Source organism: Lepidochelys olivacea, assembly GCF_965140295.1.
Source record: "Lepidochelys olivacea isolate rLepOli2 genome assembly, chromosome: 1".
Taxonomy (NCBI): Eukaryota; Metazoa; Chordata; order Testudines; family Cheloniidae; genus Lepidochelys; species Lepidochelys olivacea.
Genome location: NC_140411.1, coordinates 217,473,176 through 217,616,615, shown reverse-complemented (window position 1 = coordinate 217,616,615; position 143,440 = coordinate 217,473,176). Strand labels below are relative to the sequence as shown.

General features: G+C 49.2%; 3 protein-coding genes across 3 annotated transcripts in view; 1 reads left to right on the top strand and 2 right to left on the bottom strand.

Annotated features, from left to right (window-relative positions):
- LOC311526468 (antigen WC1.1-like) overlaps positions 1-52,796 on the bottom strand; it is a gene marked incomplete at both ends in the record, with an annotated part of 60,549 nt that extends 7,753 nt beyond the window's left edge. Inside the window, 9 exon segments of the mRNA XM_084639559.1 lie at positions 728-762; positions 3,287-3,601; positions 3,688-3,750; positions 4,324-4,638; positions 10,637-10,951; positions 11,918-12,235; positions 18,315-18,620; positions 45,209-45,523; positions 52,733-52,796. Of these exon segments, the coding sequence (XP_084495685.1) occupies positions 728-762; positions 3,287-3,601; positions 3,688-3,750; positions 4,324-4,638; positions 10,637-10,951; positions 11,918-12,235; positions 18,315-18,620; positions 45,209-45,523; positions 52,733-52,796 (2,046 nt within the window).
- Positions 52,797-73,693: 20,897 nt separating this feature from the next.
- LOC311520797 (uncharacterized protein) lies at positions 73,694-77,101 on the top strand (the record flags this gene model as incomplete). The annotated part of the gene is made up of 3 exons (XM_084628585.1): positions 73,694-73,813; positions 74,445-74,531; positions 76,979-77,101. Exons 1-3 carry the CDS (start codon positions 73,715-73,717, stop codon positions 77,099-77,101), a joined length of 309 nt encoding a protein of 102 aa, XP_084484711.1. The 5' UTR covers positions 73,694-73,714.
- A 7,396-nt stretch (positions 77,102-84,497) lies between these two features.
- On the bottom strand, positions 84,498-126,508 carry LOC311526361 (antigen WC1.1-like; the record flags this gene model as incomplete). Its single annotated transcript, XM_084639301.1, has 14 exons — positions 84,498-84,741; positions 85,966-86,109; positions 86,969-87,058; positions 89,232-89,315; positions 90,779-90,874; positions 93,157-93,407; positions 93,746-94,064; positions 94,140-94,202; positions 94,794-95,108; positions 97,686-98,000; positions 98,080-98,397; positions 105,140-105,454; positions 120,693-121,007; positions 126,445-126,508. The coding sequence occupies 14 exons, from the start codon at positions 126,506-126,508 to the stop codon at positions 84,575-84,577; spliced, it is 2,856 nt and encodes a 951-aa protein (XP_084495427.1). The 3' UTR covers positions 84,498-84,574.
- Between the last annotated feature and the right edge of the window lie 16,932 nt (positions 126,509-143,440).

Genomic DNA, 143,440 nt, shown 5'->3' with positions numbered 1-143,440 from the left:
TGAGAATAGGGAGAGTGGTCACTTTGGATAAGCTATTACCAGCAGGAGAGTGAGTTTGTGTGTTTATGGGGGTGGGGGGGGTGAGAAAACCTGGATTTGTGCTGGAAATGGCCCACCTTGATTATCATGCACATTGTAGGGAGAGTGGTCACTTTGGATAAGCTATTACCAGCAGGAGAGTGAGTTTGTGTGTGTGGTTTTTGGAGGGGGGTGAGGGGGTGAGAGAACCTGGATTTGTGCAGGAAATGGCCCAACTTGATTATCATACACATTGTGAAGAGAGTGGTCACTTTGGATGGGCTATTACCAGCAGGAGAGTGAGTTTGTGTGTGGGGGGGGGGGGGGAGGGTGAGAAAACCTGGATTTGTGCTGGAAATGGCCCAACTTGATGATCACTTTAGATAAGCTATTACCAGCAGGACAGTGGGGTGGGAGGAGGTATTGTTTCATGGTCTCTGTGTGTATATAATGTCTTCTGCAGTTTCCACGGTATGCATCCGATGAAGTGAGCTGTAGCTCACGAAAGCTCATGCTCAAATAAATTGGTTAGTCTCTAAGGTGCCACAAGTACTCCTTTTCTTTTTGCGAAGACAGACTAACAAGGCTGTTACTCTGAAACAGGCCATGAAAAGGAGCTCCTTCCCCCAGGCTGCAGCTTGCAGCTCATCCGCTGTGACCCAGCCCCAGGGAAATTTAACCCTTGATGGGAGGAGGGGGATGCTTTAACTGGGGTATTTGGAAAATCTGTCCTCTCTGTCAGACCTGCAAAATTAAAGGGAGGAAACTTGGAACCTGTAGTAGGGGGCAGGTGACATGTTTGTTCCCGGGGGGATCCTCACCTCTGAGAGTCCCCGGTTGTTTCCAGCTGTCACCTCCACAAACTCCCTCACAGCAGCACAAGACCTGTTTGTTCGTGATTGGGGGGGGGGGGGGGGAGAAGGAGGGAGAAAGGAGTCCAGGAGAGCTGGCTCTCTTTTAAAGAATCCTTACTGAGGTTACAGGGACAAACCATCCCGATTTGTAGAAAAAATAGTAAATATGGCAGGCGACCAGCTTGGCTTAACAGTGAAATCCTTGCTGATCTTAAACACAGAAAAGAAGCTCACAAGAAGTGGAAGATTGGACAAATGACCAGGGAAGCGTATAAAAATATTGCTCAGGGATGCAGGAGTGAAATCAGGAGGGCCAAATCACACCTGGAGTTGCAGCTAGCAAGAGATGTTAAGAGTAACAAGAAGGGTTTCTTCAGGTATGTTAGCAACAAGAAGAAAGTCAAGGAAAGTGTGGGCCCCTTACTGAATGAGGGAGGCAACCTAGTGACAGAGGATGTGGAAAAAGCTAATGTACTCAATGCTTTTTTTGCCTCTGTCTTCACGAACAAGGTCAGCTCCCAGACTATTGCACTGGGCAGCACAGCATGGGGAGGAGGTGACCAGCCCTCTGTGGAGAAAGAAGTGGTTCGGGACTATTTAGAAAAGCTGGATGAGCACAAGTATCCACTGCATCCGAGAGTGCTAAAGGAGTTGGCAGATGTGATTGCAGAGCCATTGGCCATTATCTTTGAAAACTCATGGCGATCGGGGGAAGTCCCGGACAACTGGAAAAAGGCTAATGTTGTGCCCATCTTTAAAAAAGGGAAGAAGGAGGATCCTGGGAACTACAGGCCAGTCAGCTCACCTCAGTCCCTGGAAAAATCATGGAGCAGGTCCTCAAGGAATCAATTCTGAAGCACTTAGAGGAGAGGAAAGTGATCAGGAACAGTCAGCATGGATTCATCAAGGGCAAGTCATGCCTGGCTAATCTCATTGCCTTCTATGACGAGATAACTGGCTCTGTGGATGAGGGAAAAGTGGTGGACGTGTTGTTCCTTGACTTTAGCAAAGCTTTTGACATGGTCTCCCACAGTATTCTTGCCAGCAAGTTAAAGAAGTATGGGCTGGATGAATGGACTATAAGGTGGATAGAAAGTTGGCCAGATTGTCGGGCTCAATGGGTAGGGATCAATGGCTCCATGTCTAGTTGGCAGCCGGTATCAAGTGGAGTGCCCCAAGGGTCGGTCTTTGGGCCGGTTTTGTTCAATATCTTCATAACTGATCTGGAGGATGGTATGGATTGCACCCTCAGCAAGTTTGCAGAGGACACTAAACTGAGAGGAGAGGTAGATATGCTGGAGGGTAGGGATAGGATACAGAGCGCCCTAGATAAATTACAGGATTGGACCAAAAGAAATCTGATGAGGTTCAACAAGGACAAGTGCAGAGTCCTGCACTTAGGATGGAAGAATCCCATACACCGCTACAGACTAGGGACCGAATGGCTCAGTAGCAGTTCTGCAGAAAAGGACCTAGGGGTTACAGTGGACGAGAAGCTGGATATGAGTCAACAGTGTGCCCTTGTTGCCAAGAAGGCAAATGGCATTTTGGGATGTATAAGTAGGGGCATTGCCAGCAGATCGAGGGACGTGATCGTTCCCCTCTATTCGACACTGGTGAGGCCTCATCTGGAGTACTGTGTCCAGTTTTGGGCCCCACACTACAAGAAGGATGTGGAAAAATTGGGAAGAGTCCAGCGGAGGGCAACAAAAATGATTAGGGGACTGGAACACATGACTTATGAGGAGAGGCTGAGGAAACTGAGATTGTTTAGTATGCGGAAGAGAAGAATGAGGGGGGGATTTGATAGCTGCTTTCAGCTACCTGAAAGGGGTTTCCAAAGAGGATGGATCTAGACTGTTCTCAGTGGTAGCTGATGACAGAACAAGGAGTAATGGTCTCAAGTTGCAGTGGGGAAGGTTTAGGTCGGATATTAGGAAAAATTTTTCACTAGGAGGGTGGTGAAACACTAGAATGTGTTACCTAGGGAGGTGGTGGGATCTCCTTCCTTAGAAGTTTTTAAGGTCATGCTTGACAAAGCCCTGGCTGGGATGATTTAGTTGGGGATTGGTCCTGCTTTGAGCAGGGGGTTGGACTAGATAACCTCCTGAGGTCCCTTCCAACCCTGATATTCTATGACTCTATGATTTGGGACCGAAGTCCCTTGTGCTCTGTGCAGCAATGAGGACTCTCATAACAAACCAGCACAGTGGGGCCTGTGATGGATGCAGGGGCTATGTGGGCTGATGCCTGAGCCAGTCTGACCCCACAAAGGTTCCACCCCTCAACATCCAGGATGCTCCAGCACACAGGAGATGGGAGGGCCTGGTCTGGGACCAAAGGGGATGGGTGGGCTAAACCATCCTTTTCCCTGAATATTACAGCATGTAGCAGAAACATCTCCTGTCACTCACCTGAGCAATTCACGGCAGCATCTTCCTTATGACCACAGTTGCTCTCACCCCAGGGCTTGGCAGGACAGTCCCAGAGAGATGACTCTGTCCCTCTGCAATTCAACGTCTCCACCCAGATGGGACCAGTCCCCTCGCCGAATGCAGCCTCGCCCGGGGCAGATACAGCAGAGCCACAGCCCAGTTGTTGACACAAAACATTAGCATCTGCCATGTCCCAGGAGTCATCACAAATTGTTCCCCAGGAGCCAAGGTACCAAACCTCCACTCTCCCCGAGCATCTGTCCTCTCCTCCCACGACACGTAACTTGTCCTGGTCTGGAAATACAGAAACCTCACATGTTACTGGAACAGCTGGGAAAGTCCTTAGGGACCACGAGGGAGACAGTGAGAAGCAGAGATACCTGTGCAGCTTGGAGAGTTTGGGCATTCGGCAAACAGGGTCTGAGTTGGTTTTGGTTTTTTTCCTATGGAGAGAAAAAGCTGAGGTGAATGCACTGGGCTGTGTGTGTGATGTGGGAGTAGAATTTATCTGTATTTTAAACCCCTAATTTCAGCACTGTCTGAACCAAAATGTGAACTCTGGGTCATTTAATACCTAATTAATTTGCTATTCAGCTGTTACTCAGACACACAGGCCGACATGCACCCAGACTTGTGGGGGATTCCAGTTCTGACCCAAACTGCACAGCCTGGGTCCATCTCTGAGTGTTCATCCCAAAAGGATTAATAACCACAGAGCTGCCTCATGACGGCCTCTAGGGAGAGGCTTTTCTCGGCTCTCAGACTACCTTATCGCAGTGTCTAACACCGGTCTCTTTTAAAATTAATTGATTAAATTCCATGTTTGTTGTTAATCAGACAAATGCTTGTTCTTATAAAACATCATGAAAATATATTTGTATCTTGTGTTGAGAATTTAAATCTGCCTACACTGAGATGTGAACAACAACAGAAGTTCTATCCTAACCCTTCAATTAATTAAACACATCGTGTACATGTGGGTTTGCACACGCACATGCAGGTAGTTTCAGAATTACCAGTGCAAGAAATATGGGTCTCTTCTGCTCGGTTATCACACGACTTTGGATCCCAAGGGTCTGACAGGCACTGCCAGAGGGAGCTGTGCTGCTCACTGCATGCAACGTGGTCCAACCACATGGGACCAGAACCTGCTCCATATTCAAAGTCACTTGCAATCTGCCCTTTGTCCCCACAGTTCAGCTGTTTGCAGACAATTGCTGGGGTGACTCCAGAAATCTGATTGGAGCAAACACTGCCCCACGACCCATTGTAGAAAACCTCCAGCCGCCCAGCACAGTCACTGTTGCTCACCAGCCTCAGATCTGTGAACTCTAGAAGAAAATGCAGAAAAAGGGAATTTAAATCATTTGATTCTGAAATGAACTGGGGTGTGAAGAGTGAAATCCCAGCGATTGCTAACGATCCTGTGCATCATTCTGCAGGAGCAACTGCTAGAGAACCAGTCCAAGAGTAAGAGACTCTTTTAGACACCACAGGCCCCTTCGAAATACAGTGGGCATCTCTGGAAGGCCACCATTTAGCAGCAGCTACATAGAGATTGTAATAGATAAAGGCCGGGAAGGATTATGACATTGGCAGGCCAGATGCCAGCTCTTGCCCAGGCTGCAGGCCTTGGCTGAAAACTTACAATCTTGTAGCTGGAGACCAGGCAGGGTCACATGTGTGTTAGTTTTGCTGAAAACAGGTATTAGTCTTGGAAGAATTATTGAGTGTTTAGACTTTATGAAATGCTGGTTAGTTGCTGCAGGCATTAATCTCACTTGTAATGTCTGTGGTCCATGCTACAAGAACATATGCAAGTTTTGCTTTATAACTGAAAATGTTTGCTCTGAACTTGTGAACTCAGGCACGGGAATGATCCCCGCCGCCCATCCCCTGCATGTAGTACATGCAGAAGGTCTTATCCCATTGCTTTGAAGGCTGGAAGAGGGAAATAAAAATAATAGATGGGAAGATTTTTCATCTTTTTGGCTGTTTGAACTCTGACAGAGCTAAAGAAACCAAACTGAAGCCCGAGACCCCAAGGGGTTACCCTTGGATCAGCGCTGAAGGACATTTGGAATTGACAGATCACTACAACTCTGTCACTCCGAGGATATAAATGGTAACTCATTTGTGTGTAGATGATTGCTTGCTTTAACCGTGTAAACAACCCTTTTATTTCTTTTTCCTAATGAATAAACCTGTATATAGTTTATTACAGGATTGGCCACAGGCATTGTCTTTGGTGTAAGATCCAGGGTACCAAGTGATCTGAGTAAGTGGCTGGTCTCTTGGGATTGGAAGAAACCTGAATGTGATGTGATTTTTGGTGTAAGTGACCACTTATCACTAAGTCCAGTTTGTTTGGGTGACAATAGCCTGGAGAGTCTAAGGGGACGGTCTGTGACTCCATGGTAAGATAGAAAAGGAGTACTTGTGGCACCTTAGAGACTAACCAATTTATTTGAGCATGAGCTTTCATGAGCTACAGCTCACTTCATCAGATGCATGCCGTGGAAACTGCAGCAGACTTTATATATACACAGAGAATATGAAAAAATACCTCCTCCCAACCCATTGTCCAGCTGGTAATAGCTTATCTAAAGTGATCATCAGGTGGGCCATTTCCAGCACAAATCCAGGTTTTCTCACCCTCCACCCCCCCACACAAATTCACTCTCCTGCTGGTGATAGCCCATCCAAAGTGACAACTCTTTACACAATGTGCATGATAATAAAGTTGGGCCATTTCCTGCACAAATCCAGGTTCTCTCACCCCCTCACCCCCCTCCCAAAAACCACACACACAAACTCACTATCCTGCTGGTAATAGCTCATCCAAAGTGACCATTCTCCCTACAATGTGCATAATTAAGGTGGGCCATTTCCAGCACAAATCCAGGTTTTCTCACATCCCCCCCACCCCCATACACACACAAACTCACTCTCCTGCTGGTAATAGCTCATCCAAACTGACCACTCTCCAAGTTTAAATCCAAGTTAAACCAGAACATCTGGGGGGGGAGGGTAGGAAAAAACAAGAGGAAATAGGCTACCTTGCATAATGACTTAGCCACTCCCAGTCTCTATTTAAGCCTAAATTAATAGTATCCAATTTGCAAATGAATTCCAATTCAGCAGTTTCTCGCTGGAGTCTGGATTTGAAGTTTTTTTGTTTTAAGATAGCGACCTTCATGTCTGTGATTGCGTGACCAGAGAGATTGAAGTGTTCTCCGACTGGTTTATGAATGTTATAATTCTTGACATCTGATTTGTGTCCATTTATTCTTTTACGTAGAGACTGTCCAGTTTGACCAATGTACATGGCAGAGGGGCATTGCTGGCACATGATGGCATATATCACATTGGTGGATGTGCAGGTGAACGAGCCTCTGATAGTGTGGCTGATGTTATTAGGCCCTGTGATGGTGTCCCCTGAATAGATATGTGGGCACAATTGGCAACGGGCTTTGTTGCAAGGATAAGTTCCTGGGTTAGTGGTTCTGTTGTGTGGTATGTGGTTGTTGGTGAGTATTTGCTTCAGGTTGCGGGGCTGTCTGTAGGCAAGGACTGGCCTGTCTCCCAAGATTTGTGAGAGTGTTGGGTCATCCTTTAGGATAGGTTGTAGATCCTTAATAATGCGTTGGAGGGGTTTTAGTTGGGGGCTGAAGGTGACGGCTAGTGGCGTTCTGTTATTTTCTTTGTTAGGCCTGTCCTGTAGTAGGTAACTTCTGGGAACTCTTCTGGCTCTATCAATCTGTTTCTTTACTTCTGCAGGTGGGTATTGTAGTTGTAAGAAAGCTTGACAGAGATCTTGTAGGTGTTTGTCTCTGTCTGAGGGGTTGGAGCAAATGCGGTTGTATCGCAGAGCTTGGCTGTAGACGATGGATCATGTGGTGTGGTCAGGGTGAAAGCTGGAGGCATGCAGGTAGGAATAGCGGTCAGTAGGCTTCCGGTATAGGGTGGTGTTTATGTGACCATTGTTTATTAGCACTGTAGTGTCCAGGAAGTGGATCTCTTGTGTAGACTGGACCAGGCTGAGGTTGGTGGTGGGATGGAAATTGTTGAAATCATGGTGGAATTCCTCAAGGGCTTCTTTTCCATGGGTCCAGATGATGAAGATGTCATCAATATAGCGCAAGTAGAGTAGGGGCTTTAGGGGACGAGAGCTGAGGAAGCGTTGTTCTAAATCAGCCATAAAAATGTTGGCATACTGTGGGGCCATGCGGGTACCCATAGCAGTGCCGCTGATCTGAAGGTATACATTGTCCCCAAATGTGAAATAGTTATGGGTAAGGACAAAGTCACAAAGTTCAGCCACCAGGTTAGCCGTGACATTATCGGGGATAGTGTTCCTGACGGCTTGTAGTCCATCTTTGTGTGGAATGTTGGTGTAGAGGGCTTCTACATCCATAGTGGCCAGGATGGTGTTATCAGGAAGATCACCGATAGATTGAAGTTTCCTTAGGAAGTCAGTGGTGTCTCGAACGTAGCTGGGAGTGCTGGTAGCGTAGGGCCTGAGGAGGGAGTCTACATAGCCAGACAATCCTGCTGTCAGGGTGCCAATGCCCGAGATGATGGGGCGCCCAGGATTTCCAGGTTTATGGATCTTGGGTAGTAGATAGAATATCCCAGGTCGGGGTTCCAGGGGTGTGTCTGTGCGGATTTGATCTTGTGCTTTTTCAGGAAGTTTCTTGAGCAAATGCTGTAGTTGCTTTTGGTAACTCTCAGTGGGATCATAGGGTAATGGCTTGTAGAAACTCGTGTTGGAGAGCTGCCGAGCAGCCTCTTGTTCATATTCCGACCTATTCATGATGACAACAGCACCTCCTTTGTCAGCCTTTTTGATTATGATGTCAGAGTTGTTTCTGAGGCTGTGGATGGCATTGTGTTCTGCACGGCGGAGGTTATGGGGCAAGTGATGCTGCTTTTCCACAATTTCAGCCCGTGCACGTCGGCGGAAGCACTCTATGTAGAAGTCCAGTCTGCTGTTTCGACCTTCAGGAGGAGTCCACCTAGAATCCCTCTTTCTGTAGTGTTGGTAGGGAGGTCTCTGTGGATTAGTATGTTGTTCAGAGGTATTTTGGAAATATTCCTTGAGTCGGAGACGTCAAAAATAGGATTCTAGGTCACCACAGAACTGTATCATGTTCGTGGGGGTGGAGGGGCAGAAGGAAAGGCCCCGAGATTGTGCCCACATATCTATTCAGGGGACACCATCACAGGGCCTAATAACATCAGCCACACTATCAGAGGCTCGTATACCTGCACATCCACCAATGTGATATATGCCATCATGTGCCAGCAATGCCCCTCTGCCATGTACATTGGTCTCTACGTAAAAGAATAAATGGACACAAATCAGATGTCAAGAATTATAACATTCATAAACCAGTCGGAGAACACTTCAATCTCTCTGGTCACGCAATCACAGACTTGAAGGTCGCTATCTTAAAACAAAAAAACTTCAAATCCAGACTCCAGCGAGAAACTGCTGAATTGGAATTCATTTGCAAATTGGATACTATTAATTTAGGCTTAAATAGAGACTGGGAGTGGCTAAGTCATTATGCAAGGTAGCCTATTTCCTCTTGTTTTTTCCTACCCTTCCCCCCCCAGATGTTCTGGTTTAACTTGGATTTAAACTTGGAGAGTGGTCAGTTTGGATGAGCTATTACCAGCAGGAGAGTGAGTTTGTGTGTTTATGGGGGTGGGGGGGATGTGAGAAAACCTGGATTTGTGCTGGAAATGGCCCACCTTAATTATGCACATTGTAGGGAGAATGGTCACTTTGGATGAGCTATTACCAGCAGGATAGTGAGTTTGTGTGTGTGGTTTCTGGGAGGGGGGTGAGGGGGTGAGAGAACCTGAATTTGTGCAGGAAATGGCCCAACTTTATTATCATGCACATTGTGTAAAGAGTTGTCACTTTGGATGGGCTATCACCAGCAGGAGAGTGAATTTGTGTGGGGGGGTGGAGGGTGAGAAAACCTGGATTTGTGCTGGAAATGGCCCACCTGATGATCACTTTAGATAAGCTATTACCAGCTGGACAATGGGTTGGGAGGAGGTATTTTTTCATATTCTCTGTGTATATATAAAGTCTGCTGCAGTTTCCACGGCATGCATCTGATGAAGTGAGCTGTAGCTCACGAAAGCTCATGCTCAAATAAATTGGTTAGTCTCTAAGGTGCCACAAGTACTCCTTTTCTTTTTGCGAATACAGACTAACACGGCTGTTACTCTGAAACATGGTAAGATAGATACAGTGATCCAGGACTAAGTTCCCTCTGAGCTGTGTGGCCATATGGACGCACAGAAGGCTATCAAAGGCCACATAGGCAAGCAGCCACAGAGGCCTAGACTGGAGAGGCACCTCTTTCCCAGCCCCAGAGCTGCTGCAGTAGGGAGAGGTGCCTCTCCCCTGGCCCCAGGCTGCTGCAGCAAGAGAGTCCTTGGGGGAGTCCTCTCTTCCTGCTGCAGACCCAGGGCAGCCAGAACTACAAACCCCTCATCCCTGGCCCCACCCCAGAGCTCGCACCCCCAGCCAGAGCCCTCACCCTGTGCACAGCCACCCTTTGCCCCAGCCCTGAGCTGCCTCCCACATTCTGAACCCCTCAGCTCCAACTCCACCACACATCACCTCTAGACTGGTGCACAGAACAAAATTCATTCCGCACATGGATGTAAAAAGTAGAGGGAACAATGGTCCAGGAGTTCACATCTGTTACCCTCTTGGTGAAATCTACTTATAGAACACACCAGCAATTTGGGGTATTGCCTTGTTTCTCACCATCTGCCCAGAGGTGGGCACTCAGTGCCGTGAGCCGCTCCAGACAGTGTGACAGGGATCATGAGATCAAATAATTTGAGCTTCTGTAAAACAGCTGCATAGAGCCTAATAACTTGAGTTTGATGTAAGTATAGCTTCCAGAAAGGCATCCAGTCTAGACAGGAAGACTTCAAGAGATGCAGAATGCACCATTTCCCTGGTAGTTTGTTCTGATGGTTAATCACCCTCCCTGTTAAAAACCTGGGCCTTATTTCTGATCTGAATTTGTCTGCTTTCAGCTTCTAGCCATCAACTCTTGTTCTGCCTTTCTGCATTAGTTTAAAGAGCATTCAAAGGGAAATCTTGCAATATCTCCAACACCTCTGGGTGGGAGCTGAGGACTTTCCATTGGAGACCCTGGTAGGTAGTTACACAAGGGAAAGGGAGGCAGAGACAGTCAGTGAGAGTATCATTCTCAGCAATCTCCTTCAACATCTGCCCCCTCCATTTAATCCCCTGGTAACCAGGCTCACGTGAGCATTCCCAGAACAGACCTGAGCAGAGAACTCCCGCGTCCTCTTTGTGTCTGCAGTTGTGCTGGCCCCAGCCCCCGGAACGACACGCCCAGAGATCGGATTCATTCCCAGAGCAGTTCACATCGTCCAGCCAGATCTGCCCGGATCCTTGCCCATAATGAGCAGAGACAGTTGCATTGATGGCACGTCCACATCCCAGTTGTTTGCAAACGACATAGGAGTCTGACAGATCCCAGGAATCATCACAGACAGTCCCCCAGCTGCCATTGTAATAAATCTCCACTCTCCCGGCACAACGACCTGCCCCATTCACCAGTCTGATCTGCCGGCTTCCTGCAGGGATAGATCCCAGCTGTTAATATGTATTTTCCTACTGAACAGAAAATGTTTCACATAATCATAGAATATCAGGGTTTGAAGGGACCTCAGGAGGTCATCTAGTCCAACCCCCTGCTCAAAGCAGGACCAATCCCCAACTAAATCATCCCAGCCAGGGCTTTGTCAAGCCTGACCTTAAAAACTTCTAAGGAAGGAGATTTCACCACCTCCCTAGGTAACACATTCCAGTGTTTCACCACCCTCCTAGTGAAAAAGTTTTTCCTAATATCCGACCTAAACCTCCCCCACTGCAACTTGAGGCCATTACTCCTCGTTCTGTCATCTGCTACCACTGAGAACAGTCTAGATCCATCCTCTTTGGAACCCCATTTCAGGTGGCTGAAAGCAGCTATCAAATCCCCCCTCATTCTTCTCTTCCGCATACTAAACAATCTCAGTTTCCTCAGCCTCTCCTCATAAGTCATGTGTTCCAGTCCCTTAATCATTTTTGTTGCCCTCCGCTGGACTCTCTCCAATTTTTCCACATCCTTCTTGTAGTGTGGGGCCCAAAACTGGACACAGTACTCCAGATGAGGCCTCACTAGTGTCAAATAGAGGGGAACGATCACGTCCCTCAATCTGCTGGCAATGCCCCTACTTATACATCCCAAAATGCCATTGGCCATCTTGGCAACAAGGGCACACTGTTGACTCATATCCAGCTTCCAGTCCACTGTTACCCCTAGGTCCTTTTCTGCCAAACTTCTGCCGAGCCATTCGGTCCCTAGTCTCTAGCGGTGCATGGGATTCTTCCATCCTAAGTGCAGGACTCTGCACTTGTCCTTGTTGAACCTCATCAGATTTCTTTTGGCCCAATCCTGTAATTTGTCTAGGGCCTTCTGTATCCTATCCCTACTCTCCAGCGTATCTACCTCTCCTCCCAGTTTAGTGTCATTTTTGTGAGATTTGGAAATGAATCACCTGAGCAAACGACACCGACGTCCGCAGCAATTCCTGCCTGGGCTGTCTCAGACATGGAGTTGTCACAGAGAGTCAGACGAGTCTCATTTCCTGCACACTGGACCCTTCTCAGCCCCACAGGGCCCATTCCTTGCTCAGACTTCGGGGGGTTGTAAGCTTTCTCAGCGACTCCGCACTGGAGCTCCCTGCACACCACGCTGGCATCGTTCATGTCCCACTGGTCATCCAGCACTCTGCCCCACACACCACGGAGGGAAATCTCAACTCTCCCATCACACCGGCTCTCTCCGTTCAGCAGTCTGAGTGATTCAGAGCGACCTGGGCTCAGGAGAGATGGGAAATACACTGAATAACAATCTCTCTTATACACTAGAAATAATGCACATGAAATTGTGGACTATTTCTCAATAAGAAGGTATAAGCCAGTGATCAGAGTGTGTCACAGTGTTAAAGGGAACAACCTCTGTCAGAAGACACTTATTCCTATGAATCCATAAGTGCAAGGTGCTATAAGGATTGTAAAACTCTGAGCTTGACACAAGGGCTTGCCAACAGACTCTCTAAATGAGTGAGCGAGGGAATTCCTGCAGATTACTGATTGGGAAAATAGTCTCTCTGTGTGGTGGTGGAATGGCTGCTGAGGTTTGTAGTCACTTTATCCAGGCTTAAATGCTGGAAGCCAGTGAACGGTGTCTGCACAAGCACTGAGCAGGTGGGTTGTGAATGATTTAGGCAAGTTTGCCTTGAAGGATTTTGGCCAATGGAAGAGCAGGGTTCACGGTGGTCAGGAACAGGTTATTGTTGGTAAATTCCCTTAGTTCCCTCTGATCTTTGCTCAGTAGGTGGCAACTTTCTTGGTTCACGTGGATCCAGTGCAGGAGCTCCTAGTGTTAGATGGTTCCCGGCACTGGTGGTTCTAACTGGAGCTGTCCCCTGAAGTGTGGTGTCATCTCTCAGTCCAACGTGAGATTCCAGCTGATCATTTCATAGGACAAGAAGCAGGTTGTGTGTGGGGCGGGGAAGGGGACGTTCTCTGTTGGTGAATATTGTGACTCCCTTGGGATGTGAATCTCAGTCTTTGCGTGTGTCTCAGAATCCGAGAGTCCGACATCAGCGTGGTAAGTTAGGAATTACTCCCCGAGTTCAGACCCAGGTGCAGCCAGGAGAGACTGACAATGTTAAAAGACAACAGCAGAGTCAGTGCAGGGCACACCCACTGGCTGTGTCGGGTACAGTATGTACTAGTATGGCAATCTGACGGGTGCAGTGTGTGCGCACTGGGTCCAACCAGCTCAAGGATCTTGGTAGCCAAATAACATTTCAAGGCTAAGAGTGAAATCCTGGCCCCACTGACGGCAATGGTAAAACCTCCATTGACTTCAGCGGAGCCAGGAGTTCACCCTAAGACTGGACCAGGAGACTGCCTGCATGCAGCTAGTGTAGTGCAGGGGTGTAGCCATGCGTGGGCTGTGGCCCACCCAGTGATCATCCAGGCCCACCCAAATCAGGGCCGGAGCCCCCCGAATCCACAGGCTGGGACTCCCACCCCCAGCTCAGTGTCCGTCAGCCTGGCCGCATCTTTCTTCTGCCAGCGCCATGCGCTGCTTCCCTGGTCTCTGACCCAAGCACTAGCCCTGCAGGGGGTGTGCCTCGTGAGGGCAGGTCTGGGTGGGGCTAGTGCTGGGGCCAGAGACCGGGGCAGCAGCTCCCGGCACCGGCAGGAAAGGGACGTGGCTGGGCTGACGGACACTGAGCCAGGGTCGGGAAGGGTGAGCAGAGCTTGAGCCCTAGTGGGACCCCACTTTGCCCAAAAGGCACGCCTAGGTGACCAGATGTCCCGATTTTATAGGGACAGTCCTGATATTTGGGTCTTTTTCTTATATAGGCGCCTATTACCTCCCACCACTTGTCCAGTTTTTCACATTTCCTATCTGGTTACCTGTGTGCCCTGGGCAGCCTCAGATTTTGGTGCCTGCTGAGTGGTAAGGGCTGGCTGGAAGGGGTGGAGGGAGGAGAGCCCCCCTCCCTCCTGTCCCCTTCCCAGGGCACCGGATTCCTCCTGCACCCCAACCTCTGCTCCTCCAGTCACTGCCCACCCCCAAAAGCTGGGGCCCACCCAAGTTTCCTGTCCTAGGTATGCCACTAGTGTAGTGTGAGGGCAGAGAGTAGATCTGGGGCTTTCCGATCACGGCAGATGGAGCTCGTATAGAAGGCACCAGGTGTTCTTCCTTAGAAGGGATTCTCCTTCCAGCAACTGTAGGAAAAAATCAGCATCTTCATGTGCTGAGGAGTTCCCTATGAGAACCAGGGTCTGGGCTGGGTAGCTAGTTAGGAGAGGCAGGGCAGGGCTGCAGGCAATTCAGTTAGGAATGTCCGTAGCAGCCTCTGTGAGAAGCATGAGAACTGCGAGGTTTTTTGCCTCCAGGGTACAAAGGTATCAGTTGTAAAGAGGAGAGTAGACGTCTGTTGAGAGTTCTGGGCAGGGCCACATAGGCTTAGTCATGGTGTGTAATGGCACCAGTGGGATCTGGGATCTGTGGGGGGCAGTCCTGGAAGCTACGTGTCCATTATTAGGAAGAAGGTTGAAATCCAGGGCTTCTGCAGTAGCTTTCTATCTATCGAAGGACCCCAGTTCCAGCCAGGCAAGAAGCCCTGTGGAGACTCTGTACATGGATCTGAAGATGGGGCAGAGAGGGGAGCTGAAACTTCACTAAGCAGGAAGGGTCCCTGTGGTGAGGGGAGAAGCAGATGATCACAATGGCCTTTTTGGGTCTTAAAACTCTATGGATCTATACACCCATAAGACGGTCTCCATTTAGCCACAAGAGAACCAGCTTGGCTGGCCATTAAAATTAATTTTCTAGTCAATTATTTTCTTGCAGGGCCATGGCCACTTTCAGTGCCCAGGATGGATAAATTGGGGTTGTGCAGCATCAGGCTGTTGCTTGTATGATCCCTGCCTCATTCACTTTAGAAACTGGAAGGCCTGTGGAGAACGAGCAGGGGAGCGCAGGAAGAACTAGGATGCTCTTGTTAAGAGCTGTGACCGTCATTCAGTACAGCTCAGTTCTGTTCCTGCCTCTGCTGCAGATTTCACAGGTGATGCTGAGCAGGTCTCTGAAGCCAGTTTTTATGGGGTCTGATTTGCAGAAGTACTGAGTATTCACAACTGCTGCTCGGGTCAAGACAAGATGTGGCTGCTCCGTTCTTCTGCAGTCAGGCAGCATGGTCGGGTGGAATGAGCACAGGGCTGCGAGTCAAAACACTGAATTTTATCCTGTCTCCGCTGATGACTCACTGGGTGGCCTTGGGCAAGTCACTTGGCTTTTCTCTCTCCATTTCACCGTCTGTAAAATGGAGCTGTGACATTGCACTCTATAGGATTTTGTGAAAGTATGCTGATGAGTGTGAATATAATGTAACTGAAATATGCTTCGTGCAAAAGGTCTTTTGTAAGGTATAATTGCAAAGTTTATAATCTACTGAGTGTGGTCATCCTATTTGTATAAATGTATCACTCGTGTATCTGAAACTAGAAATTTGAAATATAATTCTGAGGTCCTATTGTAGTTATGCACAGTGTGGGCCATTCATGGTGGTTTGGAATCTTAATGGCTCCCATTAACCAGGAGAATCGACTGTAGATGGCTCTGTTTTACTTCTAAATCTTCCTGTATACTGGCAAGCAGGTAATGAAGTCTTACAGTGACGTGTGATCTTGGCACCTGAACTCGAATCCATCTTTAACCTGGTGCTTTTCCATTGAAAAGGAGGGGTGGGAACCCAGAGAGGAACAAAGGATTCCCGCCTTATGCAAAAGATATATAAGTGGGTGGAAGAGAACAAACTGGGCAGCCATCATGAGAAATCCCCTCGCTATCACCTGAGCTGGAACAAGGGCTGTACCAGGGAAAGGATTGTACCTATGCTAGGTAGGCATCCAGTCTGTGAAAGAAACTTATTGAAACATCTCTGAAGGTGAGATTTTATCTGTATTAGGCTTAGCTTTGCATGTTTTATTTTATTTTACTTGGTAATTCACTTTGTTCTGTCTGTTATTACTTAGAACCACTTAAATCCTACTTTCTGTATTTAATAAAATCACTTTTTACTAATTAATTAACCCAGAGTATGTATTAATACCGGGGGGGGGGGGGAGAACAGCTGTGCATCTCTCTCTCTGAGTGTTATAGAGGGCAGACAATAAGCTTTATTGAGGGTGAAACGGATTTATTTGGGGTTTGGACCCCATTGGGGGTTGGGCATCTGAGTGTTAAAGACAAGAACACTTCTAAAATTGCTTTCAGTTAAGTCTGCAGCTTTGGGGCACGTGCTTCAGACCCTGGGTCTGTGCTGGAGGAGACTGGCATGTCTGGCTCAGCTAGACATGGTGCTGGAGTCCTAAGCTGGCAGGGAAAGCAGGGCAGAAGTAGTCTTGGCACATCACGTGGCAGCCCCCAAGGGGTTTCCGTGATCCAACCTGTCACAGGAGATAATAATAATACTTACCCCCCTACTTCCCTGGAGTTTGGTGAGGCTTTATTAATGTCTGGAGCGTACTTTGAACACATAAAGCGCTGCAGAAATGGTGAGTACTCTCGAGAATCAGGCCTGGAGGGTCTCAGGTTGCTGCCCAATCACCCCAAATAAGTAGCAAGTTGGGAATTTTGGCTTTAATCGTTGTAAGTACAATTTTCAAAAGCAGCTAAATGATGTAGGAGCTTAAGTGCCATTTTCAGAAGTGACTTAGGTAGCAAGAGGGAGAAGTCTGTATGGTTCTTGGGCTCCTATGTTACTAGAGAAAATAGGATTTAAGTCTCCAAGTCACTTAGGCCTTTTGAAAATGTTATTCTTGGGCTTCTAAGTGCCTAAGTCACTTTTGAAATGGACCTCATAAGAGTCTGCTATCTCCTGGGGTGTTATGAAGACAAATTCATTAATGTTTGTGGTGCATTCTCACACTACTGTAACGAGCACAATAGAAAAGCCAATGAAGAAATGAATAATTCTGTATTCAGTGCAGCGTTTGTACGGTCTGTAGAGTGAATAAGGCCCTGGGTCACAGCTTGAATGAGGAGGATAAAAAGAAATATTCTACAGCTCCTCCATCCCCTGAGCACCATCTTCCCTGTGCACTGAAGGAGGCAGGAGCTGGGGGTAGGTGAGATTAATAGGATACGTTCATGCGATTAGACTGTATCATAATGTATATGCAGAAGGGAGGGTGAGGGACTGAATTAACATGATATAGATAACTTTAATTCTGGTATTTTCTAATTCTTGTGCCTTTGACTTTGACTAAATGAACTAAATAATGCTGTTTATTTTTTTATTTATTTATTTTTATAAAAGCTAAATATTAGAGCAGATCAACAACCCAAAATTTTTCCTGTGAAGTATTTTGAATGCAGTATTTCAATTTTTAAACAGATCTGAGATACTGGGATGTGGAAATGGAATGAAAATTTTTGTTTAGACTCTCACTAATATATTGATTCATTTCAACTTCTGGAAAATGAAACATTCAGTTTTCCATTCCAGTTTTTGGATGTACAGGTTTGCCACTTCCTCCCCCTTTCTATTTTTTCACACAATCAGAGTAATAGGATTTGAAGAGACCTCAGGAGGTCCTCTAGTCCAATCCCCTGCTCATCTTTTCTGCCACTTTAAAAAGTTAGAAAAAGGTAAAAATGTGTAAGAAAGTAAGAAAGCAGGGGAAAAAAATCTTTGGAGTTTTTTCAATTGGAAAGGTGTGAAAAAAGTAAAAAAAAACTCAGTGAGTGAAAGCACTACTTTCTCTGTTCTGTGCTACCAGAAATACCCCCAGGAACTCACGTGAGAGAAAGGAAATGCTGATTTTGAGCAGTTTATAATTCAGCCAAACCTGGAAGGAATCTCACTGCAGGAGGAGAAGGCACCTCCCTGGCCCCAGCACTGACCCCTTCCCAAATTGCAAAGGCTCCAGCCATCAAGGAAGGTGCAAGAGCTTCTCAAGAAGGTGCCGAGAATATTTTATCATAGAAAGTGTGAAGCAAGCTCTATATTGGGAGTCACTACCAGCTTCCCCCCTAATTACTATTGGAGAAGGCTGGGGACAGTGAATCGGTGACATTGATGTAACCCAAAGGACAAAGTGCTGTCCCTGCTCCGCTGCCCCGCGTCAGGACAGAGTTGCTGATGTTTTTACTGGAGAATCCAAGGCTTTCCCCAGTCACAATTGTTCTTTTGTGATGATATTATTGACTTAAATGTTATCTTTAATACATTTACTGTTATTTTCTGTGCTTTAGGATCTAGCTCCCCCTCCCCTTGCTGTGTCCTGAGGTTCCCCTACTCTGGGGCAGCATCACACACTGAGGGGCAGGTGTCCTTAATCCAGCATCTCTCTTGCACTTACCTGAGCAAATCACACCGGCATCATTGTCGTGTGAGCACTGAGAGGCCCCCAGGGCAGTAACAGGGCAATGGCCCAAATGGGTTTCAGTCCCTTTGCAGTGAAATGTGTCTGTCCAGACAGAGCCAGTTCCCTTCCCAAAATACCCTTCTCCTGGGGCTGATACAGCGAATCCGCAGTCCAGCTGACGACAGAGAACGTTGGCGTCTGATAAATCCCAGCGTGAGTCACAGAGGGTTCCCCAGGCACCAAGAACCTGGATCTCCACCCTCCCTGAGCAGGCTGTGCTGCCGTTCACCAGCCGGAACCCTGTGAGCCCAGGGGAGAAGGGAGAAGGGGTTTAGAGAGGGAGCATTTAAGATATTTTATATTAAATAATAAAGAAAAGGAAAGTTGGGGGGATTGAACCCATTCCCATTATATTGAGTTGTTTAGGTTTTACTGGAAGCTGATAGCAGCTTTGTTATCCCAGCTCCCTACAGAGTGAGATCATATTTTTGCTGCACCTGACTCTCGAATACACATCACTGGGATTTTAGAGACATTGTGCCAAATTCTTACGTGAGCATATGACACTTGCATCATTTGCATGTGAGCACGTCTGACTCCCGTGTGATATCCTGGGACAGTACACGAGGTGTGACTCATTCCCTACACACTGGAATTCCTCAGTCCAGATTGGTCCATGTCCTTCTCGGAAATGAGCTCCTCCTGGGATAGATAGAGCTGTTCCACACTCTAGTCCATTACAGATAACACTGGCAGCTTTGAGATCAAAGTGTGCATCACAGATTGTAGCCCAAGTGTCTCCATGTCTTACTTCCACACGTCCTGAGCAGGCACTGTCCCCTCCAACCAGCTGGAGCTGAATATGTCCTAGAAAGCCAATGAAGGATGAAAATTACAAAGGAGCCTTAGGGAATTCGTTGTTCCACTGCCTTAGAACTTTGGCCAAAAACCCATCCTGGTGCAGTGGGACAGTGCAGGCAGCAATTAGACATTTTTTAAAAAAAACAATGAACAACAAATGGAGAGAAGGGAGTTCGATAGCAATCGATATACATTGGAAGTTCTGAGATGTAGAAAATTGATAAGGGAAGCTACAGCTAACAGGGAATGCTCCACAGTTGGCAGGGCTAGGAACAATAATGACCATTGTTTTCATTATATTAGGAGTAAAGACAAACAAAACAAACAAACCCTAACAAAGGTGTAGCCCATTACAAATGGAAATGGTAAAATAGTTTATAATGATGCAAATAAGGCAGAAGTGTTCAATAAACATTTCTGGTTTTGGATAAAAGCAGGATGTGTATTCATACTATGTGAAGAGGGTGAACCACTCTGCAGTCTGTTGGTAACTAGGGAGGATGTTAAACAGTACCTAGTAGGGATAAACTTATTTAAAAACCAGCAGGCCTGAATAGCTTATAAAATCTTTGAATAAATAGAAATGTGGGACTGGAAGGAACCTCACGAAGTCATCTAGTCCATCCCCCCACACCAAGAGAGGTTTAAGCATACCTACTCCATCCCTGATAGATGTTTGTGTAACTTGTTCTTCAAAGTCACCAATGACGTGTGTGACGGGTATGGTCACAGAGACCCTCGTGGGACTGTCACCTCATATTCTGAAATTACCTCTGAGCCCATTTTCCCTGCCAGACTGGGACTCCAGAACGCTGCCTTGTTGAGCCAGACATGCTAGCCTGCTGCAACACAGACCCAGATCTGGTCCACACCCCAAAAGCTGCAGACTTCAACCAAAAACTGCTCAGCAGGTCACCTTTCTCCAGCACCCAGACACGCAGTTCCCAATGGGATCCAAATAAATCCCTTTTACTCTGTATAAAGCCTATACAGGGTAAACTCATAAATTGTCCGCCTTCTATAACACTGATAGAGAGATATGCACAGCTGCTTGCTCCCCCAGGTATTAATCACTTACTCTGGGTTTATGAATAAACAAAAGTGATTTTATTAAGAATAAAAGTAGGATTTAAGTGGTTTCAAGTAATAACAGACAGAACAAAGTAAGTCATCCAGCAAAATAAATCAAAAACGCGCAAGTCTAAGCCTAATACATTAAGAAACTGATTACAGGTAAAATCTCACCCTCAGAGATGTTCCAATAAGCTTCTTTCCCAGACTAGACTCCTTTCTAGTCTGGGCCCAATCCTGCCCTCGGTACAGTCCTTATTAGTTCCACCAGACATCTGAGGTGGAAAACAGGGGCTCTCTCATAACTGGCACCCCCGTCTGTCCTGCTCCACCCCTTTTTATAGCTTTGGAACAAGGTGGGAATCTTTTGTCCCTGCCCCTCCTTCTAAATGGAAAAATACCAGATTTAAGATGGATGTCCTGTGAGACCTCATTGTTGATTACCCACAGGCTGGCCCACAAGTAGGAAGGCTTGCAGGTAAATAAACCATCTACAACCAATTGTCCTAGTCAATGGGAGCCATCAAGATTCTAAACCACCATTAATGGCCCACGCTTTGCATAATTACAATTGGACCTCAGAGTTATGCTTCATATTTCTAGCTTCAGATACAACAGTGATACATATATACAAATAGGAGGAATATATTCAGTAGGTTATAACTTTTGTTATGAGACCTTACAAGAGACCTTTTGCATAAAGCATATTCCAATTACATCATATTCACACTCATAAGCATATTTCCATAAAACATATGGAGTGCAACGTCACAACGGGGATTCCACAACCTCCCTTGGTACCTTGTTCCAGTACTTAACTATCCTTATCATGAGAAAGCTTTTCCTAATATCTGACCTGACTCTCCCTTGCTTCAATTTAAATGGATTATTTCTTGTCCTACCTACCCATCGTAGAAAGAGAGCCTCAAACTGGACACACTGCTCCAGCTGAGGCCTCACTAGTGCTGAGTACAGCAGGACAATTATCTCACCTGTCTTACACATGATGATTCTGTTAATAAAATCGAGAATGACATTTCCTGTTTTCAAAACAGCATCACCCATTTCAGTCTGTGATCCAACATAACCCCAGAACATTTTCTGCAGTACTGCTGCCTAGGCAGTTATTCCCCATTTTGGATTTTTTGCTTTTGATTGTTCCTTCCTAAGTCTAGTACTTTGTACGTGTCTTTACTGAATTTTAATTTACTGATTTCAAACCAATTCTGCAATGTATCAAGGTCATTATGAATTCTAATACTCTCACCAAAGAGCTTGTGACCCCTCCCAGGTTTGTGTCATTCACACATTTTATGAGTTTATTCTCTACTCCATCATCCAAACCATAACAATACAGAGCTCTCCCATGGGCCAGCTGGTGTCCCAATAGCCAGCTGGCCTGGGAGTCTCAAAGCTCTGGGGTCCCCAGTCTGGGGCAGTAATAACAGCCAGAACAAAGTAGGTCACAAAGCAAAGCAAAACAAAACAAAACACACAAGTCTAAGCCTAATACATTAAGAAACTGATTACAGGTAATATCTCACCCTCAAAGATGTTCCAATAAGCTTCTTTCACAGACTAGACTCCTTCCTAGTCTGGGCCCAATCCTTTCCCCTAGTACAGTCCTTGTTAGAGCCAGTAGACATCTCAGGTGGTAAGCAGGGGTTTTCTCATGACTGGCCACCTTCTTTTTCCTGCTTCACCCCCTTTTATAGCTTTGGCAAAAGGCGGGAATCTTTTGCCTATTTGGATCCCCACCCCTGCTTCTAAATGGAAAAGTACCAGATTTAAGATGGATTTCATTATCAGGTGACATGGTCATATGTCACTGTAAGACCCCTAGTCTCCATGCCCCATGGGCTGGCCCACACTTACAGAGCAAGGTTTCAAGTAACTAAGGCCATTTACAACTGACTGTTTCTGGAGCACCCTTAATGGCCACCACTTAATATGTTTACATCAGTGATACAAGTTTATATCTTATTCTCCTAACTCCAGATATAGAAATAATACATGCAAACAAATAGGATGAACACACTTAGTAGATTACAAAATTTCTAATAAAAAGAAAAGGGGTACTTGTGGCACCATGGAGACTAACAAATTTATTAGAGCATAAGCTTTCGTGAGCTACAGCTCACTTCATCGGATGCATACAGTGGAAAATATAGTGGGGAGATTTTATATACACAGAGAACATGAAACAATGGGTGTTACCATATAGACTGTAACAAGAGTGATCAGGAAAGGTGAGCTATCACCAGCAGGAGAGCAGGGGGAGGGAAACCTTTTGTAGTAATAATCAAGGTGGGCCATTTCCCACTTTACAAGAACGGTATGAGGGGATATAAACAAGGGGAAATAGTTTTACTTTGTGTAATGACACATCCACTCCCAGTCTTTATTCAAGCCGAAGTGAATTGTATCCAGTTTGCAAATTAATTCCAATTCAGCAGTCTCTCATTGGAGTCTGTTTATGAAGTTTTTTTGTTGAAGAATTGCCACTTTTAGGTCTCTAATCGAGTGACCAAAGAGATTGAAGTGTTCTCTGACTGGTTTTTGAATGTTATAATTCTTGACGTCTGATTTGTGTCCATTTATTCTTTTACATAGAGACTGTGCAGTTTGGCCAATGTACAGGGCAGAGGGGCATTGCTGGCACATGATGGCACACATCACATTGGTAGATGCGCAGGTGAACGAGCCTCTGATAGTGTGGCTGATGTAATTAGGCCCTGTGATGGTGTCCCCTGAATAGATATGTGGACACAGTAGGCAACGGGCTTTGTTGCAAGGATAGGTTCTTGGGTTAGTACATTGGCCATGTACTAATAAATTTGTTAGTCTCTAAGGTGTGACAAGTACTTCTTTTCTTTTTATGGATATAGACTAACATGGCTGCTACTCTGAAAGCTTTCTAATGACACCATACAAGGGGTACCTCACATAAAGCATATTCCAGTTATGTCATATTCATAAACATATTTCCATAAAGCATATGGAGTGCAACATCACACCAGGGACATGATTTTACCTCTGTATACAGTATGGTGAGACTGATACTGCATCCAGTGTGTTGTCCACATTTTAAGAAGGATGTTTAAAAAAAATGGAAAGGGTGCAGAGAAGAGCCACAAAGATTATTTGAGGGCTTGAAAATGTGCCTTGCAGTGAGAGATTCCAGGAGCTCCGTCTGTTTAGTTTTTTAAAAAGAAGACCAAGAGGTGACATGATTATACTGTATAAGTACTTTAGTGTAGAAGAACTTGCGCAAGGACAAAACACTGGTATGTAGAGCCCTCCTTATTCTAGTGGAGAAAGGCAAAACAAGAACAAATGGCTGGAAGTTAAAGCCAGATAAATTCATATTAGAAGTAAGCCATACATTTTCAATAGTGAGGACAATTAACCATTGGAACAAACTAAAAAGGGAAGCAGAAGATTTCATCTAAATACTTCAGGAGGTGAATAGACTGGATGCCTTTCTGGCAGATGTACTTTAGCCAAACAAAAATTATTGGGTTCAGTTCAGGAGTAACTGGATTAAATTTTGTAGCCTGTTACGCAGGAGGCCAGACTATATGATCTAATGCTTCCTTCTGCCCTTAAAATCTATAAAGCTATGTATCTAAAAGGAAGTCAAGCACTCAAACATTCAGAATGCCAGACTCGTGCTGTCCTCTGTAACCTTAATTAGTCCCTTTTGTATTTGCATTGTGATACAGTCTTTAATCACACGATCAAATGCTATTTTTTCCACAGGACCCCTGCCTCATTCAGTGCACAGGACACATGGTGCTGACTGAATGGATGGATGGACGGTCAATAGTTCTTTTTATACTCATTGTTCAATGAGTGGCCCCAGCCCTTATGTACTGCACATCATCCAAACTGAACTCCTGAAACAGAATTGTTAATTTCCTCATGGGCTTTTCTATGGCACTCATTTCTATAGTAGCTGAGTGCTTCACAAACATTAAAAAGAAAAGGAGGACTTGTGGCACCTTAGAGACTAACCAATTTATTTGAGCATAAGCTTTCGTGAGCTACAGCTGTACAGCTGCAGCTCACAAAAGCTTATGCTCAAATAAATTGGTTAGTCTCTAAGGTGCCACAAGTCCTCCTTTTCTTTTTGCGAATACAGACTAACACGACTGTTATTCTGAAACAAACATTAAAGAATTTCTCTTTACAACACCCCGGGAGGCAGGGAAGTGTTGTTATCTCCATTTTACATACGGGGAACTGAAGTCTCGGGAGCAAAATCAGGACCTGTACATGGCCTTAATCAATTTGACAAAGGCCTTCAACTCTGTCAATTGCGAAGCGCTGTGGAAGGTGCTGGCCAGATTTGGCTGCCCTCCAAAATTTATTAAGGGCCGAAGGCTTCTTCATGATGAGATGACTGCCACCGTTCTCTGTAATGGCCTGGAGATGGATCCTTTCAGCATCAAAACTGGGGTTCAGCAAGGATGTGTTATTGCCACAACCCTGTTCTCCATGTATTTAGCAGTCATTTTGGTCCTTGTTAAAGACCGCCTCCCCACTAGAGTTGGCATTCAATACAGAATGGATGGGTGGCTTATTAATCTTTGATGTTTCCGCTCAAAGTCTAAAGTCCTCAGGACATCCATTGCTCATCTTCAGTACGCTGATGACTGTGTCATCATCACGCACACTGAGAATGACCTTCAGTCCACATTGGATTTTTTTGCACACACTTACCGAAGCCTATGACTCTTACTCACTATCAAGAAAACTAAAGTTCCCCATCAGTTGTCTTCAGGCCTTGCAAATGACCAACCACAAGTCACCATCGACGGACAGACTTTGGAGAGAGTTGAAGACCTCTATTACCTCGGTAGCCAACTTTCTCAAAATTCAAAAACTGACAGTGAGATCCAGCACAGGATCCATTGCACAAGTGCTTCCTTTGGGAAACTGTTCTGGTGCGTTTTCACAGACCATAACCTACAGAAGGCCACCAAGATACAGGTCTATAAGACAATTGTTATTCCTACACTCCTTTATAGATTCAAAACCTGGGTGACTTATCGAAAGCACCTCAAGAGTCTGGAGTGGTACCACCACCAATGCCTCCAGAAGATCCTTTGCATCAAGTGGAAAGATCGCTGGACTAACACCAGCATCCTCATTGAAGGTAATGTCACCAGCACTGAAGCAATGATCCTCACTCACCAACTCTGCTGGGCTGGACATTGTGTGCGGATGCCAGACTCTCGCCTCCCAAAACAAGCCCTCTACTCTCTGCTCACCCATGGTCAGAGATCCCATGGTAGTCAGAGGAAACCCTACAAAGATACACTGAAAGCGTATCTCAGGAAAACTCATGTGGACATCACAAGCTGGGAGGAGCAAGCAACCAACTGATCACAATGACGCTTCATTCTCCACCAGGCAGTGGCCCGCTTCGAGAAGTGCATTGCCCCTGAAGTTGAAAAGAGAGAGAATGAAAGCAAGAAAAAGAACTCTCTCACAGCAGGCAGCTGACCTGTCAGCAAATGTCTGTACCTACTGCGGGCAGATCTATGGTTCCAGCATCGGACCCCTGAGTCGTTGCAGGGCCCAGATGTAAATCTGTGTCAGACATCATCCTCGAATGGAGGGATCGCCGATGATGGCGATGCTGCTGCTGCAACAAAGGGAGCTGTGGGCTTCCATACTACAGCCTCTGTCACTGTGCATCCCTGATTCACTCCCTAGGCACCATCCAGCCCGTGCACTGATGGAGGCAGGGACCTTGCCAGAGGAGAATGTTGTGGCGACGTTTGGTATGCATCCAACCAGAAATGAAAACTGAAAGCTGGACGAGAAGGGGTTGAGAGAGACAAGGTGGGTGAGGTAATATCTTTTATTGTACCCTCTCCTGTTGGTGAAAGAGACAAGCTTCTGAGCTTACACACAGCTCTTCTCTGTCAGATCAAAAGTTTGTCTCTCTCCAACAGAAGTGGGTCCAATAAAAGATATTACCTCACCCACCTTGTCTCTCAAATATCCTGGGACTAACACGGCTACAGCAACGCTACATATAAGAAGACGACTGTCACTTTTTGGAAAGTTTTTGAGTATTCAGTCAGGACAGCATCTCTCAAAAATTGCTTGGTGCAGAATCACGCTTACCACATGTGTTTGTTCTCAGTGATATCTAGTGCACAGGGCAGTTTGTAGACGGCTGACTGGTTATTTCTGGAACAATCCTTAATTGGCCCAATCCTGAGTCCTTTATTCTGTTTGTACTCAGTCTGTACAAAGCAAACTCACATTACAGTCAATAGCTGATGGCCTGAGGAAGTAACCCGGGGTTTGGCCTATGAGCTGGCCCTGCACCTATACCCAGGGAAGACAGGGATTAGTGACAAGAATGGACATAACTATAAGGACCATGGAAAGACTCATCTTCCTGTCCAAACTTCAGCACAGGCATGTGGAACTACTCTGCCAGCACGGCAGGGGTTAAAGGGAGCCTTTGGGCCCAGCTAGCCCCATCCCGCTGTACCTGCAGCCAATGCCAGGCCTGGGCGGAGAAAAGGAGAGAGCCTGGCTCAGTTGAGGGCTGACTGGCGAAGAGGCTGGAGCTATCCGCGTCCCTACCTGAGGGGGAAGGGTCACTAGCCTACCAGTGGAGGCAGCCACCAGGGAGTAATCACTGTCTCCCCAGCCAAGGGAGACTGTGGAGGAGAGCTAGGAGCCTCTGGCAACTGAGGTAACTGGGTCCCTGAAGCCCAGAGACATTGTGGGGTTCAGTCTCACCAAACTTGTGGCTGCCCCATCTGAAAAACTTTGGGACTGCAGCACGGTGCCACCAAACATCCACGAGAGGACGCTATAGGATGCAAGTCACCCAGCAAACTGGACTAGAGGGGCCATGCCCCAAACAAAAGGGACAGTGGTAGGAAGTAGCCCTGGGAAGGGGATTTTGACTCGCTGCTGCTGGGAGGTCTCCCCTATTCAGGGGTAGATGCATGCAGGACCCTGGGCTGGGACCCAGTGGAGAGGGAGGGCCTGGGTTTTCCTGCCCCACTGCCTAAAAGACTGAGACAAATTGACCTTGAAAACAAGGGGCTGGAGGTCAGGGGCACCAACCACTAGGCAGCCCAGCCCTTCACGCGCCCTGTAACAAACCTGAAGTTTATTCCCACTACAAATGTGCAGCTCCAGCTGGGATGCCCACTCCCAGTTCCTTCCCACTGGTTCCCAGTCCCAGACTCCTTCTCCACTCAGTCCCAGTCTCCCCCAGCTCCCAATCTCCTTGCTCAGCAAGTCACAGTCTCTGTCCCCCGACTCTTGTTCTATTTACCCTGCCGAGCCCGTAATAGTCTCCTCCCCCTCCCTCCTCCCAGTCCCCTTGCCCAGCCAGTTTCCATCTCCCCCTTTCTCTCCCAGTCCCAGTTTCTTGCTTCTCACCAGTATCTAGTCTCAGAATGTCCATCTGTCCCCCGGCCACCCAAAGGCTCCTTGTCCCCATCTACCCTCCTCCTCTCATCCTGGTCTGATTCTTGTCCCTTCTACATTCAGTTCAGGTGGTTTCCCTTCTGCACTGCCTGGGCCCAGTAAGGGAAGACAGTCTCCCTGGGACAGAGTGCCGGGAGCCAACAGATGAGCCTGCACTCTGATTGTGATGCTGGCAGATCAGGTGCCAGTTCATGCCAATGCCCCAGGTCTCACTGAAAACTTACAGATGGACAGCCTGGCCCATTCACGTGTGTATTAGTATTGATCAAAGTGATTATTAAATGTGTAAATGTATAAGAGTGTTTAATTTTCAAGAAAGCTAACAGGATGCTATTTGCATTGTTCTCACTTATCTGTATCTCGTTATAATGCAATAGCAAATATTTACACTGTTTATAGCCCTGTAACTAAATAACCCATCAAACAAGAAGGAAGCCTTGTGGAATGCAAATGAAGAATTTTCACAGAAAAGTGCTAATTTCAAAGCAAGTGGTCATTGTGTGTGATGATCGGAGGCAAACACTCTAAATGCATTCCTCAATCTCTGTCATCAAAGGAAGAGTCCACCTGGGTAGTTACTCTGTCAGCTTGTTTTCTGCGAGAAGAAGCTATACGTACAGTTTCACGAAAAGATCCTTCATCTCTGGAGTGTCTGGATTCTAATAGGTTGGAATAAGTGAACAAAAAGATGGAGATCCCCAGAGTTCTTCTGGGTAGCCCTGAGAGACTTTTGGGAAACTGGCAGATGACTACATCTCTGGTACTGTTTTGAATTATAGACTGTGACTCACTTGTACATATATTTTACTGCTCTAACCTCTCAATTCTCATTTCCTTTTCTTAGCTAATAAATCTTTAGTTCATTTACTATACAATTGGCTACCAGAGTTGTCTTTGGTGTAAGATCCAGGATACCAATTGATCTAGGGTAAGTGACTGGTCTCTTGGGAGCAAAGTGAATGGGGTGTGATTTTTGGTGTAAGTAACCATTTGATTGCAGAGTCCAGCTTTTCTGGGGAGTCTAAGGCAGTGGTGTGCGGCCTGCAGGGTGCAGGTTGCCCACTACTAGTCTAAGGGTCTGTGACTCCATGGTAAGACTGTTACAGTTATCTTCCAATTGCCCCAGGGCGTTCTCAACTCCCGCTCTGCCCCCAGACCTGCCCCCACTCCACCCCTTCCCCAATGCCCTCCACCCCGCCTCTTTCTACCCCTCCCCCATCTGAGCACGCCTCATGCCTGCTCCTCCCCCTCCCACTCAGCACCTCCTGCATGCCGCTGAACAACTGATCGTGGTGGGTGGGAGGCACAGGGAGGGAGGCAGAGGAGTTGATTGGCAGAGCCGCCAGCAGGCAGGAGGCGCTGGGGGAGCTTGGCTTCTGGTGGGTGCTAAGTCCTGTTAATTTTTTCCATGGAGTCAGTGCCTATGAATCCAGGAGTTCACATTTGTTACTGACCTCGTGAAATCTAAAGATAGAACACACCACCAGTTTGCAGCGTCTACCCTGTTTTCTGACAATCTCTCCTGAGGTAGGAACTCACAGTCATGACCCCTCCAGACAGTGTGACACTGATCTTTTAGATGTCAGTTAGTCCCCCAAAGAAAGCTGACTGAGGTAATTAGATAAGAAGGTTTACAGGCTGGGTGGATAAAGAGCCAAGTAGCCCATCAGCCCACATCTGATAAAGAAGCACAGGAAGGATGCCCCGGTAGGGAAAGAGAGAGGAACAGGGCGAGCTGAGCCCAGTCTCAGAAAGGTCTTAGGGAAGAGAAATCTTTCTTCCCCCCAGGTCCTGACGAGAGGGCCAAAAACACAGAGGATACTGTACACAGACTGTTCCATGGGAACTGCAGTGCTATTGATGAAGGAAACAACACAAATGGCACCGTGAATGCCCAACTAGTGGAGTCTAGGCTGTTTCTGTTGTTGCTAGAGAATTTACATCTGCAAGGGCCAGTCTGTTTTCTGCCGAAAAGTATTGGCAATGAAACTCATTTTTATAAAGTCCTGCCCATCATCTTTATTTTTTAACAATGCTAGGAAATGCATATCACGCCCCCCTGCCCTCGCGTCCCCCATGTTAAAAGGATGGTGAGATTTTGCATAGAACCACTCACAATCCAGAGAGGCTTAAGATTAAACACTTACCTTTAGTTCCCATTGCCAGGGGAAGATGTTAAAACATTTGAAATTCAAAAGGAAAATATTCTACTCTTCCTTGTGCCTTTTGCATTGGAATTTATTACTCCTACTAACTGTTAAAAGTGAAGAGTTAAAAATAAAACTTATAATGGGCCCATAGTTGTTATGTTAACTATGGAGTCACAGGAAATTCCTCCATAATATGATATTTTTTGTGCTCTGTAAGGCCGAGATATGCTTTTGGCTGATCCCTCTATGCTACAACAGGTCTACAGGGTATCAGAGAGCCGGGACGATCAATCCATTGCCAGGTCATCCTATAAGGGTGGGAAAGGGACCCCATAAACATCCTGCCCCCTGTGCATCTTCTAAGCTACTCTGGCTGGGTGCCTGGGTCGGGATTTTAGTCTAAGGGGAAACATTTCAGATGTGCCTCAGTGACCTAGGAGCCTACGTGTCATTTTCAAAAGTGACTCAGGGCCAGATTTTAAAGGACATTCAGGCCCTAGGAGTGCAGACAGGCATCTACTGGGACTTTCCAAATCTCCTGGGAGTTCGGCACCAGGCACATTTGAAAATCCCACTGAGCACCTATCTGCATTTATAGAAACCTAAATATCTTTTAAAACGTGGACCTTGTGCACTTAGGATCCCTAGTTTCACTAAAAGTGTCACTGAACTCCCATCAGCCTCTTTGGCATTCCCAATGTAAATTTATATACAATTTTTTGAAAAGAAGTTAACGGTTATAAACATTATTTGCCAACAGGAAAATTCACTAATTCAATGATTTTCATTAAATGTTTCTATGACCATGACTAAGTTTCCCAAATATTTTCCCCCAATAGTGGCAACTGGCAGCCCCAGTCCCAGGGCCCCGTGGGGCAGACAGCACCAGCATCACTACTGCCCTGATGAACGACTGCATCAACACAAAACCTTCCACCCCGCAGAGCAGGCTAACTCCTGGCAGGATCAGAGATTCCTCCCACATAAGCCTCCACCCAGGCCATGGGTCCCACAGCTGGGCTGAGACCCTCCATGACACTGACCCACATTCAGAAAACAAACTGTAAAATGGGAGCCATTGCAAGGGAAAGGAAAGGCCTGGGACAGGAGCATCTGCAAACAAGAAAATGGAAACATTTAACAGTCACAGAGCGGGGTCCTCAGTGGCCAGTGCCCTCCAAACACTGACTCTATTTCCCAGTCAGAAACAACCCCACACTTGTTACATTTTACAGCCCCTTTGCCCCCTCACAACCCCTTCAACCGTACTCACAGGGTTCCAGCGAACACTGTCCTTTCACCTACCCATCGTTAAACACACAGACTGCTTCCATCTCTCACCTCACGGCTGCAATCCCCGCGGCAAGAAGATGCCTGTGCTCCACCACTGACACCCTGCAGAACACAGCGCTGAAATGAGGTATGCGGGATCCCCCAGGGTACACAGGCACCTCTTCCCTTTGATCACAGGGTGGCTTAGACCCAGACCTCCTCACATCACAGTCACAGCTCTGCCAAAGTGCTCCCACTCATGCCTCCACCATTCAGTACAGCTCCACCTAACACAGGGACTGCAGCTGGAGCACAGGCAAATAATTCCAGTGCCAGTGGCTAGTTCCAGCTCCAGGGGCAGAGTTAAGGCTGCCTTGGCGTTTACCATACTCTCTATTGCCTGGTTTTCAGGGTCTGAGTTTTCCCAACTCGATGTCCTAGCAGGGCACAAGATACCTCCAGGCAACATGAACTCTGTGTTTATGAAGTTTTTTGTCAGCGAATTTAAACTTAACTCCACAGCCTCTGACATGCGCAGCTGTCTGTCCAGAGGCCGTAAGGAGAGTCTGGCCTTCACTGCAATGAATGAACAACGGCCTCCTGTCTCGGGCGGGACTCGTAGAGCTCCAGTGAGGATAAATAGCTCACCAGTGTGAGAAATGTTTCACTCTAGTAGTGACTGCTGGGCTACGTGCACGCAGGGGGCTCAGGTCTCCATAGAACTATGTGTGGGCAGCTGCATTGGTGTGAAGTGGGCCTTTACCATCACCACGAGTGCCCTGCACCCATTTGCCACCTCTGAGGTGATTGGTGGCTGAGTGAAGTCGCTGTAGCTGCAACTAGACCCGCTGGCTCGGTGAGACAAGAGGCACGCTCCAAAAGAGAATTTGGACAGTGGCTCCGCAAAAAAGGGAGTGGTCAGCAAAATCTATATTGTGCATATTCTCCAGTGCAAGCCTGGGCAAATTTGGTGTAAGTGGCTGTTGTACGTGCAAAGCTGGTGTACAGGGACCGTACTCAATCTGCTCTGTGCTGGCCTCTCTGCTGTTCTCACCTGGGGCATGTCCATTTTCATGCTCCCCTCCTGGTACTGCCTTGTAGGTACAAGATTGCTGCTTGGCATGTAGACTATGGGAATTGTGATGTGTTTGCTTTGGTGCAATATGGATAATTGGCCATAATCGGCAGGAGGACCACCATGGACTGAGCAGTGACAGGAGTCTCGGATAAGAGCTAGCCTTTGGGGAGACATGAGAGCTCACCTGGGACTGAGAGACAAAGAGACAGAGAAAAAGTGGAAACCAAGATGGGTCCACAGCAGCATGGCTCACGGCAGCCCGGACTTGGCGAGTATGGACCATATCTTAACCTTTGCTTCTTCTCTGTGCTAATCCATGGTAGTGTTACCCTATTTCAAGTTTCCAAATAGAGTATACAGTGGGGGAGGGGCACTGGAGAGGGGTTACAGGTCAGGGGTGCTGGAGGAGATGTTTGGGGGGTCCTGGAGGGGTGTGTGTCTGTGTACTGGGAGGGAGTATTTGGAGGATGCTGGAGGGGTGTGTGCACTGGGAGGGAGTATTTGGGGAGTGATGGAGGGAGTACCTGAAGTCTCACTCTCGAGGTGGGGGTCAGTGCCGCGCTTCCTGTCATGGTGGCAGGCCAGCTGGTGCATGCCTGGGACGCAGAGCCAGCCCATCAGTCAAGGTCTCCCTGAGGGCTTCTCCCCCTTCCCTGGGCTGGGAGCTGGGGCCTGACTGTCTCACCACTCCTGGTCAGGTTCTGAGGTCCTGTGGTGGGGCAGGCGGCCAGGCTGAGAGGTGCTTGGTGGCTCCGCTTACCTGGTGGGCCAAGCTGCGCGGGGGCTGGCAGGATCCAGGAGGTGCAGATGCTCAGGGGAGGGACCAACCAGGGTGTGGAGATGGCTCTTTCTGAGCTGCAACATCTGGAAAAATCCTGGACATTTTCTCTTATTTGGAAAATCCACCCGGACAGATGTTGGCAGACCAGAAAAAGAGGTCATGTCTGGGAAAACCCAGACACATGGTAACCTTAACCATAGGACTTCCCGATGCCGTATTCCAGTTGACTAATAAATCCTGCTGGGTTTTGAAAAGGCTGCCTGGAGTCACTGCAGATACTTGCTGAGGTACACTGGTCCCTGATGAATGTAAAAGTCTCTGAGTAGAGGTCTAACTCAGTTGGACTCATTGGGCAGAGCTCACAGTGTGAAACAGGAGTGCTGGAGCACAGAGGCTCAGTCTTGGAGGCGGTCACAGGGTCTGCACAAGTTCCTGGCCTCGCATCCCTGTGCTCAGGCTGGTCAAAGAAGGGGTCCCAACGCCTCTTTCAGTTGTTTCACCGGTGTCTTTTCATTTACAATGCTTAGTGCAGCCCCAATTCCCCCAACACCGATCCCCCACACTGACCCTTCCCTGGGTCTTCCGGCCCCAAGGCTTTCTGTAGTCGGTAGAGACAGAGCTGCAGTCCCTCTGTCTGCTCCCCTGGCTAGCCTCCCACTGAGCCTATCTCTGGGCTTATATCTCCTCCCAGTCAACAGCCCAATTGGCTCCACTTGGCTCAGTTGATTCCCCTGAGCCTGCCCTCGTTAGGGTCTGCAGCTGAGCTCCTTGCTGAGTGTCTGGGCCCCTGCACCCCGCTGCCCTGCTGGGAAGCAGGGGAGGAGTCATCCCTTTATCAGGGCATCCAAGGGGTTTATGCCCCTGCCCTGCCACAGAGGGATTGAGGCCACGTGACCCACCTTAAGAAAGAGAGCCGCCCTTGAGGGTCTGGCACACTGAAGGCGTTCCTCCAAGGGACTGTTTAAAAGCTGGGGCATAGCACAGATCCTGTAAATCTATGACACCTGCCAAGGCCCAGGTGTGGTGCTGTGACGCTGTAGCTGTAGGGAGCGGGGCGGACTGACCTGGGAATGTCGTTTAGTTTTACTGGGACTATCTGCATGGGGGATGAGATAGCAGGCGGTGACTTTACTTGAGGGAGGATACCTGAGTCTGTACCCTGAGCCGGGAGGGGGATGGGGACAGGTGACACCTTCTGCCCAGGAAACGGACAAAGGCTGGAGGAGGAGACTGGGGAGGCTGGAAGGAGAGGGCTGCAGTGGAGCTTCAGTTTGAAGCTGGCTGGGGAAATGGAGGGAACCCCAGGGTTGGGGTCTAAGCTCTCTGCCCCCGAGAGGGACCTGACTGAAGGGTTCTAGTTTTACCTACAAGCTCTGCTTGGGACTGTGTTCCTGTTGTCTAATAAATCTTCCGTTTTACTGGCTGGATGAGAGTCACGGTGAATCGCAGGAAGAGTGGGGTGCAGGACCCTCACCTCCCCACACTCCGTGACAGGTGCCAACATGTGATAAAGACTTCAAATGAACAACACACACTGAGCATTCATGCATGAAATTTAAAGTGCTGAGGAATTTTTTCGTTAAGTGTAAATGTCTCTAAGTTCAGGGCAAGAATACTTTATTTATGAGGTAAATAGTGTTTAATCGTAGAAGATTAGGGTTGAAAGAGACCTCAGGAGGTCATCTCATCCAACCCCCTGCTCAAAGCAGGACCAACACCAACTAAATCATCCCAGCCAGGGCTTTGTCAAGACAGGCCTTAAAAACCTCTAAGGATGGAGATTCCGCCACCTCCCTAGGTAACCCATTCCAGTGCTTCACCACCCTCCTAGTGAAATAGTGTTTCCTAATATTCAACCTAGACCTCCCGCACTGCAACTTGAGACCATTGCTCCTTGTTCTGTCATCTGCCACCACTGAGAACAGCCCAGCTCCATCCTCTTTGGAACCCCCATTCAGGTAGTTGAAGGCTGCTATCACATCCCCCCTCACTCTTCTCTTCTGCAGACTACACAAGCCCAGTTCCCTCAGCCGCTCCTCATAAATCATGTACCCCAGCCATCTGATAATTTTCGTTGCCCTCCAGTGGACTCTCTCCAATTTGTCCACATCTTTTCTGTATTGGGGCCCCTGAAACTAGACGCAATACTCCAGATGTGGTCTCATCAGTGCTGAATAGAGGGGAATAATCACTTCCCTCAATCTGCGGCAATGCTCCTACTAATGCAGCCGAATATGCCATTTGCTATTGTGGCCAAGAAGGCTCACTGCTGACTCATATCCAGTTTCTCGTCCACTGTAATCCCCAGGTCCTTTTCTGCAGAACTGCCTCTTAGCCAGTCAGTCCCCAGCCTGTAGCGGTACATGGGATTCTTCTATCCTAAGTGCAGGACTCTGCACTTGTCCTTGTTGAACCTCATCAGATTTCTTTTGGCCCAATCCTCCAATTTTTCTAGATCACTCTGGACACTATCTACCTCTCCCCCCAGCTTAGTGTCATTAATACTAAACATGAAGGGACACTCCATTTATATGGCTCATCGGTTGCTTTGGTACCAAGATGAGTTACATATTCAAAACCGGGTAACTGGGATGGTTGGAGTGAGGGTTTCTCAGACACGTAGGTTTCCACTTTTTGTTTATTCTGCTTTTACCTTGGGAACTGCTTGTGCCTGCCTAATTCCCAGACAGTCGGTCAAGTTCCTTTGCACGCTCTGAATACTTCCCAAATCCCCCAAGCAGCAGGAAACAGTCCAGAAGTTCAGGATTTACAATCCCAGGCAGAGACGACCCATAACTGCTGATAGTGTGGAGGTAGAGTAGGGTGACCACATGTCCCGATTTTATTGGGACAGTCCCGATATTTGGGCCTTTTTCTTAAATAGGCGCCTATTTCTCCCCCCCCCCACCTCTGTCCCGATTTTTCATACTTGCTATGTGGTCACCCTGGGATGGAGGGGCACAATTTAAACTTTCGACCACCCCCAGAACAGCTCAAGTTATTCCCCCTCCTCCAGACAGGCCCCCTCCTGGCCCTCAGTCTCCCCTCCCAGAAAGCAGTGCCCACCTCCCTGCAGCTCCCGTCTGTTCCTCCTGCCTCTCCCCGAGGGGCACAGCTTGCAGCTCACAGGTTCTGGTAGCCGCCCTGCAGGGAGTAGGGGCCTGGCTGCACCATGTGACTGAGCAGGGCTGGGAAACTGTGGCAGAAATCTGGGTCATGTGCCCTCCCCCCTCCAACACACACACACACACACACACACACACACACACACGCCTCTGATCCTAGAGCTGCTGAAGAGACAAGAACTGGCCCAGCAGGGAATGGGGGTTTTGGCTGTCAGGTTACTGCTTTTGGCTCCTCCCATTATGTAAATTAGCTCCTCTCTGTACTTGTGCATTTCTGGTACAGAAACAGTGGAAATAAGGACGGTGCAGCTCAGTCAGTTACACCAGGATGAGCTAAGAGACTGCAGCTGCAGGACTCACTTTATGTGGGAAACCCAGAATGAAGCCCACAAAGAGACCCTCGGCCCTGGTAGCAGCAGCAGCCACTTGGGAAGCCCAAACAAGCAACAACTCCAACAAGCAACAAGCCACTTAAAGAGCCAGAAAGCCCAAAAAACAATCACCAAGCAACTCAAAGAAATTACAAGCATCCAGTGGCACAGGGACTGAGAGGAAGCCAATGCGTAACCCATGCCTGATGGGTGTGCTGCTCGGTCTCCCTCTAGTGGCACCGAAATCACCTAGATTTTTATGAGTCTGCTACATCCTTGGTTAATAGGCAGGTGCTTTTTTAGCTTATGCAGTAGAGGCCCACAGCACTAAGCTTCAGAGGTCCCAGGGTCAGTCCTGCCTGCCACCAACCAGGGTCTGTCAATGTTACAAATGCACCTCCACGTGCTGGGGTTTACTCCCGTTTAGAGCCCGTTGAGGAGGCCACCACCGTGCCAGGCATATTTCCGCGGGAAGGGGTGGGGCTTACGGTGACTGTGGCCCCTTTGTGCTGACACAGCCGGGGCCCAGAAGGTACAGAGCTGGGGTGAACACTCTAGACAGTTTCTGGAGATCCTACAATGAGGATAGTAAGTGAGTGGCAGGGTGTGAGGGGGAGACACACAGAGCACTGACCCCCGCGCTCAGGTGTGACCTCACCAATGGTGGTGATCAGGGACTAGAAGCAAGGTGCAAACTGAGCTAATCAGAACAAAGAGGCGTTATCGCTGTTCAGCCAGATGCAGTGATCCATGGTCCTACTCTAAGTCTTATCTGCGTCAGGAGCTGTTTCTCTCAGTGCATTTGTCACGCTGTGCAAAGCCCTGTCCCCAGGCATTTTACTTGCACACGCTTTGATGAAGCCAGGTTATGCATACAAATTAATTCCCAAATGCAGAGTGCAGAGGGATCCAGGTGCAGTCTCCATGACATTGTGCTGGGGGGTAAATCTAGCCCACCCTGCATGGGAAGACAGCTGGGCAGGCTGTGGAGCAAAGAGCTATGCACCATGTGGGAGTTCCCTGCAGGGGGATTCGGGGAAGGAGCGTAGACATGTGGAGCAGTATAGCCAGTTTTTGCCCCCTGCACCTACCCCAGCTGTTTTGGCCCCTCCCCCTTGCCAAGTGCAGGCTCAGGGCTCCTGTCATAAATATAAAGGGAAGGGTAAACCCCTTTGAAATCCCTCCTGGCCAGGGGAAAGCTCCTCTCACCTGTAAAGGGTTAAGAAGCTAAAGGTAGCCTCGCTGGCACCTGACCAAAATGACCAATGAGGAGACAAGATACTTTCAAAAGCTGGGAGGAGGGAGAGAAACAAAGGGTCTGTGTCTGTCTGTATGCTGCTCTTTCCAGGGACAGAACAGGAATGGAGTCTCAGAACTTTTAGTAAGTAATCTAGCTAGGTATGTGTTAGATTATGATTTCTTTAAATGGCTGAGAAAAGAATTGTGCTGAATAGAATAACTATTTCTGTCTGTGTATCTTTTTTGTAACTTAAGGTTTTGCCTACAGGGGTTCTCTATGTTTTGAATCTAATTACCCTGTAAGATATCTACCATCCTGATTTTACAGGGGGGATTTCTTTATTTCTATTTACTTCTATTTTTATTAAAAGTCTTCTTGTAAGAAAACTGAATGCTTTTTCATTGTTCTCAGATCCAAGGGTTTGGGTCTGTGGTCACCTATGCAAATTGGTGAGGCTTTTTATCCAACATTTCCCAGGAAAGGGGGGGTGCAAGTGTTGGGAGGATTGTTCATTGTTCTTAAGATCCAAGGGTCTGGGTCTGTAGTCACCTAGGCAAATTGGTGAGGCTTTTTACCAAACCTTGTCCAGGAAGTGGGGTGCAGGGTTTTGGGAAGTATTTTGGGGGGAAAGACGCGTCCAAACAGCTCTTCCCCAGTAACCAGTATTAGTTTGGTGGTGGTAGCGGCCAGTCCAAGGGTAACGGGTGTAATATTTTGTACCTTGGGGAAGTTTTGACCTAAGCTGGTAAAGATAAGCTTAGGAGGTTTTTCATGCAGGTCTCCACATCTGTACCCTAGAGTTCAGAGTGGGGGAGGAACCGTGACATGGTGGCATTGTGGTGGGATTAACCTGAAATCATTTTGAGATCCAGTTGAGATTTTTTGAACTAGAAATACAGATTTTAAAAAGGAATTTTTAGGAAGTCCAGAAAGCAGCTTTGAAACTGAAAGCAGCTTGGTTTCTCTCTGCTTTGTGGCCAAGCAGAGACAAAAGGGGATTATCTTGTGAATTGCAGGTTTTCTTTGCCTGGAGGCAGGGTACTTAACTCCTGCAGGGAAATTCACAGTCTTCCAACCCAGAGGTTTTTTTTTTCTTTTCTTCCTAAAAGTAAATAGGGGGTGTGTTCTACCCATTTGCTTTTTCTTTGGGCTGGGTAAGCAGGTTTCCAAGTAGTTGGAGGTTTTTTGATTTAATTTGGGCCCAGAGCAGAGACAAGGGAATTGTCTTTTTCTGTAGGCTGACAGTCACTATCAGAGAATAGGTATTCTATTCCAGCACAGCAAAATTTTACAGCCAAGTTTTGTTTGTTTATTTCTAAACCTCGGGTATAAAGTTAGTTAAAAACAGAGAGGTTAGAATGACCAAATCCTCAGCTCGACTACAGCTGGAATTAGCCAAATTTCAGGCTGAGGAAAAACAAAGGGAACATGAAAGACAGATAGAACTCATGTGGCTGGAGAAGGAGGTACAGGAGGCTGCCCACAAGAGGGAAATGGAGGCAAGGAAGCATGTGGAGGAGGAGGAGGAGAAGGAAAAAGAGAGGAAGCATGTGGAGGAGGAGGAGAAGGAAAAAGAGAGGAAGCATGTGGAGGAGGTGGAGAGGATAAAGGCCCAGCAGAATATACCAACAAACCCTAGCAATCCTTCTCCAGGTACCACTTCCCATCCCAGAAAGTTCCCCACCTACAAGGCAGGTGATGATACTGAGGCCTTCTTAGAAAACTTCGAAAGGGCCTGCCTTGGGTACAACATCTCTACTGACCAATACATGGTAGAGCTGAGGCCGCAGCTCAGTGGACCCTTAGCTGAGGTGGCAGCTGAAATGCCTAAAGAACACATGAACAAGTATGAACTGTTTAAATCCAAGGCGAGAGTCAGAATGGGGATAACACCCGAGCAGTCTCGTCGGAGGTTCAGAGCCCTAAGGTGGAAACCAGACATGTCATTTACCCGACATGCCTACCACATTGTGAAACATTGGGATGCCTGGATATCAGGAGCAAGTGTTGACTCTCCAGTAAATTTGCCCTTCCTAATGCAAATGGAACAATTCTTAGAGGGTGTTCCTGAGGAAATAGAAAGATACATCCTAGATGGGAAACCCAAAACTGTAATTGAGGCAGGAGAGATTGGAGCCAGATGGGTGGAGGTGGCAGAGAAGAAGAAAACTGGTTGCAGTTGGAGCGGAGACCAGAAGGGACCACCCCAGACCACACCCTATTACCGGGGGCCGCCCAAAGCCCCACCTACCTCCCAAAGAACCCTCCAGACCCCTTATCATCCCAACACCCCGTTCTCCAGCAACCCTCCTCGCCCCAGTGACCCGTCAGCTGGACGATGTTTTAAATGTAACGAGCTGGGGCATGTGAAGGCCAACTGCCCCAAGAACCCCAACAGATTACAGTTCATTGCACCGGAATCACACCAGAGGTCCACAGGCCCAGATACCTCCCAGATACCCTTGGAGCAGAGGGAAACTGAGTGTGGGCGGGAAGAAGGTCACCGCGTGGAGGGACACCGGAGCACAGGTGTCAGCTATCCATGCTTCCTTAGTGGACCCCAATTTAATCAACCCAGAGATCCAAGTGATGATTCAACCCTTCAAGTCCAACTCTTTCAATTTGCCTACAGCCAAGTTGCCTGTCCAGTACAAGGGCTGGTCAGGAATGTGGACTTTTGCAGTCTATGATGATTATCCCATCCCCATGCTGTTGGGGGAAGACTTGGCCAATCATGTGAAGCAGGCCAAGAGGGTGGGAATGGTCACCCGCAGCCAGGCTAAACAAGCCGTGAGGCCTAGCTCTGTTCCGGAAACTTCTATCAGGACCCAGTCAGAGGTGATGGACCCGGGCCCCAGGCCAATGTCTGCAACAGCAGTAGTGGATCCAGTCCCAGAGACCCAGACGGAACCAGTCCCAGAACTGGAACCAGCCAAACAACCAACACCAGACCCCGTGCCAGCACTGAATCCAGTACTTGCAACCTCAACACCAGAGGGCCCCACCGAACCTGAACTGGCAGCAGCCGATAACTCTACACAAGAGGCTCAGCCGGAGCCTGAATCCCAACATAGTGCACCAGCGGAGAGCGGTTCACAGTCAACAGAAACAGCTCCATCCCCTATATCGCTTCCAGAGGGACCAAGCCTAGGTCCACAATCCAATGAGGAACTGATGTCTCCAGCATCAAGGGAACAGTTCCAGACCGAACAGGAAGCAGATGAAAGCCTCCAGAGAGCTTGGAGGGCGGCACGGAGCAACCCACCACCTCTCAGCTCTTCTAATCGATCCAGGTTTGTTGTAGAAAGAGGACTTTTATACAAGGAAACTCTTTCTGGTGGACACCAGGAAGACTGGCATCCTCAGAGACAGTTGGTAGTTCCAACGAAATACCGGGCCAAGCTCTTGAGCTTAGCCCATGATCACCCTAGTGGCCATGCTGGGGTGAACAGGACCAAAGACCGTTTGGGGGGGTCATTCCACTGGGAGGGAATGGGCAAGGATGTTTCTACCTATGTCCAGTCTTGTGAGGTGTGCCAAAGAGTGGAAAAACCCCAAGACCAGGTCAAAGCCCCTCTCCAGCCACTCCCCATCATTGAAGTTCCATTTCAGCGAGTAGCTGTGGATATTCTGGGTCCTTTTCCAAAAAAGACACCCAGAGGAAAGCAGTACATACTGACTTTCATGGATTTTGCCACCCGATGGCCGGAAGCAGTAGCTCTAAGCAACACCAGGGCTAAAAGTGTGTGCCAGGCACTAGCAGACATTTTTGCCAGGGTAGGTTGGCCCTCTGACAGCCTCACAGATGCAGGGACTAATTTCCTGGCAGGAACTATGAAAAACCTTAGGGAAGCTCATGGGGTAAATCACTTGGTTGCCACTCCTTACAATCATCAAACAAATGGCATGGTGGAGAAGTTTAATGGAACTTTGGGGGCCATGATATGTAAATTCGTAAATGAGCACTCCAATGATTGGGACCTAGTGTTGCAGCAGTTGCTCTTTGCCTACAGAGCTGTACCACATCCCAGTTTAGGGTTTTCCCCATTTGAACTTGTATATGGCCGTGAGGTTAAGGGGCCATTGCAGTTGGTGAAGCAGCAATGGGAGGGATTTACACCTTCTCCAGGAACTAACATTCTGGACTTTGTAACCAACCTACAAAACACCCTCCGAACCTCTTTAGCCCTTGCTAGAGAAAACTTACAGGATGCTCAAAAAGAGCAAAAAGCCTGGTATGATAAACATGCCAGAGAGCGTTCCTTCAAAGTAGGAGACCAGGTCATGGTCTTAAAGGCGCTCCAGGCCCATAAAATGGAAGCATCGTGGGAAGGGCCATTCATGGTCCAGGAGCGCCTGGGAGCTGTTAATTATCTCATAGCATTCCCCACCTCCAACCGAAAGCCTAAGGTGTACCATATTAATTCTCTAAAGCCCTTTTATTCCAGAGAATTAAAGGTTTGTCAGTTTACAGCCCAGGGAGGAGACGACGCTGAGTGGCCTGAAGGTGTCTACTACGAAGGGAAATGTGGTGGTGGTGTGGAAGAGGTGAACCTCTCCATGACCCTTGGGCGTATGCAGCGACAGCAGATCCAGGAGCTGTGCACTAGCTACGCGCCAACGTTCTCAGCCACCCCAGGACTGACTGAACGGGCATACCACTCCATTGACACAGGTAATGCTCACCCAATTAGGGTCCACCCTTACCGGGTGTCTCCTCAAGCTAAAACTGCTATAGAACGGGAGATCCAGGATATGTTACAGATGGGTGTAATCCGCCCCTCTGAAAGTGCATGGGCATCTCCAGTGGTTCTAGTTCCCAAACCAGATGGGGAAATACGTTTTTGCGTGGACTACCGTAAGCTAAATGCTGTAACTCGCCCAGACAACTATCCAATGCCACGCACAGATGAACTATTAGAGAAACTGGGACGGGCCCAGTTCATCTCTACCTTGGACTTAACCAAGGGGTACTGGCAGGTACCGCTAGATGAATCTGCCAAGGAAAGGTCAGCCTTCATCACACATCTCGGGCTGTATGAATTTAACGTACTACCTTTCGGGCTGCGAAATGCACCCGCCACTTTCCAAAGACTTGTAGATGGTCTCCTAGCGGGATTAGGAGAATATGCAGTTGCCTACCTTGACGACGTGGCCATATTTTCGGATTCCTGGGCAGACCACCTGGAACATCTACAAAAAGTCCTTGAGCGCATAAGGGAGGCAGGACTAACTGTTAAGGCTAAGAAGTGTCAAATAGGCCTAAACAGAGTGACTTACCTTGGACACCAGGTGGGTCAAGGAACTATCAGCCCCCTACAGGCCAAAGTGGATGCTATCTAAAAGTGGCCTGTCCCAAAGTCAAAGAAACAGGTTCAATCCTTCTTAGACTTGGCCGGTTATTACAGACGATTTGTACCGCACTACAGCCAAATCGCTGCCCCACTGACAGACCTAACCAAAAAGAAACAGCCAAATGCTGTTCAGTGGACCGGAAAGTGTCAGAAGGCCTTTAACAAGCTTAAAGCGACACTCCTGTCTGACCCTGTACTAAGGGCCCCAGACTTTGACAAACCGTTCCTGGTAACCACAGATGCATCCGAGCGTGGTGTGGGAGCAGTTTTAATGCAGAAAGGACCTGATCAAGAATTCCACCCTGTAGTGTTTCTCAGCAAAAAACTGTCTGAGAGGGAAAGCAACTGGTCAGTAACTGAAAAAGAATGTTATGCCATTGTCTACGCTCTGGAAAAGCTACGCCCATGTGTTTGGGGACGGCGTTTCCACCTGCGAACCGACCATGCTGCACTAAAGTGGCTTCACACCGTCAAAGAAACTAACAAAAAACTTCTTCGGTGGAGTTTAGCTCTCCAAGATTTTGATTTCGACATCCAACACATCTCAGGAGCTTTTAACAAAGTGGCTGATGCACTCTCCTGTGAAAGTTTCCCAGAATCAACTGGTTAAAATCATCCTTGAGATGTGGAAAATACTGTTAGTCTTTATGTACTTGGTAGTATATTTAGAGATGCATGTGTCTTATTAACTCTGTTTTCCTAGAGCTCCAGGAAGAAATCCCAGCCAGTGTTTCACCCTAGCTGAGATTTGGGGGGCGTGTCATAAATATAAAGGGAAGGGTAAACCCCTTTGAAATCCCTCCTGGCCAGGGGAAAGCTCCTCTCACCTGTAAAGGGTTAAGAAGCTAAAGGTAACCTCGCTGGCACCTGACCAAAATGACCAATGAGGAGACAAGATACTTTCAAAAGCTGGGAGGAGGGAGAGAAACAAAGGGTCTGTGTCTGTCTGTATGCTGCTCTTGCCAGGGACAGAACAGGAATGGAGTCTTAGAACTTTTAGTAAGTAATCTAGCTAGGTATGTGTTAGATTATGATTTCTTTAAATGGCTGAGAAAAGAATTGTGCTGAATAGAATAACTATTTCTGTCTGTGTATCTTTTTTGTAACTTAAGGTTTTGCCTACAGGGGTTCTCTATGTTTTGAATCTAATTACCCTGTAAGATATCTACCATCCTGATTTTACAGGGGGGATTTCTTTATTTCTATTTACTTCTATTTTTTATTAAAAGTCTTCTTGTAAAAAACTGAATGCTTTTTCATTGTTCTCAGATCCAAGGGTTTGGGTCTGTGGTCACCTATGCAAATTGGTGAGGCTTTTTATCCAACATTTCCCAGGAAAGGGGGGGTGCAAGTGTTGGGAGGATTGTTCATTGTTCTTAAGATCCAAGGGTCTGGGTCTGTAGTCACCTAGGCAAATTGGTGAGGCTTTTTACCAAACCTTGTCCAGGAAGTGGGGTGCAGGGTTTTGGGAAGTATTTTGGGGGGAAAGACGCGTGCAAACAGCTCTTCCCCAGTAACCAGTATTAGTTTGGTGGTGGTAGCGGCCAGTCCAAGGACAACGGGGGGAATATTTTGTACCTTGGGGAAGTTTTGACCTAAGCTGGTAAAGATAAGCTTAGGAGGTTTTTTTTCATGCAGGTCCCCACATCTGTACCCTAGAGTTCAGAGTGGGGGAGGAACCTTGACAAGTGCAGGCTCAGGGCTCCTCTCCTGCTGCCTCAGGGAACTCTGGGTAAAACTCCACAGCACTCGCCCCCCCTGGCTCCAGTCCCAGCTCCCACAGCCACAGGCAGGGTTGCAGCTGCTGCTGAAGCCCTGGGGAGACTCTGGGCGGCTGTACCCAGGCATGTATCAGCACAAACCTGCTAATGGGGCCAACACCACACCCCACAACAACTGCCCCAGCTGCCCCCTGCTAGTGGTGCAGAGGATGGTGCAGCCTGCTCATCCCCAGTCTGCCCAAGGGAGCTCAGGGAGAGACTGGTCAGTTCCACCCTGACCCCAGTGCAGGGCATAGTCCAGTTCTGAGTCACCAGGAATGTCACTCACTGTGTTCAGTCCCTTGTCCCTCATGGGGAGTTTCCTACAGGGGCAAGTTGGCCGAGTTCTTACCTGAGCAGATCACTCCAGTATCAAGAGAATGAGAGCACTGGAATGCAGCCCATCCTACATGATTGCAGTCCCAGAGAGCTGACTCGTCACCACCACAATCAACTAGAATCAGCCAAGTTGGTCCAGATCCTTCTCCAAAATGAGCCCGGCCAGGGGCACTGACAGCAGATCCACATCCCAGCTGCTTACAAACCACCTCAGCATCTTCCATGTCCCAGCTGGTATCACACACCGTCCCCCACTGATCCTGGTGTTTAACCTCCACTCTCCCGGCACAGTGGCTGCGTCCATCCGCCAGCCTCAGCTGGTTGGCACCTTCAAAGAGAGACAGAGCAGGGTCAGAGTGAGCAGGGAGCCTCCTCCCCAGCGTTTGCACAGCAGAGTCCGCGCCCAGCAGCAGGGGATCCGCGCCCAGAGCCAGGAGAATGGGACATGCCCAGAGCTGCCTCATGACTCCACCTGATCCTGTCTCAGAGCCTCCCACTCGGGGCTGTCACTGCTGTAGCTTTCGCCATTTTATCCCCACTCTGGCAATTTGGGGTGTTTTTACCTGTCTCATGAGAACACGATGAAAGGCGCCAACTCACCGAGTTTCCCTTATTCCAAATGGCACCATCTCCTGTCACTGTCACTGGGGCTGAAGTCAGCGAGGTGCCGCCATCTCCCTACAGGCTGTCAGCACGTGGGAGTGAGGCCTCCCTGAGTAAAGCTGGCTGCCACCTACCACTGTTTTCAGTGAGACTTTAGCAGGGTACGTGGCTTCCCCTGAATGGCTCAGGGGACTGGACAGGACCCATGGACTGTGATGAGCAGCAGAGACCCTGTGCAAGGAGGAGGGGAAGAGTGAGGGGAGCAGGGCACTTGGGGGCTGGAGGCAGATTCTGGGGTTACAAGGGAATGGGGTGCAGGTGCTATGTCAGCAGAAAGGAGGAGTGGAAAGTGTAGGGTGGGGGGTCTGGAGCAGGGGACCAGGGGAAGGGAGGGGGTCTGGAAAGTTGGGTCAGGAGGAAGGGAGAGGAGGGGGTCTAGAGTGAGGTAGGAGGGAGAGCTGGGGAGGGTGCGGAGGGGTCTGGAGAAGGAGGAAGGAGGGAGGTGAGGGGAGTGGAGGGGCAGGGAGGTGGGGGTCTGGAGCAGAGGGATATGAGGGAGTAGTGGGGTGAAGAATCTGGACTGTAGTAGGGGGCAGGAGGGAGGGTGGAGAGGGGAAGAGGGGGTCTGGAAGAGGAGGCTGGAAGGAGGCAAGGGAAGAGGAGGGGCCTCTAGAGTGAGGAGAGTGCTTAACAGCCTCCGACAGAGAAGTTATGGGGGTGGGGTGGGGGGGATTCAGAGAAGTGTTGCTATTTGCAAAAGGCTAAACCAATCCCATTGTGTTATGGTGACATTATAGCTGATGTGAATGGTTGATGTCAGAGTGAAGGTCTCCAGTATCTCTGTCTGTAACTCACCCCTGACCAGTGACAGAAGTTCTGTGTGCGAGCATGAACCATGCTCATGAATTAGCTCAGTGGCTGTCAAGCTATTTCCCAGCCAGCCCTTCTTCTGTCAGAGGAACTGAAGCAGGACGGGAGAGCGAAGGCAGTGCTGGGCAATGGACGGCAGTTCCCGTCTCTGGGGTGAGGGGAGGGTAAGCGCAGTCTCCAGCTGAGCAGCCAGGGGGAGTCGTGCAGTTCGGGTGCACAAAGGGTGACTTTTCAGCCTGCGATTCTCACCCCAAGCGCTGGCAGAGGTGTAGACGGGGATTCTAAAGTCCAAAGACAGATGGAAAAATGAGACTGGATGGTTTTTTTAACCTTGCAATTTTTTTCTGTGGCGCTTGGCATTACAGCCTTGTGCTCCCTAACGGAGCTTCCTCTCCCCACCTGCCCCACACATTTCCCTCTTCCACTGGTCTCTTACCCCCCTCCTCCCCTGGGCTCTTCCCCCTCCTCTTCTCCCCTTTCTAACTGGCCTCTCTGCCCAGCACGTACAGGCTGCTCCTTCCCCAGATGAGGAGCAGACTCTGCCCCCACTCCCTGCAAGCTGCTTTTCTCCCAGTTGCTCTGAGTTTCACCCCCTGCCCTCAGTTGTCTCTAGGCCTCTTTGCATTTCTGGGGGTTGTGGAGAGGAAAAGCTGGCTGCTGGGAGAGAGGCAGTTTACTAGGACTGTGAGGTGGGGCCACTGCCTGCCACACAGTCCTCAGATATTGCCTGGGAGAACTGGCCCCCAGGACAGGGTTTGACGACCCTGGACTGTCCCTGAGACTGGGAGCAAGTCCAGGCATCATTACTACACCTAGGAGCTACGGCTACATGCAGAGTTCCACTATGAGCCCTGGAACAGGCTGGTTGCAGCAGTGGATGGCTGAGCTGGGGACACCATGTTTAAGGAGCCTCCATGGAGCTGAGAGAACAGTGCAATTCACACCAGTACGTGGCCAGACCGTCCTGCTCCTTCAATGCCAAGTAAATACAAAACAGTCACTTTGCTGCAATCCACAGGGAAGGTTATTAGGAGCTGCTCTGTGCAGTCGAGTCCCAAAGGAAACCCCTTGGGCCTGGTCTGCACTAGGAAGAAAGGGTTAGTTTTTTTTCAATCGAGTTAACTCAGTGACGTTCACTTGTGGTAGGACACAAGGCTAAGTGCACACAGAGTTCTGTTTCCCTGAATAGAGTTGAACCTAACAACAGCCAGCAGTTTCAGTGCTCAGAAATCCCCAGCCTGCACCTCCAGCGAGCTCCAACAGGCTTTGGTTCTTTGCTCCCTTCTTGGATCCCAGCCACAACTCCTTCTACTGGCTTCTCCCTCCAACAGACATAGTCCAACACCAATATCCTGGCCCCTGCATTGGCAACAAGGGAAAGCCCTGGCTAGCTCTGCCCTGACCATGTGGCCAGTGACTTGGGCAATAGCCCCCAGCGTCTGGACATGTTTTTACTACATAAAAGATTTTGATGGTTCTGTCTATTGAGCCTAATAGAGTGTGCTTGGTCCAGCCATTAGCTGTCATGATGTCTGTGATTCGCTTCTGATCCAAGACCCCGTGATGGCAGCCATTAGCACCTTTCAGGATAACAATTACATTTACATACTGCACCTATCGTATGCTTGCACCACTTGGGCCCAACTTGGAATAATGACCCCAGCCAGCATTCTGAACATTGGGTAAATTCAGATCCCGGTCTGGGAGTGAAACCTGTGGCTTTTGTCCATCCCTGATATTTTCTCATTTGTTTGCCTGGAGCCCAAAGAATTGTATAATGTTTGCCTGGAGCCCACATATTTGGGGTGGATCAATAATGGTGAATCACTATTGTGACGGGTTCCCCCCGGGGTGCCACCTTGAACTAGGGTATCACTGAGCCCCCTGATGCACCAGCTTGGGCTCCCTCTCACACTGTACTGCGGTGACAAACTGCAAAGCCCTCCAGCCTGCACTTTCACCAGCTTTCATACAGGTAGGGACACACCCAGCTGCAGTCACATACAGGCTCTCTAATCACCAGCTTCCCAGCCTAGGATCTGAGAGCAGTACCATCCTGCCCTGGTCAAATCTGACCAGTATATGGGTTTAACACCTGGTCCACCTCTCCCTCAATGTGAAGAGAACAATGCACACTTGTAGTACCCAAGCTGAGATTTTCCTCAAGCACTCCAGTCAAAGCTCACTGGTTTAGATGAAAACAAAAACAAGTTTATTAACTACAAAAGATAGCTTTTAAGTGATTATAAGTGATAGCAAACAGATCAAAGTAGATTACCTAGCAAATAAACAAAAATGCTACCTAAGTTTAATATACTAGATAGATTGGATATGAATTAGCAGATTCTTACCCTAAGAGATGATACAAACAGGCTGCAGAGTCTTAAGGCACAAGCTACACTTGCTTTGCAGCTTGGAATCCCCAGGTGTTTCATACACAGGCTAGAAATCTCTTTAGCATGGGTCCAGCACTTCCCGCAGTTCAGTCTTTGGTCCTCAGGAGTTTCCAGGAGTCTTATTGTGTGGGGAGTGAAGACCCCAGATGATGTCACTCCCTGCCTTATATAGCTTTTGCTTATGGTGCAAACCCTTTGTTTCAAAGCTTGGTTCCCAGACCAGTTTATGGAAAAATACTGACATCCCAAGATGGAGTCCAGCATCATGTGGCCTGGTCACATGTCTTTGTAGAGTCATAGCAGCCATTACTTACAGGCTGTCTGGAGCATTCTCAGGAGGGCTCACCAGCTGGAGAATAAGCTTCTCCTAAGTCCTATTGTTTTTCCGAATGGCCCATTAACCTGAATAGGCCCTTTCCCACCCACTATCTAGACTGAAAGCATCTTGTCTAGTGGGCGTTACCCAGGTGTAACTATATTTGAAGTATAGATACATAGTCAGTATTCATATCTTCAGATACAAAAAAGAATAAATGCATGCAAATAGGATAATCATATTCAGCAAATGATAACTTTTCCAACGACACCTCACATGACTTATGTAGGATAAAATCCATCATAATTATGTCATAATCAGATCATAATAATATCACTGTGACAAATATGGGGTGCATTGCACAACGATCTTCTGGCAAAGACTGTCCAAGCCTCTGTTCAGGGCTAATGGAGGGGGATTGGGGCACTGAGGAAAAGGGAAAATAGCTACATGGTGATATCCCCTATCCTGTATACTCCCCTGCAACACTGTGTTTGCGTCATGCGAAGCAAACTCAAATTTCCCCTAGAAAATAAAAAATTTCTAGGGGATGATGCACATTTGCTTATAAATCCAACAAAAATGCATTGAGCTGAACATGTGCTTGGCATCACTATATGACACTGTCCCACAATCATGTCATAATTTATTCCTCACAAAGCAACAATTGTCCATCTCCTGCAATGCCAGTCTGATCGCGCACGAGTCACCACAAAATGCTCTGCTTTCTGGTCATGTACAGCTCTGTCATGGGCTCTAGCCCCAGCACATTATATTTCAGCTTCTTGGGAATTTGAAATATAAACACCAAGTAACCTGCTAGATGGTTTGGTTTGCTCAGGATTTTCAGGGTCTTAGGTCCCTAATCACCACACAGTTACTGAGCTGTCTGTGAAATATACATTTGGGCTGTTTTTACTCTAATGCAATAATTTAGACTGAAATTTCTCATTATCAGCTTCAACTTCAGTTTCTCTAGCTGGTGCAGCAGCACATCGGGTTCCCATGAAACAGCTACTGCTGAGGCATTCGCTCCCCTGCCAAACACCTGGATCATTCTCATGCTATTAATACCAGCCCAACAGGTTCCAATCACTGTATTATTTAAATTATATCTGGGTCTCACATTTGATTTTAATCCTATATTTAATCATTTCTGGAATCTTTGGGCCAGATTCACTCCCTGCATTTGACGAGCACATGCTGCTGTAACACATTGTCTAGGCCCCCCATTAGTGTTAAGTCTGCCTGGAGCTTGGACACAGTTTGGCAAAGAGCCTGCAGCCCCCTCTGTGCTGGAGGAAGGAGAGCAGCCCTGGGCGGGGCAGCCTTGAGGGAATGAAACCAATGTGGCCGTGAGAGGCTGCCAAGGTTCCTTCCCCACTCTGAACTCTAGGGTATAGATGTGGGGACCTGCATAAAAACCTCCTAAGCTTACTTTTACCAGCTTACGTTAAAACTTCCCCAAGCTACAAACTATTTTACCCTTTGCCCTTGGACTTCCACTGCCACCACCAAACGTTTATCTGGGTTTATTTTATTAGGAAAGTGTTGTCTGGAAATGTCTTTCCCCCCAAAATCCTCCCAACCCTGGCACCCCACTTCCTGGGGAAGGTTTGATAAAAATCCTCACCAATTTGCATAGGTAACCACAGAACAAACCCTTGGATCTTAAGAACAATGAAAAAAGCAATCAGGTTCTTAAAAGAAGAATTTTAATAGAAGAAAAAGTAAAAGAATCACCTCTGTAAAATCGGGATGGTAAATATCTTACAGTGTAATTCTATTCAAAACATAGAGAATCCCTCGACGCAAAACCTTACGTTACAAAAAGACACACAGAGAGGAATATTCATTCTATTCAGCACAGCTTATTTTCTCAGCCATTTAAAGAAATCATTATCAAACGCATATCTAGCTAGATTACTTACTAAGTTCTAAGACTCCATTCCTGTTCTGTCCCCAGCAAAAGCATCACCCAGACAGACACAGACCCTTTGTTTTTCTCCCTCTTCCCAGCTTTTGAAAGTATCTTTCAAAGTCTCCTCATTGGTCATTTTGGTCAGGTGCCAGTGAGGTTACCTTTAGCTTCTTAACCCTTGACAGGTGAGAGGATTTTTTCCTCTGGCCAGGAGGGATTTTAAAGGGGTTCACCCTTCCCTTTATATTTATGACAGAGACACTGATACAGCACCTCTGCCATGCAGCTTGTGCTGGTCGGGCTTCTCTAGACTCCAGCTCGGATTCAAAGCTGCTGTGTGCCAGCAGAAACCCTGAGGGAGGGAGGGAGGCAGGGGTCCCACAGCATAAATCTTCCCGCTGGCAGAACTTCCAGTACCCTCACACGCACAGGGTATTGCACACTGCACCCTACCTCACACCCCCTCACTCATTCTGTGGTAGGAATCAGCTCTGGGTTTATTTGGGAAAATCCTGCTCATCTCACACATGCAAAACTTCTCCTGGCTTCAGTGAGTGAATGGGGGAGTGAGGAGCCAGGACTTGGCCCTTGGAGCTGTTGGATTCTGGACCAACAGACATTTCTGTTGGATCCCAAATTATTGATGTATTTCTTGGGATTTAAAACACTAAAGTGACGCCTAGCCAAGGCTCTAGGCACCCGGACGGCATGGATAACACACAAATTCCAGCAGCATAAGTGACCATTTCAATAGGAACTCAGCTAGCCAGACACCTACAGAAACTCCTTCCACCCCTTTCTCATTATGTGATGCACAGCCTGTGTCCTTCCCAACCCCCACGCCTCACACAAGTGTATTTTGCAGTGTGCCCAAAAGGTCATCACCAAATTTGCACTATTTTGGCCCAAAGGGCGAGCAAGTTCTAGAGTCCTGGAGCCCCCACAGAGAGCATCCTGCCAGCCACCACTCTCCTTTATAAAAGGGGGAACAAGCTCGGGTACCCTGCTGACCATAGCTCTGGCCATACGGCACAGGGAGAGAGGTGATCCCTCAGAGAGGCTGGTCCCAGACCATTTAGGACTTTATAAATCATCACCAACACCTTAACCTCCACCCATAGCTGGGCAGCCAGTGCAGACCCTGCAGAATGGCTGTAACATGCTCCCAGCCAGATGCGCTGCTCAGTGAGTCGCTGCCATTTGCACCAGCTTTGTTCTCTGAATGGTTTTAAGGTGCAGCCCCACACAGAGGTCATTGCATTAGTTCAATCTCAAAGTAGTAAAAGCCTCGGTAACAGTGGCAAGGTCCAATCCCAAAAGGAAAAGTCACAACCTCCAAGCCAGACACAGATGGTAAAAAGCAGACTGTAAAAGTTACCACCCTAGTTCCAGTTAACCCAGCTCCCCTGGTGAAACACAGAGGAGACTTACCTGCTATGACCTGAATTGTGAGGAGAAGAAGCCACAGCACCGGAGTGGAGAGATGTCCCTTCATTGCCAGCCTGACTTGCTGTCCCCTCATTCACTGCACTGGCTGCACCTAAACACCTGCCAGGGCTCCTCTGTGACTGACAAGTGACAACAAAGCAGTGGAAGGGAAATATATAGATTCAGAGGCTGGCATCAGCTGCGGGAAGGAACCAATAGCAAACCCATCTGCCTTTTTAGTTATTATCAGTGGTTTTATCTGTGAATGTATGAAGCTAAAACATCCAATAAAACTCAAAAGCAACAAGCATCACCATATATGAGTGATGAGCCCCCTCCTGACGTCAGGTTTACCACAGCCTCAGATCATCGGCTAACCCCATCTCTGGTGCGGGAACAAAAACTGCTGTACAAACTGTATGTAGCTAAGCTGTTTCTCACCCTCATAGATTCTATATTGTATTAGATATCAGTTGGGAGACATTTGAGGCAGGTTATTTTATAAACTAGGGAATAAATCCCCTGTGCCAAAGGTGATCATTACAAGACCAATTCCCAGTATAGGACATGCCCAATTGTAGACAAGGACAAGTCACTAGAACCAGTTTGTGTCACTCAGATCAGCTGTTGAACAAGATAAATTACCCAGCACCACCTGTAATATTGACAGTTGTCCAACTAATAGACCTTGGGGTTTCCTGCCTAGACCATGATCATTAGTGGCAGAGGCAGATCTTAGGGCTTCCTGAGTAGGCCATGACCCTCTCTTGCGGTAGCAGGATGTTTGGCACACATTATGCCCATCAGTGCTGTCAGTAGGGGGACGACTCCTTGGAAAGAAGTTTACTTGATTCTTGGGACACAGACAATTAACGGAACAGGCACAAGGCAACGGACATAGAAAGCTCAGAATAATGACTGGCTGGCATCACACCACCTCAGGCTCTTCCTAAAGAGAACTGTTTCAAATACTTGGATTAAGGGAAACATCTTTAACTCTTTACCTTTCCCTTTTCTCCCATGCTGCCCTTTCTTTATGGAGAAAACTCCCCGAAAAAATCTGTGCAGCCAACACCTGATCCTCCTTTGAATCCCTTCTTGAGATCCCTCCCTCTGTTGTGATTCCGGAAAAAGACTTGACAGTGACTAGCTTGGCAGGTGAGGAGCTCTGGGTGTACCTCTTGCCCTTCCTTCCCTCTCCTTATTTTAACCAACCTCCGCTCCCCAATCCTGCCATTCCCCCTCACTCAGCCCTACTGCTACTTAAACAACAGTAACGACAAAACAGGAAATTGTACCAATCATCACCATGTGAATTTGCTTTTATGTTATTTTATGTTATTGGTTCCAGGGAAAATAATAGAACTTCTGATATGGGACTCAATCAATAGAGAATTAAATGAGTATAATTTAATTAATGCCAAACAACATGGGTTTATGGAAAATGGATCCTGTCAAATTAACTTGATGATTAACTCCCTTTTTGGTGAGATTACAAATTTTGTTGATAAATAATGTTCAACTTGGTTATGGATTAAAAAGTGGCTACCTGACAGGTGTAGCCTTTGATAAATTTAGGGTGCAAGTTGAATGGGTCACTAATAAGAGGTTCCTTACTCAGGGAGCGAACTAAGATTGTTATCAAGTGAGACTGGTGAATCACACAAATAGGAACAGGAAGACTTTGTTTAAATTTATTTAAAATCCAAATAAATCCAAGCATAAGTATAATTATATGAAAACATATATATGTAAGCAGAGCCAGAATGAGCTCTACCCTGACATCTGGTGCTGAGCTGTGGAAAAGGACTTTAGGGGCTGCTCTTTTTCGCACGGGAGGTGGTTACGTGTGGGGGTCCCGGGAGAGGGCAGTCAGGGGACAAGGAGCAGGGGGGTTGGATGGGTCGGGTGTTCTGAGGGGGGCAGTCAGGGGGCGGGAAGTGGGAGAGGGCAGATAGGGGGCTGGGGCAGGGACCAGGCTGTTTGGGGAGGCACAGCCTTCCTTACCCAGCCCTCCACACAGTTTCGCAACCCGATGTGGTCCTCGGGCCAAAAAGTTTGCCCACCCCTGGGCTAGATGATCACAATGGTCCTTTCTGGCCTTACAATCTCTGAGTCTCTGTGTTGTGGGTCAGCCATCAACCGACATGATCAATGGAAATTTGCTCCACTTTTGCCTCCCAGGACACCAATGTCTATAATCAGTGAGGTTCCAGGGAAGAAGCTGCTTGTCATATTTCCTACCTCCTCTCCCTGAAAACAAGAGGTGGCAAAGAAAAGGGATTTATTGCAGAGTGACTGGCCCCTTTAAGGGGAAATGGGCCCAGCCCCACCCGTGACTCTCTCTATGTGGGGAGAATGACAGTGGGTCACATGACACAATCTGGCCTTATTTAGCCTAGCAGTTTGGGCAGAAGGGGGCAGTGGCAGATGGCTGCAGAAGTTGCAGAAAGCAAAAAGGCTCCTGCAGGAGACCCTGAGGCTGCAGGGGAAAAAACGTCTCCAGGTAGGTACGGCTGGGAGTGACCTGCCAAGGCAGAGAAGAGGCCAGACCCCAGGAAAAGCTCTGGGAGTCAGCGCTCTGGTAAGGATTAAGACCAAGTTTGTTTAAGAAGAGTGTGAAGCCTAGGAGGGTGCAGGAGGCTGTTTCTGTTTGTGTTGTACTTGCACTCCCAGTAGGAAACCCCAGAGAGTGCTCCCATGAGAGAGAGAAGAACTGTGAGTTGAGCTCAGGAGGTGTGATGAAATGGGACTGTTCTTAATGTTTCCTCTGAATATTGTGGAGGTGCCTCAATTTCCCTTATGCAGTTCTTAAGTATCTAGGTGGTGGGATAAGGATGTATGATCATTGCAGAGCCCTAGAGGGCAGGTGTGTGAAGCGGTCTGGACACACAGAATGGCCAACACCCTGTTTCCTGGCACCTGGCCCTTCCCCCCTGCAAGGTGAGAGCTAAAGGGTTGGAGAACAAAGGAATTAGGTGACCTCCTGGCCTGGGAAAGGGACAAAGCCCAGAGGAGGAGGGACTGGAGAGAGTTTCAGTTTGGGGCTGGCTGGGGACCTGGAGTGAAGTGCAGATGTGGTTGTCTGGCTCACTGCCCCCCAAAATGGACCCAGCTGAGGGGCCTTGTTCTCTGCACCTACAAGCTCTGGTTTAGACCATGTTCCTGTCCTCTAATAAACCTTCTGTTTTACTGGCTGGCTGAGAGTCACGTCTGACTGCAAAGTTGGGGTGCAGGACCCTCTGGCTTCCCCAGGACCCCGCCTGGGCGGACTTGATGTGGGAAGCGCACCGAGGGGCAGAGAATGCTGAATGCTCTGAGGTCAGACTCAGGAAGGTGGAAGTTGTGTGAGCTGAGTGTCCTGAAGACAGTCTGCTCGCAGAAAGGAGACTTCCCCAGAGTCCTGCCTGGCTTCATAGAGAGCAGTTCCAGAGCATCACCTGGGGACTCCATGACAGGAGGGATGGAAAACCTTTAATTCATGTGTGACGGTGCTGCCCGTGGGAGCCAGCTGAGATGACTCAAATAGGGTGAACTGCAAACAAAACAGGGCAGACAAACCCCAAACGCTGGTAGATATTCCAATACTTAGATTTGCCAAGCCAGCACAAAACAACTTCTGTATTATCTCACTGGTTACTCAGAAGTCCAAACAATGCAGTTCCCTTAAGTACCCAGCTTCAGGCCTCCATCCAGGCACACATGTCCAATGTTTGATGATAAATTCTGAAAATTTTATTTCATCATATAAAAGAAAAGGTTCTCCTGACCCCAAAGGACCAAGCCCCAGACCCAGGTCAAATAATAACTTCGATCTTACCCCAAATACACGCTTACAGTCAATTCTTATTAACTAAACTAAAATCTATTAAAAAAGAAAAGAGAGAGAGTGATGGTTAAAAGATCAATATCCAGACAGACTTGAATTCAATTCTTGAGGTCTAGATACACAGCAGAGATGATCTTGTAGTCGCCAAAAGTCCCTTTAAAAATAGTCCATAGGTTATAGTCCAATGTCCATATTCAGGGTGACTCCAGTCAGTGACTGGGGATCTCAATCCTTATGGCTTAAGGTTTCCCCTTCTTGAAACCCAAAGCAGATCTGAGATGAAGGATTGTGTCCCAAGATTTTTATACATTTCCAGCAGCCTTTTGGCCTGAGAAAACAATAGGCTTAACTTTCCTTCTTCAAAACATCATGGCAACTAGCACAGGATAATTTATCCATTAAACAGTTCAGATACAGGTTATCACATATATCACAAAGAGACATATAGACAATAATACTATTTCACTCAAGTGTCTTCCTAAATGTTAATATTCCTTTTTTGATCTTTGAATCAAAGCTATAGCCATAGACAAGACTTGTTTGCTTACATCACAAGACCTGAGCAAACAGCTACTCTTCTATCTCTAACAATACAGGCTGCATCTCAAAGCTCTATTCATTTACATCTCTTCCTAACCAGTCTCTAAAGTTCCACCATGGGTCAGGTCAATCTGGGAGTTAATTAACTCTTTCTGGCCCTGTCACCTTTCAATGAGATATTATATTACACTCATAACGTCACATCATGTTAACTTGAGACTATTGCCACAGGTCATGTTTATTTTGTATTTTGAGTACCCTGAAAGGGGCTGAACTCTGGGAGTGACCTGGCCGGAGGGCTGAGCAATGTGAATTCTTGGGAGAGATGGAAAAGCCTGGTGAGGAGACACTGAGGCAGAGGCACCTGCAGAGCCATCCCCAGCCATGACAGGTGCTCAGAAGCAGCGACCCCATTACAGGGACACAAGAAAGAAGCAAACCTAAATAGTAGAGCTGGGGGAGGGGTGGTTTTCCCATCCTGCAGATTTTCAAAAGATAAAATGGAGATCCCATCCCAAATTGGGACTGTAGACAGGTTCTGTCCCAGGGCAACCCTTTGTGGCCTGAGGTGGCCCATCAGTTTCCCATTAGCTTCCCAAAAATAATCTACTCACAGCAAGAAGTCTTCAAAGCAGTATTCCTCCTCTCTTGGGATCTAATATATTCAACCTAGTTCAGCTCCCCAAAGTGAGCCCCTCAGGTCACGGTTTCCACAATCTGCCTTCTGGGGCTCTGTGGTTCAAATCATCTCCAGCCTGTAATTTCACCCCTTTAGATCAGGGTTTGTGGCCCTCCTTCTAGGGGCTGTGCGCTAGCTGAGTTCTCTTGCTCTCTGGGCTCCCAGCAGCTGAGCTCCTCCTTGACTGAGCTGGGAGCTTCCTGTTGATTCACCTGCCCAGTCGACTAGCAACCAGACAGTGCCCCTTTCCTCACTGGGGCTGGATCCAGACAAGGAAGGGAAATGAGGGATGCCTTGTGTGCTGACGTCCTGGCACCGCAGGGATGAGGAGCCTGTAATGCAGTGACGGGGCATGTGTTGGGGGAATGCGATGCAGGAAGGTTTCATACTGTTGCACTAAATCGGTCAGAAGTCTGGCCCCTGCTCTCCTGCCCCCAACAGAACGTGTTGCCCATGTTGCACACAGCTGTACAGGCGATGCAGGTGGTGTGCACAGGGAACATCTGTCCATTCCAGGGCAAACAGCTGTTCACTGACCACCCATCCGCAGAGTTTCCAGGGCCTGTTCTGCAGGGTACCACGTCCTGCAGCCAGAACAGTGCAGCCCTGGAGCGGGAGTTTGTACTCGTGGAGTTGGTGCTGTAGTGGGCTGTGCCCTGGAGGTGGAGGTTGTACCCAATGGCCACCAGGTCGATCAACTGCTCCATCAGCAACTGGTCCTGGTCCCAATTGCTCTCTTCATGCTTGAGGAACTGAGCCAGTATTCCTTCCTCCTGCTGGGCGTCCCATTCCTCCTTCGCCTTCTGCTACTCCAGCGGGTCATCAGTGCTGCAGAGCATGTTGCTGAACATCTCATCCTTGTCCCTCTTCCTTTTTCCTTGCTGACTAAGAGTCCTGTCCCAAAGAGACTGAGGAGGGTTAGTCCAGCAGAGAGGGGCCGTCCCTAGCCATTTGGGTGCCTTATGCAGCCCCCCTGAGGTGGGGCTGTGTGAAGCCCCAGGCCTCCCCCTCCACCCGCCACTAGGGTCTGGGAGGCAGGAGCTGTGGGGGCCACTTTTGGGGGCCCTACAGGCCCAGAGTGGCCCGGGGAATTAGCGGGGAGCCGGGAGCAGCCTGCTCTGCTTCCCTCACCCAAGCTCCAGCCGTGTCACTCGGGGGAAGAGGTTTCGGGAAAGAGATCCTACCCCCCCCCTCCACTCACTGACAGCAGCGGGAAACAGAGCAGCCTGGTCCCAGCCCGCTCTACTCTGCCAGCTCCCAGCTGCGGCGCTCCGCTTCCCAGCGCCGGTGAGAGCGTGGGGCAGTCCTTTCCCCACCCGAGTGACGTGGCTGGGGCCAGGGCAAGGGAAGCGGAGCAGGCTGGGCCCACCTTGCTCCACTTCCCGCCACTGGTGAGTGTGGGGGGCGATCCTTTTCCCGCACTCACCGGCGCAGGGAAGTGGAGCGCCGCGGCTGGGAGCTGGCGGAGTACAGCGGGCTGGGACAGGGTTGCTCCACTTCCTGCCACTGCTGGTGAGTGTGGGGTCGCTGGGGGAAGAGGCTTGCAGAGAAGAGGTGGAATGGGGGCGGGCCAGGGGCGGAGCAGGGGAAAGGGTAAGAGCCAGGGTGGAGGGAGTTGTCTGGGACCCCCCCTCCGGGACTGCCCTGCCTTTTGTAGTGGGCGCAGCCTGCGTGGGGCTGGCCAAGGGATGGGGCTGGTCACTGGGGCTTGGGCTGCTCCGTATGCAGCACGCAGCTGCCTAGGGGCACCATGAAATTTGGAGCAATTTGGTGCCCCAAATTTCATGGTGCCCTACGCAGCTGCGTATGCCTAGGGGCGGCCCTGGCTTCCAGCTCCCGTAACCATGGCCGGCTCGCTCCGGCCCCTCTTGTTTTACAGGTGTGTTGGGACACCCTCAGCAGTGCTGCACAATTCCTGAGGTGGCACCAGCTCGGTGCCCTCCTCCAGCAAAAGGAGCCGTGGCGAAGCTGTGACTGCCGGGTGAGGGAGCCCTCGGGTCATTCACTGCGTAGCCCTTTCTGGCAGGAGTGGGGGAATTGGTGGATAGGGCAACCCCCATTGCCCGGCTCTGTGCCCACACCGAGCCCCAGGACCACACCTGGCCCTGGGTGTAGTCCCACTGCGTGATCCCCCCGGCACAGGAAGGAGGGGCGAAGGCAGGACACTGCACAGACCTGGAACCCGGCCTGCGGGACGGAAAGGCCTTTCATAATCTGGTGCTCCCTTGTTCTGGCTCCTCGGTGGCTCACTACAAGGGGAGAGCAGAAACCTTCCTGTGTCAGACTTTGGCCTTTCTGGAGAACCCGCAGGCTCCAATTAGAGAACTGGCCATCAGGTTCCTAGTAAGCACAGAGCAGAGGGCTCCCCTTAGCAGGGGGCTGGATCCGGTCCCAGGCTCTGCTCAATCCCTGCCGGCAGCGAGAAGTAACCCCTGGGCTCCTGATTGCCGAATGAAGGCTCAGTGGTATCAGAAACCCGTAGGAGTAAGCTCAACCCAAACTGCCCTGATTGGCTGATGGGCCCCCTCTAACCCCACTGCTCCCCATGCAGTACCCGTCCCCCCACAGCCCGCCATGGGCTCTTGGTAGTGGAACCTCAAGGCGCTATGCTCTCCTTTGGCAACCAGCCCCACAGCCATCCCTGGGGCCTCTCCCTTTCTCTGGGGACTCAGGAGCACGTCCTGGTCAGTGAGGGGTGGGGGAAAGCCCCACTGCTTGGAGGAAAAAGAAAAGGAGGACTTGTGGCACCTTAGAGACTAACCAATTTATTTGAGCATGAGCTTTCGTGAGCTACAGCTCACTTCATCGGATGCATACCGTGGAAACTGCAGCAGACATTATATACACAGAGAGACCATGAAACAATACCTCCTCTCACCCCACTGTCCTGCTGGTAATAGCTTATCTAAAGTGATCATCAAGTTGGGCCATTTCCAGCACAAGTCTCTAAGGTGCCACAAGTACTCCTTTTCTTTTTGCGAAGACAGACTAACACGGCTGTTACTCTGAAACTGCTTGGAGGGTGACAGACGCTTTGAAACCCTCACGGGGGATGTGGGGAGGTGACGAGCTGTTTGTGTGTGTAGAGGGCTCACTGCCTGGCAGCTGGACCAGAGGAGCCAGGACAAGCTGGATGCTATCTGCAACGGTGAGTGGTAACCGCTTTGAGCACTGAGCGTTAGGGGGACGAATGGCCCAGAGCCGCGGGCTGGGTTCAATCTCCAACGCCAGCAATATGATCGTGGGCGAGAGCCACAAAGGGATGCAAAATGTAGATCCCCCCCCAACCCTGATCAGCTGCCCCCTCACCCTGTCGTGTCTGCTGGTTGGCAAGTACCAAGGATTGCCCCCCCTCACCCCAGAACACAGCCAAGGTGGGGTCCTGCCTCCCCCCTTGCACTCACTAGCCCAGTGCTTGGGGAAGTCACCTCCACATGGGGTGCTTGGGGTCAAGCCACTGCTCCAAATGAGGCCGAGGTGACATCCGGTCATCTACCTCCCTGCTGCATGCCCAGACCCCTGGGCCAGCGCAGGGCAGAGCAGTGTCTCCTCCACATTTGTTGGGGAAAAGGGGGAAGGGGTGACATAGCTCAGGCTCCTCACTCCCAGAGCAGGTTCATAGCTGGGCCTCCCAACTGGAGCTAGAGAATGGCTGAGCTCCCTCCTGGAGGGCAGCAGGGCACCCGAAGTTAGGCGTAGCCTAACAATGCCCAAGCCCCCTTTGTGACTCTCCCCCTCTCTGGGCCTAAGTGCCCATCTGTGCATTGAGGGGGAAAGGGGAGGGTAAATGCAGGCAGGGATGAGGTGCTCAGATACTGCAGGGACGGGGCAGTCCTAGAAATAGTGAGTGAATGGGGTTCATTGTGACTTCTTGCCTGTGTCTGGAGGCTCCCCCAGCTATGGAGGGCAGTGGGGATGTTTAGTGAGGGTTGCTGGTTGTTCCCGCGAGTCCCCTGCCTCCAGCCTGCTGCCTCTTTGTCGTGGGCCGAGAGGCACAGTGCTGGCTTGGTCTGCCGGGGCTTTCCAGAGAGCCGTGGCTCTGACCTCCATTTCCTTCAGGACAGGACAGCAAGTCCTCAGTCCGATGCCTGGCTTCGCAGACCATCCTCATCCTGGATACCTTCAAGAACTACCTTCCAGCCCGCTCCAGCCTGTGGACGTTGTTCCACAGGATGACAGTGATGTGCACTAGGGAGAGCCCGGTCATTGGAGCTGCCCAGCTGCCCTAGCTCTGGTAAAAGCCAGCCTCCCTTCTTTGGGGGATTGGAGAACCAGAGCCTTCCTGGAGCAGGGTGGAGCACTTCGTGCCAGACCATGGCTTCTTTCCCATTGGCCGCCTGCCCTCCCCAGCCATGTGAGTAGTTAACCACTTGATAGCTTTCATCACCATGTACTTTTTGACAGTTTTCCTTGCCCCGTGTAGGGTTTATGTTCCACTCTCCATTCCCATTTCCGGTCGTGTACGATTTTGGTGGTGTCGGACATTTTGAAAACTTATTTTGTATTCTTTTTCTGTGTCTGGCCAGGATAAGATTGTGTGCTTGTGTTTTGACATATTTAGAGGAAAAGTATGAACGAGCAGAAAGAGAGGCTGTAAGGAGTTCGCAGCTCCCTCCCCATCAGTCTGAGTGGGAGACCACTCCACTCGCTACGATACTTCCGGGGTACCTTGGTTCAGGGGAAAATTAGCTCAGTGTTAATGGTTCTGGCCTGCAGTCAGGCCAAGCAATGGTAGGGAGTCTGTTTTCCTGGGGCCCTCAATCAGGGCAGGGCTGCAATCGAGAAGGAGCTCTGGCCTACAGGCAGGCAGAGCAGCAGGAGGTCCACTTGCCTGGCCCTTGATCGGGGCTGGCCAGCAATTAAGTAGGGGGGTTCTGGCCTATAGTCTGGCAGAGCCGTCGCAGACAAGGGGAGGTTAGCTCTCTGGTGGGAGAGTCAACACAACCGTCTGGCGTCCTGATTCAGGCGGGTGCCAGACCAATGCAGGCCTCCTGACAACCAGGTGGGGAGGCTGCCACTCCTGACGGTGGGGTGGCGGGGGTAGGGGAACCCAGGCCCTCCCGCTCCACTGTGTCCCAGCCCAGGACCCTAACAGCGGTGGAGTGGTCTGCCACTGGGGCAGCAGGGAAAATCTGACGGCAACACACTGTCCGGCTTGTAGTCAATAACACGGCTGAACCCTATTCGGCTGCCCTGGGCTCCTTCCTACATGCCCATTCTGTGTGTACATGGGTTCCAGGGTCGTTCGCTTCACTGGGGTAGACGGCTTGTGGCAGCCCCACCAGCTCCTCGGAGTCCCTGGCGTCTGGCAGCTCCGGCAGCCCCTCTGGGTCTCTGTCAGGATAGCGCTCTGTCAGGTCTGGGCTCCTGCAGCGGGGAAGAGACGTCCTGCTCATCTAGCAGCTCTCTCCCATCTGAGCTGGAGGGCCGGCCTTGCACAGTTCCGCTTCCTGTCCTGCCCTTCTGCTTCCAGCAGGGCTGCCATGGGTGTCCTGGTTCTGCCCACCAGGGGGTATTTGTGACTCCCTCCCAGTCTGTCAGGGCAGGAGACCACACCCCTGTACTCTGTATCCTACACGCCCCCCCATCTCTCAGCCCCCCTGCCAGGGGTTAGAGGACTCTGAGCTCTGTATCCTACATATTCCCCCAGTCCTCCTGCCTGGCGTTAGGGGGTGCTGCACTCATCTCTCAGCCCCCCTGCCTGGCGTTAGTGCTCTGTACTATACACAACCCCAGCCCCCAAGCCCGGTGTTAAGGGGTGCTGTGCTCTGCACCGTACACAGCCTCAGCCCCCCTACCCAGCATCAGGGGGTGCTGTGCTCTGTACCCGACATTACCCCATCTCCCAGCCCCGCTGCTCAACTTAGGGGGTGCTGTGCTCCGTACCTTGCACATCTCCAGCTCCCATGCCCAGCATTAGGGGTGCTGTGCTCTGTATCCTACACATCTCCCAGCTTCCTGCCCGTTGTTAGGGGCGCTGTGCTCTGTACCATACACAGCCCCAGACCTCAGCCTGGTGTTAGGCAGTTTCTAGTGTCTGAACTTAGATTCCAGAACATCCAGTATCTGCACATGCTGGGTGCAACACGCTGTGGGTATAGACAGGACCCGACACTGGAACCTATTCTGCGTGGGGACCTGATTCTGTCTGTCTGTCCGGCCACATCCTCTCTAATGAGGCTGAACCTGCCCATCTCCCCAGACTCAGCATAGCACAGGACTTGGGGGGCACCTGCTGGTAAAGGTGGCCTCAATCCCCCCTGTACAGGCAGGGGTCATTCAGCTGGCAATAGCCCTTCTCTCGAGCCCCAAGTGCCTCTGTGTCATGGTTGCCTGCAGGAGTTCAGGGCCAGCAACTGCCTGGGGGAGGGAACAGGGCCTGGCTAGGCAGGGGCTCAAACCGGTGAGTGAGTTTGGATCCCCAGCTAGCCGTAGGGGTGCAACACAGGGGGTGATAAACTCCAGCCGGTTCCTCAGAAACCTTGTCCCTGAGGCCTCAGTAGAAATGGGGATGTTCACCTGGCAGCACACAGGTGCGAAGGCCTTGAGAGGGAGGTGGCAGATGTGCCCTTTTGATGCCCGAGCACACGGGGAGAGCAGGGGCGTAGGCCCTGCTCCGTGGTACTGTTGGCAAACGTCTGTGACTCGCGTGCCCTGGGTGCACACGCCCCTACAGTGGAACGTGTACAGGCACAGCACAGCCTGAAGAAGGCCAGCTCCTGTGTTCGGGAAGTCACCGGTTTTTTTACAAGAGCTGGAAACTGACATTGGATGAGCCAGGAACTCCTGATCGGCACTTTGTCCCTCCAGGAGACCGACCCATCTAGCGCAGAGAACGGGGGGACACAAAGGCTGAGCTGAAGCTCGATTCATGCTCTCCAGGAGGCCAGGGCACCCTCATGCTCTAGCTGAAGACGGCCTGGGGGTTCCCAGCATTGCCCTCATGCTATTTCTCTCTGGGAGCCCTCGCCCTGCACCCTGGCCTGTCTGTTCTCAGGAGGCTGCGTGCTGCCAGGTGCACATCCCCAGCGCAGAGTTCCTGGTTTAATGCCAGGGGACGGCGACTGGGAAGGAAACATACTGCCATGCCAAGACTGGGAACGGGCTGGTGATAATGCCCTGGGGTGCCTGGCATGTCAGTACCCTGCTGGGCCAGGAGCCAAGCGCCCCCTGGAGCCATCTGTCAGGCCCTGAGTCCATCCTGTGCTGGGCTCCAGCCAACCACAAGCCAGGAACTGGACCCGTGACTCCCAGAGCAGGTGTATCCATTTCACAGCAGCAGCTCAGTCTGCTCAACACGACTCCAGGGCCAGGAACTCGCTCCTGTCTGACATTGGCAACAGTCTTAGCCTGCTCCAGCCCCGCTCCTAGTCCCACTCCAGCTCTGGTCTCCCTCCAGCCTTGCTCCACTCACGCCCTGGCCTCCTGAGTCCAGCTCCAACCACTAGGCATGACCGCGTCCATCACCTTTGCTGACACCATCCCTTCCATCGGGAATGGCACTGAGGTTGCTGGGGGAAGAGGCATTCTCAGGTTGCCAGGAGCCATTGTTCTATTTACCAGGACAGTCTGATGCCAGGACAGGCCCCCTGAGCTCTGGAGAGGACTAGAGCTGCATTAGGACACCTGAAGTGCAGCTGCTGGAGAGTCAGCAGAGTCACCCAGAGACAGCCACACTTGCCTCCCAGCCCGGGAAGCCCAGAGCATAGACGTCTCTCAGAGCATCATTGCTGGCAGGAGACACTGGGTGAGAAATGGAGCCCCTCCTGCCCAGGAGACCCCGCGTGGGGGGAATTGGGCTGTGTCTGTACAATGTCTAACACCATGGGGCCCTGATCCGGGACTGAGGCCTCTGGGCACTACAGACAAAGGAGAACAGCAGGGCTGGAGGATTTACAGGATCCATTTTAGGAGGGCTGGTTGGTTTGAGCCAGCAGTGAGTCCCATGTAACACAGAGCTGTGGTAGTGATGGAAGATCTGTTTTGTCTTCCCTACGTCGCACAGGTCACAGCTTAGCCCTGACCAGCTGCAAGGATCTTAGCGGGCCCTGGTATGGTTGTAGCAGCAGACTCAATGTTTCAGAAAAGTGAGATCTGTGCAATCGGCAACATAGTTCCACCTGGGCACCAGCCAGCTCCTGTGCCCCAGATTTCTCACACCTCACACTGAACCAGGGACGAAGGGGGCAGAAGGTTGGAAGAGAAGGTGCCAGCCTGGGACCCACGAGACCTATGGTCATTTCCCAGCTCTGCCACAGATGCTCTGCGTGGCTTTGGGCAAGTCCCTCATTCCCTCTGTGCCGCGGTTTCCTGTCTGTACAGTGGGGTAGCAGCCAGGTCCTACCCCGCAGGGGGCGGTTAGAATAAATGCAATAGAGGTTGGACAGTGCTCAGATGCAAGGGGGAGGAGGATCAGGATGGTGCTTAGGGCAGACCGAAAGCAAAGGGGAGCTACAGAGCCGGTGGTGACAGGGATTTGGTCTTTGACAATCTGCTCAGGGTTCCTGGGCTGTGAGACCCCAGCCAGCCACTGGCATTGCCAGACCTCCCTGATCTATGGTGGTGCTGCTCTCCCTGCTTCTAGAAGTTACTGCCTCCCCAGGGCCGAGACCCCCGCAGCAATCATCTCCTGGGGCTGCTGAGGCACTGAGCAGCTAGCAAGGCCTGAGACTCAGTTGTGCGGGGGGAGCTGCTATTAAAGCAGCTCCTGCATAGTTGCAGCGGTGGGAGAGGAAGCAGAGACGGGACCGTTTTACATCCCACGGCCAAGGCACCCAGCAGCTTGGGCAGGTGCAAAGAGCCGCCAGCGTGGGCTAGGAAGTGGGGGCGGGGAGAGTTTGTGAATCCCTGTTCTGCGCTGTAGTGAGAAGGAGGAGCCGAGATGGAACTTATTCTCCCATTTGGGGGTCTGGAGACGCCCTGGCTACCCCGAGCGCTAATCCTGGCTCATTCCCAGGAAGCTGGGAGTGTGAGTGGTGGAGCTGCCATCCCTTCCAGAGGGAATGGCACTGAGGCTGCCGGGGGAAGAGGCATTCTCAGGTTGCCAGTAATCATTGTTCTATTTACCAGGACAGTCCCTCTGAGTGCTGGAGGGGGCTAGAGCTGCATTAGGACACCTGTCCTGCAGCTGCTGGAGAGTCAGCAGGAGACATTGGGTGAGGAATGGAGCCCCCAAGGGCAGGGGCCATTCAGGAGACCCAGCGTCGGGGGAATCAGGCCTGGGATTCTCTGCAGCAGCTGCTGCCACACAGACCTTGGAGAGATGAGCTGCGAAACCCCCACAAAGCGCGGCCCCTGGCACAGAGCTCTGTAGCACTGGGACCCCGTACACGTGAGCCGCAATCCAGCAGGGCCTTGGGCCAGCCCCACCCTCTCCCACTGCCCCACTCTGGGAGGCCAGGGCACAGTTCACAATTTAGCACTGACCAGCTGCAAGGATCTGGGCGGGCCCTGGTATGGTTGTAGAAGCATTTTCAATGTTCGGGGAAAGCGAGATCTGTGCAATAAGCAACGTCGTTCCATCTGGGCACCAGCCAGCTCCTGTGCCCCAGAGAGCTCCCACAGCTCACACTGAACCAGGGACGAAGGGGCCAGGAGGTTGGAAGAAAAGGTACGAGCCTGCCTGCAGCTCTCCTGCCTTCTGCTCCTTCCCCTTCATGGTGGTGTCTGAGCAACTTCTGCTGCTCATTAGCCCGTCCCCAGCTCCCCCACCCCGCTGGCCTTCCCGACCTGGGATCTGCCACAACCCCAATATTTATGGGAGAAGGGATCAGGGTAATTTCCCTGGGCAGGAAGACTCTTGAGTGGTTGGATTCAGCCTGTCTGCTGTGCTGTTTGTGAACCAGCAGAAGGAGAGGCGGGAGTGACCCAGGGGAGGCCGTTCAGCCTGCGGGATGGGGTGCTGGCCTGGGAGTCCAGAGACCTAGGTTCTAATCCTGCCTGTACTGCTGACTGACTGGGTGACGTTGAGCACATCCATTCCCTTGTTTCCCCACTGGCTGCCTTGGGTAGTTAGAGTCTGAGCCCTACAGCCCAGGGATTGTCTGCAGCACCTGGTGCAACAGGGCCCTGATCTCAGCTGGCATCTGTAGGCACTGGTGGAACAGAAATAACTGGGCTGGCCCTGATGCTGAACAGGGCAGTCGCCTCTCATCACTCACAAGCAATGCCTTGTCCTGGCTTCTTGCAGGATGCTGAGGAAGTCTCCAAGCCCATCCGAGCCTGGGAGGAGACTAAACTTCCCGCAGGGATGTAAGTGGAAGAGCCCACAGCAGCAGCAGGAGCTGTGTGTGCCTCAGCCCTTCCGTGCTGGTGAGTGGGTGCCTCCTGTAAAAAATGGCAGGGGCCATGGCCCCGCACTGCAGTGGGGCTTGGCCCCTCTGGGGGTTGGGGTTGCAAGACCAGGGTGTCATTGGGGGAGAAGACTCCATAGATCTTGAACTACTCTGGGCTGCCACGGGATGGAGAGACAGCAAAACCCAGGCAGAGGGGTAATGGCCCCTCTTGCTGGCAGCAGCTGCAGCCTCTACAGCTGAGGGGGGCATTAGGGGCGGCAGCAGAAGCATCAGGTGGAGACTGACTGAATTGCCTGCCCCGATCCGTCACTCTGCAGGGTCGGAGGATGTTTTCCACCAGTCGAAGGGGATGCTCGGTGCATGGTGGGTTGTTAAGTCTAGGATTGCAGGGCGCCAGTCAGAGCATGATGCCCCCTGATGTTGTAGCCCCATCTGCTGGCCCCTTTGCAGGGGGGCCATGCATGTTGCAGCACAGGGCGTTGGCGGGGTGATTGATGATGGGAGCCCAGGCCCTGCCCAGATTACACCCGGTGGCTCTGGCTGGCTGTCGATGGCAGGAGAGGCAGTCGGAACAAGCAGAACGGGCAGGCCCTGTGTCCCAATATCCCACGCAGACTGGGCAGCTCTTCCCTCTCCCGCAGTGGGGAGTAGACCGATTCACTGCCAGTTCCTCTGCCCCCTCCAGCAATGGCCTGGAGAGTGGGGACACCACTCATAGCCTGACATCACCCTTCCTTCCAAGTGTGGCTCTCCCCCAATCCCCAGGCTGAGCCTGCATGCTGGGTGGGGAAGTGGGGTGGCCGCTGGGAACCAGGGCTGCGACTGGATCTTTCCTGGGCTGGGCAGCAAAGAGGTGGGGAAGCCAGGGATCGCTGTGCCAGACCCTGTTGTGCATCGGGGCTGTTACCCTACTGAGGCAGGAGTTGCGGGCAAGAATTTCCTCTAAGATCTCTGTCACCCAGCCTGCAGCTTGGCAGCCCCAGGTATTACCACTGCTCTGTCTTTGATCAGATTCACCCTCACCTGCTAATGCCTCCTGCTTTATGGGGCCAGACTCCGAGGAGAAAGAGCCCCTGGACTACGTCGACGGCTTTCTCAAGGGCAATGAACAGGTACCAAGAGCCCTCCTCTGATGTGTCAGCTAGTGCCCTGTCCACATGCACCATCCGCCCTTCTACGGATGATACATGGACTCTAAGGCCTGACGGGACCACTGTAACCTCCTGTATAACACAGGCCAGAGACCTGCCCCCAAATAATTCCTGTTTAAACTAGAGCATCTTAAAAATGTCCCATCTTGAGTTACAAAAGATCACGCACCATGCCCCTTGCTCAGTTGTTCCAATGGTCTATTACTTTCTCTGTTAAAAACGTACATTTCCAGTTTCAATGTGTCTTGCTTCAATTTCCAGCCCCTTGTGGACTTGTGCACACTGGATTTGGCCAGTCCCCAGTGTGATGGTTTAAGGTGCCACCTGATGTACTGGGATACCACTGAGCCCACCTCTTCTGTCAGCCTGGGCCCCCTTTACCTTGTCTTGCTGGGCTAGGCTCACAAGCTTCTTCCAGCCGTGCACACAGGCAGGGCCACGCCCAGCTGCAGAAAGACACAGACACTGAGCTCAGCTGTGGGAAGACTCAGCTGAAGGGGCTTGTCCCAGTATTGTGCTGCCCACCTCCTCTGGAGTACAGACCCAAAGGTTTTATGAAATTCACCCCCTCCCTCGATGTGGAGAGAGGTACGAACAACTCTTCGCCCTTCCCCATCGGTTACTAATTGCACTAACTGGGTTGGGGTATAAAGAAGAAATAAGATTATTAACTTCAAGAGGTAGATTTGAAGTGGTTATAAGAGATAGCAAAGAGACCAAAGCAGATTACCTTAGTCAATAAACCACGCAAACGAAGCTTTACACACTAGATAGGATATACATTTGCAGATTCTCCCCCTGAGTGATGAAAAGGTTGGCACATACTTAAGGCACAAGCTGTCTTGGCTTTGCAGCTTGGATTTCCTAGGTTTTCTTACACAGGCTAGGAATCTCTCTCCAGCCTGGAACCATCACTTCTCATAGTTCAATCTTCGTCCCTCAGGTGTTTCCAGATATCTTATTGCAGGGAGTGTGAGGTTCCTCCCGCTCCACAGATGTCATTGTTCTCCTTTTATCTCCTCTTCCCAACTGCTGGAAAACTCTTTTGCTGTGACCTGGGTCCAACAGGTCCCATTGTGTCGTGTTATCTCGGGGAGGTTTCTATTGGGGTAACCCTGGTGCTTGTGTGCATTTCCTCAATAAGCCAGTGTTTGGCTTTTTTACTGTTGTACCTGAAAGGCTGTTTTGAACCTCACAATGTGTTTCAGGAACGCATACATAGCTGAAGTTCATAACTTCACATACAACAATAGCACATACAATCCAATGAGACATTAATGTCTAGCAGATCAAGACTTTTAGAATGCTACATCACAAAACATACCTTGTACCAAACATATCCTAATTACATGACAGTAGCAAATATTGGGGTGTCAGGGTATCATACCTAGATGTTCCTCCCACACTACCATGCCCCCGTAAGACTCTCTGACTGCTTAGCCCCCATGTTGCAGTTCCTCTTTGGACACCTGCCCTGAGATCTGCTCCCTCTCTGGTCTGGTTTCACACAGCGCTGCCCTGCCCTCCCCAGATAGTCACTCCTGTTGCCAGATGAATGGCCTCCTGGCATTCGGCATATTAAAGCCTGAGCAGCGCTAGGAGGGAGGCTTTCTGACATCTCTCCCACTGGAAGCTCCTTTCCACGCTAACCTTCATGTTTGTGTCTAATCTCTGTGGGGCATAGGACGAGACCAAGACACTTAAGTTCTTGGATTGCGTCAGCACCTTCAGCAGAGCCGTCCTCACTAGGAGCCCAGAGAGAAACCTGGCTGCTTTTCTCAGCAAAGCCCTCCTTGTGGAGAAGATAAAGGTGAATAGAACACACACTAGAGCTGTGTTACTTGGCGGGTTTAGTGATTGTCCTGGAGATCTCTGCAGATTTGTCTAACTTCAACTGCCAATCATTGGATCGTCTGTTAGACTGACGAGCCCATTATCAAGTATTTGCTCCCCATGTAGGTACTTACAGACTGTCATCAAGTCACCCTGTAACCTTCTCTTCATTAAGCTGAACTGATTGAGCTCCTTGAGTCTCTCACTATAAGGGCTGTTTCCCAGTCCTTCAATCACTCTTGTGGCTCTTCTCTGATCCCTCTCCAATTTATCAACATTCTCCTTCAGTTGTGGGCACCAGACCTGGACACAGGATCCCAGCAGCAGATGCACCAGTGCCAAACACAGAGGGAAAATAACCTGTCTAACAACTGGAGATTGCCCTGTTTATACATCCCAGGATGACATTAGCCCTTTTGGCCTCAGCGTCGCACTGGGCGCTCATGTGCAGCTGATTACCATGACTGCCAAGTCTTTTCCAGAGTCACCACTTCCCAGTTTAGAGCCTCCCATGCTGTGAGTGTAGCCTGCATTCCTTATTCCTAAACATAGAACTGTATCGAAACATGTATTGTTCCCTTGCACCCAGCTTTCCAAGTCACCAGGTCGCTCTGTATACGCCAGTTTCCCTGCACAGAGCCCCAACACTGCGCAGCCAGTGCCCACTAGGGAACTAGCAACAAATCTGCTCCATAGATTTGGAAAGTTTTGCTCTCCAGCGCTGCAAAAAGCTTTCCAGAGCTTACCTCCCTTCCCTGAACGTGGGACAGCGTGGGCTGGTGAGTGGTCCAGTGGGCTGGGGCTCGGTTCTCCAGTGAGACCTTGGGCAAGTCACTTCCCCCTCTATGCCTCAGTTTCCCTCCCATGCCTTGTCTCGTCCAGTTAGCTTGTGAGTTCTCTGGGGCAAGGATTGGCTCTCACTCTGTGTGTGTGCAGCACCTGGCACAAGGGGGCCTCAGGTGGAGTCCCTGGGGGCTAATGCTGATGGAGCCTTTGCAGTGCACTGGTGCATGACGCTGGGGCACTGACCACAGGCCCTGCACTGCGCTCCCCGGCTGGAGCCCTGCACGCCATCGAGTCCACAGTAGGACGACCTGGCTGTCGAGCCAACGTGTTGCAGGCTCTGCACTTTGCTCCCCAGTTGGAGCCTGGCAGGAGCTCGGAGCCTGGCTGGCATTTCCTCACGTTGTCTCTCCAGGAGCTAATTGATCACGAGTCCGTCGACACCGTGACCGGCGTGGTGCGTTAGCAAGTGATGCTCGCCATCATGGAGCTGAGGTACCCGGCCTGCCCTCCCAGCCCCAGCCAGTGCTGTGTGCAGCCAGACAGGCCAGCCTCTTGGCATGGCCAGTTCTCCAGGGTGTTCTCCCCTCTGCTCCTCCCCCATCTTCTGATTCCCCTGGGCACGTGGCACCGGGTCATGGGGCTGGTGCATGGGCGCTGGCAGAAGTGGGTTGGTGGTGGAGGATCCTTCGGTGCCTGGCGACCTCTCCAAGTGGCCTTATGAAGATGTGGGGGAGGGAGTGAGGGGGTTCGGACCGGTCCCCTCTGGGACCCCACAGGCGATGGCTCTGTGGGGAGAGGGGCAGTTGGGTGCCGCTGAAGCGGAGCAACTGGAATCGCCGCCAGCTGCGTCACACCGGCAGCTCAGCGACTCCCTGTGGCTGAGAGGCTGGGCAGGCTGAGCCCTGGCACGTGACACTGTCTGTGCCATGGGGGGCTCTCTCTCGGTGCCACTGGCATCCTGCTCTGAGCTTCCCAGAAGCCTGCCCTTCAGGCATCCGGAGGGTGGCGGATGCTGCGGGCTGGAGCTCGGCTCTCGCAGTTGGCTCAATAGGTTCCCCAGGAATGGGAAGGGCAGGCGGGGCAGGTGCTGGAGTGGCTCTCCCCACTGGACATGGGCTTCCTGAGGTCAGGGCAGGCGACAGCATTGGCCGTGATCCCATCTCTGCCGGGGTGGACAGGGGTGGTGGTGATTTGCATAAGCAGTGGGCCTAGCTGTTCCTCACTGGCTGCCGCCTGCCTTGACAGGCGTGGCTGTGTCCTGCAGGGGGCAGCTCGAGTAGTCACCTGGCACCTCATGGCATGTGCTGGGGCCATGCTCTGGCAGTGGGGGTGAAGGGGTTAATGCCATCTGGGCAGTCCCCACCTTCCTGCCTCCCTGTGCCCTGTCCACCGTGCTGAGAGTAATGGGCAGAGGCAGATCTTGGATCCCTGCCTGGATTCTGCCCTACTGAGGCCTGATGCAGCATCTCTCTGCTGGCCCGGACTGTGCAGCTGCAGTCCAGATGGCTGTGGAGGGAGGGTCTCTTGCCCCCAGCGGGGCAGGATTGGCAGACTCCTTTGCACTGTGGCCGCTGGGTTCAGAGGCGCTTTTGTGCCAATAGATTCTAGTCTCCCGTCCATGCCGTTTGCGGGATGTTGTTTTACGGCAAAGCACAGTGATCTCCACCTCAGCCTGCTGGTATGAGAAAAGACAGTACCGGCTCCCTCCACCGCCCCCTGGCCTATTCTCATCCTCCATCCCCCAGCTAGAGCCCCTGCAGGTGTTTCCATGTCCTGGGACCCTGCGGCCAACATTCACGCATCAGTCTCGCCACAGCCCTCCAATCCGCACGTGTCTCTTCTCTTAGCAATGTGAAGCCACCACTGTGGGGAATGGAACAATCCAACCTGCTCGCCACCTGCTTCTCCAGCATCTTCTCCCTGCCTCCAGCACAGACCATCCAGGGCATGGAGGCTGCTCTGAACACCAAGGTAAGCCCCAAACTGGCTGTGAGGAGCCACCCCAAACCGAGTGGGAATTCTGCCAGTCGCTCGTGTACCTGCCCCCTGGGTTACCTGGCACTGGCATAAGAGTGTAATGATCACAGCTTCTTGGCAGGACTTCAGCTCAGGAACTGCGGCAGCAAAGCACAGGCCCCACGGCCGCAGAAAAAGGAGTAACTCCCTCATGGGGTAGCACTAGTAGGCATTTATCCTTCACATGCACCGGCAATTAGTGGGGAACAGACACTCCCTTCACAAGCACATTCATCCCCAGTGCATGGCTGGGGGCACAGGCCTGAGATCGGCTGCTTCAGACCCACACAGGCCAGGGGAACTGAAGCTTGGCTGGAAATCTTCCCTCCCCGTCCAAATGCGGAGTCCTTTTGGACTCTTCCAGTGGGTTAGACTGTGTGCAGTGGCCTTCCTGGGGACAGCAAAGGCAGGTGGGGTCCTGTTGCCAGGAGGAGTTTGCAGTAGGTCCCCTGCAGGTACAAGTGAGGGGATGAGCTGGAATACCAGGGGCTGCTGTGACCTGGGGCATGTCACACGCCAGGGCATTGGTTCCTCGCCTGGCTGGGTAACACCACTTGCTCTGGTTTCTCCTCTGCTCTGCACGCAGACTCTGAAAGCCATGGATGAGATGCTGAAGGCCTTGGTGTGCGAGGATCAGAAGTCCAACCTTGTGGTGCTGCAGAACATCTTGGAGGTCTGGAGGCGTGGGGGCAGGAAGGGGACTAGACCTGTAGCTGGGGTGGGGCTTGGGAACCAAGGCTCCATTTAATCCCAAGCATGGGACACCCCCGTGCCTTCTGTTCCTCAGAGTACGTTCTATACAAAGGTTCTTGGGCTGGAGAACCAAGTGCCCCTGCTATATCTGGGAGACGGGATCTGCCGTGATCTGCACTGAGCCCGCATCTGACCCTGGCATTCATGCCCTGCCCTTGGCTGGGTGCAGGGCCTTGCCTCCAGAGCCCATCAACACGACAGCTGAGCTGCCTGGGGGCAGGGTGGGGTTGCAGAGTGATGGCAAATCTCTTGCAGCCCTTCTCAGCAATCACACTGGGATCCCTGGGCTGTGGGCCCGGAGCATCACTCATGGGCCCACCCACCTGGCCAGAGCCCAGAACTAGATTTCCCCCAACGTTCTAGTTCTGGGGCCACAGGAAGTAGATTCTGTGGGTGGTTTGTGGTCCAAAAAGAGGGAAATGTTCTTGGCAGAGACTTGGTCTCCTCCATTCTGGAACCTGGGAAGAGGGAATCACAGAAGGCCCAGGCTGGAAGGGATCGCAAGAGGTCATCTACTCCACCCCCTGCACTGAGGTAGGGCCAAGCATTCCTAGACCATCCCTGAGGAGTGTTTATCCAGCCTGTTTTTTAAAACCTCCATGATGAGGAGTCCACCATTTCCCCCACTGATTTACTTGGGGATTGGTCCTGTTTTGAACCGGGCGTTGGACTACATGACTTCCTGAGGTCCCTTTCGATGCTGAGATTCTATGATTCCCTAGGTCACCTGTTCCAGTGCTCAGTCACCCATAGAGTTTTTCCTAATATCTAACCTAAATCTCCCTTGCTGCAGATTAAGCCCATTACTTTTTGTCCTACCTTCAGGGGACATGGAGAACAATTGGTCACCATCCTCTGTGTAACAGCCCTTAACGTATTTGAAGACTGCTACAGGTGCCCCCTCTGTCCTCTCAAGAGGAAACATGCCCAATTCGTTCAACCTTTCTTCAGAGGTCATGTTTTCTAAACCACTGATCATTTTTGCTGCTCTCCTCCGAACTGGCTCCAGTTTGTTCACATCTTTCTTAAAGCGTGGTGCCCAGAATTGGACACAGTGCTCCAAGCTAATACACCTCAGAATGACATTTCCCTTTTTCACAACAGCATCACACTGTTGATTGCTATTCAGTGTAAGACCCATGATAACCCCCGGATCCTTTTCTGCAATAGTGGCACCTAGCCGGTTATCCCGCACTTTGTTTCTATGCATTTGATTTTTCCTTCCCACGTGCGTTATGTCACATTTGTTTTGACTGAAGTTCATCTTGTTGACTTCAGACCAACTCTCCAATTTAGCAAGCTTATTTTGAATTCTAACCTGTCCTCCAAAGTGCTTGCAACCCCTCCCAGCTTGGTGTCATCCACAAACTTTAAAAACATACTCTCCTCTCCGTTAACCAAGTTGTTAATGAAAATATTGACTAGTACTGAATCTGGCACACCCCTGGGGGAGCCCACTTGAGACACCCTCCCAGTTTGCAAGTGAGTCAGTGATAAGTCCTCTTTGAGTACGGTCTTTCAATAAGTTGTGCGCCCACCTTATAGTAATCTCATCTGAATCATATTGGCTTAGTTTGCTTATGAGAATGTCTGGTGGAACTGTGTCAAAAGCCTTACTGAACTTCACATCCATCATCATATACTGCCTCCCTGCATCCACTAGGCAAGTAACCCTGTCAAAGAAGGAAATTAGATTTGTTTGGTATGGTTTGTTCTGTACAAATCCTGGGTGGCTATTCCTTATCACCCTATTATCTCCTCTAGGTTCTTACAAACTGTTTAATACTTTGTTCAGTATCTTTCTGGGTACCAAAGTTAGGCTGACTGGTCTCTAATTCCTTGGGGCCTCCTTTCTGAAGATAGGTTCTGGGTCTGCCCTTTTCCAGTCCTCTGGGACCACAGCCCTCCTAAAGGTTCAGACATTACTTAGCCTAGCTACATCGAGGGTGAATATCAGGAGGCTCTGCCAACTTAAATACATCTAACTGACCTAAATTGTCTTTTACCTGTTCTCTCCCTAGTCTGGCCTGTATTCCTCCCCCCTTGTTGTTAATATTGTGTTAAGCATCTTGTCGCCATTTACCTTTTTAGCGAAAACTGAAGCAAAAAAGGCATTAAACACCTTGGCTTTGTCTGTGTCATCCATTATTTGCTCTCCTTCCCTGCTGAGTAGTGGCCCCACACTTTCCTTTGTCTTTCTCTTGCTCCTAATGCATTTATAGAGCTGCTTCTGATTGCCTTTTATGCCAGATAGAACTCATTTTTGCCTTAGCCTTTCTGATTTTCACCCTATGTGCTTGTGCTATTTTTTGGTACGTCTCTTTAGCAATTTGTCCCAATTTGTTTCTCTCAGTTCCTGTTCCCCAGGACCACGTCCAAGGAGGTGCATGGGCAGCTGAGGGCAGTGGTAAGGATCAGCTGGCTGATCATACTCATCGCTGGGCACCACAAATTCAAGGTGAGCAGCCTTTGACCCTGGCCGCCTCCTAACTGCATTGAGCAGCCTCATTGTGCAGCGCTTCCTGGCAGGGAGAAGGCGGGTCTAGAATAGTGACTCAGGAAGATCCTCGGTAGGAGTCTAGTCTCGGTAGGAGTCCAGTCTAACGAGCACTGATGTCGACGGGTCTGTCCTCTGACTCCAGTGTGCTTTGGGTTGAGTCCCATAATTCTATCTCCAAGGACTCTCTCCGCTGTTCCCCTAGGACCAAAGTCTGCTCCACAGGGTCAGTGCATTTACACAGGATGGCCCTGAGAGCACCCTCTGAAATCAGGTGTCTGTTCACCCCCTTTGTCAGTTGTCCCCAAGATACTTTGGCATCAGCTCCTGCCAGGCTGCCAGATGAATGCCCCCTGCTCTGGGTGCTCAGGGCCATTTCGCTGCTGCAGCTGCTCCATCCCCTCTGTGGCAGGGCCTCCCCTCTGGCAGCTGGAAGGGGGCGCTTGGATGACGTGCCCCCAGAGGCTGGGGCAGCGGAACAGAAGGAGGGAGGTGGGAGAGGACAGAGTGAAAGGGATGGGAGGAGCCAAAGGAGCCAGAGCAATGAGGAGTGGATGTGGGGAGGCTGTGCAGACAGCAAGAGAGGAGCACAAGGGGCTTGGTGCAATGTGGGGAAGAGCAGGGAGCCAGCGCAGAGGCTGCAGGAGGGGTAAGGGAAGGTCTGGAAGGAAGGGGAGACGAGAGGAGAAGGCTGCAGGAGAGAGCCAGCAGGCTGGGCACGGTGCAGAAAGTGGGGGCTTTGGGGAGCTTCAGGATGGAGTGAGAGAGGCGGGATGCAGAGCAGCGGAGTCCAAGGTGACCCCAAGCTCCTGGGCCTGAGGTCAGTGGAGGGAGGGGGATGGCAGAAGGGGCTGGGATGAGGAGCTTGCCCTTGAGATGGAGACTGGATGTTAGTTCATTTGTTACCAGGGTTCTCACTTGGGGGCAATGTTTGCTGACTTTGCTACCCAGATTTCCCATCCCTACTGAGCTTTCCTCAGCCCCTGGTGTTAAGCCCCATGGCTCCTCCTGCTCTCATTGTCCCCGGTCTCTCTACGCTGGGCTCTGCCTCCCCTGGTTCTAACCCATCGCTAGTACAATGGCAGGGGGACACACTGCACCGGTCCTACAGGAACAAGTGACTCCCTTTGCTCCCTCTCTCCGTCAGGGAGTGGAGGAGTTCAGAGTCCTGGGCCAGCTGGTGGGGTGTCCCACTCTGTGCTGTGCTGAGCAGGAGATCTTGCGATGAGTTGTGGTTGGACTTCACCACCTCTACTCCTTCATGCTGTGGCAAAAATGTAAGAGCACTGGAGACCCTTGTCCTTTCTAAATACACTGACATGGGGTTTCCAAAGAGAGAAAACATATTAAAAGAACACTTCCACCTTTACTGCATCCTTTTAAACAGTCTCCATCTAGTAATGAGCCTACACCATTGCTAGGATTTCTTTTGTTCCTAATACACTTAAAAAAAACCCCCTCCTTATTATCCTTAGTTCTGCAAGCCATGGAGTTTCCCCTAATGTCTTTAGCTTCCCTTGTCCATATTTTACTCTTCATAACTTACATAAGAATGGACCTACTGAGTCAGACCAATGGTTCATCTAGCCCAGTATTGTGTCTTCTGATAGTGGCCAGTGTGCCTCATGCTCCAGAGGGAAAGAACTGAACAGGGAAATTTTGAATGATCCACCCCCTGTCATCCAGTCCCAGCTTCTGTTAGTTGGAGGTTTAGGGACATGCAGAGTATGGGGTTGCAGGCCCTGATCATTTTGGCGATATAAAACGTGATAGCTGTAAATTGTAAAAAAAAAAAAAATCTATTGAAAAGAGCTTTGTGACTATCTGTGTTTCTGTTCGAAGGTCTCAGTGGCCCTTAAGTGAGCTAAAAGTTTTAAAGGAGCATCTTGGTTTGTTTTCAAGGAGCTGTATGTCTGTTAATAAAAAAAATAGTTTGTGAGAACCTAGCTCTTATGTCTTTGTGTAAAAGATACCCATTTACAGCAAAAAACTGAAATGTAGTTGTATAATCATGTAATGCAATCATGTAATGAAATGTAGTTGTAGAATTATGTGGGGGGGGGGAACCCTAAAAATGTGCTTACAATTAAAAAAAAAAACCCAGGGATGGTTCAGACATGTGTTTGAGTACAACAGAGCTGACCCATCCTGTTGAACTGAATGGGTTTAACCACACCCCCACTGAATAGTCAGGGTAACTGACATTACCCACCCTTGTTGCCATCAGGGTTAATCGTATTAGTAATAAGAAATTAAATTTGAATGGGGTACACCCACAGTAAGGGAGGTGGGTGGGTGAGGATGGCGAGATTTAATATGAAAGGAAATAAAACCTCAGGAGTTGATAGATGCTATTAGACAGTTAAAAATATGACCCCAGCAGTTGGTAGAACTCTATTGGACAGTTTAAATATAACCCCAGCAGTTCATTGAATGCTATGGGTCACTCTTTCTAGCAACTTAAAGTCATTAAAATAATATATTTACAAAACTAAAAATTTCAAGGGTTCACAAACCTCCACCATACTTTAGAACAAACATTTGCGCTAAAGACAATCAAACATTTAAAAGCTCTGGGTATTTCTAGGGTGCTTGCTATGGTTGTGGTACACCCATTTCATTTCAAAAACAACCCCCAGACTTTAAGCATGAAAGAAATATGTTTAAAAAACAAACGAACAAGCCCCAAGATATTCACTGATATCTGCAAGGGGCTCCACACGTGGAAATGGGTACAGTAACGTTAAGGATTGTTGTGTATGGTGATTTACTGCTTAATACTGTAACAAGGCCCCAAAGAAAAATGTATTTTAACTAAAAGAAAAAAATAGCCAAAAGGAACCCAGTTGTACAGACAACTGAATTCCCCCACCCCAGATCACAAAAGGGAATGTTAGGGGAGGGGGGTCTAAAATGGTTTTTAAAAGTTGGTTTTTAAAAGCAGTTTGATTTTTATTCTGAAACAAAAAGGGTTTTTTTTTTTAAATGGGGTTGTTTGTCTTCTTAAAAGAGTTGGCTTGAATGATTCAATTGTTAGTAATTCAGGGGCCTAAGCTATACATAAGTGTGGGTGTTTAAGAAAGTATTTTGTTGCAAACTGTTGGTTTGGTGTTTTAAACTGCTGGGGTGTGTGAGTTGGTGCAAAACATAGGTGTGGTTATAAAAAATATATATTGCTGGGTTTCTTAAACAGAAGTTATAGGGCTGCAAACTATTGGTTTGGTGTGTTTCAAACTAACAGGTGTTTCTGGGGAAAAATGTGTTTTAAAATGGATTTTAAAAGTTGGTTTTCAAGCAGTTTGGTTTTTATTTTGCAAAATGAGATGTGTTTTTAAAAATGTTTCTGGGGTTGTTATTTTGTTAAAGTGATAGAAATAAACTCATAATCTGTGTTAGTTGTACAGCCTGAAATGGGTTATTTTGTTTTAAAGCTATGACTTTTTAAAAAGAAAAACACCCTAATGAGTATTTTATTTTTTAAGTTTACAAGACCGTTTCATCATAATAATGTTGTCTGCTCCACAGTATGATCAGAACACAAGAGATCCTCAGGCCAGAGGGTAAACAAGCTCAAAAGAAAAAGGAAAGAGGCAGCTGAAAAGAAAAATTCACCAGCATCAACGGCTGATGGATGGATGAAGCCCAGTAAATATATTTCACTTTTTGGTTTGGTTATTTGATGAGGTTGTGTATTTTAAGTAAATACATAGGTGTGGGTGAGAAAGATGGTAAAGTGTAAGCATCCTGGTCTGAAAGCCAAGCTATTACCTGTCTCCTGTTTAAAGTTTTACTATGCTTTTTGGACACTTGAAAATGAGGTTCACCCCGCCAAAGCTCCCAGCTTCCCCGGCGGTGTAATATCTTTTCTTTAACAGAGCAGTCTGCGTAGACATGACATGACTGTTACTAGGACCAAAGTCTGCTCTGCAAGGTCAGTGCATTTACACAGGATTGCCCTGAGAGCAGCCTCTGAACCCAGGATTTTGCTCACCCCCTTTGTCAGTCACCCCCACGATGCTTTGGCATCAGCTCCTGCCAGATAAATGCCCCCTGCTCTGGGTGCTCGGGGCCATTTAGCTGCTCCATCCCCCCCGCCCCCCGTGTCAGGGCCTCCCCTCCGGCAGCTGGAGGGGGGCACTTGGACGATGTGCCCCCAGAGGCTGGGGCAGGAGATAGGCCTTGAGTTATATTGGCCCGTGGTGCTCCTGCTCCTTGAATATTCATGAGGATGGGCCTGGCTCCAGTAATGTTTGGGCCCCGGGCCCCATGCTCTGGGGGGCCCTACGCCATGGCTTGGCGACGTGGGGCCCTCTCACCGTGGGGGTGGCTTCCCCTCCCCCCCCAGCTCCCTGCGTGCTGTGGAGAGTCTGGGCCCAGGCAGGGCAGCTCCGCATGTTGCCTCCGTCCCCACCCAGCGCTGACCCTGCTCCCAGCCCATTGGCCGGGAACCACGGCCAATGGGAGCTGCGGGGGGCGGTGCCGGAGCTGCCTGGCCACGCCTCCACACTAGGGCGGGGGAGAGAGGTGCAGCAGAGAGAGCAGCCGGAGTGTGTTACTGTCAGACAGTGATGGGCACCCTGGGGCTGGCATTAAATGCAAAGTACAGAGGTGGTTTCCTGGGGGGGACTATAGCAAGCCCCCACAGAGCAGACCCAGGCTGCAGCTGGCTCCGTCCATCAATCCCTATGCCATACAGAGACCCACACAACCCTGTGCCCCCTGCCCCCCGCAAAGACCCCCACCGGCCCCTGTGCACCCATCACCCCTCTCTGGACAACCCCCCCCCCCCTTTGTGCCTCCAGAGACAGCTCCTCTCCCCACCATCCCGCTCCCTACAATCTCCCCCTTTGCCTACCCCTCCTTCCCAAGCCCATTGGCCGGGAGGTTCCCAGCCTGTTGGCCACCATGACTAATGGGAGCTGCGCCTGACGCAGGGTGCCTGCTTGCAGATGCAGACCTGCCTGGCTGGACTTCCACAACACGGGAGGGAGAGCCACAGGTGAGCAAGCCCTGGTCATCATCATCACAGGCCTAGCAATTCTCTGGGTATTTAATTTCACTTAGGCAAGTAATTCAGTCTACTCTTCCTTTCCAGACAGTTTGTGGCTTTTCCTGTGAGAAAACTTACAATTTCTTTGCAAAGAAGTCCATTGATAGTTTTTCACTTGAGAAGTATATTTTCTGGTTGTTCATAAGCTCGTTTATTTTGTTAACTCAGTTTCATACGCAATTTTAAAAGTCACTTGAATTGTACCTGTTTTTTTTTCTATTGGTCCAAAACCACATGGAAGATGTGCAGATTTTTATTTCTGTGGGCCAAACCAGTCAAGGTTCCTTCCCCACTCCTAACTCTAGGCTACAGATGTGGGGACCTGCATGAAAACCTCCTAAGCTTACTTTTACCAGCTTAGGTTAAAACTTCCCCAAGGTACAAACTATTTTACCCTTTGCCCTTGGACTGCCACCAAACTTTATCTGGGTTCCTGAAAAAACATAGTTTGGACACGTCTTTCCCCCCAAAATCCTCCCAACCCTTGCACCCCACTTCCTGGGAAAGGTTTGGTTAAAAATCCTCACCAATTTGCATAGGTGACCACAGACCCAAACCCTTGGATCTCAGAACAATGAAAAAGCATTCAGTTTCCTTACAAGAAGGCTTTTAATAGAAGTAAAAAAGAATCACCTCTGTAAAAGCAGGATGGTGAATACCTTACAGGGTAATTAGATTCAAAACACAGAGAATCCCTCTAGGCAAAACCTTAAGTTACAAAAAAGACACACAGACAGAAATATTCATTCCATTCAGCACAGCTATTTTCTCAGCCATTTAAAGAAATCATAATCTAACACATACCTACCTAGATTACTTACTAAGTTTTAAGACTCAGTTCCTGTTCTGTCTCTGGCAAAAGCATCACCCAGACAGACACAGACCCTTTGTTTTTTCTCCCTCCTCCCAGCTTTTGAAAGTATCTGGTCTCCTCATTGGTCATTTTGGTCAGGTGCCAGCGAGGTTACCTTTAGGTTCTTAACCCTCTACAGGTGAGAGGATTTTTCCTCTGGCCAGGAGGGATTTTAAAGGGGTTTACCCTTCCCTTTATATTTATGACAGACCCAGCTTACCAAGTGATCCAGATCACAGTATCTCCATAACATCCCCCGTTTATACAAGGGAATTCCCTCTTCAGTCACCTTCACCTGTTGCTGTCCCTGTTCTCTTTCCTTTTCTCCAGGATCTGCATGTGTCATTTTTGGGGGGAGTTCTGCTCCTCTCTTTGCCCTGGAACAGGGTAGCACAGCCCCTGAGATTTCCCTCCTCAGTCTCCACGGGTCAGTGACATGTCTCAGTCATGTCTTTTTAATTTTTCTCTTTTCGAAAGTAAATTGCTGTATTTCTGTGTCTTCATATGACCCCTGACCCTGTTGAATGCAGATGATTGGAAACTCCTTCTCCCATCATTTCTATTTCCATTCTATCCTTCCACAGATGAAGTGACCAAACTACACTCAGGATTGGTGGTGAAGGAAAGACATCGCTATTTCACAGAAATATCTTTACTCTGTGGGCATTCTGGTATTGATTTCACTGAGGGTTCAACCAGAGAGCACTTCTGGCTTCTCCACTAGTCAGTACTCAGCTCAGCATTGACTTTAAACTATATTCGTAGATTGTCATGGAAATATCCCACTGTGTGAAAATGATTAGTATTACTGGGGTTTTTAGTAACAACTCAGTGACTTGTTACTTGTTTTAGCCTTATTGCTTCAGTGGAAACCCAGATTCTTATTAACCCTCCTCTTGTCATTATTTTCTATTCAATTTATTTATTGTCCTAGCAGAAATATTCATCCTCTGTATTTATCGCTAATGGGAATTCTTTTTACCATTTCCTTCAGTTCAGGTGGGAAGTACCCAGAGAGAATTTCCCTTTTATCTCCTTGGATTCAAGAAAAGTTTCAGATCTGAATTAGGTTTAGTAACAACCATGTTGCTCATCTCAGAATGTTCTCTTGCCGGTGTCTCACTTTTACCACATGCCTGATAGAACATTCAGTGTCAACCCACCTCCCATCAAACAGCCGGGCATACCCAGAGGTGGCCCGTCCTTGTCTCCTGGTTTGTTGTATCTCAGCCTCTCCCTGTGATGAACCGTGGAAACTTCACAATTCATCTGGCAAGAAAAACTTCCACAACAGGGAAGACTTTCAGAAAGGATTTAATATGCAAAAAGGCACAAATTCAAGATGAAGAAATTATAGGCATAAAAAAGCAGGAAACTTCCATCCCTTGAAACAATGGAGAATTATGCAAAGAAAGTTTATGTATCTTTTCCCTCTCACACTTGTAGTTCTTGCAACTTCACACAAATCTTATAAAAACACCTGCTTTGTCTATCAAACTGGAAGGGACTGTCTCTGGACCATCAGAACAGAGGGAGCATTTCTAAGAGAAAGAGGTGAAGCGTTTACATCAGCACAAGGTTATTTTGTCCAATCACACTGTTCTGATATTGTGATCCCCCAGAGTCACCATGTCCCACATCATCATAACCTGTGTCTCCCAGAGGCAGGAATAGGGTTTCCTTCTCCATCCCAGATACACCTTCACTCCTTCGCGAGTGCAGACTCCCACCTGAAAATACCAAGGGAGACACATACAGTCAGTGGATCCACTCTATGGTGATGGGCAGCAGCAGAGCAAGGCGGCGTTTACAGCAGTGGTTCTCAAACTTCTTTGATCACCCCCCTTCTTTGTGTCCATTGTAGTTGACGCCCCCCACCCCCACCACACAAGTACATCTACCGATTTACAAAAATCAACGTGCAACTCTCACTAAATATGAACAGCAGTCGGGCATTGAGTCACAAAGAGCCATTTAAGTACATAGCTCCCTGGCCGTCGAGCTCTGAAGGCAGGACTACCGCCAGCAGCAGCGGAGAAGTAAGAGTGGCAACACCATACTCTGCCATCCTTACTTCTGTGCTGCTGCTGGTGGCAGTGCTGCCTTCGAAGCTGGGCGCCTGGAAAGTAGCTGCTGCTCTCTGCTCTGGCTTCTCATGCCGTCCCAGAATATATTCTGTGCTTCATGGTTTGAGAACCTTTGCTTTACGGTGTGGGTTAGGAATTGTTCCCCCTTCAGTCTTCTGGCTTGGTCTAGAACAAGTTCTAATCCATCATCTCGATACATAGTCTAGAAATTAAAACCTTTGGTTTCCAGACCAGCTAACACTGCCCAGTGCCAGCTATAGCTACCTGTACATTGGTGAAAAAAATCCCAAGCACTTACCAGCCAGGAGCACTTACTTAAGGACATCAGAACTGTCACTCTGCCCTAACAATGAAGATAAGCATCAAGTACTAAGCAACGCACATTTCATCACCACTGCACCTCCTCTGCTCATGGCACAACAGGGAGGGGAGTGGAAATTTAGGCCAAGGATAATAGGCAAAGCTCGACTTTTACAGGAAGTGTCATGGGCTCTTTAGCATTTGTACAGCAGTAACATGACTTTGGTTTATAAGATTCTGCCCAAAAGATACACGTTCAGTAAATAGGTAGGAATCCAGTACATCAAGAGTAGGGCAGCCACACCCAAGGACTTGAACCTAGAGCTTGAGGGAATCCGAGCTATCTTGCTGGTTTGACCAGGAAGTACCACCCAGCACAGATCCTACTTTTCCTCTCTCTATTTCAGGCACTGAAGCCTCTTCTTTGAGGGAATGGAGAGATGAGAGAAGGAGAGTTTTTCTCACAGGCGTTGGGTTGGCCAGGGCTGTTCCCTTGCTGTGTACCCCACATTTCCAGCTACCCCACTTTGCAGAGACACTGTGAAGTGCAAACAGTTTTCCACTCACCTGTCTGTGCATCACTGTCCCTGTCACTCGCCCCAGTGCCTTTTTCACCATTCTGCCCCAAGCCAGGGTCACCTTCAGGGACAGACACTTCTCTGGCATCATCATAAACAGCCCCTGGGACATCTCCAGGCAGGGCTGGGGCATCTGACATGAAGATGTGCAGTAATTAAGAGAATATTCACAGTGAAGACAGAAATAAACTACAAGCTGCAGATGCACCAGCCTCACTGATCCCTGGGGGATCTCTCAGCACTTAACTTCCACCTTCAGGGCATTAAGAGAAGCCCTCCTCTGAAACCCTGAGACTGGGGGATTTCACATATCACATTGATTTGATATGTTTCAGGAGCTAATTGAGAGGATCCTAGAGCTCCTAGATTACAAGTGTGGGACGGGGGGAGGTCTAGAAAGGGTGTCTGGGATCTAGTCCAGAGGGATTACTCCACAAGGCATTTGGTTACAATAATTACAAACAGAAATGACTTGGAATTGCCCAGAGCTTGTCCCTGGCTTCCTAAACTTGACATTACTTTAAAAATGACTTTTCAGTGCATTCTCCTGATAAAGTTTACCCCATAAACTGCCATCAGTCTCCAACGTACTGACACCACTTGGAGCTGAGCCAGCTAATAAGGTCGGGACATGGGTCCTTGGGTGTAAAATCTCTATGTCCCGCCCAGCACAGCGTGTCTGACACAGATGTATATAAGCTGGGGCAGTGACCTGAGCCAAGTATAGCATGGGCAGCTCCTGAGCAAACTGCTCCTTCAGTCCCTGCAATGGGCCTTTATTATGCCTTAGGACATCACATGCTTCCCTACCCCTGGGCCTCCACACAGCTCTTGTCATGCACCTGGTCAGCGCCCCCAGCATTACGCTAATAGACAATACTGGTGGGTGAACTTCCTGGTTTTCTTAACAAACCACTATTGTCCCTACTGAGAAATACAGTTAGTTTTTCGTCAGGGTGACGTTGCTTCCAGGAGGCGGATTCACTGCTCACCTCGGCCGTCTGGAGTCTGGGGGACGTCGTTCAAGGCAGGCTCCTCCACGTTATCGTAATCCAACTGAGACCCCCCTGGGGAAACTCCCTCTGGAACAGCAAACACCACACTCAGCCCATGACACCAGCAGCGTCTCTTCAGTACAGGTGGCCCTTCTAACTAGAGCTGTGTATCATGGCACGTGAGATTGTCGGGCTCAACGGGTAGTGATCAATGGCTCCATGTCTAGTTGGCAGCCGGTATCAAGTGGAGTGCCCCAAGGGTCGGTCCTGGGGCCGGTTTTATTCAATATCTTCATAAATGATCTGGAGGATGGTGTGGATTGCACTCTCAGCAAATTTGCGGATGATACTAAACTGGGAGGAGTGGTAGATACGCTGGAGGGGAGGGATAGGATACAGAAGGACCTAGACCAATTGGAAGATTGGGCCAAAAGGAATCTGATGAGGTTCAATAAGGATAAGTGCAGGGTCCTGCACTTAGGACGGAAGAACCCAATGCACAGCTACAGACGAGGGACCGAATGGCTAGGCAGCAGTTCTGCGGAAAAGGACCTAGGGGTGACAGTGGACGAGAAGCTGGATATGAGTCAGCAGTGTGCCCTTGTTGCCAAGAAGGCCAATGGCATTTTGGGATGTATAAGTAGGGGCATAGCGAGCAGATCGAGGGACGTGATCGTTCCCCTCTATTCGACATTGGTGAGGCCTCATCTGGAGTACTGTGTCCAGTTTTGGGCCCCACACTTCAAGAAGGATGTGGATAAATTGGAGAGAGTCCAGCGAAGGGCAACAAAAATGATTAGGGGACTGGAACACATGAGTTATGAGGAGAGGCTGACGGAGCTGGGATTGTTTAGCCTGCAGAAGAGAAGAATGAGGGGGGATTTGATAGCTGCTTTCAACTACCTGAAAGGGGGTTCCAAAGAGGATGGCTCTAGACTGTTCTCAATGGTAGCAGATGACAGAACGAGGAGTAATGGTCTCAAGTTGCAGTGGGGGAGGTTTAGATTGGATATTAGGAAAAACTTTTTCACTAAGAGGGTGGTGAAACACTGGAATGCGTTACCTAGGGAGGTGGTAGAATCTCCTTCCTTAGAGGTTTTTAAGGTCAGGCTTGACAAAGCCCTGGCTGGGATGATTTAACTGGGAATTGGTCCTGCTTTGAGCAGGAGGTTGGACTAGATGACCTTCTGGGGTCCCTTCCAACCCTGATATTCTATGATTCTATGATTCTATGAGAGGGGAAGTCGCAGGGGCCCATGCTGAGAAGGGCACAAGTCAGAGAACTACAGTAAAACAGGAGTCCCAGAAATAACAAGGGGCCAATCCTGTCCCTGCAGAATCCAACAGCAGCTCTTTCACGTGTTTCCGTGGGAGCAGGATCTGGGCCTGTGCTGAGATAACAGGTTGGAACACGGGCACTGCCAGGCCAGAGCCGGCCTGTGTGGATCCAGCTGATCTCTGCAGACAGGTTTGAATTTTCCTGTTACACTGGGGAGGGGGAACCTCCCCTCTGCAGGAATTAAAGCTCCTACTGGGAGGTCACTGGCCTGATCCTTTGTGAGCTCCTGCTCTCCACTGGCCTCTTAGGCAGCCCAGGGCTCAGCTTGGCAGCGCTCCAGCTTCTCAGCAGAACTGGCTCATCTGCTCAGTGTCTCCTCCCCCAGCCACAGGCTAAACTCCCACAGGGCCCAAATCATGGACTCCCTTGAGAGCAGCTCGGGGAGAAATGCCGCCCCGTTTATGATTAGAGATGGGGCCAGGCCCGGAAGTTCAGGTCCAGGATTTTGCTTCAGCCTGTTACAGCGACAGGTGCCAGCCCCAAAACTGAGATCCAGAGCTGGGGTCAGAATCTGCAAATCCCTCTGCCCCCCAAAGTTCTGGTGGGTTTGGATCAGTGAGTTGGGTTGCGCCCATCTGTAATTATAACATAGGACAATCTTCCTCTCTCTCTCGGGGACAAGAGATGAGCCCTGCTGGGCACTGACGTCTTCCACCAAAAGAGACTGACCCGTCTCCTCCAGCTCCACACCTGGGGAGGTCACTGGGAGCCACTCCGAGGGGTGTGTGCTCAGGAGATGGTCACATGTTCCCATCCTGAGATTCTGACAGAAATCCTGTTCAATGGGATGAGACCCGACTGTGTACAATGGGAACCGTGTGTGTGTGGGGGGGGGGGATGGAAATGGCTGCGATTGCAGAAAGTGTGATAGAAATTCATTTCTCTGCCCAGATGTGGGTCTCTTGGCCCCTCCCCCGTTACCTTCTTCTGATCCAGGATCGTTTTCCCCCTCGCTGTCCCCAGTGTAATACTGCAGCTTCGTCACTGAGTCATCTGAATAGGAGACTGGAGAGACGAGAACCAGAAATTCATTACAGTGAGAACAGCAGAACTGCAGGACTGGGAACACATCCGGGGTCTGGAGCAGGATTTCCAGTCTCAGTCTATTCCTTCTTCTACAGGACATGGTGACTCACAGCAACTCTGAGCAGTGAGAGGCTGACACAGACTCCCCAAGAGAAATCTCCATGTTATTGTGATAAATGTGACTGAGGGGATGATACGATCTGACCTGAAAGATGCTGGGGTGAGTGAATGGCCCGTCTCTGGCTGCTGGTCCAGGGAAGTTCCACAATTGTCCTGGCCTCCTCAGCCATAGAGGGGACTCCTCCTTCTTAAGGGTAAATACTCACCTCCCCCATGAATCAGTCGATCAGCTCTCTGTGGTGTTTCCAGATTAAACCAAGAAAGGCCCAGAGCAAAGTCTGTGATTCATAAATTTGTTAGTCTCTACGGTGCCACAAGTACCCCTTTTCTTTTTGACATTCACTGTAACCATCTTGGCAGTGATGCTGGGAGATGCCCTGAGCATGTTCCCAGAGCCCCACCACAGCACAGCCCTTGGGCAGGATGTTCCCATCAGACATTGAGACAAAATGGCACAAAGGATAAAAGGGCCGGGACTCAAAGTCATGAGGCTCTCCTGAGCTGATCTCTCTGCTCCGGGGGCAGGAGGGAGCCGACCCAGCAGACCAGTGGCTGCGGTGGGAGGGGGGCACAGAACATCCCCTGCTCCAAAGAAGTTTTCAAATGATAGTTTAGCCTGCCCCAGACAGTCGCTTTCCTGACCCCTCACTGGTTACACGCCAAGGCTGCAGGACGGGCAGATGGGAAATTAACTGCCCCTAGAATTGGGACACTCAGAGTATGGTGGGAAGGAAACCCATCTCCCTCAGTCTACATGAGTAACTGCTGGTCTCACCACAGACCCAGCTCCCACAGCTAGAGCTTGGCAAAAAAACCAGATGGTTTGGTTTTCTGACCGTTCGGGAAAAAAGCAAAACATAAGATTGTTTTGAGTTGAGCCAAAAATGACTATTTTGGGAAATTTTTGGGAAATGCAAAAGTAAAAAAAAAGTTTAATGTTGAATGAAACCATTTCGTGTTCTTTTGGACATTTGTTAATTTTTGTTTATTTGTTTTTTTTCCCGAAAATATTAAAGGAAATTTCTAAGGGAAAAGTAATATCCAATTGAAAAAAACAAAATGTTTTCTTTAGAAAGTGTTGAAATGAAATGAATCGTTCTGTGTGTATTTGGAACAATTGGGTGAAATCGACAAGAATTTGTGAAATGTTTTGGTGTCTCTGAATCTCCATTTTTCACCAAAACATTTTGCAGTGGAGACTTGTGCGCAGCTCCAATGACAAGCTCACAGGGCGGAAGCTGCAGTGATTTAACTCTGGGTCAGGGCCTCAGATGGACAGGGCATTAGATAGCTGCTCCCTGTTAAGAGTGAGACCCACAGACCTGAGCGACTGAACATCTCCTGCTTTTTTCTCATCAGGTTATAATCAATCTCCTCGTACACGGCCTCAGAGAAGGGATCCAAGGGTCTTCTGGAGCCTGAAAACAAAGGGCAGGGTTTGCACAGGGTCATTGAAACCAGAGACGGGAAACACTATGGGATCATCCAGCCCCTCCCCGTGGGCCCAGTGCGAGCCTGAACCCTACCACACATTCCCACTGCTGGAATTTAAATGAGCCAGGTGACAGTATTTCTTTCCACAACAGCACTTTGATGATGGTTCCCAGGGCTAATTCTCTGTTAGGAAGCTTCCTCACATTCATCTTAAATGTTTTTTAATCTCATCTCATTATTTCTGGCTATTCCCCTTTGGAGCAGCGTAAATAATTCTTCCCCCACGCAGGTGTTTCTCTGCAAAATGGTGAGAACCTCTTTTTTTTCATCGAGTTTAAGGCCAGAAGGGACCATTAGAACATCTAGTCTGACCTCCTGTATAATACAGGCCACTGCATTTCACCCAGATACCAATAGGTTTGAGCCCAAAGATGCACTTCGAGTAAAGCATTTCACTCCTCAGGAGAATAAACTCTTGTGTGCCACAGGCAGAAAGCAGGAGCGAGTAAGGTACCACCAATGCCCAAGGGCCCCGCAGTGGCAGGGAACTGATTACTTGAGAGATGCCTTGATAATCGTGGCTGGCGATTCATGCTCCATGGTTCAGAGGAAGAGGAAAATCCCCCAATGTCCCTTTTTACCAATCTGACCTGGGGGGAAATTCCTTCCTGACCCCAAATCTGACAATTGGTTTGACCCTGAACATGTGGAAAGACACACCAGCCAGATATCTTCGAAAGAGGTTTCTCTGTATCACCTCAGAGAACTGTTCCAGCCCATCCAGTGTCACAGCTCCCTCTGTAGCTAAAGTCTGATGCTTCAGAGGAGGGCAAGAAACAAAACGAAGCAAAACAAAACACAAAGATGGGGGCTTCCCAGAATTCCTTCCTGACCCCTGCAGGAGACTGGCTGAAGCCCTGAAGCATGAGATCTGATTGTAGTCATTGTCTTACTGCAACGTTGTGACTGTTACATGTATGTTGATGGCAATCCCATCTTCTATCTTCTTGCCAAGGAGCTGGTCGCTAATGTTTGTATAAAGTGTGTTATAGATGTAAAATCCCCGACAAGTGCCAGCCTTGAGTACAAGATAGTAAAATGCTCCTTTTCCACACTTCTCCTTCCTAAGATTGTCTTTTCTACTGGATCACTCTCTTCACAACTATTTACCACAGCTCTATTTTTATACACCTTTTTTCCTTGATAATATTTCCAGTTTCTCTCGGTCCCTTTTCCATGATGTCTCTCCTCATGATATTCAGATCCCCTCCCTGTGGCAGATACTGCAGCTCCAGGCAGTATCTTTGGGAATCACTATATTAAAGCCATGAATGGTTTATGTTCTACTGCATGTCGGAGGGTTACCCAGCTCCTCCAGGAAGAAAAAACACTGAGTGTGTGTGGGGGGTGGATGGGTGGGTGGGTGATTAAGGTGAATCACTGAGATTGTAAACAACTCCAGAAAGGTAAAAACCTTCAGGGTGGTTTATACAGACTGGTTCAAACTGGGTTACCAGAGACCAAGAGACAAAGGAGGGCTTCTGATATGAAAGGCTGAGTTTAAAAAGACTCAGGGCTTTCATTTTGATTCTGCAAATGGGCAGGACCTTCTGTCCATAGGGATCTCAACACTGAATCGTTGGAGGGATGTTGGTCTACCAGGCTGCCCATGAGGAAGATGGGTGAATTCTGGTATGTTCAGCAAGTGTGGAGGAATTTTTATTGTTTTTAATATTTTCTCTGTCATACTTTTATCCTCGGAATAAGGTGTAATCTGCTGAGAGAGAGCTGGGTGGTAACTTGTAACTGCTGGCAATGCCCTGCTCATAGCCCTTGGGGAGAAAGCACAGCATGGGGGCTGGCCTGTAGGCAGATTGGTTTGCTGGGGGTATCACAGTGGAAGGCAGGGGACTGTGCAGTCTTAAAAGCCCCTGGCCGCAAGGAGATGGGACAGGGGTTTCCCACCCAGAGACAGGTGACGGCTGGAGGCCTGAGTAGGCATTCCTGGAGTGGATCACTGGAGGGTGGGCGGGGGGATACAGATGCCGTTTCTCTGAAACTGTAAAGGTCCCTAGCCAGTATCATCTCCAGATTTCATGGCTGGACTGTTCCACTGCCAGACAGTTAATGAAATAGTAAAAGAGAGAGGTGTTAACAGGCACCCTTGGCCACCCCACCCAGCCTGGTATCGTCCCTCACCCTGACACCCTGCAGCCGCCCTGCTACTGCAGAGGCATTTCACACAGTGACACAAATCAGGACCCACCTCTGCGCTGTGCCCTGGCACTTCGCACCTGCGCCCCCAGGATGATTAAGACCAGGCAGAGCAGGGCCCCCAGGATAATGCAGATGACCACGGGCACCGTGACTCTCCCACTGTCGGTCGGAGGGCGGCGCGGGGGAGCTGGATGGAAATGAACAAGCGACAGGGAGAGATGAGTCTGTGAGAGTCGTGGGAGCCCACAAACCTGTAGCAAGGAGGAGGCGACGTGTTTGTTCCCAGGGGGATCCTCACCTCTGAGAGTCCCTGGTTGTCTCCAGCTGTCACCTCCACAGACTCCCTCACAGCAGCACAGGGCCTGTTTGTTAGTGATTTAGGGCCCAAGTCCCTTGTGCTCTGTGCAGCAATGAGGACTCTCATAAGAAACCAGCACAGTGGGGCTTGTGATGATGCAGGGGCTATGTGGGCTGGTGCCTGAGTCAGTCTGATCCCACAAAGGTTCCACCCCTCAACATCCAGGATGCTCCGGCACTCAGGAGATGGGAGGGCCTGGTCTGGGACCAAAGGGGATGGGTGGGCTAAACCATCCTTTTCCCTGAATATTACAGCATGTAGCAGAAACATCTCCTGTCACTCACCTGAGCAATTCACGGCAGCATCTTCCTTATGACCACAGTTGCTCTCACCCCAGGGCCTGGCAGGACAGTCCCAGAGAGATGACTCTGTCCCTCTGCAATTCAACGTCTCCACCCAGATGGGACCAGTCCCCTCGCCGAATGCAGCCTTGTCCGGGGCAGATAGAGCAGATCCACAGCCCAGTTGTTTACACACAACGTTAGCATCCGCCATGTCCCAGGAGTCATCACAAACTGTTCCCCAGAAGCCACGGTACCAAACCTCCACTCTCCCCGAGCATCTGTCCTCTCCTCCCACGACACGTAACTTGTCCTGGTCTAGAAATGCAGAAACCTCACATGTTACTGGGACAACTTAGGGACCAAGAGGGAGACAGTGAGAAGCAGAGATACCTGTGCAGCTTGGAGAGTTCGGGCATTCGGCAAACAGGGTCTGAGTTGGTTTTGGTTTTTTTTCTATGGAGAGAAAAAGCTGAGGTGAATGCACTGGGTTGTGTGTGTGAGGTGGGAGTAGAATTTATCTGTATTTTAACCCCCTAATTTCAGTACTGTATAAACTGAAATGTGAACTCTGGGTCATTTAATACCTCATTAATTTGCTATTCAGCTGTTAGACACATAGGCTGGCATGCACCCAGACTTATGGGGGATTCCATTTCTGACCCAAACTGCACAGCCTGGGCCCACCTCTGATTGTTCATCCCAAAAGGATAAATAACCACAGAGCTGCCTAATGTCTGTCTCTAGGGAGAGACTTTTCTTGGCTCTCAGACTACCTTATCGCAGTGTCTAACACCGGTCTCTTTTAAGATTAATTGATTAACTTCCATGTTTGTTGTTAGTCAGACAAATGCTTGTTCCTATAAAAAATGAAAATATGAAAACATGAAAATCATGAAAATATGTTTGTAACTTGTGTTGAGAATTTAAATCTGCCTACACTGAGATGTGAACAACAACAAAAATTCTCTCCTAACCCTTCAATTAATTGAACACATCGCGTACATGTGGGTTTGCATGCGCGCATGCAGGTAGTTTCAGAATTACCAATGCAAGAAATATGGGTCTCTTCTGCTCGGTTATCACACGACTTTGGATCCCAGGGCTCTGACGGGCACTGCCAGAGGGAGCTGTGCTGCTCACTGCATGCAACGTGGTCCAGCCACCTGGGACCAGAACCTGCTCCATATTCAAAGTCACTTGCAATTTGCCCTCCGTCCCCACAGTTCAGCTGTTTGCAGACAATTGCTGGGGTGACTCCAGACATCTGATTGGAGCAAACACTGCCCCACGTCCCATTGTAGAAAACCTCCAGCCGCCCTGCACAGTCACTGTTGCTCACCAGCCTCAGATCTGTGAACTCTAGAAGAAAATGCAGAAAAAGGGAATTTAAATCATTTGATTCTGAAATGAACTGGGGTGTGAAGAGTGAAATCCCTGCGATTGCTAACGATCCTGTGCATCATTCTGCAGGAGCAACTGCTAGAGAACCACTCCAGGAGTAAGAGACTCTTTTAGACACCACAGGCCCCTTCGAAATACAGTGGGCATCTCTGGAAGGCCACCATTTAGCAGCAGCTACATACAGATTGTAATAGATAAAAGGCCGGGAAGGATTGTGACATTGGCAGGCCAGATGCCAGCTCTTGCCCAGGCTGCAGGCCTTGGCTGAGAACTTACAATCTCGTAGCTGGAGACCAGGCAGGGTCACATGTGTGTTAGTTTTGCTGAAAACAGGTATTAGTCTTGGAAGAATGTATTGAGTGTTTAGACTTTATGAAATGCTGGTTAGTTGCTGTGGGCACTAATCTCACTTGTAATGTCTGTGGTCCATGCAACAAGAACATATGCAAGTTTTGCTTTATAACTGAAAATGTTTGCTCTGAACTTGTGAACTCAGGGACGGGAATGATCCCCGCCGCCCATCCCCTGCATGTAGTACATGCAGAAGGTCTTATCCTATTGCTTTGAAGGCTGGAAGAGGGGAATAAAAATAATAGATGGGAAGATTTTTCATCTTTTTGGCTGTTTGAACTGTGACAGGGCTAAAGAATCCAAACTGAAGCCCGAGACCCCAAGGGGTTACCCCTGGGTCAGCGCTGAAGGACATTTTGACTTGACAGATCACTACAACTCTGTCACTCCGAGGATATAAATGGTAACTCATTTGTGTGTAGGTGATTGCTTGCTTTAACCGTGTAAACAACCCTTTTATTTCTTTTTCCTCGTGAATAAACCTGTATATACTTTATTACAGGATTGGCTACAGGCATTGTCTTTGGTGTAAGATCCAGGGTACCAAGTGATCTGAGTAGGTGGCTGGTCTCTTGGGATTGGAAGAAACCTGAATGTGATGTGATTTTAGGTGTAAGTGACCACTTATCCCTAAGTCCAGTTTGTTTGGGTGACAATAGACTGGAGAGTCTAAGGGGACGGTCTGTGACTCCATGGTAAGATAGATACAGTGATCCAGGAGTAAGTTCCCTCTGAGCTGCGTGGCCATATGGACGCACAGAAGGCTATCAAAGGCCACGTAGGCAAGCAGCCACAGGGGCCTAGACTGGAGAGGCACCTCTTCCCCAGCCCTGGAGCTGCCGCAGTGGGGAGAGGTGCCTCTCCCCTGGCCCCAGGCTGCTGCAGCAAGAGAGGCCTTGGGGGAGTCCTCTCTTCCTGCTGCAGCCCCAGGGCAGCCAGAACTACAAACCCCTCATCCCTGGCCCCACCCCAGAGCTCGCACCCCCAGCCAGAGCCTTCACCCCGTGCACAGCTACCCTCTGCCCCAGCCCTGAGCTGCCTCCCACATTCTGAACCCTTCAGCCCCAACCCCACCACACATCACCTCTAGACTGGTGCACAGAACAAAATTCATTCCACACATGGATGTAAAAATTAGAGGGAACATTGGTCCAGGAGTTCACATCTGTTGCTGGCTTGGTGAAATCTACTTATAGAACACACCAGCAGTTTGGGGTATTGCCTTGTTTCTCACCATCTGCCCTGAGGTGGGCACTCAGTGCTGTGAGCCTCTCCAGACAGTGTGACAGGGATCATGAGATCAAATAGTCTGACCTTCTGTAAAACAGCTGCATAGAGCCTAATAACTTGAGTTTGACGTAAGCATAGCTTCCAGAAAGGCATCAAGTCTAGACAGGAAGACTTCAAGAGATGTAGAATGCACCATTTCCCTGGTAGTTAGTTCCGATGGTTAATCATCCTCCCTGTTAAAAACCTGGGCCTTATTTCTTATCTGAATTTGTCTGGTTTCAGCTTCTAGCCATCGACTCTTGTTCTGCCTTTCTGCATTATATTAAAGAGCCCTTTAGGAAGTGGTATGTTCTCCTTGTGAAGGGACTTATGCCCTGTAATCAAGTTACCTCTTGATCGTTTTGATAAGCTAAACAGATTCAGCAGCTGAAATCTCTCACTGTAAGTCTTTTATTCATCAGATCACTTTTGCGGCTCTTCTCTGCTCCAATTTTTGTGGACATAAGAACTGGACACAAAGTATTCCAGTATCTGTCTCACCAGCATCATGTACAGCAGTAAAATTTAGTCCCCACTCCTACTCACTATTCCCCTGTTTATACATCCAAGGTTAACATTAGCGCGTTTTGCCACACATGGCACTGGGAGCTCATGTTCAGTTATTTCTCCACTAGGACCCTACATCCTTTTCAGTCACTGCTTTCCATTATATAATCTCCTTTAGATACCTGAGATGCAGCCTTCTAGCATTCTAAGGGAAATCTTGCAATATCTCCAACGCCTCTGGGTGGGAGTTGAGGACTTTCTAATGGTGACCCTGGTAGGTAGTTACACAAGGGAAAGGGAGGCAGAGACAGTCAATGAGAGTGTCATTCTCAGCAATCTCCTTAAACATCTGCCCCCTCCATTTAATCCCCTGGTCACCAGGCTCACGTGAGCATTCCCAGAACAGACCTGAGCAGAGAACTCCCGCGTCCTCTTTGTGTCTGCAGTTGTGCTGGCCCCAGCCCCCGGAAGGACACGCCCAGAGATCGGATTCGTTCCCAGAGCAGTTTACATCGTCCAGCCAGATCTGCCCGGATCCTTGCCCATAACGAGCAGAGACAGTTGCACTGATGGCACGTCCACATCCCAGTTGTTTGCAAACGACATCGGAGTCTGACAGATCCCAGGAATCATCACAGACTGTCCCCCAGCTGCCATTGTAATAAATCTCCACTCTCCCGGCACAGCGACCTGTCCCATTCACCAGTCTGATCTGCCGGCTACCTGCGGGGATAGATCCCAGCTGTTAATATGTATTTTCCTACTGAACAGAAAATGTTTGTGAGATTTGGAAATGAATCACCTGAGCAAAGGACACCGACATCCTCAGCAATTCCTGCCTGGGCTGTCTCAGACGTGGAGATGTCACAGAGAGTCAGACGAGTCTCATTTCCTGCACACTGGACCCTTCTGAGCCCCACAGGGCCCATTCCATTCTCAGTCTTTGGGGGGTTAAAAGCTTTCTCAGCGACTCCACACTGGAGCTCCCTGCACACCACGCTGGCATCGTTCATGTCCCACTGGTCATCCAGCACTCTGCCCCACACACCACGGAGGGAAATCTCCACTCTCCCATCACACCGGCTCTCTCCATTCAGCAGTCTGAGTGATTCAGAGTGACCTGGGCTCAGGAGAGATGGGAAATACACTGAATAACACTCTCTCTTATACACTAGAAATACTGCACATGAAATTGTGGACTATTTCTCAATAAGAAGGTATAAGCCAGTCATCAGAGTGTGTCACAGTGTTGAAGGGAACAACCTCTGTCAGAAGACACTTATTCCTGTGAATCTAAAAGTGGAATGTGCTGCAATGATTTTAAAACTCTGAGCTTGACACAAGGGCTTGCCAACGGACTCTCTAAATGAGTGAGCGAGGGAATTCCTGCCGATTACTGATTGGGAAAATAGTCTCTCTGTGTGGTGGTGGAATGGCTGCTGAAGTTTGTAGTCACTTTATCCAGGCTTAAATGCCTGGAAGCCAGTGAACGGTGTCTGCACAAGCACTTAGCAGGTGGGTCGTGAATGATTTAGGCAAGTTTGCCTTGAGGGAGTTTGGCCAATGGAAGAGCAGGATTCACGGTGGTCAGGAACAGGTTATTATTGGTAAATTCCCTTAGCTTCCTCTGATCTTTGCTCAGCAAGTGGCAACTTTCTTGGTTCACGTAGATCCAGTTCAGGAGCTCCTAGTGTTAGATAGTTCCCGGCACTGGTGGTTCTAACTGGAGCTGTCCCCTGAAATGTGGTGTCATCTCTGAGTCCAACATGAGATTCCTGCTGATCAATTCATAGCACAAGAAGCAGGTTGTGTGTGGGGCGGGGAAGGGGACGTGCTTTGTTGGTGAATATTGTGACTCCCTTGGGATGTGAATCATAGAATCATAGAATATCAGGGTTGGAAGGGACCCCAGAAGGTCATCTAGTCCAACCCCCTGTTCGAAGCAGGACCAATTCCCAGTTAAATCATCCCAGCCAGGGCTTTGTCAAGCCTGACCTTAAAAACCTCTAAGGAAGGAGATTCTACCACCTCCCTAGGTAACACATTCCAGTGTTTCACCACCCTCTTAGTGAAAAAGTTTTTCCTAATATCCAATCTAAACCTCCCCCACAGCAACTTGAGACCATTACTCCTCGTTCTGTCATCTGCTACCATTGAGAACAGTCTAGAGCCATCCTCTTTGGAACCCCCTTTCAGGTAGTTGAAAGCAGCTATCAAATCCCCCCTCATTCTTCTCTTCTGCAGGCTAAACAATCCCAGCTCCGTCAGCCTCTCCTCATAAGTCATGTGTTCCAGACCCCTAATCATTTTTGTTGCCCTTCACTGGACTCTCTCCAATTTATCCACAACCTTCTTGTAGTGTGGGGCCCAAAACTGGACACAGTACTCCAGATGAGGCCTCACCAATGTTGAATAGAGAGGAACGATCACGTCCCTCAATCTGCTCGCTATGCCCCTACTTATACATCCCAAAATGCCATTGGCCTTCTTGGCAACAAGGGCACACTGCTGACTCATATCCAGCTTCTCGTCCACTGTCACCCCTAGGTCCTTTTCCGCAGAACTGCTGCCTAGCCATTCGGTCCCTAGTCTGTAGCTGTGCATTGGGTTCTTCCGTCCTAAGTGCAGGACCCTGCACTTATCCTTATTGAACCTCATCAGATTTCTTTTGGCCCAATCCTCCAATTTGTCTAGGTCCTTCTGTATCCTATCCCTCCCCTCCAGCGTATCTACCACTCCTCCCAGTTTAGTATCATCCGCAAATTTGCTGAGAGTGCAATCCACACCATCCTCCAGATCATTTATGAAGATATTGAAGAAAACCGGCCACAGGACCGACCCTTGGGGCACTCCACTTGATACCGGCTGCCAACTAGACATGGAGCCATTGATCACTACCCGTTGAGCCCGACAATCTAGCCAGCTTTCTACCCACCTTATAGTGCATTCATCCAGCCCATACTTCCTTAACTTGCTGACAAGAATACTGTGGAAGACCGTGTCAAAAGCTTTGCTAAAGTCAAGAAACAATACATCCACTGCTTTCCCTTCATCCACAGAACCAGTAATCTCATCATAAAAGGCGATTAGATTTGTCAGGCATGACCTTCCCTTGGTGAATCCATGCTGGCTGTTCCTGATCACTTTCCTCTCATGCAAGTGCTTCAGGATTGATTCTTTGAGGACCTGCTCCATGATTTTTCCAGGGACTGAAGTGAGGCTGACTGGCCTGTAGTTCCCAGGATCCTCCTTCTTCCCTTTTTTAAAGATTGGCACTACATTAGCCTTTTTCCAGTCATCCGGGACTTCCCCGGTTCGCCACGAGTTTTCAAAGATAATGGCCAATGGCTCTGCAATCACAGCCGCCAATTCCTTCAGCACTCTTGGATGCAACTCGTCTGGCCCCATGGACTTGTGCACATCCAGCTTTTCTAAATAGTCCCTAACCACCTCTATCTCCACAGAGGGCTGGCCATCTCTTCCCCATTTTGTGATGCCCAGCGCAGCAGTCTGGGAGCTGACCTTGTTAGTGAAAACAGAGGCAAAAAAAGCATTGAGTACATTAGCTTTTTCCACATCCTCTGTCACTAGGTTGCCTCCCTCATTCAGTAAGGGGCCCACACTTTCCTTGGCTTTCTTCTTGTTGCCAACATACCTGAAGAAACCCTTCTTGTTACTCTTAACATCTCTGGCTAGCTGCAGCTCCAGGTGCGATTTGGCCCTCCTGATAACATTCCTACATGCCCGAGCAATATTTTTATACTCTTCCCTGGTCATATGTCCAACCTTCCACTTCTTGTAAGCTTCTTTTTTATGTTTAAGATCTGCTAGGATTTCACTGTTAAGCCAAGCTGGTCGCCTGCCATATTTACTATTCTTTCGACTCGTTGGGATGGTTTGTCCCTGTAACCTCAACAGGGATTCCTTGAAATACAGCCAACTCTCCTGGACTCCGTTCCCCTTCAAGTTAGTCCCCCAGGGGATCCTGGCCATCCGTTCCCTGAGGGAGTCGAAGTCTGCTTTCCTGAAGTCCAGGGTCCGTATCCTGCTGCTTACCTTTCTTCCCTGCGTCAGGATCCTGAACTCAACCAACTCATGGTCACTGCCTCTCAGGTTCCCATCCACTTTTGCTTCCCCCACTAATTCTACCCGGTTTGTGAGCAGCAGGTCAAGAAAAGCGCCCCCCCTAGTTGGCTCCTCTAGCACTTGCACCAGGAAATTGTCCCCTACGCTTTCCAAAAACTTCCTGGATTGTCTATGCGCCGCTGTATTGCTCTCCCAGCAGATATCAGGAAAATTAAAGTCACCCATGAGAATCAGGGCATGCAATCTAGTAGCTTCCGTGAGCTGCCGGAAGAAAGTCTCATCTACCTCATCCCCCTGGTCCGGTGGTCTATAGCAGACTCCCACCACTACATCACTCTTGTTGCACACACTTCTAAACTTAATCCAGAGACACTCAGGTTTTTCTGCAGTTTCGTACCAGAGCTCTGAGCAGTCATACTGCTCCCTTACAAACAGTGCTACTCCCCCACCTTTTCTGCCCTGCCTGTCCTTCCTGAACAGTTTATAACCATCCATGACAGTACTCCAGTCATGTGAGTTATCCCACCAAGTCTCTGTTATTCCGATCACGTCATAGTTCCTCAGTCTATAGTTCTATAGTTCCACATAGAATCTCAGTCTTTCCGTGTGTCCCAGAATCCGAGAGTCCGACATCAGCGTGGTAAGTTAGGAATTACTCCCCGAGTTCAGGGCCAGGTGCAGCCAGGAGAGACTGACCATGTTAAAAGACAACAGCAGAGTCAGTGCAGGGCACACCCACTGGTTGTGCCGGGTACAGTATGTACTAGTATGGCAATCTGACGGGTGCAGTGTGTGCGCACTGGATCCAAACAGCTCAAGGATCTTGGTAGCCAAATAACATTTCAAGGCTAAGAGTGAAATCCTGGCCCCACTGAAGGCAATGGTAAAACCTCCATTGACTTCAGCGGAGCCAGGAGTTCACCCTAAGACTGGACCAGGAGACTGCCTGCATGCAGCTAGGGTAGTGCAGGGGTGTAGCCACGGGTGGGCTGTGGCCCACCCAGTGATCATCCAAGCCCACCCAAATCAGGGCTGGAGCCCCCCGAATCCACAGGCTGGGACTCCCACCCCCAGCTCGGTGTCCAACAGCCTGGCTGCATCTTTCTCCTGCCAGCGCCATGCGCTGCTTCCCTGGTCTCTGACCCAAGCACTAGCCCCGCGGGGGGTGTGCCTCGTGAGGGCAGGTCTGGGTGGGGCTAGTGCTGGGGCCGGAGACCAGGGCAGCAGTTCCTGGCACCGGCAGGAAAGGGACGTGGCTGGGCTGTCGGACACTGAGCCAGGGTCGGGAAGGGTGAGCAGAGCTTGAGCCCTAGTAGGACCCCACTTTGCCCAAAATACACGCCTAGGTGACCAGATGTCCCGATTTTATAGGGACAGTCCTGATATTTGGGTCTTTTTCTTATATAGGCGCCTATTACCTCCCACCACTTGTCCAATTTTTCACATTTCCTATCTGGTTACCCTAGGTACGCCCCGCAGCCTATGTGCCCTGAGCAGCCTCAGCTTTGGAGCCCCCCTCCCTCCTGCCCCCTTCCCAGGGCACCAGATTCCTCCTGCACCCCTCCCTCTGCTCCTCCGGTCACTGCCCACCCCCGAAAGCTGAGGCCCACCCAAGTTTCCTGTCCTAGGTATGCCACTAGTGTAGTGTGAGGGCAGAGAGTAGCTCTGGGGCTTTCCGAGGAGGCTCATGGATATAACTGGGTACCACAGCTCCGCAGGAAGCCCGGATGGGATCATGGCAGATGGAGCTCGTATGGAAGGGACCAGGTGTTTTTCCTTAGAAGGGATTCTCCTTCCAGCAATTGTAGGGAGAAATCAGCATCTTCATGTGCTGAGGAGTTCCCTCCAAGAACCAGGGTCTGGGCTGAGTAGCTAGTTAGGAGAGGCAGGGCAGGGCTGCAGGCAATTCAGTGAGGAATGCAGGTAGCAGCCTCTGTGAGAAGCAGGAGAACTGCCAGGTTTTTTGCCCCCAAGGTACAAAGTTATCAGTTGTAAAGAGGAGAGTAGATGTCTGTTGAGAGTTCTGGGCAGGGCCACATAGGCTTAGTCATGGTGTGTAAGGGCACCAGTGACTCTGGGCTCTGTGGGGGTCAGTCCTGGAAGCTACGTGTCCATTATTAGGAAGAAGGTTGAAATCCAGGGCTTCTGCAGTAGGTTTCTCTGTAAGGATCCCAGTTCCAGCCAGGCAAGAAGCCCTATGGAGACTCTGTACATGGATTTGAAGATGTGGCAGAGAGGGGAGCTGAAACTTCATTAAGCAGGAGGGGTCCTTGTGGTGAGGGGAGAAGCAGATGATCATAATGGCATTTTTGGGTCTTAAAACTCTATGGATCTATAGACCCATAAGATGGGCTCCATTTAGGCACAAGGGAACCAGATTGGCTGGCCATTTAAATTAATTTTCTAGTGAATTATTTTCCCGCAGGGCCCTGGCCACTTTCAGTGCCCAGGATGGATAAATCGGGGTTGTGCAGCATCAGACTGTTGCTTGTATGACCCCTGACTCCGCTGCTGACTCACTGGGTGGCCTTGGGCAGGTCACTTTGCTTTTCTCTCTCAGTTTCACCGTCTGTAAAATGGAGCTGTGACATTGCACTCTGTAGGATTTTATGAAAGTATGCTGATGAGTGTGAATATAATGTAACTGAAATATGCTTCCTGTATGCTGGCAAGTGGGTAATGAAGTCTTACAGTGACATGTGATCATGTCACCTGAACTCGAATCCATCTTTAACCTTGTGCTTTTCCATTGAAAAGGAGGGATGGAAACCCAGAGAGGGACAAAGGATTCCCGCCTTATGCAAAAGATATATAAGTGAGTGGAACAGAACAAAGTGAGCAGCCATCATGAGAAATCCCCTCGCTACCACCTGAGCTGGAACAAGGGCTGTACCAGGGAAAGGATTGTGCCCAGACTAGGTAGGCATCCAGTCTGTGAAAGAAACTTATTGAAACATCTCTGAGGGTGAGATTTTATCTGGATTCAGTTTTATTACTGTATTCGGCTTAGATTTGCATGTTTTATTGTATTTTACTTGGTAATTCACTTTGCTCTGTCTGATACTACTTGGAACCACTTAAATCCTACTTTCTGTATTTAATAAAATCACGTTTTACTTATTAATTAACCCAGAGTATGTATTAATACCGGGGAGGGGGGTTAAACCGCTGTGTATATCTTTCTCCGAGTGTTATAGAGGGTGGACAATTTATGAGTTTATCCTGTATAAGCGTTATACAAGGTAAAACGGATTTATTTGTGGTTTGGACCCCATTGGGAGTTGGGCATCTGAGTGTTAAAGACGGGAACAGTTCTTAATTGCTTTCAGTTAAGTCTGCAGCTTTGGGGCACGTGCTTCAGACCCTGGATCTGTGCTGGAGCAGACTGGCATGTCTGGCTCAGCGAGACAGGGTGCTGGAGTCCTAAGCTGGCAGGGAAAGCAGGGGCAGAAGTAGTCTTGGCACATCAGGTGGCAGCCCCCAAGGGGTTTCTGTGATCCAACCTGTCACAGGAGATAATAATAGTACTTATCCACCTACTTCCCTGGAGTTTGGTGAGGGTTTATTAGTGTCTGGAGAGTACTTTGAACACATAAAGCTCTGCAGAAATGGTGAGTACTCTGGAGAATCAGGCCCTGAGGGTCTCAGGTTGCTGCTCAATCACCGCAAATAAGTAGCGAGTTGGGAATTTTGGCTTTAATCGTTGTAAGTACTGTGGGACAGCATCACACACTGAGGGGCAGGTGTCCTTAATCCAGCATCTCTCTTGCACTTACCTGAGCAAATCACACTGGCATCATTGTCGTGTGAGCACTGAGAGGCCCCCAGGGCAGTAACAGGGCAATGGCGCAAATGGATTTCAGTCCCTTTGCAGTGAAATGTGTCTGTCCAGACAGAGCCAGTTCCCTTCCCAAAATACCCTCCTCCTGGGGCTGATACAGCGAATCCGCAGTCGAGCTGACGACAGAGAACGTTGGCGTCTGGTAAATCCCAGCATGAGTCACAGAGGGTTCCCCAGGCACCAAGAACCTGGATCTCCACCCTTCCTGAGCACGCTGTGCTGCCGTTCACCAGACGGAACCCTGTGTGCCCCGGGGAGAAGGGAGAAGGGGTTTAGAGAGGGAGCATTTAAGATATTTTATATTAAATAATAAAGGAAAGGAAAGTTGGGGGATTGAACCCATTCCCATTATATCGAGTTGTTTAGGTTTTACTGGAAGCTGGTAGCAGCTTTGTTATCTCAGCTCCCTACAGAGTGAGATCATTTTTTTTGCTGCATTCAACTCTAGAATACACACGACTGGGATTTTAGAGACATTGTGCCAAATTCTTACTTGAGCATATGACACTTGCATCATTTGCATGTGAGCACGTCTGACTCCTGTGTGATATCCTGGGACAGTACATGACGTGTGACTCATTCCCTACACACTGGAATTCCTCAGTCCAGATTGGTCCATGTCCTTCTCGGAAATGAGCTCCTCCTGGGATAGATAGAGCTGTTCCACACTCTAGTCCATTACAGATAACACTGGCAGCTTTGAGATCAAAGTGTGCATCACAGATTGTAGCCCAAGTGTCTCCATGTCTTACTTCCACACGTCCTGAGCAGGCACTATCTTCTCCAACCAGCTGGAGCTCAATGTGTCCTAGAAAGCCAATGAAGGATGAAAATTACAAAGGAGCCTCAGGGAGTTAGGTGTTCCAGTGCCTTAGAACTTTGGCCAAAAGCCCATGTGGTGCAGTGGGACAGTGCAGGCAGCAATTAGACATTTTTTTTAAAAAGCAATGTACAACAAATGGAAAGGGGGAACTTAATAGCAATTGATATACACTGGAAGTTCTGAGATGTAGAAAATCGATAAGGGAAGCTAAAGCTATCAGGGAAAACTCCATAGTTGGCAGGGCTAGGAACAATAATGACCATTTTTTTCAGTATATTAGGAGTAAAGACAAACAAACAAACAAATCCTAACAAAGGTGTAGCCCATTACAAATGGAGATGGTAAAATAGTTTATAATGATGCAAATAAGGCAGAAGTGTTCAATAAACATTTCTGGTTTGGGATAGAAGCAGGAAGTGTATTCATACTATGTGAAGAGGGTGAACCTCTCTGCAGTCTGTTGGTAACTAAGGAGGATGTTAAACAGTATCTAGTAGGGATAAACTTTTTTAAAAAATCAGCAGGCCTGAATAGCTTATGAAATCTTGGAATAAATAGAAATGTAGGACTGGAAGGAACCTCATGAAGTCATCTAGTCTATCCCCCCACACCAAGAGAGGTTTAAGTATACCTAGTCCATCCCTGATAGATGTTTGTCAAACTTATTCTTAAAAGTCACCAATGACGTGTGTGACAGGTTCGGTTACAGACACCCCCTTGGGACTGCCACCTCATGTTCTGAAATTACCTCTGAGCCCGTTTTCCCTGCCAGCTTGGGACTCCAAAACCCTGCCTTGTTGAGCCAGACATGCTAGCCTGCTGCAACACACACCCAGTTCTGGTCCACACCCCAAAAGCTGCAGACTTCAACCAAAAACTGCTCAGCAGGTCACCTATCTCCAGCATCCAGACACCCAGTTCCCAATGGGATCCAAATCCCGAAAAAATCCCTTTTACTCTGTATAAAGCCTATATAGGGTAAACTCATAAACTGTCCACTGACAGAGAGATATGCTGTCAAGGTTCCTCCCCCACTCTGAACTCTAGGGTACAGATGTGGGGACCTGCATGAAAAACCTCCTAAGCTTATCTTTACCAGCTTAGGTCAAAACTTCCCCAAGGTACAAAATATTCCACCCGTTGTCCTTGGATTGGCCGCTACCACCACCAAACTAATACTGGTTACTGGGGAAGAGCTGTTTGCACGCGTCTTTCCCCCCAAAATACTTCCCAAAACCTTGTACCCCACTTCCTGGACAAGGTTTGGTAAAAAGCCTCACCAATTTGCATAGGTGAATACAGACCCAGACCCTTGGATCTTAAGAACAATGAACAATCCTCCCAACACTTGCACTCCCCCTTTCCTGGGAAATGTTGGATAAAACGCCTCACCAATTTGCATAGGTGACCACAGACCCAAACCCTTGGATCTGAGAACAATGAAAAAGCATTCAGTTTCTTACACGAAGACTTTTAATAAAAATAGAAGTAAATAGAAATGAAGAAATCCCCCCTGTAAAATCAGGATGGTAGATATCTTACAGGGTAATTAGATTCAAAAACATAGAGAACCCCTCTAGGCAAAACCTTAAGTTACAAAAAAGATACACAGACAGAAATAGTTATTCTATTCAGCACAATTCTTTTCTCAGCCATTTAAAGAAATCATAATCTAACACATACCTAGCTAGATTACTTACTAAAAGTTCTAAGACCCCATTCCTGGTCTATCCCCGGCAGAAACCAGCATATAGACAGACACACAGACCCTTTGTTTCTCTCCCTCCTCCCAGCTTTTGAAAGTATCTTGTCTCCTCATTGGTCATTTTGGTCAGGTGCCAGCGAGGTTACCTTTAGCTTCTTAACCCTTTACAGGTGAGAGGAGCTTTCCCCTGGCCAGGAAGGATTTCAAAGGGGTTTACCCTTCCCTTTATATTTATGACATATGCACAGCTGCTTGCTCCCCCAGGTATTAATTACTTACTCTGGGTTTATTAATAAACAAAAGTGATTTTATTAAGAATAAAAGGTAGGATTTAAGTGGTTTCAAGTAATAACAGACAGAACAAAGTAAGTCATCCAGCAAAATAAATAAAAAACACGCAAGTCTAAGCCTAATACATTAAGAAACTGATTACAGGTAAAATCTCACCCTCAGAGATGTTCCAATAAGCTTCTTTCCCAGACTAGACTCCTTTCTAGTCTGGGCCCAATCCTGTCCCCTGGTACAGTCCTTATTAGTTCCACCAGACATCTGAGGTGGAAAACAGGGGCTTTCTCATGACTGACAGCCCCGTCTGTCCTGCTCCACCTCTTTTTACAGCTTTGGCACAAGGTAGGAATCTTTTGTCCCTACCCCTCCTTCTAAATGGAAAAGTACCAGATTTAAGATGGATTTAATATGGATGTCCTGTGAGACCTCATTGTTCATTACCCACAGGCTGGCCCACACGTACACAGGAAGGCTTGCAGGTAAATAAACCATCTACAACCAATTGTCGTAGTCAATGGGAGCCATCAAGATTCTAAACCACCATTAATTGCCCACACTTTGCATAATTACAATCTGACCTCAGAGTCATACTTCACATTTCTAGCTTCAGATACAAGAATGACACATACATACAAATAGGAGGAATATATTCAGTAGGTTATAACTTTTGTTTTGATACCTTACATGAGACCTTTTGCATAAAGCATATTCCAGTTACATCATATTCACACTCATAAGCATATTTCCATAAAACATATGGAGTGCAACATCACAACGGGGACTCCACATCCTCCCTTGGTACCTTGTTCCAGTACTTAACTATCCTTATAGTTAGAAAGTTTTTCCTAATATCTGACCTGACTCTCCCTTGCTGCAATCTAAATGGATTACTTCTTGTCCTACCTACCCATTGTAGAGAGAAAGCCCAAAACTGGACACACTGCTCCAGCCGAGGCCTCACTAGTGCTGAGTACAGCAGGACAATTACCTCCTCTGTCTTACATGTGACAATTCTGTTTATAAAATCCAGAATAACATTTCCTGTTTTCAAAACAGCATCACCCATTTCAGTCTGTGATCCAACATAACCCCAGAACATTTTCTGCAGTAGTGCTGCCTAGTCAGTTATTCCCCATTTTCGATTGTTTGCATTTCATTTTTCCTTCCTAAGTCTAGTACTTTGTACTTGTCTTTATTGAATTTTAATTTACTGATTTCAAACCAATTCTCCAATGTATCAAGGTCATTATGAATTCTAATACTCTCACTAAAAAGCTTGTGACCCCTCCCAGGTTTGTGTCATCCACACATTTTATGAGTTTATTCTCTACTCCATCATCCAAATCACTAATGAAAGTATTGAATAGTACCAGGCCCAGGAGAGTGATATTATTTATGTATCCATAGGAACACAGTGACCAGAGAGAAAAGTGTTAAGGCAACTAAAGGCCAACGGGCATATGTCTTACCTAATCCTCAGCATTTCCCTCAAAACCTGGGCTGGCCCAACCTATCCCAGGTACCCCTGCTTGTGGGGACTGGGTTTCAATCTCCTTCCCTGCAGACCCTGCCTCTCCCTCTTTGTTCATCAGGGCTCCCCTTTTCATAGTTCCCAAGCTCTTTGTTTAATTTTCCCACTTGAAGGGCCCCTCCCCAATCCCAAGCTAGGGGGGGAGGGGTGCCCGGCTTGGTCAGAGGCAAAAGTTCAAAGGCCTTGACACCCGTATTGTCAGTTAAGCACCAGTGACTGGGTTCTCTGTAGCCATTGTCTGCCTTGCTGGGACATGTGGGGAGCTCCAGCAGGAGTTACTCTTTGAACCTGGTAAAAAATGGCAAAACAGCAATAAAAGAAACAGAAGTACACATAATATACATAACAATACAGATATTTCCCATGGTCTAGGCAGGGTCATAGTGGACAAGCAATGGGACTAGCGCTTCCAGGCTGATGCTGTGAAAAGGCGAAGGTGATCCTTGGCGGTTTAAACAGGGGAGCAGTGAGAAGAGCTAGCTGAAACGCAGGATTTCCAGCTCACAGGAAATTTTGCTAGTTCAAAACTTCCTGTGAACCAGAAATTCCCTCAAATTTGTTCTGGAAAGACCAACACATGGTGTGTCTGACATGAAATTTGCTCCCAGGGACACCAGCAGATTCTGAGTGACACTGACATTCTTGTCAGTTTCACCTCCAGTGCTAAGAGAAAAACAAAAATGTCAATTTCTCTCAGCTGCTGTTGGGGATCCCAGGATCTGTGGCTCTTGGGCAGCCTCACCATGCAGACTGCCTTGGGCTGGGGACCCCTGGGCTTCCAGACTCCTGGGCCAGCTGGGGTCCCAAATAGCCAGCTGGCCTGGGAGTACCAAAGCTCTGGGGTCCCCGGTCTGGGGCAGTCTGCAAAACAGGGCTGCCTCAGAGCCGCAGACCTTGGGAATCAGGATCCCACCCAGGATTTCTAAATTCCCTGCTGTGGAGCTGGGAGCTGATCCCTGGTGAAAGCTGGGACTCCCTTCTCCATGGCAGTGTTTCCCTGGAGCTGCAGACTATAGAAGACCAGGGTCTCTGGTCCTGGGGCAGTCTACAGGGTGCAGCTATCCCAGAGCAGCTGACCTGAGAAGACTGGGGTACCTGGCCCCAAGGCAGTCTGCATGGCAGGGCTGGCTGGAGCCTCCCAAGCCAGCTGGCACTTAACCATGCAGGTTTCTGCCACAACCCTGCCTGTGGTCTAGAGAAAGATCCTTGCACCCGACTCACTTTCATGGGAAATGTCCAGTTCAACAAACCAGCATTTTCCAGTGAAGCTCCATTTTGTTGGATAATTTCTGACCAGGGACATGGTTTTACCTCTGTATACAGTATGGTGAGACCGATACCGCATCCAGTGTGTTGTCCACATTTTACGAAGGATATTAAAAAAAAATGGAAAGGGTGCAGAGAAGAGCCACAAAAATGATTTAAGGACTTGAAAATATGCCTTGTAGTGAGAGATTCCAGGAGCTCCGTCTGTTTATTTTTAACAAAGAAGACCAAGAGATGACGTGATTATACTGTATAAGTACTTTAGTATAGAAGTACTTGCGCAGGGACAAAACACTGGTATGTAGAGGCCTCCTTAGTCTAGTGGAGAAAGGCAAAACAAGAACAAATGGCTGGAAGTTAAAGCCAGAGAAATTCATATTAGAAGTAAGCCATACATTTTCCATAGCGAGGACAATTAACCACTGGAACAAACTAAAAAGGGAAGCAGAAGATTATTCACCTCCTGAAGTATTTAGATGAAGATTGGATGCCTTTCTGGAAGATGTACTTTAGCCAAACAAAAATTATTGGATTTTTAAGGAGTAACTGGTTACTCCTTAAAATCGGTTAAGGAGTAACTGGATTAAATTCTGAAGCCTGTTACCCAGGAGGCCAGACTATATGATCTAATGCTTCCTTCTGCCCTTAAAATCTATAAAGCTATGTTTCTAAAAGGAGGTTAAATTTGTAAAGTCAAGCACTCAAACATTCAGAATGCTTGGCTCGTGTTGTCCTCTGTAACCTTAATTAGTCCCTTTTGTATTTCCATTGTGATACAGTCTTTAATTACACCATCAAATGTTATTTTTGCCCCAGGACCCCTGCCTCACTCAGTGCACAGGACACGTGGTGCTGACTGAATGGGTGGATGGTCAATCGTTCTTTTTATACTCATTGTGCAATGTTTGGCCCCAGCCCTTATGTACTGCACATCATCCAAACTGAACTCCCAAAATAGAATTGTTCATTTCCTCATGGGCTTTTCTATGGTGCTCATTCCTATGGTAGCTGAGTGCTTCACAAACATTAAAGAATTTCTCTTCACAATACTCCTGGGAGGCAGGGAAGTGTTGTTATCTCTATTTTACATAGGGGGAACTGAAGCCCAGAGACACTGTGGCCAAAATGATCAAAAGTGTCAACTGATTTTGGGTGCCCAATTTGAGACACCCAGGTCCTGATTTTTCAGATTCCTTAGCATTATACAGCACTTAGTATGTTCAGAGCAGAAGACCTACTGCAGGGGTGGGCAAACTTTTTGGGCCGAGGGCCACCTCTGGGTGGGGAAATTGTATGCAGGGCTGGGGCAGGGGGTTGGGGTGCGGGAGGGAGTATGGAGTGTGGGAGGGGGTGCGGTGTGCAGGAAGGGGCTCAGGGCAAGGGATTGGGGCAGAGGAGGGGTGCGGGTGTATGAGGGGGCTCAGGGAAGGGGGTTGGGGTGCAGGAGGGGTGCGAGGTGCAGGCAGGGAGTTCGGGGGCGGGGTGCAGGAGGGGATCGGGCTCCGGCCTGGCGCCGCTGACCTAAAGCAGCTCCGGGGTGGCAGCGGCACGCACCGGGGCCAGGGAAGGCTCCCTGCCTGTCTGCCCTGGCCCCACGCCGCACCGCTCTGGGAAGTGGCCGGAACCACATCCCTGCACGGCCCCTGGGGGAGGGGGTGCACAGGGCTCCGTGCGCTGCCCTTGCCACGCCCCCAGGTACCTCCCCCGAAGCTCCCATTGGCTGCGGTTCCCCGTTCCTGGCCAATGGGAGCTGCGGGGAGCGGTGCCTGGAGGCAAGGGCAACACACAGAGCCCTCTGCCCACCCACCCCCCGCCCGGGGTCCCAGGGATGTGGTGCTGGCTGCTTCTGCGGGGCCTGTGGCACTATGGGGGGCAATCCCACGGGCCGGATCCAAAGCCCTGAGGGGCCGGATCCGATCCATGGGCCGTAGTTTGCGCACCCCTGACCTACTGACTTCAGTTTACAGCAGCATATGCTCAGCACTTTTGCAACCAGACCCCCATGGTTACAAGGGGCCACCCATAAAATGAGGAACACACAATTAATGACCACCTGTGAAATATTTGGTTTCAGAGGCTTGCCAAGCATCACATAGGATCTCTGTGGCAGAGGCAGGGAGAGAATCCCGTTCCCCAGGGCAGGATTCAGCTGCCTTAACAAGAGACCCTCCTTTCTCCTTCTGCAATCCCCTGCCTCACACACAGCACACTCTGCAGTTTCTGCGACCATGAGGCAGGGTCCTACACAGACCAGCCTCCTTCACGCCACAACCAACCCTGATCCAGAGCCCTGTCTAGCACAGGCGTAGTTTGACTGCTATATCTGGGGGGGACAGAGAGCGCGCACACACACACACACACACACACATGCATGCACACACACGCACGCACACACACACATGCACACACGCACACATGCACGCACGCACACACGCACGCACACACGCACATGCACACGCACACACACAGACGCACACGCACACACGCGCACACACACACAGATGCACGCACACACGCGCGCGCACACAGATGCACACGCACACACACGCGCACACACACGCACACACACGCACACGCACGCACACATGCGCACGCACACACACGTGCATGCTGAAGCCAGTTATCTTGGCTCACTGACTCTCCCTCCCCCCACCCCAGCCTGGAGTGGTCTCTGGGCTGCCAGGGCTGGGGGCGGGGCAGGATGGCTCCATGGGTGAGCCCCAGCTGCTGCTGTCTGCTGCAGCGACCTGAGCTTGGGAGCTGTGGCCACTCCAGCACCGGCTGTTGCAGAGATGTTGCTGCTCTGGGGCCTCCCAGGGCCGTTGCAGCCGCCTCCCTGCTGGGGCTGCTGCTGCCGAGGGGACGCCACATGCTGGGCTCCCGCTCCCCGCTCCCATTCCTCTCTCTCCTTCTCTTCTCTTCCCATCCCACCCCCTTCCCCTGCCCGCTGCCCCGTGCCCCTCCCCCTTTCCCAGTGTCCTCTGCCCGGCTGCAGGCACTCACCGCTTTACGGAAACGGGCAGGCACTAGGAGCCAGGCAGCCGTGCACAGCTGCAGAGCGACAACCCGGAGCAGCTACTCTCCGCCTCAGGAGAAGTGGCTCCACCCCCCCCTGCCCCCGTTCCCTGCACCGACCCCGCGTGCCCCCCGATGCCTTTCCTCTGCCAATGCCCCCCTGCACCCTCCCAAACTATGCCCACGCTGTCTGTGCTGTGCACTGAATGAGGCAGGGGTCTCATGGAGAAAATAGCTTCTTATCCTGTAATTAAAGACAGTATCTTAACGCAGATCTACAAGTGGGCCAAAATAAAGTTACAAAGTCAACTTTAATTCTGCCATTTCGTTATTTTTTACAGCTCAACTTTGCAAACTTAACGTTCCTTAAAAGTAATGTTTTCTGCATAATTTCCTAAGTTTTTAAAAAAGCAAACTGAAAAAACAGAAGTTCCAAGATGCAGAATCATGTTGCCACCCTCCGGATGCCACGCGTCTCAGTTTTACCCGGACAGTCCGTTTTTTGGCTTCTGTGTCCAGGTGTCATTTAGGGTTGCCAGGTGCCTGGTTTTCTACTGGAAAGTCCAGTCGAAAAGGGACCTAAATGACACCTGAACCAAAAATCTGGTTTCCAGGCGGGGGGGGGGGGGAAACCGGGTCATTAATCTGTGCCAGCCCCTGCTCAGCCAGGGCGGCTTCGTACCTGCAGGCCGGCTGCTTGAGACGATCCAGCGAGTGACGAGGGGAGAGGGGGAGTGAGCGATGAGGGCAGAGCCTTGAGGGGAAGAGGCAGAGAAGGGGCGGGGCCTTGAGGAAAGAGGTGGAGCAGGAGCGGGACCTTGGGGGAAGAGGGCGTTGCCTTGGGGGAAGAGGTAGGGCAGGGGGTAGAGCCTCAAGGATCTGGTTACCAGCCATGAAAAAGATGGCAACCCTGTGACACCCACATGGGTCATCAGCAGTGTTGGAACCTTTAGATCCACCACAGAAACCACTGCCACTTGAGCTAACGGCGTAACTGACAGTAGTAGTAGGTTGTCATCCTCTTTGTGGACCAGCACTAGAGCGGGATCAGAAAATTTTGTTGAAGGGTTTGACAGATATTTGCTGACAGCAGGGGAATGGCAAAACTCAGGGATCCTGGTTCCATTCCAGGCTCTGGAGAGGTGTGTGTTCTGGTAGTGACAGACCCGTCTACCCCTGTTCCCCGAAGCCTAACCCCTTCTGCCCCATCCCCTCCGAGCAGTCCCTGTATAGGTCCTGTCTCTTCTCCATCCTTTGCTCTGTGTCCCAGTCCTGTTCTTCTTGTCTACCCAGTGCCAGTCTCCACTCCTCAAGCTTCTCATCCCCAGGCCCAGGCTCCTGGACAAGCCAAGCCTGAACTTCACCTCTGGCTTCCCCAGCCTTGTCCCAGTTTCCCCCTATTCTCTGTGCTGTCCCTCCCCTCTGGGGTCCTCAGCTGATCTGTTTCTCACACTTATCCCTGCCTTGGGTTGTCCTGTCTTCCCCAAGCCCCTGTTTCTCTTCTTGGATGCCTCTTCCTGTCTCAGGGTTTCTCTCTACACACACTTAGCTTGTGTCAAACTGGGGTGTAAATTTACCCCGCACTAGCCTGCTGCACACTCAGTGGAGATGATTTAACGCGTCTGGTGAAGACACATTACATCGATGGGCAAGCGCTCTTCTGTCTACACAATTAGTGCACCTCATCGAGAGGCAGAAGCTCTGCTGGTGGGAGAGCGTCTCCGGCTGACATAGTGCGATGCAGACACTGCTTTAAGTCGACGTAAGTTACATTGTTGGGGGGGGGGGTTGTTTTCACACCCCTGAGCGATGTAACTTACATCAACTTAAGCTGTAGTGTAGACAAGGCCCCAGTGCTCAGCCACACCATCCACACGGACACTCGATGCATGGCAGGACAGTGCAGGGTAGATTTACACCCCAGCATGCCACGCACTAAATGTTCATGGAGGTCTGCTCTCAGTCTCCCATAGCCCACTCTGGCTGCTTATTCCAGTCTCGTCACCCAGTTAGTCTTAGACTCCCCTGACACCCTGGTTCGTCATCTGGTTTGTTTCCTCACCCACCTCCAGTTCCTCCCCATTGGTTCCCAGTCCCAGACTCCTCCCCCAGTCAGTCCCAGTCTCCCCCAGCTCCTTGCTCAGCACATCACAGTCTCTCCCCACCCACTTACTGTCCTAATTGCCCTGCCTAGCCAGTCCTAGTCTCTTTCCCCCTCCTCCCAGTCCCAGGCTCCTTGCCCAACCAGTCCCCATCTCCTGCTTTCTCTCCCAGTCCCACTTTCTCTCCATCCAGCTGCCTCCAGGCTCAGAATAGTCCCCCTGCATCCTTATCCTCATCTACTTTCCCCTGCCACCCTGGTCTGCATTCAGTTCAGGTAGCTTCCTCCTCACACTGCCTGGGCCCAATACGTGGATACAGTCTCCCTCATCTCCATTCTAGTGCCTGGTGTCACTCTGGTCACAGCAGCCAGGAGCATAATTTCAGCATAATTTTATTGGTTACACATCTTGCCACTGCTGCAGCCCCTCTTCAGAGACCGTCACCTTCTTGCGAGGAAGGGGCTTGTGTGCTCCAATGATCCTCAGAGCTATGCTGTCGGGAGATTCATTTTTCTTCAAATTTGGTGTAATGAGAAGATTCCAGAAGACTTGAGAAATGCCAACATTGTTACAATCTTTAAGAAAGGAGATAAATTGGAGTGTGGAAATTATCGTGGCATTGACTTGCTATCTGCAGCAGGGAAAATTCTTGCCCATATCCTCTTAAACCGATTACTTCCCCTTGCTGAGGAAATATTGCCGGAATCTCAGTGCAGTTTCAGACCATCCTGCTGGACAACCAATATGACCTTCCTTGCTCACCAAATCCAGGAAAAGTCTCGGGAGCAAAATCAGGACCTGTACCTGGCTCTCATTGATTTGACAAAGGCCTTTGATTCTGTCAATCATGAAGCCCAGTGGAAGGTCCTGGCCAGATTTGGCTGCCCTCCAAAATCTATTAAGGGCCTAAGGCTTCTTCATGATGAGATGACTGTCACCGTTCTCTGGCCTGGAGATGGATCCTTTCATCCTCAAAACTGTGGTTAAACAAGGAAGTTTTATTGCCGCATCCCTGTTCTCCATGTATTTAGCAGTCATTTTGGTCCTTGATAAATACCTCCTCCCCACTGGAGTTGACATTCAATACAGAATGGATGGGCTGTTCATTAATCTTTGACATTTCTGCTCAAAGTCTAAAGTCCTCAGGGTGTCCATGACTGATCTTCAAAACGCTGATGACTGTGTCATCGTCACGCACACTGAGAATAACTTTCAGTCCACACTGGATTTTTTTGCACAAACTTACCGAAGCCTATGACTCTCACTCCATATCAAGAAAGCTGAAGTGCTCCATCAGCCTGCTTAAGGCCTTGCACATGAGCCACCACAAATCACCATCGAGGGACAGACTTTGGAGAGAGTTGAGGACTTCTGTTACCTCGGTAGCCAACTTTTTCAAAATGCAAAAATGGACAGTGAGATCCAGTACAGGATCCAGTGAGCAACTGCTTCCTTTGGGAAACTGCTCTGGCGCGTTTTCGCAGACCGTGACCTACGGGAGGAAACCAAGATCCAGGTCTATGAGACAATTGTTATTCCTATACTCCTTTATAGACGCAAAACCTGGGTGACCTATCGACAGCACCTCAAGAGTCTGGAGAGGTAACACCCACGATGCCTCTGGAAGATCCTTTGCATCAAGTGGGAAGATCACTGCACTAACACCAGCATCCTCATTGAAGCGAATGTCACCAGCATTGAAGCAATGATCCTCACTCACCAACTCCGCTTGGCTGGACATTGTGTGCGGATGCCAGACTCTCTCCTCCCAAAACAAGCCCTCTACTCTCAGCTCACCAATGGTCAGAGATCCCGTGGTAGTCAGAGGAAACCCTACAAAGACACACTGAAAGCGTATCTCAAGAAAACTCATCACGAGCTGGGAGGAGCAAGCAACCAACCAATCTCAGTGATGCCACATCCTCCAACAGGCAGTGGCCTGCTTTGAGGAGAAGTGCCCTGCCCTCGAAGTTGAAAAGAGAGAGGGAAGGAAGGAAAGAAAAAGAACTTTCTCCCAACAGGCAGCTGACCTGTCAGGAAACATCTGTACCTACTGTGGGCAGATCTATAATTCCAGGATCGGACTCCTGAGTAAAGGACCCAGAAGTAAATCTGTGGTAGAGATCATCCTGGAATGGAGGGATCGCCAATGCTGCAACCAATGAGGCTGTGGGCCTACAGACAACAGCCTCTGTCACTGTGCATCCCTGCTTCACTCCCTTGTCACCGTCCAGCCCGTGCACTGACTGAGGCAAGGACCTTGGGAGAGGAGAATGTTTTGGCAAAGTAGGGTATTAATCCAACCAGAAATGAAAAGTGAAACTGGACGAGAAGGGGTTGAGAGAGACAAAATGGCTGAGGTAATAGCTTTTATTGGACCCACTCCTGTTGGTGAAAGAGACAAGCTTCTGAGCTTACAGCTCTTCTCTGTCACATCAAAAGTTTCTCTCTCTCCAACAGAAACTGGTCCAATAAAAGATATTACCTCACCCACCTTGTCTCTCTAATATCCTGGGACTAACACGGCTACAGCAACACTGCATATCAGAAGACGACTGTCACTTTTGGGAAAGTTTTCTAGTGTTCTGTCAGGTCAGCATCTCTCAAAAATCGCTTGGTGCAGAACCATCACAGCTCCCGTAGGTGTTTGTTCTCAGTGATATCTAGTGCACAGGGCAGTTTGTCAACAGATGACTGGTTATTTCTGGCATAATTCTGAATGCACCCAATCTTGAGTCCTTTATTCTGTTTCTACTCAGTCTGTACAAAGCAAACTCACATTACAGTTGTGACGTTATTGCCATGAACTGTGACCTAATAGATCATTGTCTAGGGGAAGGTTGTAGTTTGCTGGTTATGATTATGCTGCCTGAATGTGTGTATCATTTTTGTATTCGAAGTTATGAATATTGGCTATGTAATTATTTGATTCTAAGTTGCCTCAGTGAAGCATTTGGTCGGCTTCTGGAGAAAGGACTATTCTCAGTAAGTGCCCAATCAAGAAACACTTAACTGACAATGGACTTTGGGAGACACCAATCCACATCTGAGCTTTCCTGGGAACATTCAAGCTAACATGTAAACAATGGCGTCGGCCTGCAAAAAGCTGAATCATTCATAGATGTGACTTGCCCAGGTGTCTGCAAACTCCATCTTGTGCAGGGGATTTTACACAGGAGGACAAGGTGGTTTCCAACCACAAGAGAAAGACTATATAAGCCCCCGTGGAACTACCCTGCCAGCACGGCAGGGATTAAAGGGAACCTTTGGGCCCAGCTAGCTCCACTCCGCTGTACATGCAGCCAATGTCAGGCCTGGGGGGAGAAAAGGAGAGAGCCTGGCTCAGTTGAGGGCTGACTGGCGAAGAGGCAGGAGCTATCCGCCTCCCTACCTGAGGGGAAGGGTCACTAGCCTGCCAGCTGGGGTAGCCACCAGGGAGTAATCACTGTCTCCCCAGCCAAGGGGGACTGTGGAGGAGACCTAGGAGCCTCCAGAAACTGAGGTAACTGGGTCCCTGAAGCTAACTGGGTCACCAAACTTACAGCTTCTCCCTCTGAAGGAGCCTGAGACTGCAGCATGATACCACCCAAGATCCACAAGAAGGCGCTATGGGATGCAAGCCACCCAGCGAATAGAACTAGAGGGGCCAGGCTCCAAACAACAAGAACAGGAATAGGAAGTAGCCCAGGACAGGGGATTTAGACTCTCTGCTGGGAGGCCTCCCCTATTCAGGGATTGAGACATGCAGGACTATGGACTAGGACCTGGTGGAGAGAGAACCTAAGTTTCTTTGCCCAAAAGACTAAGACAAATTGACCTTCAAAACAAGGAGCCAGAGATTAGGGGTACAAAACATGCAGGAGCTTGGCCCTTCAAGGGCCCTGTTAAAAAGCTGAACTCTATTCCCACTGCAAACATGCAGCTCCAGCTGAAACACAAGAGTAATTTTACAAAATTAAAATTACTGTGCTATTTCATTTCACAATTATTATTGTGCTATTTCAGGGGAAGATATTATTCCTACTAAATGTTCAGAAGAGAGAACTTAAAAATAAAATTTATAATGGGTCTGTAGCTGTAATGTTAACTATTCAGTTACAACAAATGCGATAATATGATATTCCTGTGCTGTGTAGGGTTGAGGTATATTTTTGGCGGAGCTCTCTATTCTACTCTCGATCTACAGGGTATCAGAGATTGTGAAATTTTCTGTTACTGGTTGGTCCAAAATGTGAGAAGTAACAGAGCAGAGGGGGGAGTGCTTTCGGCAAAATCTAATTCTGGCCAAGCTGGGAGAATCTGCCCCTTCCTTGGTCACCCTATGGGGGTGGCAAACGAGCTACATAAATGCCCCAGCCTCTGTACTTCTGTGGTTGGGTGTCTGGGTCTGGATTTTAGCATGAGTGTAACATTTTCAAAAGTGCCTCAGTGACTTAGGAACCTACGTGACATTTTCCTTTTCCATTTTCTCTCCTATCTGCATTTTTAGACCCATTCAAAGGGAAAGGGAAAGGAACGATGTGGCACTGAAACAACTGGAAATGAGATAATGAAAATGCTTCACAGTCACACATGGGGCTCCTCGGTGCCCAGTGACATGAACAGTAATAATTGCAGTTCAGTAATAATAATAATTACAGGACTTGCTCTGCTTTTTGTTCATTTCTCCTTAGGGTCACAGGCACACAACACGTTGTGGGTTCCAGCCCTTTTCTCTCAGGGGATTTGTCTTTCAGGACAGAGTTGGCTGATTCTTACCTGAACAGGTCACTCCAGCATCCTCTGTGTGATCACAATAATTCACTCCCCATCCCCTGTTCCTGCAATGCCAGAGAGCAGACTCGGTACTACGACAGGCAATGTTATCCAGCCAAATTGGTCCAGATCCTGCTCCAAAATGAGCATTACGATGGGCACTGACAGCAGCTCCACATTCCAACTGCTTACAGACAACCCCAGCATCTGTCATGTCCCAGCCATCATCACACACTGTCCCCCACCGCTCCTGGTGTTTAACCTCCACTCTCCCGGCACAGGGGCTGCCTCCATCCGCCAGCCTCAGCTCGTCGGCACCTTCAAAGACAGACACAGAGCAGGGTCAGAGCAGCAGGGAGCCCCCTCCTCACCATTATCACAGCAGAGTCCGTGCTCAACAGGAAGGGATCCATGCCCAGAACCAGGAGAATGGGACATGCCCAGAGCTGCCTCATGGCACCACCTTCTCACGTCTCAGGGTCTCGCACTCGGGGCTGTCACTGCTGCAGCTCTCCCCATTTTATCCCCACTCTGGTGGTTTGGGGAGTTTTTACCTGTCTTGTGAGAACACGATGGAAGGCGCCAACTCATGGAGTTTCCCTTATTCCAAATGGCACCATCTCCTGTCACTGTCACTGGGGCTGAAGCCAGCGAGATGGTGGGGAGATGGTCTGCAGTGGGGTAACAGGGAGGCAGGAGAGAAAGTCGGAAGGGAGGGGACAGGGATCTGAAATTGGGGCAGGAGGGAGCAGTGGAGGTGGAGCACAGGGTGGTCTGGATGGGGGAGCAGGGAGCATAGGGCTGGAGTGGTTACTGAGCAGGGGGCAGGAGGGAGGAGAAGGGGGTTTAGAGAAACGGGCTGCATGGAGAGTTGGAAAGAGGAGGGGTCTGGAGTGGGGGACAGGAGTGAGAAGTGAGGAGGGGGTGAGGAATTGGGCAGGAGGGAGAGAGGGGGAGGGGAGAGAGCAGAGAGGGGGCAGAAGGAGGCATGGGGAGAAGAGGGGTTCTAAAAAGGGAGGAAGAAGGAGGTAGGGGTTGGGAGGGGTGATCATGTGTAAGAGAGGAGGGAGGGACTCTGAAGCAGTGCAGCAAGAGGGTGAGGAGGGGAGGGGTGTGGAGCAGAGGATGGGAGGGAGGGGAGATGGCCTGGAGCAGGGGGAGATGAGGGAGAATTGGGGAGGATGGAGGAATCGGGATGGAGTGTGGGGAGTCTGGTGCTGGTAGACAGGAGGGAGGGGAGGGGTTCTGGAGCAGGGGTACAGGAGGGAGTATTGGGGAGGGGAATGGAGTCTGGAGTAGGCAGGGGATGGGATCAGGAGTGTGAGGGGCAGGAGCAAAGGAGAGAAGGGGAGGGGGCTCTAGAATGGGGGCAGTGCTTTCCCGCCTCAGGCAGAGAAGTTGCAGGGGTGGGGTGGGGGAAGCCTGGGAAGTGTTGCTGTTTGCAAATGGCTAAATCAACCCTGCCCTGTTACGGTGACATTATAGCGGATGTGAATGGTTGATGTCAATGTGAAGGTCTCCAATATCTGTAACTCACCTCTAAACAGTAACAGAAGTTCTGTGTGCGAGTGTGAACTACGCTGCATGAATTAACTCAGTGGCTGTCAAGCTATTTCCCAGTCAGCGCTTCCTCTGTCAGAGGAACTGAATCAGGAGGCAGAGTGAAGGCAGTGCTGGGCAATGGACGGCAGTTCCCATCTCAGGGGTGAGGGGAGGGTAAGCGCAGACTCCAGCTGAGCAGCCAGGGGGAGTTGTGCAATCTGGGTGCATTAAATGGTGACTTTTCAGTCTGCAGTTCTCACCCCCATGCTGGCAGAGGAGTAGAGGGGGGTTCTGCAGTCCAAAGACAGACTGAGTAACATGAATGGATGGTTTTTATAACCTCGTAATTTTTGTTCTGTGGAGCTTGTCATTAGAGCCTTATGCTCCCCACAGGACTTTCCTCTCCCCACCTCCCCACACATTTCCCTCTTCCACTGGTCTCTTCCCACCCGCCTCCCCTGGGCTCTTCCCCCCTCTCTTCTCCCCTTTCTATCTGGCCTGTCGGCCCTGCATATACAGGCTGCTCCTTCCCCACATGAGAAGCAGACTCTGCCCCCACTCCCTGACATTGGCATTTCTCCCAGTAGCTCTGAGCTCCACCCCTGTCCCCAGTTGTCTCTACAGCTGTTTGCATTTCTGGGGGTTGTGGAGAGGCAAAGCTGGCTGCTGGGAGGGAGGCAGGTAACAGGGAATGTGAGGAGGGGCCACTGCCTGCAACACAATCCTGGGATATTGGCTGGGAGAACTGGTCCACAGGACAGGGTGTGAAGAGCCAGGACTGTCCCTCAGACTGGGAGCAAGTCCAGGCATCATTACAATGCCCAGGAGTTACAGCTACATGCAGAGTTCCACTGTGAGCCCTGGAACAGGCTGGTTGCAGCTGTGGATGGCTGAGCTGGGGATACTATGTTTAAGGAGCCTCCATGGAGCTCAGAGAACAGTGCAGTTCACACCAGTACGTGGCCAGACCATCCTGCTCCTTTAATGCCAAGGAAATACAAAACACTCACTTTACTGCAATCCACAGGGGCTTTTATCAGGTACAGCTCACTTCAGTGCAATCCCACAGGGAACCCATGGGGCCTGGTCTGCACTGAGAAAAATAGGGGCTTTTTTTCAATGGAGTTAACTCCGTGTTGTTCACTTGTGGCAGGACCCAAGGCTGCAGCACTGCTCTAGCTAAGTGCACACACAGTTCTGTTTCCCTGCGCCCAGTAGAAACTAAGAACAGCCGGCAGTTTCCTTGCTCAGAAATCCCCCAGCCTGCCCCTCCAGTGAGCTCCAACTGGCTTTGTTTCCTTTCTGCTTCCAAGATCCCGGTCACAACTCCTACTGGCTTCTCCCCCCACCAGACACATTCTGAGACCAGTATCCTGCCCCTGCATTGGCAACAATGGAAACCCCTGGCTTAGCTCTGCCCTGCCCATGTGCCCAGTGCCTTTGGCAGTAGCCCCCACTGCCTGCATCTGTTTTCACTACATAAAGGATCTTGATTGCTCCGTCTGTTGAGCTTAAAAGAGAGTTCTCGCCCTGCCATTGGCTTTCATGAGGTCTGTGATTGTCTTAGGATCGAAGACTCCCCAATGGCAGCCATCAGCACCTTTCAGGATAACAATCACTTTTACAAACTGCACCTCTCATATGCTGGCTCCACTTCTGTGACCCAACTTGGAATAATGACCCCACCCAGCACTCTGAACATTGGGGAAGTTCAGATCTGGGTCTGGGAGTGAAACCTGCAGCTTTGACCCATCCCTGATATATTCTCATTTGTTGGCCTGAACCCCACTGAATTTTACAAATTAGTTTTCCTGCACAATGTAAAGAGGTCAATAATTGTGAAACACGATCTTCTCGCAAAGATTGACCTGGCCTCTTCTTAGAGCTCAAGGAGGAGAATTGGGGCACTGAGGGAAACGGAAGAGTAGCTATATGGTGATATCCCCTTTGTTGTGAACTCCCCCACATCACTGTGTCTGTGTCATGTGAAGTAAACTCAGATTTCCAATAGAAAATAAAAAAAATATGAAAGAGATGATGCACATTTCCTCAGCAATCAAACAAAAATACTTTGAGCTGAGCATGTGCTTGGCATCACTATAGGACGTTATCCCACAAATAGCTGGAGAGTATTTTATGCTCCCCATGTCACTGTGTCTGCATCATGTGAAGCAGTCAAATTTCCCATAGAAAATAAAAAATATTCAGGGGATGATGCACATTTCCTCAGCAATCCAACAAAAATACACTGAGCTGAACATGTGCTTGGCATCACTATATGACACCATCCCACAATCGTGCAGTAATTTATCCCGCATGTGGTAATAACTGTCCATCCCCTGCAATGTCAGTCTGATCAGCAGAAGTCACCACAGAATTCCATGCTTTCCGGTCATGTACAGCTGTGTCATGGGCTCTAATCCCGGCACATTATATAGGAACTTCTTGGGAATCTGAAATATAAACTCCAGGTAACCTGCTAGATGGTTGGTTTGCTCAGGATTTTCTGGGTACGAGCCCCCTACTCAACGCACAGTGACTGAGCTGTCTGTGAAATATATATCAGGGCAGGTTTTTCTCAAAGACAACAATTTAAACCGATCTTGCTGATTATCAAGGTCAGGGTCAGTTTCTCAGGCTGGCGCAGCAGCACATCGGGTTCCCATGAACCAGCTACTGCTGAGCAGTTCACTGCCCTGCCAGACACATGGATCATTCTTGTGCTGCTAACACCAGCCCAGCAGGTTCCAATCACTGTATTATTTGAATCATATCTGGGTGCCACATTCAATTTGAATCCTATTGCTGATCAGTTTTGGAGTCTTTGGGCCAGATTCACTCCCTAAGACGCACCAGCACATTCTGATGTATCTCATGATCTGCTCCCCCCTCCCGCATTGCTGTTAAATCTTCCTGGAGCTGGGACACTGGGTAGCAAGGAGCCTGCAGCCCCCTCTGTGCTGGAGGAATGAGAGCAGCCCTGAAACTGGGCAGGGGCGGCCTTGAGGGAATTAAACCAATGTAGCCGTGAGAGGCCCTGATGCAGCACCTCTGCCATGCAGCTTGTGCCGGTCGGGCTTCTCTAGATTCCAGCTAGGATTCAAAGCTTCTCTGCTCCAGCAGAAAACCTGGGGGAGGGAAGCAGGGCTCCTGCAGGATAAATCTTCCTGCTGGCAGAGCTTCCAGTACCCCCAAGGGCACAGGGCATTGCACACTGCACCCCAACACACACAAACACACACATTTGTGTGGGAGGAATCAGCTCTGGGTTTATTTGGATAAATCCTGCTCACTTCAAAATTGCAAAACTTCTTCTGGCTTCAGTGAGTGAATGGGGCAGTGAGGAGCCAGGACTTGGCCCTTGGATTCTTGGCCCTGTTGGATTCTGGACCAAACAGACATTTCTGTTGGATCCCAAATTATTGATGTATTTATTGGGATTAAAATTACTAAAGCGATGCCCAGCCAAGGCTCTAGGCATGCGGACGGCATGGATAACACTCAAATCCCTGCAGCATGAAGTGACCATTTCAACCGGAACTCAGCCAGACAGACACCCACAGAAACTTCTTCCCACCCTTTTCTCATTATGTGACGCACAGCCTGGGTCCTTCCCACCCGCACCCCCAAACAAGTGTCTATTGCAGTGTGCACAGAAGGTCACCAGATTTGGGCTATTTTGGCCCAAAGGGGACAACAAGTTTCAAAGTCCTGGAGTCCTCACAGACAGCACCCTGCCAGCCACCCCTCTCCTTTATAAAAAGGGGGAACCAGCTTAGGTGCCCCCGCTAACCAGAGCTGTGGCAGTACGTCACGGGGAGAGAGGGGATCTCTCAGGGAGGCTGGTCCCAGACCATTCAGGACTTTATAAATCATCACCAACACCTTAACCTCCACCCAGAGATGGGCAGCTATTGCAGACCCTCCAGCACGGCTGTAACATGCTCCCAGCAAGATGTGCTGATCAGTGAGTCGCTGCTATTTGCACCAGCTTCCTTCTCTGAATGGTTCTAAGGTACAGCCCCACATTAGGGTCATTTGAATAGTCCAATCTCAAGCTTACAAACATTTTGATAACAGTGGCAAGGTCTAATCCCAAAAGGAAAAGTCATAACGTCCAAGCCAGGTACTGATGGTAAAAAGCTGACTCTAAAAGTTACCACCCTCGTTCCAGTTAACCCAGCTCCCCTGGTGAAACACTGAGGAGACTTACCTGCAATGTCCTGAATTGTGAGGAGAAGAAGCCACAGCACCAGAGTGGAGAGATGTCCCTTCATTGCCAGCCTAACTTGCTGTCCCCCCACTCACTGCACTGGCTGCCCCTAAACACCTGCCAGGACTCCTCTGTATCTGACAAGTGACAACAAAGCAGGGGAAGGGAAATATATAGATTCAGAGACTGGTATCAGCTGCGGGAAGGAACCAATAGCAAACCCATCTGCCTTTTTAGTTATTATCAGTGGTTTTATCTGTGACTTTATGCAGCTAAAACATCCAATAAAACTCGAAAGCAACAAACATCACCATATATGAGTGATGAGCCCCCTCCTGATGTCAGGTTTACCACAGCCTCAGATCATCGGGTAACCCCCAATCTCCGGAGCCGGAAGGAAAAGTTCTGCACAAACTGTAGCCGTGCTGTTTCTCGCCCTGATAGATTCTATATCATATTAAATATGAACTGAGAGACATTAGAGGCTGGTTATTTTATAAACTAGGAAAGAAATCTCTTGTGCCAAAGGTGATCATTACAAGACCAATTCCCAGTATAGGACATGTCCAATTACAGACAAGGGCAACTCACTAGAACCAGGTTATGTCGCTCACATCAGCTTTATAGAAGAAGAATTACTCAGCAGCATCTGAAATATTGACAGTTCTTCCACTACTAGGCCTTGGGGCAGGGGGGAAAGTGGACCGGTACAACATACCAGTAAAAATTGGCTGCCGGTAGCGGCCCGTACACAGACGATGTTGAAGTGCTGCCACGGCAGCGCTTTAACATCATTGCCCCCCACCCAGGCTGCCAATGAGGGGCACAAAAGGGGCAGCTGCCCCGGGGCCAGCAATTTAAAATTTAAATCACCGACGGAGCTCCGGGCAGCACGGGCCAGGGAGCGCGGATGGGCTGGCTGGGGGAGGCTGACTCCCAGCCCCGCCCCTTCTGCCCAAGGCTCTGCCCTTTCCAGGGGCCTAGAGTCAGGCCCCTGTACTGGTAAGTGCTTAATGTTACTTTCACCCTGGCCTTGGGGTTTCCTGTCTAGACCATGATTCTTAGTGGTAGAGGCAGAGCATAGGGCTTCCTGAGTAGGCCATGACCCTCTCTTGCAGTAGCAGGAGGTCCTGCACACACCATGCCCATCAGTGCTATCAGCAGCAGGAGGGCTCCTTGGAAACAAGTGTACTTGATTCATGGGACACAGACAATTCAAGGAACAGGCACAAGGCAAGGGAATAGCACAGAATAATGACTGGTTGGCACCACACCTACCTCCTGCTCTTCCTCAAGAGAACTCTTACAAATACTTGGATTAAGGGAAACGTCTTTAACTTTTTACCTTTGCATTTTCTCCCCTGCTGTCCTATCTGTATGGAGAAAACTCCCTGAGAAAATCTCTGGAACCAACACCTAATCCTCCTTTGAATCCCTCCTTGAGACTCTGTTCTGTTGTGATTCCGGAAAAACACTTGGCAGGGGAGGTGTTAATGTGCCTCTTCCCCTTCCTTCTGTCTCCTTATTTTTAAGAAACTCTGCGCCCCAATCCTTCCATTCCCCCTCACTCTCCCCTCCCACTACTTAAACAAACAGTAATGACAAAAAGGAAATTGCACCAAAGTGGTATAAGGGGTCTACCGTCAATCAAACGTTAACCCCGCCCCTTTACCCTTAAGTCCCGCCCACCTGTCACCAAAAGTCCTGCTTATGGGGTATTACCTCCAGGGTCAATCTGGACAGATGACCAGGAGCCAGGTCTCTCATGTGACCCCTCTAAGAACTCCTCCCACTGCCCTCTACCAATCAGGATGGTTTTTGCCCTGGTAGGACTCCTCCAAGAGGTGATTTGACCAATCAAGGGGAGTTCCAGGGAGGGTTGACCCATCCAGAAGTGGGTCGTGTGACACCCTCTAACAACTCCGCCCACTGCCCTCTACCAATCAGAATGGGTTTCAGCTGCTGGGGACCACCCCCGAGAGGATATTTGACCTATCGGGGGAGTTCTGGGGCAGGGTGACCCATCTAGGTTGCCTCCCTCATTCATTAAGGGGCCCACACTTTCCTGTGACTTTAATTTTCCTGAAATCTGCTGGGAGAGCAATACAGCGGTGCATAGACAATCCAGGAAGTTTTTGGAAAGCATAGGGGACAATTTCCTAGTGCAAGTGCTAGAGGAGCCAACTAGGGGGGGAGCTTTTCTTGACCTGCTGCTCACAAACCGGGAAGAATTAGTAGGGGAAGCAAAAGTGGATGGGAATCTGGGAGGCAGTGACCATGAGTTGGTTGAGTTCAGGATCCTGACACAGGGAAGAATGGTAAGCAGCAGGATACGGACCCTGGACTTCAGGAAAGCAGACTTCGACTCCCTCAGAGAACGGATGGGTAGGATCCCCTGGGGGACTAACATGAAGGGGAAAGGAGTCCAGGAGAGCTGGCTGTATTTCAAGGAATCCCTGTTGAGGTTACAGGACAAACCATGCCGATGTGTCGAAAGAATAGTAAATATGGCAGGCGACCAGCTTGGCTTAACAGTGAAATCCTTGCGTATCTTAAACATAAAAAAGAAGCTTACAAGAAGTGGAAGATTGGACAAATGACCAGGGAAGAGTATAAAAATATTGCTCGGGCATGTAGGAATGAAATTAGGAGGGCCAAATCGCACCTGGAGCTGCAGCTAGCCAGAGATGTTAAGAGTAACAAGAAGGGTTTCTTCAGGTATGTGGGCAACAAGAAGCAAGCCAAGGAAAGTGTGGGCCCCTTAATGAATGAGGGAGGCAACCTAGTGACAGAGGATGTGGAAAAAGCTAATGTACTCAATGCTTCTTTTGCCTCTGTCTTCACAAACAAGGTCAGCTCCCAGACTGCTGCGCTGGGCATCACATCATGGGGAATAGATGGCCAGCCCTCTGTGGAGAAAGAGGTGGTTAGGGACTATTTAGAAAAGCTGGACATGCACAAGTCCATGGGCCGGACGAGTTGCATCCGAGAGTGCTAAAGGAACTGGTGGCTGTGATTGCAGAGCCATTGGCCATTATCTTTGAAAACTCGTGGTGAACGGGGGAAGTCCTGGATGACTGGAAAAAGGCTAATGTAGTGCCAATCTTTAAAAAAGGGAAGAAGGAGGATCCTGGGAACTACAGGCCAGTCAGCCTCACTTCAGTCCCTGGAAAAATCATGGAGCAGGTCCTCAAAGAATCAATCCTGAAGCACTTACATGAGAGGAAAGTGATCAGGAACAGTCAGCATGGATTCACCAAGGGAAGGTCATGCCTGACTAATATAATCGCCTTCTATGATGAGATTACTGGTTCTGTGGATGAAGGGAAAGCAGTGGATGTATTGTATCTTGACTTTAGCAATGCTTTTGACACGGTCTCCCACAGTATTCTTGTCAGCAAGTTAAGGAAGTATGGGCTGGATGAATGCTCTATAAGGTGGGTAGAAAGTTGGCTAGATTGTCGGGCTCAACGGGTAGTGATCAATGGCTCCATGTCTGGTTGGCAGCCGGTGTCAAGTGGAGTGCCCCAGGGGTCGGTCCTGGGGCCAGTTTTGTTCAACATCTTCATAAATGATCTGGAGGATGGTGTGGATTGCACTCTCAGCAAATTTGTGGATGATACTAAACTGGGAGGAGTGGTAGATACGCTGGAGGGCAGGGATAGGATACAGAGGGACCTAGACAAATTGGAGGATTGGGCCAAAAGAAATCTGATGAGGTTCAATAAGGATAAGTGCAGGGTCCTGCACTTAGGATGGAAGAACCCAATTCACAGCTACAGACTAGGGACCGAATGGCTAGGCAGCAGTTCTGCGGAAAAGGACCTAGGGGTGACAGTGGACGAGAAGCTGGATATGAGTCAGCAGTGTGCCCTTGTTGCCAAGAAGGCCAATGGCATTTTGGGATGTATAAGTAGGGGCATAGCGAGCAGATTGAGGGACGTGATCGTCCCCCTCTATTCGACATTGGTGAGACCTCACCTGGAGTACTGTGTCCAGTTTTGGACCCCACACTACAAGAAGGATGTAGATAAATTGGGAAGAGTCCAGCGAAGGGCAACAAAAATGATTAGGGGTCTGGAACACATGACTTATGAGGAGAGGCTGAGGGAACTGGGATTGTTTAGTCTGCGGAAGAGAAGAATGAGGGGGGATTGATAGCTGCTTTCAACTACCTGAGAGGTGGTTCCAGAGAGGATGGTTCTAGACTATTCTCAGTGGTGGAAGAGGACAGGACAAGGAGTAATGGTCTCAAGTTGCAGTGGGGGAGGTTTAGGTTGGATATTAGGAAAAACTTTTTCACTAGGAGGGTGGTGAAACACTGGAATGCGTTGCCTAGGGAGGTGGTGGAATCTCCTTCCTTAGAAGTTTTTAAGGTCAGGCTTGACAAAGCCCTGGCTGGGATGATTTAATGGGGGATGGGTCCTGCTTTTGAGCAGGGGGTTGGACTAGATGACCTCCTGAGGTCCCTTCCAACCCTGATATTCTATGATTCTATGATTCTATGATCTGGAAGTGGTTTGTGTGACCCCTCTAAGAACTCTCCCCACCACCCTCTACCAATTGGGATGGGTTTTGTCCACAGAGGACCACAACAAGAACAGATTTGATCAAAATAGGGTAGGTTCCAGGGCAGAATGAACTGCCCAGCAGAGGGTCATATGACCTCTCTAAGAACTCCTCCCACCACCCTCTGCCAATCAGAGTGCAGCACCACCACCCCATAAGTCCCAGCCCTGGGCAGAAGAGGCCATCCCTTACTAAGAATGCGTGTTGTAGAAATCGTGGAAATGCTGAGAGGAAACATGGACTCCTTCACCACCCCCATGAAAACTTTGGACTTTGTTTTAGCACCGAGGGCCTTCGAGCAGCCACAAAGAAAGCGCTACATCAGCGAGAGTTCCGAGGAGGAGGAGGGAGCAGCCAATGGGAGCCCTTTGGCCCAGCCATTGATGGGTACACCAGAACCTGACCCCGAAACCCAGCTGCTCATGAGACCCCCCGATAAGTGTGCTGGCCTCTCGTCGTCCACCCCCTTGGAGGAGGAAGGCAAACGCAGCTCAGAGGAGTCAATGGCGGACAAGGTGAACAGAAAAGACATCGCTCAGGTAAATGAACAATTTAGAAGTAATATTAGAGGGTTTGTGTGTGTGTATGTGTGTAATGGGGTTAGAAAGTGGTGTTGTGTAAATCTAAAAAGAAGCAGTGGGAACTTAAACTTGTTTCTTTTCTGAAAGTTCCTCGACAGCTTGACGATGCCTTTCTAGAGGCCCTGGAGGCCCTGGACAGTGTTGCATCAAACAATGAAGATGGCCTTGTTTTTGCTCAACACCAGTACAAATTGTTAAAGAGGACTCCGAGCATGACGGCTATGAGGAGTTTAAGAGGAGGCTTGGCATGGAACTAACTGAGCCAGTGCCATGTCGTAAGCATAAAAAAGTCATACTTTTCTTGAATGCATTGCAGTTTATGCTGTCCTTAATCACTGTCTTAGGGAAAGATTTTCGAAGACTGTGAGAGCTGTGTTATAGACGTGCTAGGCCAGCAGCACCAGGACTGTGTAGCCTGGACTTCAATGGATATCAACTGCAAGCTCCGGGGCTTGTGTGCTGAGCTGTGTTTGGAAAGCTTCTTAAACACTGTTATTGCCATAGGTGATGCTATGCAATGTCTGTGCTGAACTCAAGAATATTTAGTGCAAGGGGTGACCTTGATAAATGCTGTGCAATTCAGTGGAGACCCTGAAGTGTTTTAAAGAAAATGACCAAACTGGAAGATGCCTGCTTATAGCGTTACATTGACCATCTGGTCCGCACAAAAAGTTACAGAACCCTGCTTAAGAAATCTAAAAGGATTAAGGTAGAGAATGGTGAGGGGACATACATGCGATATAAAACTTGGTAGCTGTAAATTTTAAAAAAAATTATTGAAAAGAGCTTTGTGGCTATCTGTGTTTCTGTTAAAAGGTCTCTGTGTCACTTGAGTGAGCTAATAGTTTTAACGGAGCATCTTGGTTTGTTTTCAAGGAGCTGTATGTCTTTTAAATAAAAAAAAAAGTTTGTGAGAACTTAGCTCTTGTGTCTTTGTGTAAAAGAGACCCATTTACAGCAAATATCTGAAATGTATGTTGTAGAATCTTGTGTGTGGGAGGGGGACCCTAATAATGTGTTTACTGTTGTAGGCGCAGCAGTGATCTGTATGCTCTGTATGACTATGCTATGTATAACCTGTATGCTCAAAAGGTCTGTTACACTCCCCCCGGCCCCTTTGTCTCCTCTCCCTCTTTGAATACCTGTGAAGTGGCTTTCCCCCTCCCCGTCTCTCCTGGAATGCTTGTGGGATTAATGGGCTGCTGGAACAGCTGGAAGATCAGAAGAGCTCCCAGGTAGACAAGGTGCCTGGGACTCTAATTAGGCAGCGCTCCCACACCCAAAGCATGGACACTGCATGGACACTGGCTTGGGTGGAGTGTGACCAACCAGACGCAGCAAAGTCATCTCTAGTTGCAGGCCATGAGGAGGAGGTTCTTAAAATGGGAAGCGCCCATGTGCTCAGGAGTGTACTCACAAGCTTGGACCTCCCGTGAAGGCCCTTCACCCAGACCGCCTGGCCAGAGGTTCGCCGTGTTGCATTGCATCATGCCTCGGGAAGACTTACCTTCATTGCACCGTCCATTGCTGCACTGTGGAACACTTACCTTGAAGGATCCTGACATCTCCAATGCCATGCCTGTCCTGTGAGCATGAGTATGCGGGTGTGAGTGTGACACCCCACCCCCCATCCCTTCTTTTGAGCTTAGCTATCAGTATAAAATAAACGTGCTGCTTTCTGCTAAATTCTGGGGGGTCATCAGTCCTCCCTAAGCTTACTAGCTGGCTCAATTTTGGGTAACATTTACAATTAAAAAAAAAAAAACAGGGATGGTTCAGACATGTGTTTGAGTACAAGAGAGCTGACCCACCGTATTGAACTGAATGGTTTTAACCAACTCCCCACGGAATAGCCAGGGTGACTGAGATTACCCACCCTTGTTGCCATCAGGGTTAATCATATTAGTGATCAGTAATTAAATTTGACGGGTGTACACACACAGTAAGGGAGGTGGGTGGGTGAGGATGGTGAGCTCTGATTAATATGAAATGAAATAAAACCTCAGAAATTCGCAGATGCTATTGGACAGTTTAAATATATCCCCAGCAGTTGGTAGAACTCTATTGGATAGTTTAAATATGACCCCAGAAGTTTGTAGAACATTACTGGACAGTTTAAATATAACCCAGGAGTTAGTTGAACGCTATGGCTCACTCTTTCTAGCAACTCAAAGTCATTAAAATAATATATTCACAACAATAAACAAGGGTCTAACCCAAAACTGAAATGTTTCAAGGGCTCACAAACTTCCACCATCCTTTAGAACAAGCATGTGCTGTAAAGACAATGAAACATTTAAAAGCTCTGGGTATTTGTAGGGTGCTTACTATGGTTGTGATTCACCCATTTTATTTCAAAAACATCCCCCAAACTTTAAGCATGAAAGAAACATGTTTAAAAAACAAACAAGCTCTAAGATATTCACTGATATCTGCAAGGGGCCCCAACTTGGGAATGGGGTACAGTAACATTAAGGATTGTTGTATATGGTGATTTACTGTTTTTTTCATTGAAACAGAAAGATGTATTTTAACTAAAAGAAAAAAAAATAGCCAAAAGCAGCCCAGTTGTGCAGAGAACTTAATTCCCCCACGCCAAATCACAAAAGGGAATGTTAGGGGCAAGGGGGTGGGGCGGGCTAAAATCCTTAAGTATCTATTAATTCAGATTTGTGGTGATCAAATCAACCTGCTAACTACAGACTTTTGAAGTCTGTTTGAAACAAAGAGTTAGGATGGTATAAAAACAGTAATTTTTTTGGAGACTGTCCTCTTTCAACAGAAACTATCTTGAATTGAATTGCTGCTGGACTGCAAGAGGAGGTATGTTCCCTGTTTTTAACTCTGAAAATATATATTATATGTAAGCAGAGTCAGAATGAGCTCTACCCTGACATCTGGTGGTGAGCTGTGGAAAAGGACTTCAGGGGCTGATCTCATTTGCATGGGCACATCCACCCTGCCTAGCATGATGGACTGCCTGCCCAAATGGTCACTTTGGCTGCTGTGGGATCCCCAGTCTCTTTGTTATTGGGGCAGGAGTAATAGAGGGTTGTTATCCTGGTTATGTGAATCAGGGACAGTAGAACTGTACTTGGCATTTTATGATGGAGGGAGTCACCCTCCACTAAGTAGTACTCGCTACGCAAGGGACATGGATTCCAAAACCCAATGACTTGAGAGATATTATGGATAGATAGGTGTATTTGTGATGTTCTGAAATGCTTCTCATCTTTTTTCCTTCCTTCCTTCCTTTTCTGCTATGTAATAATAGAATTAATTTTGTTTCGCTAGGAGTCTTGTTATATGCTGTAGAGCTGAAACCACTGATACTTAGGTTTAAGCTTTAGATCTACTTTGGGATAGTGGTGCACCGGCACTCAGACTTTCCTGCTATTTGCTAAACTTGCAGAGAGCTGTGTTAAGGGGGGTGATGTGAAGATAAGTTGGAGAGTGAGTAGCAGATAGCAGGGTGCTTGGTGAACAGGCATGCAGAGAGGCAAGCAGGATGGCTGGCAGAGAGGCATGTGGAGTGGATAGCAGGGTGGCTGGCAGAGAGGAGTGGACAGCAGGATGGCTGGTGGAGAGGCACACAGAGTGGAGGGGACAGCAGGATGGCTGGCAGAGAGGCATGCAGAGTGGATAGCAGCAGAGAGGTGCAGCTGGCGGTGAAGACTGCATCAGGACCCCATGGAGAGGCGTGGTACTTGGCCATCGACCCGAGCAGCAGAACATGTAAGGTGCCCCCCATACCTCCCTCCACTTCCACCCGGGCTGGGAGGTAAACTCTGCAGATGAACTTCTGAACTCTGGAGGCTGCACTGACCAAGGTCAGAAACTGTGGGTGGGGTGACTTTTGGGTTGCTGGACTTCAGACTCTGAGGGGAAAAGGACGCTGCCAAACATACTTGGGGTTGGGTCTTTTGCTCATGATTTGTGTTATGAATCCTGTTTGTGGTGTTTCCCCAACATAATGCTGCATTGTTTCCCTCCTTTATTAAAAGGCTTTTGCTACATTCAGACTCTGTGCTTGCGAGAGGGGAAGTATTGCCTCTTTGAGGTGGGTGGTATGTAATTGTCCCAGGTCCCTGAGTGGGGGCTCGAGCTGGTTTTGCATCGTGTTATTGAAACAGAACCCCGAGATACTGAACCTGGTCCTTGTTGCTGCCAAATCAGGTGGGCAGAAGGGTTACATATATAATGTCACTCTTTGGCCATGCTGTCCTTACTAAATAATGGTACCTATCTTAATTGCAGTGTGATCTGTTTAGCATAGAACTAGTAACTTTAAGCTGATTTCACCACCAGGCCAAGGTGGTAAAAGCCAAAAACCATTTTTAAAGAAAGTTGTGCTTAATACTGTTAAATTAAAAAACTTCAGGTTTTATACAGATTGTACAGGGGGCTGATGCATTTAGGGAATAATACTAACTAAAATTTTTGCTTGTTCTTTAACCTAAAGGCCCAAACACACATGGGGGAAAAGAGAACAACCATGTGCCAGCAACCCTTCTTCCTGTGGTAGAAGGTAATTTTCTGCAATTGGCTTTTAAATGCATGTGGGTTTATTGAAAAGTATATTGTAACAAACTGTTGGTTTTAAACTGCTGGGGTTTTATGGCTGCAAGCTGATGGTATGATGTGTTTCAAACTAACAGTGTTTTTCTGTGCAAAATGGTTTTTAAAAGTTGGTTTTTAAAAGCAGTTTGGTTTTTATTCTGCAAAAAAATGAGATTTTTTTAATTGGGGTTGTTAGTCTTCTTAAAAGAGTTGGCTTTGATGTTTAAATTGTTAGTGATTCGGGGGCTAAGCTAGAGATAAGTGTGGGTGTTTAAAAAGGTATTTGGTTTGGTGTTTTAAACTGCTGGGGTGTGTGTGTTTGTGTCTGAGCCCTGGTCTACACTAGGACTTTAGGTCAAATTTAGCAGCGTTAAATCAATGTAAACCTGCACCCGTCCACATGATGAAGCCCTTTATTTCGACTTAAAGGGCTCTTAAAATCAATTTCCTTACTCCACCCCTGACAAGTGGATAAGCGCTTAAATCAGCCTTGCCGGGTCGAATTTGGGGTACTGTGGACACAATTCGACGGTATTGGCCTCTGGGAGCTATCCCAGAGTGCTCCATTGTGACCGCTCTGGACAGCACTCTCAACTCAGATGCACTGGCCAGGTAGACAGGAAAAGAACTGCGAAATTTTGAATCTCATTTCCTGTTTGGCCTGCATGGCAAGCTGCAGGTGACCATGCAGAGCTCATCAGCAGAGGTGACCATGCAGAGCTCATCAGCAGAGGTGACCATGATGGAGTCCCAGAATCGCAAAAGAGCTCCAGCATGGACTGAACGGGAGGTAGGGGATCTGATCGCTGTATGGGGAGAGGAATCCGTGCTATCAGAACTCCGTTCCAGTTTTCGAAATGCCAAAACCTTTGTCAAAATCTCCCAGGGCATGAAGGACAGAGGCCATAACAGGGACCCGAAGCAGTGCCGCGTGAAACTGAAGGAGCTGAGGCAAGCCTACCAGAAAACCAGAGAGGCGAACGGCCGCTCCGGGTCAGAGCCCCAAACATGCCGCTTCTATGATGAGCTGCATGCCATTTTAGGGGGTTCAGCCGCCACTACCCCAGCAGTGTTGTTTGACTCCTTCAATGGAGATGGAGGCAACACGGAAGCAGGTTTTGGGGACGAAGAATATGATGATGATGATGATGAGGTTGTAGATAGCTCACAGCAAGCAAGCAGAGAAACCAATTTTCCCGACAGCCAGGAACTGTTTCTCACCCTGGACCTGCAGCCAGTACCCCCCGAACCCACCCAAGGCTGACTCCTGGACCCAGCAGGCGGAGAAGGGACCTCCAGTGAGTGTACCTTTTAAAATACTATACATGGTTTAAAAGCAAGCATGTGAAAGGATTAATTTGCCCTGGCATTCACGGCTCTCCTGGATGTACTCCCAAAGCCTTTGCAAAAGGTTTCTGGGGAGGGCAGCCTTATTGCGTCCTCCATGGTAGGACACTTTACCACTCCAGGCCAGTAACACGTACTCAGGAATCATTGTACAACAAAGCATTGCAGTGTATGTTTGTTGGCGTTCAAACAACATCCGTTCTTTATCTCTCTGTGTTATCCTCAGGAGAGTGAGATATAATTCATGATCACCTGGTTGAAATAGAGTGCTTTTCTTCAGGGGACACTCAGAGGTCCTGCTGGGCTGTTTGCCTGTGGCTGAACAGAAATGTTCCCCGCTGTTAGCCACGGGGAGGAGGGAGGGTTGAGGGGGTAGCCACGTGGTGGGGGGAGGAAAAATGCGACCTTGTAACGAAAGCACATGTGCTATGTATGTAATGTTAACAGTAAGGTTTACCCTGAAAGAGTGTAGCCACTGTTTTATAAAATGTGTCTTTTTAAATACCGCTGTCCCTTTTTTTTTCTCCACTAGCTGCATGTGTTTCAATGATCACAGGATCTTCTCCTTCCCAGAGGCTAGTGAAGATTAGAAAGAAAAAAAAAAACGCACTCGTGATGAAATGTTCTCTGAGCTCATGCTGTCCTCCCATACTGACAGAGTACAGACGAATGCGTGGAGGCAAATAATGTCATTTTGTGCTTTCTTGCACTCTGACCGGGAGGAGAGGTGGCGGGCTGAAGAGAGTAAGTGGCAGGCTGAAGAGAGGGCTGAAGCTCAAATGTGGCGGCAGCGTGATGAAAGGAGGCAGGATTCAATGCTGAGGCTGCTGGAGGATCAAACCAGTATGCTCCAGTGTATGGTTGAGCTGCAGCAAAGGCAGCTGGAGCACAGACTGCCACTACAGCCCCTGTGTAACCAACTGCCCTCCTCCCCAAGTTCCATAGCCTCCATACCCAGAAGCCCAGGAACGCGGTGGGGGGGCCTCCGGCCAACCAGCCACTCCACCACAGAGGATTGCCCAAAAAACAGAAGGCTGGCATTCAATAAATTTTAAAGTTGTAAACTTTTAAAGTGCTGTGCTTAAAGTGCTGTGTGGCATTTTCCTTCCCTCCTCCACCACCCCTCCTGGGCTACCTTGGTAGTCATCCCCCTATTTGTGTGATGAATGAATAAAGAATGCATGAATGTGAAGCAACAATGACTTTATTGCCTCTGCAAGCGGTGATTGAAGGGAGGAGGGGAGAGTGGTTAGCTTACAGGGAAGTAGAGTGAACCAAGGGGCGGGGGGTTTCATCAAGGAAAAACAAACAGAACTTTCACACCGTAGCCTGGCCAGTCATGAAACTGGTTTTCAAAGCTTCTCTGATGCGTACCGCGCCCTCCTGTGCTCTTCTAACTGCCCTGGTGTCTGGCTGCGCGTAACCAGCAGCCAGGCGATTTGCCTCAACCTCCCACCCCACCATAAACGTCTCCCCCTTACTCTCACAGATATTGTGGAGCACACAGCAAGCAGTAATAACAGTGGGAATATTGGTTTCACTGAGGTCTAAGTGAGTCAGTAAACTGCGCCAGCGCACCTTTAAACATCCAAATGTACATTCTACCACCATTCTGCACTTGCTCAGCCTGTAGTTGAACAGCTCCTGACTACTGTCCAGGCTGGCTGTGTACGGCTTCATGAGCCATGACATTAAGGGGTAGGCTGGGTCCCCAAGGATAACTATAGGCATTTCAACATCCCCAACAGTTATTTTCTGGTCTGGGAATAAAGTCCCTTCCTGCAGCTTTTGAAACAGACCAGAGTTCCTGAAGATGCGAGCGTCATGTACCTTTCCCGGCCATCCCACATTGATGTTGGTGAAACGTCCCTTGTGATCCACCAGAGCTTGCAGCACTATTGAAAAGTACCCCTTGTGGTTTATGTATTCGCCGGCTTGGTGCTCCGGTGCCAAGATAGGGATATGGGTTCCGTCTATGGCCCCACCACAGTTAGGGAATCCCATTGCAGCAAAGCCATCCACTATGACCTGCACATTTCCCAAGGTCACTACCCTTGATATCAGCAGATCTTTGATTACGTGGGCTACTTGCATCACAGCAGCCCCCACAGTAGATTTACCCACTCCAAATTGATTTCCAACTGATCGGTAGCTGTCTGGCATTGCAAGCTTCCACAGGGCTATCTCCACTCACTTCTCAACTGTGAGGGCTGCTCTCATCTTGGTATTCATGCGCTTCAGGGCAGGGGAAAGCAAGTCACAAAGTTCCATGAAAGTGCCCTTACGCATACAAAAGTTTCGCAGCCACTGGGAATCATCCCAGACCTGCAACCCTATGCGGTCCCACCAGTCTGTGCTTGTTTCCCGAGCCCAGAATCGGTGTTCCACAGCATGAACCTGCCCCATTAGCACCATTATGCATGCATTGGCAGGGCCCATGCTTTCAGAGAAATCTGTGTCCATGTCCTGATCACTCACGTGACCGCGCTGACGTCGCCTCCTCGCCCGGTATCTCTCTGCCACGTTCTGGTGCTGCATATACTGCTGGATAATGCGTGTGGTGTTTAATGTGCTCCTAATTGCCAAAGTGATCTGAGCGGCCTCCATGCTTGCCTTGGCATGGCGTCCACACAGAAAAAAGGCGCGGAATGATTGTCTGCCATTGCTCTGATGGAGGGAGGGGTGACTGATGACATGGCTTACAAGGTTGGCTTACAGGGAATTAAAATCAAGAAAGGGGGTGGCTTTACATAAAGGAGTATTTCAGGCAGGACTTCATGGAGGGTTCCAATAAGAAATGGTGCACCTAAGTAATAGTTTTTATTGGAACAAGCAGGTTCGTCTGGCCTCTGATTGATACATGGCTAGATTTACCTCGCTGCACCTTCTCTGTGAGTGACTGCAGTGTGACCTAGAGGAATGAGTTCCCAGATGGGGGAGGGGGGAAGCAAATGAGTAAAAAACAAATCTGGTCTATTTCTTGTTTTGATCCACTCCATCTATCTTTTACATCTTTGGCTGGCAGCAGACGGTGCAGAAGGACTTCAAGCCATCCACATCTCATGGCTGCTCGGCAGAAGACGGTGCAGTAGGACTGCTAGCCATCCTCATCTCTTGCCTGCCTGGCAGAAGATGGTACAGTAGGACTGCTAGCAATCCGTATCGCCTGCCTGCTCACCATAAGATGGTTCAATAGGACTGACTGCAGGACTAAAGAGAATGACCTGATCAAGTCACTCCAAATTTAGTCCCTGCTCCCATGTCTGCCCAGGCGCTCCTGGCCAACATGGCCAGGAGCACCTCGGACATGACGATGACGGCTACCAGTCATACTGTACCATCTGCTGCCACAAGGCAATGGGTTGATGCTGCTGTGTAGCAATGCAGTACCACATCTGCCAGCACCCAGGAGACATACGGTGACGGTTACCTGAGCGGGCTCCATGCTTGCTGTGGTATGGCGTCTGCACAGGTAACTCAGGAAAAAAGGCGTGAAACGATTGTCTGCCCTTGCTTTCACGGAGGGAGGGAGGGAACGGGGGCCTGACGATATGTACCCAGAACCACCCGCGACAATGTTTTAGCCCCATCAGGCATTGGGATCTCAACCCAGAATTCCAATGGGCAGCAGATACTGCGGGAACTGTTGGATAGCTACCCACAGTGGAACACTCCGGAAGTCGACTCTAGCCTCGATACTGTGGAAGCCCTCCGCCGAGTTAATGCACTTAATGCACTTAGAGCATTTTCTGTGGGGACACACACACTCGAATATATAAAATCGATTTCTAAAAAAACGACTTCTATAAATTTGACCTAATTTCGTAGTGTAGACATACCCTGAGTTTGTGCAAAACGTAGGTGGTTTTTTTAAAAAAAGTATATGGCTGCAAAGTATTGGTTTGTTGTGTTTCAAACTAACAGGAGTTTCTGTGCAAAATGTGTTTTAAAATGGATTTTAAAAATTGGTTTTTAAAGCAGTTTGGTTTTTATTCTGCAAAATGAGATGTATTTTAAAGTGGTAGAAATAAACTCAAAACCTGTGTTTGTTGTGCGGCCAGAAATGGATTATTTTGTTTTAAAGCTGTGACTTTTTAAATAGAAAAACACCCTAATGAGTATTTTATTTTTTAAGTTTACAATATAGTTTCATGTGTTTTATAATAATCATGTTGTCTGCTCCACAGTACGGTCAAAACATGAGAGATCCTTAGAGCAGAGGGTAAAAAAGCTCAAAAGAAAAAGGGAAGAGCCAGCTGAAAAGGAAAATTCACCAGCATCAGTGACTGATGGATGGATGAAGCCCGGTAAATATAGTTTGCTTATTGGTTTGGTTGTTTTATGAGGTTGTGTATTTTAAGTAAACACATAGGGGTGGGTGAGAAAGATGGGAAAGTTAAGTTTTATAAAATGTTTTTCCCCAAATCAGGAATGTGCAGCTCTCCTGACAATGCTGTAGTCAGATACCTTTATCTTTACTACCTTTACCAACGCCAACACAAAACAGCACAACAGTGCAGATGAAGCATCAGGGCAGTCCAAACCTCATATACGTCCAACCCAAGGACAAAAGAGAAGACTTGGGTAAAAACCAACCACGCAAACACAACTCCAGTTCCTCAGTGGTCACCACCACACCAAGCCCTGAGAAAACCGTGAGCGAAAACGCCCACATTCACAAACCTTCAGCACGCACTCTAGGGGTTGTGAATAAAAAAACAAGGACTGACAAACCTTTCTCCCAACACCATAAGCTCCCCCGTTTTCTAATATCTTGGAAAAGTTTGATGCTTCATTCAGAAAACTGGTGACACGCTGTATCCTCAGGGGTTCTAAAAGAATGGCATTCTAAAAGATTTGGGGAAAATATGATGCTTCATTCAGAAAACTGATGGACGCTGTATCCTCGGGGGTTTTAAAAGAAGGGAGGGCTGGAAACTACATCAAAAATCCAAAAACGCTTGTGGGTGGCTTTTTGAAAAATACTTCAGTTTTTCCAAAGGGTGGCTCTGAGCAGGCCTGACTATTTGTGGAAAGGGGCTTGGGTAAAAGGGGCACCCTCAAGGGTACACATCAGCTAAGGTGTGAACAAAAGGGGGGACAGCGCTGGGGGGATAAACAGATGGCTGCCAAAAAGTTCCAGGCCAGGGTCACTGTAAAAATTTTAAAAAAGGCTAAAGAGGTAATGAGGAAAAAAACAAAACAAAGAGATGCCCCCTACTGGAGGCTCTCAGACTGGCTTGTCTGGAAATGGGGAGAAGGAATCTGACCTGCGGGGTGGTGGTGACTCTCACACAGAGTCTGATTCAGAAAATTCCCCAGAAGGCTCTCTAGATTGGTCCCCGTCTACTCCTGATGACCCTCATGGAGGCCCCTGGGAATCTGACTCTCAAATAGCATGTGATGTATAAGATGCCACTGACAGTCCCGTAGAGGAACCCCCAAGTAACCCTGAAAATGCAGAGGTATATAGGGAGAGAGTGAGAAGTTGGCAATGTGAATGACCTAGATTTGGGGGGTCAGTGTATTGTGAGGAATTTTGTTCTGTCAATCTTGAGCGAATAAATTCAGCTCAGCAGGTTGTTGAAGCCATACACAGGGGGATACAGTTAGTTCTCGATGACGTTAATGGTAGGGTAGGCCCCGATGATTATGTTCAGTTACGTTTAGAGCCGTAATTTAACTAACCCTTTGTTTTCGGTCAGAACTAGGGATGAGCTGTCTGCTGAGGATTTCTTCAATCAGACCTCAAAGCTGCTACAGAGCAATAGAGAGTTGCATGTTGATGGGACGTTGCGTCTCGTTGTGACAGTTGTAAAAACAGGGGCGGGGGCGGTTGTAGAGTTTTAAATTCTATCCTCAGTACTCAAATCGTCCATAAAAGGAGACAATGTTTAGTAGACCTGACTTACACTGGTACCAACCTGTGTTTTGCGGGC